At 36.2% G+C, this 121,896-nt stretch overlaps 3 protein-coding genes across 3 annotated transcripts; 1 reads left to right on the top strand and 2 right to left on the bottom strand.

The window, feature by feature from the left end:
- The first annotated feature begins 7,497 nt into the window (after positions 1–7,497).
- On the top strand, positions 7,498–41,895 carry LOC120627085 (rootletin). The gene is made up of 35 exons (XM_039894931.1): positions 7,498–7,724; positions 8,523–8,688; positions 9,107–9,316; positions 10,251–10,424; positions 10,947–11,083; positions 11,914–12,028; positions 13,395–13,500; positions 15,905–16,035; positions 16,955–17,106; positions 17,574–17,719; positions 18,827–18,957; positions 19,662–19,858; positions 20,415–20,580; positions 21,264–21,453; positions 21,943–22,112; positions 22,460–22,652; positions 23,211–23,394; positions 24,573–24,748; positions 25,363–25,548; positions 26,091–26,271; positions 27,256–27,421; positions 28,154–28,267; positions 29,000–29,207; positions 29,838–29,947; positions 31,649–31,825; positions 32,145–32,252; positions 32,938–33,022; positions 33,684–33,778; positions 34,389–34,617; positions 35,233–35,377; positions 37,637–37,893; positions 38,529–38,674; positions 39,037–39,210; positions 40,314–40,448; positions 41,464–41,895. The coding sequence occupies exons 1-35, from the start codon at positions 7,552–7,554 to the stop codon at positions 41,569–41,571; spliced, it is 5,541 nt and encodes a 1,846-aa protein (XP_039750865.1). The 5' UTR covers positions 7,498–7,551; the 3' UTR covers positions 41,572–41,895.
- A 24,462-nt stretch (positions 41,896–66,357) lies between these two features.
- On the bottom strand, positions 66,358–69,082 carry LOC120626802 (ras-related protein Rap1). Its single transcript, XM_039894553.1, has one exon. The coding sequence runs from the start codon at positions 68,936–68,938 to the stop codon at positions 68,381–68,383; it is 558 nt and encodes a 185-aa protein (XP_039750487.1). The 5' UTR covers positions 68,939–69,082; the 3' UTR covers positions 66,358–68,380.
- Positions 69,083–95,618: 26,536 nt separating this feature from the next.
- On the bottom strand, positions 95,619–108,241 carry LOC120626917 (cathepsin F-like). Its single transcript, XM_039894719.1, has 5 exons — positions 107,986–108,241; positions 105,121–105,244; positions 102,236–102,420; positions 99,567–99,683; positions 95,619–96,714 (listed from the first exon to the last, which is right to left on the bottom strand). The coding sequence occupies exons 1-5, from the start codon at positions 108,191–108,193 to the stop codon at positions 96,566–96,568; spliced, it is 783 nt and encodes a 260-aa protein (XP_039750653.1). The 5' UTR covers positions 108,194–108,241; the 3' UTR covers positions 95,619–96,565.
- Between the last annotated feature and the right edge of the window lie 13,655 nt (positions 108,242–121,896).

Raw genomic sequence — 121,896 nt, 5'->3', positions numbered from 1 at the left:
CACATACCGCTATGCTAAGCATTTCTGTACGGGTAAAATCTTGGGCAAGCAAGTTTTGTTGACCATTTGAAAAGTTTATTTTGTGTATAGCTTCTATATTATATTATTTTAATAGTTTTTTTGATAATCATTATTGGAATTGATTAATGGTTTGACTTTGCAATACAATAGTGGGTCTTTGACCCCAATGTCATACTTGTCCAGAATTATAATAATTTAATTAATATAAACATTGATTAAATGTGTTACTAATTTTTAAGTTCACTGTACATAAAGAAGTGAAAAAAAACATGAACGGAAATAGAGTTTTTCAAATTCCATTGCTTTGAATTTTACTTCTGTCGGCAGTCCTTATTTATTATTAAATAATAATATATAGATAACTAAGTGTATACAATTTTTATATACACTGTGACGAATAGTTGACAATTGACAACAATTCTAAGGAATTCGACCGTAGCCGGCCGGCGGCGCCGATGATTACCAGAGATATCAAAATATCTCGCCTTTCGTGTCACCTCTAACCTTATCACAAAATACCGTAATCCCTGTAATCAAATAAGTACTCAGATACTTACCTTAAATCATAATAATTTTTATACGACCATTAAAGTTATGTAGATGTTTTGATACCAGCAATAATGGTAGATAATAATAGATTTTGAGACTTTCCAACTATTACTTAAGTACTTAGATATCAATCTTATAGAAATACAAGCAGTCACCCGCGACTTCATCCGCGTATGAGTCAACCTTAAACCATAGACATGGGCTGTCGTAGCTTTTTCTAAACTTTTAAACAGGAACAATTCCGTCCGCTCAATTTCCGTTTTGCAACATTTTTCATTGATGCTCTGTTCCGAAGCATGATCTTATATAGTCTTTGGGCTTCCTCGATAAATAGACTATCCAACACAAAAAGATCGAATTAAAACCAGTTGTTCCTGCGACTAGCGCGTTCAACCAAACAAACTCTTCAGATTAGTAAGTATATACTCGAAATCCAATTATATACCTACCTACCTAAATAACAGTAGCGTGCATACAGTGTATTTTAGGGTAGGCCATTTGTATCTCGTACAACACCAACTCTTAAGTTTTTAATAAAACTGTGCCATAGATTTTCTCCATTTTATATCATCTGCATACCTTGTGCATACCCTGTATGCACGCCCCTGCTAAATAGTGTAACCCAATAAAACTTACCAATGAAATCTATTAAGAAAATCTATTAAGTCTATAGATTAAATAGTTTTATAATAATATATAGTAATAATACATAATGTGTAGGTATAAAACCATCCTACATTTGAATCCAAGACCTCGACAAAATAAGTCTGCGGAATGTAAGTGAAAAACATAGAGAGTGTGTAAAAGCAAGTTATATTGAACAAGACTTCGAAAAGTCGGCCCCCTGAAAGTGAAGTCGAATTCCTCACCACTAACTGTTTCTCCTTTTATATTTATATGTTTGTTGTTGATAGAATTTATTGCGGTCAATATTATTTGTAAGTAAATATAACATACCTATGTCTATCAAATCTGAACGGTTATCCAGATTGTTTTTTCATGTGACTTAGTATTATTTGATGAGGATCTATATTGTAGATCTTCGCAATCAGTGCAATTGAATAGTACATAAGCTTCAGCAAGGTCGAGTACCTTGCTGAAGCCTATGTACTCTCTCTGCTTTATTAGAAAATAAATAAATATACCATGACAATACACACAATACTTATGATTAATATTTTTATGAATCGTCTTCTTCTGGTGTAGGCGCTAGTCCGTAGACCACGCTCCTTCAAGATCTTTCACTCCTCGCGACATTGATTCGAACCGGCTATCTTCTTCACGTCATCCTTCCAGCACATTTGTGGCCGACCTTGAGGGCACTTTTCTCCCCATGGCTTCCATTCGGCGAGACGTTTTCACCAAGAGTTCTCCTTGCTATATGTCCGAACCACGTCTATATAAGATTTTTGTGAATAATATACATAAATACTTATATTATACATATAAACACCCAACATTGATAAACATTTTTGTTCATTACACAAACATTATACAGCTGTGGGTGTGGGTGGGTGGGTGTTTTGGGTGTGTATCGAATTGAAAGCTTTATACTCAGAAAGCAGGATCGCTGCCTACTGCGACAATCAAGATGATGATTCTAATAATAGATGGCCTATTGGCGAATTTTGGGCATCCTATTACCGGCCTACTAAAGGGTAACTCCTCTCAGAATGACGAGGGTTTAGGCCGCGGACTACAGCCGATGGCCAAGTGCCGATTGGCAGACTTCACACATCTTTGAGAACATTACGAGGAACTCTAATTCATGCCGGATTCCTTAATATAATTTCTTTCACCGTTAAAACATATGACCTTTTTAATTGTCGGCGTAATTAGGGAATCCAACTTTGTCAACTTGAGAGGCCGACGCTTTAACCACTAGGCTATCATAGCTTTGCAGCGTTATTAGAATGTAGGTAGGTACATAGTTCTCATTATTTCTAGAAATAATGAAACAAACGGATGTAACTATGTCTTGAGTTACTTTATAACTTGCAGATGTTGACTTTACAATGACTTAACAACTATTCATTGTAAAGCCAACATCTCCTGAGGATGCTCTGGTTTCGGAGCGAAACGTGCGTAGAGGGTACATTGCCGAGGTTCTGTTTTGTGTGGAGTATGCACATTGAAGAAATTATAAATTACACCATACAGATTCTCCTGCTGTTCGTGGAGTATAGCAAATTAAGCTTAATTTTCATAATAGATAATTCGGTTGCTTTGTTAGAACGTGAAGGAAGGACAATATTTGGTGAAAAAAACAGATGTTCCTGTAAACTATCCTTGGGAATTTTATATTTTTCCAGGATCAAAAGGAGCCTATGTTACTCTCCGTCCATTCAACTAACTCTATGCTAAAATAAAGTCGATTGGTTGCTTAGATAGGGCGATAAGGAAAGACAAACAAACAAACACATTTATAATATTGGTATGGATTAAGCGCATGACGTAACCATTCAATATTATGACATTTTTATTACTTAGATATGTTTATTTAAAGTAAAAACCTAATATTTCTAATTGCTCTAAGCTGGCGAGTTTATTCACCTCACTAAATTGCATTTATTCCGATGTAGGCGGTAATTAGATGCCTGGGCCCGATATCCAGTATTCCTATTTCCCTACCACCGTTTCACCACCCTACGGAAATACGGGAGTCTACTTTAGTTTGTGGTTAAACTCGGCACATTTTCATCGTTGTCTTGCAAAAATAAAAAGTAAAATAAAGTAAAAACTCTTTCGGCCGCGACCTCGTTTCGTTTTTCCCGCTTTTTTGTGTGCAGATTTGAATCTGAGATAGTGTAAAGTGTTGCAAGTTGCAATTTAACTTTTTAAATGTCTTTTGAACTTAGACATTATCCTTTGGAAGTGAAACACAAGAAAAAAGTAAAAAAGAAGGTTTATTTCCAAGTAGGTGATGCAAGGCAAACTTTTTTTATAATTAGGTACTTGGCTTAACAAGACGACCCATTAACCCATTTCTATCAGGCTGTAAATACTAAAGGGCCTTTTTCATAGAAGAATTATTATGCCCGTTTCCACTAACAACGAACAAAGCATTACTTAAATATGTAACGTAAAATCAAAGAATTTCCTATGCGGATTACCTTTTGCCAAAAGATTTTACCTGAGACTATTGCCACAAGGTGTGGTATTTTTTGTTTTTGACGTGACAACGTCTTATAAATTGGTTTTCCGGGTGATACTTCAAGAAACTGCGTTACGCTCCGCTCACGTTATGCGCTCACAATGAGAGCGAGTGAGAGGCACGCGTCCCTTCCACTCGGGCATGGTTAGCCCGCCTAAGAGCGAGAGAGACAGACATAAAAAGTGAAAGGCACGCGTCCCTTTGTAGTAAACGCTGTTTCATTGTACGCAAATGTATTGCAAGTTATTGTATGTATATTTGTATATAAATACGTATGTATGTGTAAAGGTAAAAATAAAATTTTGTTAATATGAAATTCAGTGCGAGATTCTTTGTATAAATTAATGTTTTAAATATAATTCTTTGTATAAATAAATGTTTTAAATTGTTACTATTATTTCATCCTTCTTCCTACTATACGAATGAATATTCACATTAAAATTATTTTACCACTCAAAGTCGTTGTCACGTAAAACTTTCGCCCGTATACCGACTTTACAGGCAACCAATTTTTTTATCATATTTTGTATTATGTATTCATTTTTAGTGTACTATATATTATTTTTATTAAAAAAACCGAATTTATATTTTTTTCATCCGTCAACTTAGTATAAATTTTTCAAAGTACGTACTCGTAACTTAAGATGGCGCTTTACTTCATTAGTCGTTAATCGGTGAAACGTTTTTTTTTTCGCTAACACATAAGGCATCCGATTTAAGCTATTCCAAGTTTTAGTGAAAACGGGCATTCGTACCTCGGCAATATCTTGCCTAATAATTACAAATTGCACCCTCTTGTGTCGTCGATCGGAACTATTTAATCGAGCGAGCAAACATAAACAAGTGGAGGGCCGGCCGGCTTCGTGAAGCAAATCTATAATTAATTAAAAAATGCTTTAAGTTGATATCAGATTGTTCGTGTGATCTCTGGTTATTAAGTATTTTTCTATATAGTTTATTATACGTTCAATTAAGTTAATTTACCTATATTTTCTAGGTACGACTTAGGCTATAAGTGGTACGAATTAGGCAACTAGACGCCTTAATCGTACCGAAGGTAGGTATATTTTAGAAAAACGTTAAAATACCTATTTTAATAAAAGATTTTCAAGTTTCTATGATTGTCGATTAAAAACCAACTAAGAGGTTCAATAAATGTAGATTTTTTTTTTTATATTTCAATCGAAATGCATATCACAGTATTATTTCCTCAGGAGGTACGATTTAAGCAACCTTACCCTAAATGTATGCTGTCTATACACAAGTGTGAAACTAGTAGTGCAGCATCAGAGGTATCACTACTAAATAGCCGAGTTATGAGGAAATAAATATACTTCGATAACACAGACATCGCCATCTAGCCCCAAAGTAAGCGTTGCTTGTGTTATGGCTACTAAGATAACATGCATATTTTTATGAATAATAGAGATACATAAATACTTATAATATAGAGATAAACACCTAGAAACTGATAAACATTATGTTCATCACACAAACAATTTCCAGTTGTGGGAATCGAACCCACAGCCTTGGACTCAGGAAGCAGAAAGCTGCCCACTGCGCCAGTCGGCAGTCCACGAAATGCCTCTTGTATAGTACTTGATTAGATTTCGCCTGGCCTTCAAACCTTCAATAGTAGCACAGAGGACGCTGATGCTCGTTCTGCGTTATATTCCCTTAGTCGCCTCGTACGACAACCACGGGAAGTGCAGTGGTGGTGACAACTGTGTTTCGATTTGCCGTCACAACATTTCAAAGGCTTTTACTTTATTCTTCAATAATTCTGCGTATACTTGCGCGGGAGGAAATGATGAATTCAACTGAATCGTTTATGTATTTTTCTTGTTTTAGTTGCCAGCGAGGGAAGGTTTGACAACGCCTAGGAGCGCGCGAGCTCCTCTCGGTAGAAGACCGACGGGAACGTTACCACATCAGCGTATTAAGAAGGAGGTGAAAGAGGTAATTACTGATAAGGTTTTTGAAGTAACTTATCGTAACCATATAAATTTTAGATAATGATACCTATAAATGAATATCTTAAATCAATCTTTGTTTAAATATCCCGTTCGCATGGACTGATAGGTATATTTATTTGTCTATTACCTACTGTGAGGTAATAGCGACAATGCATTCGTAAATCTGCGAGGTCCACACGCGCCCTGGATTTCGAAGCCTACAAAAACGTTAGCATTTTATTGTAGCCTGTATTCACTTCACAAGTGAAACTGTGCAACTTCTATCACGTGTACTGCATCTGCAAAATCTGGTAGGACGCTTCGGCCTTGGCTAGTTACCACCATACCGACAAAGACGTGCCGCCAAGCTATTCAGCGTTAAGTTAGGATGTATTGGCTACTTGTAGGTACCTGGAAAACCTTCCCCTTACAGGTTAACCCATGACCATCTAGACTGAATCATCACTGACCTACTAAGTACCTGGAGCGATTGCAGTCAAGGACTAACTTGTAGTAGTGAAGCAATCGAGTAGTTTCGTGAAAGGACTCGTCCGGGGAAATATTACCGCGATGCTTGTTTCTGCCGCAAAGTAGCATTATTGCAATGTTGTGTTCCGACCTGAAGGCCTTGGTTGTCGCTGTCATTACAGGCATATGAGGATTAAAACCTACGCCTCATGTTGATCGGCACAGGGCGGCACGTTGCAAGACGTGTTTCTGGCACGCCCTGCAAAGTGTTGCTCTGCTTATAGACGATAGTTTTCCACTGACAATCAAAAAGGCCGGTTCCTTTCAATCCTTCCGCTAGTATTCAAATTTACTATTTCTAGAAGGTGCCGGAAAGTCCGCCGGAGATGGAGTCTCCAGGGGGCAGCGTGAGCAGTGATCTGCGTCGTCAGAACGAGGAGTTGCGCGCCCGGCTCGCTGGTGAGAGCGCTGACCATAGGCGGAGGCTTGACGCTTACCGCAGGTCGCAGCAGGGGCAGGCTGCTTTGGTTTCCCGGCTTCAAGCAAAGGTAAAACTGAACTGTACTTATAAAACTATTTAAACAAATTTTCAACAGGTGAGGAAGTACCTGATATACGCTTAATGCCAATGACCCCTGAGGCAAAAGTCCTGGTCGACTTTATTTCACAATCTTTTAATTTAGCTATCTGTGTAGTTGTATCTGGTATTTGGGTTAAACTGAGCTAAGAAGAGAACAAATGGTGTCATGTTAGGAAATAGCATTACATCCTTTATTTTATGCATTTGAAGCTCCCGCGCTATGCCCGACTACCTTAAAAAAGTTGCTGGATGAGAAAGACGGAGGATCCTGTATTGTGCCACGTTCTTGGAATGGCCTATGTTCAGTGGATTCTTGTACCCTGTTGATGATGATTATATATTATGATGAAACTTTAAGCGTGCTATGCATGTTTATGATATAAAATAAGAAAATCCTTGTTAAATAAGACAACTTTAGGGTAGGCCATTTCCTTCCGCATGCATGCTGTAGTGTGCACGCCTCAGCTTAAGACAGGAACCAACAGAAAATCAATTTTAAAATGAACGCAAGTTAATGTATTTCCCAGTTTTAGAACGCTCTGTAACTGATTACGATGTGTCAATGTCATTTCAGTACTGTCAATTGCAATAGCCACTTTGTTTACTGTTTTGTTTTCAAAACTTAACAAGGAATGAGTCAATCAAAAACCTTGCTATTTGTGCTATTTTACTAAAGACAGAATTATCATTATCATACTTACTCTCTCAGTGCTATATTTTTATTGGTGAAGAAAAGTTTTCGTCCGTTAGTTTGATCTCAAAACCGTCTCACCTGCTCAAAGGTTCTCCAATACAAGCAGCGATGCGCAGAGCTAGAGAACCAAATGCTGGAGACAACACCTCGCAGCGAACCAAGTTATCGTCAGCCGGTCAGCAAGATAGCTCTCCCGGCTCCATCTGCACTCTCAGCGGGTACTTCATCCACTTCGGACCGTCGGGACGAGCGGATTGCGGACTTGGAAACTGCCTTACGAAGACTTGATGAAGAGAAACGCAAGTAGGTCCAATTTATTTGCCAGTAACGGTAACAAGCCACGGCAGAAGCAAGACCAGAAAAGTTGAGATATCATAAATTTATAAATTTATCCTCCTGGCTGACAATAGAGCCCAGGATCTCTTAATTATAAGACCACTTTATAAATATCAGTTTGAACCTACTTTCAGAAAAGACAAAAAGAACAATGCTGTTATAACTAACATTACTTTCTGCAAAGTTATATGTATGTGTTATATTTGTCTTTTTATCAAAACCTCTTTATTAACTACGCACTTTAAAGCCTGTTTCCTGTTTCTAGGTATGGTCAAATATTTTGAGTATTAATAAAATTAAATTAGTGATTCTTTAGTATAAATAAGAATTTAGCTGTCTTTTGTTGTGTCTCTTCTATCTCTCTCTCTCACTCTCTCTCCCTCTAAAAAAAATTACATTCTACAGCTTGGTGCTGCATGAAAGAATGAGACAAACCAAACTGATCTTGTGCTATGTGGTGACAGCAGATCAGAATACATTTGTCACCACCCTCTTCTTCTTGCGGTTGTCATATAAAGCGACTAAGGGAATAAAAGTAGGAACGGCCAGCAGTGTCCTCTGTTCTACTACTACCATCTACTACGATAACCAACTTGGCTGCCCAGTGTGATGATTATGTACAGCCCCTCCTATTGGGAGATACTTTTAGTCCAGCTGTGGACTGTTATAGGCTATTGATGAATGAAAACTTATTTTAAGCCAACCTAATGTGATGCTAACCAAACATGATGAAAATGTACATCTTCTGTATTGATTTTTAAACAGATGCGAGAAACTGGTATCACAAAACAACCTATTGCGTGACCAACTCGAGGAGTCCCATCAGTTGAATGAAGCTCTTACCAATGACCTGCAGAAGCTCACAAATGACTGGGAAGGTTTGAGGGATGAGATGGCAATTAAAGAGGATGAGTGGAAGGATGAAGAACAGGTATTTTTATTACTATAACTAGCTGTCGCCCACATTCTTTTGTCTGTTTTTATTAGGTTTATTTACAAATCCCATAGGTTTAGTTTTCCTGTGATAAAAAGCCTATGTTACATTCCTATCTTAGCTGATTGGTAACATAAATTTCATGAGAATATTTGACCTTTACCTCAATATTTGCAGAGTACTGCTATAGTATATATATATACACACTATATTAATATCATGTTTTTATAATGTTAAGTGTCATCTTTCATTCATTTGTCTTATAATTATGAAACTACTAACAAGATGTTAAATAAATATATAAATAATGAATAAATAATATTTTACAATTATATCAATAAATTATAGATGTATCTAAAATATAAATACCGTATATTATTAGTGTTATAACATATTTAAGAAATATTAATTTTAGGCATTCAACGACTACTACTCAAGTGAGCACAATCGTCTTCTACATCTCTGGCGAGAGGTGGTCTCGGTCAAGCGTTTCTTCTCAGAGCTTCAGACCAGTACTGAAAGAGATCTGTACAAAGTGAAGAATGAGATTGAATCCGCTTCTCGTGACCTTGTGGGGACGTTGAGTGGTTATGCCATTACTGCTTACGCTACTCAAGGCTCTAAGGTAAGCCATTGGTCAAAAGTTCAGTAATTTTGGAACTAGAACAATACTTGCATATTTCTCTATCTAATGCAACTAAAAATTTTGGTCAAATTTGACCTCCAAAGAGTTTTTTCTGCGATACGGAACACGCCGCGCTTCCTGTACAGTAATTAGAGTAGTATGATAGTAAGTATATAAATATATACTTACTATCGTTGTTTGGTTGTAGGGAATAGTAGTTAGTGAGTAAGTTAGGTAAGTTATAGTGAGTCGAAAATAAACATCCGTTACTAACGATTGCGTTTATTTCACTGTTTTTGGTAAGTTTGTTAAGATCTGAAGTCGACACCGCAACTATGTAATGTGCGATGTCAGCGTTATTGCTGTAACTACGCTCTGGTTTTGGCCATACAAATATATACTTAAATCGTTTGTGATAAATATTATTAGTGAATGAAGTTGTAAAAACGTTTCAAAATGTGACGTATCAAATTCTAGTCAGTTCTTCGAAAATATTCTTCGATTATATCCAATAGCTCAGGCTTTTGCCTGAAGAAAGAACATCATCTTCCAAATAATTATATCTAAGTATTAAAAACTCAATCAGAGGCGATTGCGAAATCACAGGCATACTTTTTAATTCAATTCCATTATCATTATGTGTACTATTATACTTTTCAGGAAGAAACTTTAAACCTATTAGAATAGTGTTAAAATTGTGATAAGCATTTCTCCATAGGCTCTCCTCCAAGTGATTCTATATGTTACGGTTCTGAGCTTTCCTCGACTGTATAATGCCTGCTGTCTCCTAGGTACCATGAACCTAGCGCTTGGTCTACCCCGTTTTATTTTTTAGCCATTCCTAACTACCCATTCTGTCAAAGCTTTGGTTCATTTCTTGCGTTTCTCGCGAAGCCTATATATTAGTTCAATAAATAATGAACACTTTATAAAGTTCCAGCCTGAATCACAACACCAACAGGGTACTACACAGCCTACCTCAGGTTCCACAGCAGAAGGTCTTCGCTTGGAAATGCATACTATCACATCGCAACGCGATACCGCTCTAGCAGAACTTCGTGAACGTGACAATCGTATACAACGGCTATTGGGCGAACTGCAGGGCTTGGTAAGTGCTTTAAAGATTTTTATCGGCTGAATGAACATGAATGTTTTTCAGTGTCTGGGTGTTTATGTGTAAATTATAAGTATTTATGTATATTATTCACAAACATATTCATCAGTCGTCTTAGTACCCATAACACAAGCTACGCTTACTTTGGGGCTAGATGGCGATGTGTGTATTGTCGTAGTATATTTATTTATTATTTTTATTATTATTATATATCTTTTAAAGTGTTCATATTTATCTTTTTTTTTATAAGGTTAATACACTACCGCTTAACCACAATCTCACCTGATGAAAAGTGTAAATGTGGCCTAAGATGGGTCGCGCTTGCTTGTAGGACATGCCTTTTCACTATTGTTTTAAAGATACTCAGGTTGTAAGAATTAGGGGACACAAAACTCGAAAGGGCGTTCCAAGCCGCAGCCCCCCCTGGGCCCTGGTCAGGGGACCCAAAGCCTGACCTACTAGTCTATCAACGTTTTATTATGTATTTTTGTGTTATTTTCTCTTCTGTTATCGTAGGAGGAGCGTTGTGAATGCGCCGAGACATTGTGCTCTGAAGCAGGAATTATGCGTTCGGCCCTGGAGGAGGTTGCTCGGGCTCTCATACAGGACTCTGAAGCCGATGCCGCTCCGCAACATCTGCATCTGTCAGAACGGTGCGTGTTGCCCTACATTGTATACAAATTACTTTGCAGATTTCGAAATTCCTCTACGTTGCGTGCGAAATTATAATTGACGACCTTTTTAAATTACATCCAGGGATCAGACAATCGCTAATATTAAGAATAGAAACCCTTCTTCTTCTTCTTTGAGTCCTTCAACATCTGGTGGTGCATAGGGCCGAGACTACTTTTCCCATCCAGACCTATCCAAAGCTGCAGACTTAAGCGTGGTCCAAGATAAGCTAGAAGCCTTCATTTTCGCTTCCAGAGACCACTTTGCCTTTGGCCTTCCACGTTTTCGTTTGCTACATACAGAACGATACATACAGACTTACATACGGAGTAACTTTTAATTTCTAATACTTAATTGTCATTCTTTTTAAGCCAAAGATGCGTTAGGCATTAAAAAAAATCAGACTTAGCTAAATGGACGACTCTTATTTGGAAAAAAATAAAGAATTTTAGAGTGATGGACATTAGAAAGTCAAGTTTCCTTATAAAGAAATCCTTATTCCAAAAATCACCTACATCAAGTGCCTAATGATTACGGCGATGTGACTTTATGTAAACATTAAATCTGTTAATAGGTTACAAGAGAAATAGTTTTGTAAATCGCGTAGGACTCCTTTATTTCCAGGATGAAGAATTTCTTCAAGATCGTTTGAATCACTTTCGCATTTATAAGTGGCCCTTGTCTTTCCTAAAGTTTCCTTATTTTGTGAAGATTGGCTTGCATCGAAATAACCCTCATTTATATATTGCTGTCAAATTTATAATTGACAGTTACACTTCGATACCGAAGATAAATATAATAACATGTCCAGATCACCAAAACGCGGCGCACCGTCATCGGGTAATGCGACAGCGTTCGCCGAGAGCACCATCTCAGCCGTACAAGCCGCGTTGCACAAATATCAGATACAGATACACGAGTTGCAGGTAAACTATACAGTTGTTCTAAAATATAATAACGTGCACAAATCTCTAAAGTAAACTATAGTGCGGCCATTTTATCCGTGGACCAAATGACAGAATCAAATGTTTCTTTATTAATATAAATGTCTTTTTATTCTGTCATTTGGTAAAAAGCGAAGGGGTAAAAAACTATTTAGTCATCTGTAAAAATTATAACAGAAGATTACAGAAAATTTTTACAGTCTTCTATAAAGAACACATTAAATATTAAAATAACTTAATCTAAAATGTTAACGACCTGCCATTTCCTTATTAACATTTGGTCCGTTGATAAATTTGCCATACATTAAATTACTGATTCAATTATTTAATTAGTGTTAATTGTTAAGAAAATAATCAATTTTTATTATGTGTGTTTTTATTTATTCTATCAGACTTGTTTATAATTCAAGTTATTAAAAATACAGTCTAATTGTGCTGTTATAAAAAAAATATGCGCAAAACAAAAACCAAAATAATGTAAGCAAAATTCTTAAGTAAACTTAAGTAATGATTAACAACTAGTGAGATTGCAACAAGTTAACCCTTGACTGCAATCTCACTTGGTGTTGGTGGCATGGGCGTACCCACCTTCTGGTTTATTGGCAAGAGCCAATAATATATTTTATATAAATTATATATAATAACAAATTTAATAATAAATTTTATAGGTCAGATTGGCCACGGCTGTTTCGTAAAATCTTTTTAGAGGGCCCTCTATAGTCCATACTGAAGCCAAAAATGTATGTTTTTTTTTTCGTCTGTCTGCCTGTATCTTAGCATACATTTTGATGCTCCCTGGAATGGGGTACGCACATGGTTGGTGGCAAGTAATGCAGTCTAAGATGGAAAACGGCTAACCTGTTCGAGATATAATAATAATAATAATAATATTTGTTTATTGTTCAATAAACATAGGTACAATTTACATCCGCACAATATATACCTATATATACTTATATTAATGTTATAATTAACACGGATATACAGAAGTCAACTGTCCCTAAGCTAGGTATAAACCTGTGTTAAAGGCGACAGTGCTCTCCTTATATATGGCTCATTTAGAACAAAAAAAAATGAAAGATATGAATTCGCAGGTAACGCTGGTAATCACATTTGTACTAGGTTTCATATTTTGAACGTTTTAAAGATATGGCAGTCATTTTAAACTCACATCCCTTACCGGTTTCTACGCGAAATCGTAGCATCATGTCTTTGTCAGTAGGTTCGTATCTAGCAACGATCCACGCTCCTCTTTCTCATATCAGAGAGGGATTAGAAAACACGATCCTAAACAATGGTCCACTGGTAACGTTATGTCTTCTTTGTATTAAACCTGGTTTTATTTTAGGTGAAATTGCAAAATACTAGAGAGCAACTTCTGACCAGTAGGAAGCACTGTGAGGCGGCGGACAGCACTATAGGATCTCTGGAGAGCAAAGTTCAAGACTTGCAAGGTAAGCGTGATGTACTAAGGTAAGCATAATTCTTGACCGATGAATACCACCGGCAACCACGCCCTTCAGAACGGAACACAGCATTGCAACAATGCTGTTCAGCGGCACAAAAAAGCACGGCGATATTGCCTTCCTTCCTTTCCTTTTTAGATATAATAATGTTTATACTTTATTAGTCTCTTCAATGGGTAGTTGGAATAAAGACGAAATTGCGTTTCTCGTGAAATTACAAGAAACAACATTTAGAGCCCTTACTTCAGGTCTTTTAAAATCCAATCATTTCTTCTTAAAATAAACTCTTAAATGTCTTTTTTAAATGTCACTTATTACTGAAAAAACATTGGTGACTTTAAGAAAAGGTTCGATATATGAACTCGAGAAAAGAGTTCTTTACATAGATATAATGCAAAATCTATTTTAGGTGTGTGTTGCAAAATAAAATTTAAACTATGTAATTAAGAATAGAACTAACTATACGCTTATACATTCTACAATATTGTTGCTTTACTGCATCACTAAAACTAATTTTAAAGCCTTAGAGTATCAACAAGAACTATCATAACACGGGAACCCATATGAGTGTGTTGCTCTTAATATTTGGCGCCATATGTTACATTGGGCTTTATTTAAAGAAACAACGTAAGCTTATAACATTACAGAATATTTATTGGCACAATAGGATTCCTACCATTTACTTGATATACTTATAAGAATTTCAGTGGGTTCTCGCACACTCAATGGATTCCCACATCCGGCACTTAACACCACTTAACTTGCACGACGGCCGTCAGTCGGCAGCGACCCTGCTTTCTGTGTCCAAGGCCGTGGGTTCGATTCCCACAACTGGAAGATGTTTGTGTGATGAACATGAATGTTTTTCAGTGTCTGGGTGTTTATTTGTATATTATAAGTATTTATGTATATTATTCATAAAAAATATTCATCAGTCATATTAGTACCCATAACACAAGCTACGCTTACTTTGGGGCTAGATGGCGATGTGTGTATTGTATATTTATTTATTTATTTTATTTACTGTTGCGGAGAGTAAATGGAACGTAAATGGCCAACAAGACAGCCGAAGTATTACTCCGCAGTAGTAGGTGCAAAAACCCGAATCTGGGGTTATTTAGCACTATACAAAGGGCGAACTAATTATTATCAAGTTCTATATGTATGTATTTGGTAGGAAAATTGTAATTGACGCGTCCACCTCAGCCGTGAGTCGCGAATTCTTATGCACACCCGTACTCTGCGCGAGAGTGCGCGAGTTGCGTGGTGGGAGGGTAGTAGCCGGAGTGTTACACAGACGAGCTCTCACAAAAATCACCTAAATCGTATACCTAATGTTTACGGCGATGTGTAGAGAAAGAAAACTTTTCACCAACTCTTAGATGATAACTATTGGTGAAAAGTTGATGTATGCCTAGGAATCTCCTAAGATCAGGCGTTACTTATTAAGTTATAGCCTTGTTTGTCGTTTGTGAAAACGGGCAACGGGGTTGCTTGCAGTTCAGGAGATTTGGCTATTTCAAAACAGTTGACTGCGATCTCATTTGACATTAGTCTTAGATGGCAGTTGTTAAATAATAAGTAGCCCAAATAAGTTACCAAAGATCATATGGGAAAATAATTTAAATAATTAAAAAAAAAAAAATTAACAAAACATTTTATAATATTAATGAATTTTCTAATATTATTAGTTTAATTAAGACATTTTATGTACTAGTTTTAAATAATTAACTTTGGTCTTTAAAATATTGTAATTGTTGGACGCCCAAAGAGGCGATATACATTGGGACTTCATACGTGTTATTCTATCCAACCTGACCTGTAATATGCAAAATATAAATTTGAATTTGAATTTAAACCCTTACCTCTATTTAGTTGCTTCACGGGATCGTACTAGAATGATATATAGCTTAGCTTAAGAGCTTGTTAGTATGATTGTATCTTAACAAGCAAGAAAACAATCGTACCAACAACACTGTTATAATAAATCGAGTTGTATGTTTAGGAATATACTATGAAATTAACCTGGGTGGTGCTAATAACATTAACCAACAAAAAAAAAACTTTTCACGTTAATAGTCACTATTATATATAAGTCCACTGCTGGGCATAGGTCATTTGTAGAGAGTTCCAAAAGCCACGGTCCTGGGCCGCTTGTTTCCAGCGGACTCGTTCGCTGTCGTCTGTCCACCTCGTTGGGGGCCGACCAACACTGCGTTTACCTGTGCGGGGTCGCCATTCCAACACCTTACAATCCCAACGTCCCTCGGTTCTCCGAGCTATGTGCCCCGCCCATTTCCACTTCAGCTTTGCATCTCGCTGAGCTATGTAACTCTGGTTCTGATATGATCAGGTAGAGATACTTACGTTAATAGTAATGTTTTTTACTTAGGTAAATTAGATCAAGCAAAAACGGATCTAAACCAACTTATGCAAGAAAAGGAATCGATGCAGAAGACCGTTGAAGCTTTGCGGATCGATAAGAACAATCTGGAACGGAATCGAGTCGAAATCAATGCCATGGTATGTTTTTTTTCTATCTTACCTTCATTATATGTGACGGCCGATTGGCGCAGTTTGCAGCGACCCTGCTTTCTAAGTCCAAGGCCGTGGGTTTGCCCACGACTGGAAAATTTTTGTATCACACAAACATTGCGTGAATGTTTTTCAGTGTCTGGGTGTTAAAATGTATATTTTAGGTATTTATGTATATTTTTCGTATAAATATTCATGAGTCATCTTAGTACCCGTAACACGAGCCATACGCTTTCTTTGGCTAGATGGCGATGTGTGTATTATATATGGTTTATCCCCCACACCGGTAAGTTTATTTCCATAACTTTTCGACAGAAATATCACTCATGTATAAAATTACATAAAAATCATTATTAAAAACTGTACCCCAAGTCTGAGAATATAAAAGGCACATTACAAATTAGAACCTTACGATCCTGACCGGCTGTTGTTGCGATTTTGTACGGACTTTTTAGTAATAATGTAATTCTAAACTGGGCATTAAAATGAGCTTTCGGAATTTATGAATGCTTTTTAAACCAGATACATATTACGAGGAGATATTTATCGAGCTTTAAGGATGAATATTTGCATATTTTTCTGCGGGAAGATCTCATCATCATCATCCCACTACAGAGCACGGGTCTCCTCCCACAATGAGAAGGGTTAAGGTCATAGTCCACCACGCTGACCCAGTGTGGATTGGTGGACCCCACAATCCTTCGAGAATATTATGTAGAACTCTCAAGCACGCAGGTTTCCTCACGACGTTTTCCTTCACCTTTGAAGCAAGTGATATTTTAATTACTTAAAGCGCATATAACTTAGAAAAGTTAGGGGGATTCGGACTCGGCCCCCCAATAGTGAAGTCGACCTATCACTCTTATATTGTAACAAAACTCGTTAACATCTTTATTTATTTCAAAAGGTGGAGTCGTTAACATCAGATTACGAGAAACTTCAGAAAATTAACAGTCGTTTAGAAAAAGGCATAGAATCTTTGGAGGGTGAGAAGCGTGCTTTGAACTCCGAAGTGGACCGTTTACATCGTGAGGCGTCTAACAGAGAATCTGTTTTGAGGTATTTAATATTGAACAAATTATCTAGTAGTTAAGACGAGCTAACGTTTAGTTCAGCATGTTGTTTGCGTTAAAGAACATTAAAAACGGATACACAACCGTTGAGATGTCCTAAAACCCAGCGCTATTTTTAGTTTAAACCCCCGAATACGTCTTTCAAATGAATAAACGAGAAACTGACAGATGTTTTTGAAAAGAACATTTAGATTGGTTTTAAACATGGTAATATTGCATATGTAATAATGAACTAAATGGAACGTCTTACGTATATGTGTCATACTTGTATGTTTTAATTTTTATTTATTCAGTTTTTTAACCGTGTGCTTTATAAGCCTGCTTCAAGGTCGACTAGTAGACAAGGCAATGTTCAGTCGAATTTAATGCTCATCGCATTATGATCGACTGAGCATAGTTTTTTTGCTAGTAATGGTATAATTAATGTAATAAACCTAATTTAACAATTTATAGAGCCGAAGAGGAGCGCTCATCACGAATGCGCTCAGAACTCGTGACTGTAAGAGAGGATCTTAACAAGATAGCCTTGGCCAGAGATCTTTTGGACCAGCAGAAGTTGGAAGCCGACGCAATATTGTCCCAGATGGAGAAAAACAGAAGTAAGTTCGATTTTCCTTTTCAGAAAACCCTCTTTTTTTAATATATAAGTAGATAAGTGCTTGACTATAGGTATCGGGGAAGAAGGAAGATGAGAGGGCACTCCAGGCCTTTGCAATGCGCATCAGAAATGCAAAGCGCTTCGTACGTGTTGATGGTATTTCAACCACAGAATAGGTAGAAAGGAGAGCCTGGTTTTTGTCGTGGCTAGTTACCACCCTACCGACAAAGACGTGTCGCTAAGCGTTTTAGTGTTCCAGTGCGATGTCATGATGGCATCATCACTTACCACCAGGTGAGATTGCAGTCAACGACTAACTTGTAGTGGAATAAAAAAAAAGGTTCAACCAAATCGAATAGCTCCCTAGCCCACTCTCCGAAATAAATCTTTTAGAATACAAGTTAGAAGTTTGAAGACTACAAGGTCGTGGCCAATGAGTCTCCTAGCACAACGATCCACCTTCTAGAAGCCAATTGACTAAAGGAGACACCCTGAGATATCCCCATACTAATCTACAACCAATTACTGCGGTGTATACGTCGTTTGTTTGTGACAAGTTTTTAAAATACATATCTGTTTGACTTGTAAAAATTCGTCATCGGTTTTCAAGGGTCCCTACCTTAATACCAGTGAAATAATAATTGTGTGTTAGGCGACTGGTAAGCGCCCCATTTGGTTTTAATAAAAGACTCACTGAAGATCTAAAGTAGAAGTAGACTACTTTTCTTTTTCAGTGTGTGAGAGAAAGAGTCGTTTATATGTTCAGCATGCCTTCAGCGAAAAAATATAGACTACACTGTCGGCAATGCTATTTGGATAGTACATCGGATAATAAAAATAGAAATAGAAATAGAAAATAGAATATATTTATTAGAAAAACTCAGTACAATAAATCTTTTGAATCCTGACCCCTAAACTAGGAAATCCCGTATCTTAGGCCAGTGCCTTCCCAATCATTGAGATAATATATAGTGCACTTTAACAAAGGAAACTTTCTAGGGTGTGTTGGGTTCTCTAACGGTTATGTGAGAATAGCATGCTGAATGCATGCATGACTGAAACGCGTGTGTATGTGTATAATATCGAAATGTTTTAATTATTTGTACAGGTGAACTGGAAATAGAGCTAGAAAGAACATTAATAGAGCGTGGAGATTTCCAAGACCTTGTAGAGAAATTGCAGAATGTTGTGAGAAACTTGGAATCCGATAAGAAGAAACTACAAGATGATGTCAAGAATGTAAGTAAATTGATTTATTTTGTATTTTCATCCGTTAGATTCACGCAACGACGACCCTTCCCTGAATCCTGATTCAAAATATTATTTCTTTATTAACATGAATCAATACAAGAAATAACTATTCGAGTTAAGTGCATAAGATTTTATGTCAATGTTTAGAAAGGCATGGGTTTTTCCATTTAAAGGATCGTAATACAATCGGTGACAAATATTTGTATGTAATCCACAGTGCCTTTTTTTTCGTCGAACAATAGTGACCCAGTTTATATACCCAATGTCTACTATTGATTGGTAAAAAATAATAAAGAAAATTAAATTAACTGTAAGGTGTAAAAGTAGCATCCCTGTATTTACTACTAGTGACACGGTGCGGCGTCAGTTTCATTTCAAATCATCCTGAAATATGAATAGGCACCTAATTTGATCAGTTGTTTCCGTATTCCGTAGGATTTCTAAATGCAGAAGTTAATGTATAAATTTACAAACAAACTGAAATTTTATAAACTTTAATTATTTTGAATATTGCTTAGAGTTACTGTAAATTAGATAAATTAAACGGGCTGTCGATTTTCGACGATAAAAAATCACTATGTTTTATACACAAGAATGTGTATGTATATATTTAGGGTGTATATTCATATATATTCTATAGATATATATAGATGCATATGACAGAATTAAAATTTCAAATCTTTTAATTTAAGCTGGAAGACGAAAGATCATCTCTATCAAATCAGTCGTCAGACCTACAGGGTGATCTGAACTCACTCCGCAAAGAGTTACTAGCGGCTGAGCAAAATAGGATGGAGTTGGAGGCGGATAAGGCGTCCTTGTATGAGAAGATTAAATTCCTGGAGGGTGAGAGGGAGAAAGTTGAGATGGAGTTGCGACAAGTGATGAGGTATGGAATTCTTAACTACTGGTTGGTTGTTTTTTTAAAACCATCCACTTTTAAGCCCCGAAGAGTTCTATACAGCTGTATCTCTTTATCTTGAAAAGGGTTATTACTCATATAAAGAAAGAAAATAAAATACATTTTTTCATGTTAAGTGTTACAAACAGTACATCTTATAATAAAATAGTAACAGAATGTCTGTGTATAACACCAGACAGAAAGGCAGCTCAGCATTTGCCATAAGTTTCACCGCTTTGCCTGTCTGTCTGTTGATTGTAGTTTTTGCTATTACTTTTGTATTACTACTGCAGAGTTCTGCGTCGTTTTAAAAAATAAAGTTATAATTACTATAGTGATGTTCACCGAATTTTGAAGGTCTCTCGTAACTTCCGTAAATTAGTGATTACAACTGATCGTTGATCAAGTTTCATTGTATTTCGTTAGCCGTTCACTTTTTATTATATCTATAATTTTTATCGACTATATGCGCCTATTGAATTACTTTTTGAATTATTATTTTTTTAATACGTCAATACTTCCCTGAAGCTACAAAGTTTTTCAGAGAGCGTGGCGAACTTAGTTCCCAATTGACAGCCATGGCCCGTAAAAAAGATACGTTGAATGAAGAGATCATACGTCTGCAACAAAGATTGGAGCAGGCAAATGAAACTATCGGTCGACTGAATAGATCTCTGGATGACCACGTTAAGGACTCCGAGGAAAAACAGGCATGTATATTTGTTTATGGCTGTTGTATATTTTATCTACTCGTATGCTTTGCAATCGGCTTCGCCTCGTGTTAGAAACACAGACTCGTGTTTTAATGCCAATTACTATGCGTAAATAACTTATACAATCTATGTACCAAGAGAACAAATAAAAACAAATAGCGTAAATGGTTGATTATAGTACCGTAAAGCGTAAATAAACAAATTCTGATTTTGCGGGGAGCAAAATGAAAAAAAAAACTCGAGATAAGTGTTTCGCTTTAGATTTAAATGAATGGGTTAAAAAGATATCTTTATTTTATGTTGTTATTTTGGAAACCTTGACATACGAAAATCGAGTATTTATAAGTATATAGTAACATAAGTCCTAAGATTTGAAGAGTCCTTTTCATATTTGTCCGTCTAGGTTTTATAATAACTTATCCAAAGAATGTGGAGTTCCTGCGCTGATCAGGCTTTACATAAAACAATTTGTTTTAAAAAGCTGTCCTATTCATACTAGCTGACCCCAGCGCCATCTGTCGGGCTGATTTGTGAATCTAAGCCATACAGGGTGCCACCCAAACGCATACCAAAAAATTTATTCAAATCGGTCCAGCCGTCTAGGAGGAGTTCAGTGACATACACGCACACAAGAAATGTATATATAAAGATTACACTTAAGTTTCTGGTTTAATCCATAGCTAATGATAGACAATCTGGAGAAGGACAAACAACATTTACAAGAGCAGTTAGCGGGGGTTCGCTCAGAGAAGGACGCTTTAGAAGCGGTGCTGTTCGATACAGCGAATATGTTAGAGGACGCGGATAATAAGAGGAGCAAGCTGGAACATGATTTGCAAGAAACTCTGGTTCAGCAAGAGAACTTTAAAGGTAAAATTTCGGTTATAAAAAAACTTCTGTATGAAGAAGAATATAGTTTACTTCGATATCTAGTTCTGATTTGATTTAATTTCAGTTTATTCGTAATTATTTTTGGTAATACCATCGACGTTACCTAACTGTACCTTATGATCGTGTACTATGTAAAATAAATTTCTATCTATAAAAAAACGATTGTGAATTTCATGATCATATAAAAGAACCAGACAAATTATTTGACGGCCGATTGGTCCTGCTTTCTGGGTCTAAAGCCGTGGGCTCCCACAACTGGAAAATGTCTGTGTGATGATAAGTATTTATGTATATAAATAAATAAATATACCGCGACACTACACACATCGCTATCTAGTCCCAAAGTAAGCGTAGCTTGTATTATGGGTACTAAGATAACTGATGAATAGTTGCGGTAATACTTAAGATATGATACTTATGGTATATTTATTTTATTATTTATTTTACGAATAATAATCTTCGTAACAGGACAAATTGCCCGTCTTACAAAAGATCTCGAAAATAGCGAAAAGAAGCTTCGAGAAACAAGAAACAGTATGTCGCAGCAATCAGGCAAGAAGGAGGCTGAGTACCAGCAGGTCATCACCAATCTCAATCGGACTACTACGGAGAATATAACCAAGCTCAAAGAGGAAAAGGTATGTCATTCCGGCACCTGTGTACCTTAAAATAAATTTGAAAGTGTAGAAAACCTTGACACTTTAGCAGCGGAAATTGACTGAATCGAACATGGAATTAAATCTTCTTTCCCAAAGCGTGATTCATATTATGTCGTTATAAAAATCCGTCGAGTTATAGTTAATATTCTAGTCATTAATTTAAAAAAATATATAATGTAACTAACGAAATGTTGCGTAATTTTAGCGACATTTGAATCATTGATGTCGAGTAGTGATATTCTGTTAAATAATAATTTCACTGAGTAAGAAAGTCAATAAACTTTTGGTAAACTTCAGTAACACTTAAGTATTATTCAAATAAACAGGAACTTTTGCGACAATCGTTAGAACAAAAGCTGAGTCAAACAATAGCATCACTGACAAGCGAGAGGGAATCATTCGAGGCCGCAGCAAGAGAGAAAGAGAAAAAGCTATTAGCAGCCAGGGATCAGTTAATGTTGCAACACGACGAGGCCATGTTAAGAGCTGAGAACGATAAACAACAGGCTTTACTCATGGGTAAGTTTTATATGAAGCTTATAATAGCCCAGCAGGGCTAGCAGAGGCAGGAGACAAAAGTTACCCCGATATACCCCGATTATACCTCTTGACGGGGGATATAATTAACGTGTCCACCTGGTAAATCACGGGAACATGGAATAGGAATAGTTTACATCCGTTTATTATTACATATATACTATTTGGATATTAATTGTGGGCCAGTGCTCTAGGAGTTGAAAATGCTTAGAGAGAAGATATATTTTTTGTCCTTTTCTCGGGCATATCATTGTCTCCGGCCCATGCTAGCCGTGCAGCGGGTAGGACTTACACTTCACTTCACTTTAGGTTTAAGTAATTAAAATGTAATTTGGTTCGACGGTGAAGGAAAACATCGCGAGGAAACCTGCATGCCTGAGAGTTCTCTCTAACGTTCTCTAAGGCGTGTGGAGTCCACCAACCCGCACTTGGCCAGCGTGGTGGATAGCCTAAATCCTTCTCATTTTGGTAGGAGACCTGTGCTGCAGTGCGCCGGTAATGGGTGGATATGATGATGATGAAAATTAAATTTTGTGACAGCTCATCAAGAACACCAGGCACTAATTGAAAGACTTGAAGAAGCCAAACGCATCCTCTGCTGTGAACAGAATAAACTGGAACGCGTGCGCAGAGACGGGCAAGCAAGGTCGGATCAGGACAGAAATCATATTAACCAGTTGAAGGATGATTTGGCCGCTTTGAAGACCAGGTTGGAGGAAGCAAAGTAAGTACAGAACAAAAAACAATTCACGTAAAATCAAATCTTAATGTAACCAAAGTTTTATAAGTGGGCTCGGAATGTTTTACAATTCCTTAATAATATTATAAAAGACTAGCTTTTGCCCTCGCCTTCGCTCACGTTAAGTTGAATTTTTTATTTGTTAATTTTTAAATACAAAGGTTTAAAAACGTCTTGCCGTTAAAAGAAAAATATGATGCCTTTCGAGTTGGACTTTTAAAAATTTGTGAAAAACGTATTTCTTTATTTTTATTCGAAAACCTACGATCTCATGGATGGAACTTCAAAAATAAATTGATAAATGAAGGATTTTATACAAGCTTTCATCCCCCATTTAACCCTCTTAGGGATGGAATTTTCAAAAATCTTTTCTTAGCGAATAATTTCAGCCTGTTCCGTCAAGTCAGTCCGTCACCTTTGCCTTTTATACATATAGATTAAGTTTTTTTTTGTCTGAGAGTTTTTATGGCGATTTTGCTTGGGATCTCTTTTAAAGAAGATCAATTGCATTAATGAAAATATTTAGGCACACGCTGTGTACTCGTACCTACCCTAATTTTCAACCATTTGTATAAGTTAATTTAGGTACAGTTTCTTAACATTATAAAAACTCTATGTACCTACATTCTTGTGAATAAACTATTTTATTATTATTATTATTATATTAAATTATATTATTGACAGCAGAGACTGTCGTGCTATAAGAGCGGAAAGTTCGGGGTTTTAAAAAAAAAACTACAAACTGTTCTTAACACCACTTTTTTACGTATAATTTATAAACATTTAATATCCACATTAACCACTTTACTATTTACTTGGGTTATACTTGTCGCTTGCCCCTAATGAAGAGTCTATTCGAGGCGGAGTTTCCTTATCTTATATATCTTTGCTGAAAGCCAACCGGCAGGCAAAAACCAGGTCCGTAGTTGGGCAGCAATTCGACTGAAGAATAAGAACTAACTGGATAAAAAGTATGGGCAAATAGTATTGGTTTTATAGGCCAATATTATTATTGATAAGCAATATGGGCATAAATTAAAAAAAAATCGGAAATAAAAGCAATATGCGGCTAGGGTTGTAACGGTTCGCCATTTTTAAATTGGAATCAGCTAGGAATAAATTTCTGAGAGTTTTATTTAAAATTGTCCGTCTGCGGATAACAGGGCAGCAGCAGAAGACGAATGTGCTCGTTTCGAGAATCGCATCAAAGAGCTTCACCTGGAGAAGGAGGCAGTGAACCGCGAGTGTCAGGAGACACGCGCGCAGTTGTCACTCGCCGAGGACAAATACGATGCGGCGTATGCGCAGTTGCAGGACACTTTGCGCAAATTGAAAGATTGTGAGGATAATTCACTTTAGACTTATAATTTACTTACAGCATTGGCAGGATACCAAAATCTTATTCCTCGATTATATCTGCCAAATCACAGTAATAGGGAAAACAAGAATTTTATGTTATTAGCATATTTTGTCTAGCCATGCGCTCAGCCCATTACACATTTGTTCTTGTACAGAATGTCTCCTTTAGCCGAACGAGGTGGTAGTTTAATTTATATAGAAACAAAAAAAAAAAAAAAATCGTCTTTATTGTCACACATTACAGTAAAATGTTACATTTATGTCATAAATTTGTAAAAGTTAAAAAAAAAATGTGTACCAAATCGAATTTTAATGGTATAAAATATAATATGGCGTTTAATTATATACGAGAGTTTTTATTCTTCTCTATTCTGAGTACCAATTATAAATATTCATATATCTTGTTAATAGGGATAGAAAGTATAATACATAACTGTGAACATCGATGTCAAATGGCCATTGCCAATGAGAACAACCAAATAACCTTTGTTACAAAAGATATTCCATCCAGTCATTTCATAGGTGTTCCTATTATTGTGTAAATGTTTAACAGTCGTGTATACTCGTAGAGTAACTTAATTTCATATTTTTCAGTGGAAAACGAATCAGAGAGCCTCCGCAAAGAACTGACCGACACTCGTCGTCAACTCAGCAACTGCACTGCCGAACGAGACAAGTATAACAGCGCATGTCGAGAATTGCGCGAACATGTCAAACGCGCGGAGCACGAGAGAAGGGACGCTGCCAGGGCGAGAGACGAAGCATATCATAAGATCGCGGGTATGTCGCATCACAAAATGAAATGCCATTTCAAGAACAGGCGGATAGTTACTGTATTTCGCCCGATTTGGCTCCCAAACTGCAAAACTGAAATGATAATAGGTGAACGTCAACGAAAAGCTACCCATACCGAAGACTATGATGAGTTAACTACGTCATTCGATGGGGCCACAAATAGGTGCGGTGTGGAGTCCCCCTTCCACACGCGACGTCTGCGCGGCTTTACTTGCGTGCCGGTATTGTCAATGAGTATACAAAAAAGTTTATTCAGCAAATACACTCATTAAACATATGCCCATACTATTCGTCACCTCGTATGTTACAGTTAAAATTGGAAAAAAGTTTGGCGCCTCACAACGTACCTGTGCAGTTTAAGACACAAACACACTGTCCGTGAAGTTTATTGTACCCATGCACTGGTCAGTACCTATTTGGCGTTATACTGGAACCGTAGTAGCGTTAGCAGTGTGTCTTGACCGGTTAGAAAACAAGTGGCCTGTACCTTGCAGTGTAGCAGTAATTTTTTAATATTGATTCACCAGGGTTAGAAGAAAACCGCACGACCCTGGAGCTCGAGCTATCTCGCGTGCAAACTATGCTGAAGGAAGCAGAAAGTGGGGGTGAACACACTGAGCGATCTTTACGTGCAACGGAAGCGCAGTTGAAGAGAGAACGCGCGGCCTTGGAACAGGCGCAACACGATATCAAGGAATTGCAATCTCGGTAAGATTTTTGCTTTATGATAAACTGTTCTTCTATTGTCCTTCTGTGTAAAAAATCCTTATTATTTCAAACTAATTATTTTAAAATAATCACTACTGATGGATTAATGCAAAACTCACCAGCAAATTTAACTGTATTTAACTTTATTATAGGGCTAACGTATTAACAGTATTATAGGGCTGACGTAACACCCTGTTGCAGTAAATGAGTCCTTTGAGGAAGAAAGTACAAAAACAATTTTTGAGTTATAATTTAATTACTCATAGAATTATTTCTGTGGATGTGAGGTTTCTTTTTCTTTGAAGTATAGGTTCAAGCTATAAGTCTCATGGCCACGAGCGAGTATAAAGTGGCATTAAACTCGCCGTGCGATTACATTCAATACCGAATAGAGGAAGTCTCCACACGAAGATAACATCGCGGAGAGTGGTTCAGTGAAACAGTCGCGATACCCTCGAGGTGGCTCAAAGGCATCGCGACTTCACTGGCCAGTTACTCCTGCTAAATCTTTAAAAAACTCATTTTATCAATAATAATGCCTTTCCTTTGGCCATTAGAGAGGCAAAATCTATCCAAATCTTCAAAAAACTTGTGAAAGATCACTTTATGTCTCAATCAACTAATGACCCGGGATATTTCACTGCTCCCTTCTTCGCTTTAATTCATTTCATTTGAGGATAATTATTTATTTTATATATTTTGTTTCATATTTAATCTATTATGTATATTTTTTATTATATGTATATATTTAAGTAATGCAATATGTATTTTATAGGTATATCTATATATGCACCACCTAACTTTTTTCTGTAAGTGTTTTTTGTCTTCGCCATTGGTTGCCTGGAAGAAATCCCTATGTAACGATAAGGCCGCCAAATTGTAAACGTTGTGTTGTTATACTTTTCTTTTGTTCTATGTAATTTTTTGGTGTGCAATAAAAGTATATTCATTCTTTCATTCAATAATATTTGCCACTTCTCCAAGGTTGCAAAATGAAAGTGAAGAGCGCGAGCGTTGCGCGGGCGACGCAGCAACAGCTAAACGTCACAGCGCCGAGTTAGAGGCGATGTTAGCCGCGGCTAGATCCGATTTAGCTGCGGCTAGACAACGCGGGGCTGAGCTCGAAGAGGCTTGCCGGGCTAGAGATCAGGTTAGACAACACATCTCGCTCTAAATTGATAAGAGGCTAAGATGCACTACGGATAGCTATCCTATTGGAGTAAGTTTGGCAACGTCGCTCCGAGCCGGCGAAGGCTGATTGGACTAAATATAATGTATTGTGTAATGCGTGCGCTAAATGTTTGTTATTATTGCTCAAGCAGTGTCCAAAAACAAATGTGTCAGACTGCCAGTATAAGCTTGTCGATTTGACGGCCGATTGGCGCAGTTTGCAGCGACCCTGCTTTCTGAGTCCAAGGCCGTGGGTTCGATTCCCACAACTGAAAAATGTTTGTGTGATGAGCATGAATATTTTTCAGTGTCTGGGTGTTTATATTATAATTATATATACGAGAATATAAAAAGTATTTATGTATTATATTCATAAAAATATTCAACAGCTATCTTGGTACCCATAACACAAGCTACGCTTACTTTGGGGCTGGATGGCGATGTGTGTATTGTCGTGGTATATATTATTATTATTATTATTTAAACCAATGCTAGTTTTTGCACATTATTCATTGTCTAATGCCTTTCTGAACATCCATCTTTGAGTATATTCCAAAAGCCTTGCTTCCAGCTTAAGCAACCCTTTCTTCGTGAACATTTTACGAAAATCTCCTTCGTTTTCTCATTCCATATTCCATCCTATGTGCACTAACATAACAAAAGCTGTAGTTTCGAGATCGAAGTTATCAATAAGTACTATTTAAATTTGCAGGAGCTTGTGCTACGTTTGGAAGATTGCAGGTCTAAGGAACGTCGCTTGGAAGAGTTAAAACATAATTTAGAAGTGTGTCTCGCTGATGCTACACAGCAGATACAGGAGCTAAAGGTAATTAGGATTTTCGTATTTTATAAACTTGGATTAAGTTATAAATTAATTAATTTTTAAGTAACCAAATTTATCCGCCAAAATTTATGCAATACATATGTAACTTACATGGATTTATAGATTATGAGAATCACATAGGTGGGTAACTATTGACATAGCGACGGGGCCTGCGAAGGCCCTTTAGGTAAATAAAACGAGTTAGATTAAACTTTGTATCGTATTCATATATATATATATATATATTTCAAAGTCTCTCATCTCTTCAGTTTTGTTTTTTTTTGTTGCCATCTTTACCAATTAAGTCTTTTCTATCTAAGTACAATTATTAATACCGTCCACATTACCAAAGTTTAGACTGATAAAAAATGTCTACAGGCATTAAGTTTCGTTTATGTACATATTACTTTTTAACTGTACAATAGAGTAATAAAACAAACAAACATACATATACCGTGTATGAGATTTGTTTTATTCCGTTCGTTTACAAGTTAGTCGATGACTGTTTAACTTTTTAAGATAGTAGCGGGCTTGTTGGGGGTATACAGCAGTTATATTAACCCGTACCTCTCATTGTATAATAGGATTATTCTTATTCCTACATCAAAGATGGGATATATTATATATATATATATATATATGCCAATTTTTTTTCAAAAGTTTTAAGAGGCAAGCATTCAAGGTTTTTTCGAACATAGCTTGTGCATGAATTCAAGGTGTATTTTTGTGACGTAGACTCGTCTTGGCGCTAGTGAGAGCCGTTGTCGCGCGGTTGAAACGGCACTAGCTCAAACCGAAGCTGGCAGACGAGAAGCCGAAGCAAGACTGTCTTCAGTAGCACATTCGCTTCGCAGAGTGTGTGGGATACAGCCCGATGGAAGCGTACACCAGGCCGCTAGACGACGTATCGCCAGTCCTTCTAGAAGATACAGTCCTCATAGAGGTATATGACAAATTAGAAGACTTTAATCGTACATGGTCCTCCCGAAACGAAAGCAGAAGTGTAGGTAGTATCACTGCTCTTAGACATTTTAATACGTCAATGAAACTGTCTTTAAACATTAGGACATGATGGTTTAATATACCAAAACGTACGTTTTTAAAGCACAAAATAAAGCACTTTAACACAAAACATGTTTGTCATCTTCGTTTTGTAATGGTTCCTAACAAGAATTCAAATATGTATCTGCTCGCTATATCTTAGCCAAATCATCTTACAATTCCAAACTATAATCGACCTTGTTATCGGTGCTAAGCCGTTAACCAATTATGTAACAGTCTAAATTTAGTACCCATCTAACATTTCTAAACTACTATCGACCTTTGTATCGGTACTAAGATGTTGTCCAGTTTTGTAACAGTTCTAATTTAGTACCCATCTAACCTTTCTAAACTACTATCGTCCTTTGTATCGGTACTAAAATGTTGTCCAGTTTTGTGTTGTTAAGTTTAGTGAAAACGGGCATTAGAGTCCTAAACTAGTACCGACCTTAGTATCAGAACGTTTTCCCAGTTTTAGCAAGTCTACCAACGATTGTATCATTCAGTTCTAAGTCTTTGGTAATATTTGCAGGCCGCGACCATTCTGAAGATCGCAACGAGATCATAGACGTGGATCCCGAACTAATCAAGAAGGGTGTTAGGAATTTAATGCATGAAGTTTGCCAGATCGAAAGAGAAAAGGTAACATTATAGTCTTTTTCTTATCTCTATTTGCTTAAAATATACTTAGAATACCAGATTTACAAAAAATATTAACGGTCGAAACCCTTTCCGTCGGAATTTCGCCAAGATTGTCTGGGAAAGAACTCCTTAGCGATAAGGCCGCCTTTCAGTTTAAATACGTCTTAATCAAACCATTACTGGCCCACAACAGGGCACGCGTCTCCTCTCAGACAGAGGTTGAGGACGTAGTTCACCAGCCAAATTCAAATTCAAAATTTCTTTATTCATGTATGCCTATCACAGGCACTTATGAAGCGTTCATACATATTTGTTTACATAATTGTAAGGGGATGGTGATAACTTCGTTCGCCAACTTAAATCTAAAGCTACGAGGGTTCCAAACGCGCCCTGGTCTAAGAAGAGCCCACAACAAACTTAGCCGGTACACATTAGTACCTTCAAATCAAGAGTGAATAGGCATCTTCTAGGCAAGCGCGCTCCACCTTAGGCTGCATCATCGCTTACCATCAGGTGTGATTGCAGTCAAGCGCTCGTCTATAAATATAAAAAAAAAAAAAAGCCGGGTAAATTGTGCAAGTGTGGATTGGCTCACAACGTTTCTCTTGACAGTTAAAGCAAGTTATATTTGAAATGCTATAATTAGTAGTAGTAAAGCTTCTTGTGACAGAGCTCGTACGGGGAAGAACTGCCACCCTAATTAGTTCTCCCGCAAAGCAGCATTGCTTTGTTCGGGTGTAAAGGGCGTTTTTGCCGGTGTAATAACGGGCACATGAGGCTTAACACTTAAGCTTCTAATTGGTGGACACATGGCTGCACTTTGCAGGATATTTCCATGCGATGTGTTGTGCTGTTTATAGGCGAGGGCTTTACAATTATTACTATAAATATTTTTTTATATTGAAAATTGGAATAATCTTCTCAAATTAGTGTATTGTCATCGGTCCTCGATATGTCTACAAAGTTTGAACGAAATCTGACCGTTTAAAGTGGGTCAAAATAGCGCCCAAAGTCGGTTACAAACATACAAACATAGAGGTGAAGCTAATAAAAGCTTGTTAAAAATAATTTACCCCCACTATACTCAATTTAAAATTTAAATGAATTATTATTTGATAAGAGTCACTATGCAATCGATATTTATCTCATAGATCGAACATAGATCAACAAATATTGTTGACCCGACACAGATACTAAATGATGATGAGAATAAATGGAGAATTCAGTGAAACTAAAAGGTGGGATGTAAATTTGACATGTTTTAAATTATTATTATTCTTAATATTTTAATACTTACTTTTATAAATAACTAGATGTACCCTGCCACGCTTCGCTGTGGCACATTGTGATTGAATGGTTGAAATGAGAAACAAAATAAAGAATACGTTTCATATAAGTTTCATTTTGCAAAACTTGTGGATATATATTTTTTTGTTTTTTCACTGTCTGCTATGTGACTGATGCCAAAAATAGATAAAACAATCCTTGATGCGTATTATATATCATGCTAAAATTTCAGCTCGATCGGTGCAGAACTTTTTGAGTTTTTCAAGCGTACACAAACCAACATAACATTTTTATATATATAGATTGTACCTTCATGATTTTCATGCTGTTAAGCGGAATTTGCGGAAGAGCTAACTATAATAGTTAAGACATGTATACTAAACCAAATTTGAAAAGAAAAAAACATTTTTTTAGGATGATTACAAGTCTCAAGTGAGCGTATTCAAGAAGCAACTGAAAGAGGCAACGGAGCAACAGGGTAAGGGCGAAGGGCGTATGCAGTCACTCAACACGAACCTTCGTAGCCTGCAAGAAGAAAAGGCTAGGCTTCAATCAACTTTGGGCCAAAAGGATGCGCAGTTGGCCGCTTTGGTAAGCTTTTAATTATATAGGCATACACTGAATTTTACATTACATTACATTTTAATTATATTTTGATGGCCGCTTGGAGCAGTAGGATACTCTTGAGTATCTCGTTTCCAGAATTTCGAATACGAAACCAAAAAGCCGCAATCCGCGATCTTATAACTGTGAAGTAGTCAGGAACTTTGTCGACCAACATACTCGAAACCAAAACCTAAAAACCCTAAACCCTAAAAAGACCGTTGTTATTTAAAAGCATAGGTAGTTATTTCCAAAACCTCAAAAATATTTTCTCAGAACTTAATCAAAATGTGATTTTGTGTTTCAGAACGAGTCTGTGCAGTCGAAGACCATAGAGATCAGTAACCTAAGAGACAAAATCACCAGTCTGGAAGCCACTTTGAGTTCTATTACAGAGGAGAAAGTACAAAACGAGGTAAATCCAATTCATATCGGACTTATTGGAACTTTAAAATCTTATTTTATAAATTTAAAACGCGTATCAAAATTTTTAGAACCGACAGGATTTGAACTTGCGACTCTCTGGCAATCGCGGTCTGAACTTTTTAATCACAAAGCTACGGTTCTTGTACCGCCCGTGCTGATATTAGTATATGCCTTTTATATCATTCCTATAGCGCCATCTAGTAGAAAAATTTACAGTTTCTATCTTCAAAGGTCCATATCACCATTAGAAACGTTTAGAACAATAGATAATACATTAGTTTTTTACATTTTTTATTAATGTTTTTACCTGTGACATTTTAAATTTATAAAATTGATAATACCTCCAAGTGTAGGTCACACAAAGAAAAATTATAAATTTTACTTTATAAACGTAATTTTGTGTGGGGCACGTGTCATGTCTCTTATAGGAGAGATACATAGTTCAGACCCAACGCAGAGAACAAACTGAGTTGTGGGTAATGATGATTAAAAGTTTGGCTAATGGCCGCAACGTGCTCTTTGAGCTAATGAAGCAGATACAACTTTGCTTCTCAGTAACTCTAGTTTTTCTATGGAACTCTTGATTTGATTATGTAGAGTTAGTCCGAGCATAGCTCTCTTCTTTTCCCGCTGAGTGGCACAAATGTTACGTAAAAAATTTGTATCTTTTTCAGAATAAATCTGATAACCTGCGAGTGCAATTGGCTGAACGCGTACAAGAAGTCGGCCAGTTGCGTGAAGCTTTGGCAGCAGCTGAAGGTGCGTATACAAGATCTTTTGTGGTACTAGGGGGTCAAAGGGGATACTAAGGGTCAAAGGGGTTACTAGGTAGCCATCTCATCATAAAAAATATTTCTAATAATCGTTTCAGGAGTCGTTTGGATATCTCCTGATAGGCTTTAACGGATATTTTTAAAGTGTTTGTATGTATTAGTATATGTATTTTGTATTTTAAATCTATCAAGTCTTTGAAGGACAGTGCCCAGAAATTTATAGAACTTTGACTCAGTTACGAAAAGTCGTGTACAAGAATGTATAATGCAGAATTTTATTGCTATTTGTTTACTAATGGACAAACTTGCGGTTTTTTTTAATAAATGTAAGTTAAATTAGGACTTTTAGGTTATGTGCAGCTGGTTTTAAAGTACCCTCACTGGTTTCTCAATATGCTAGACTAGTTCTAGGAAGAAGAAGCTATTAAAATTTAAAACTGAAAAAATTTAAGACTCTTAAAAGTGTTGGTATTTTGTATCCAATAGGGCGCTCCACAAGATAGTTATGACTAAGCGTTACTCGTATTTTTCTTATAGAGATTGACTAGATAATGGATAGACATAACTATCTCGTGGCGCGCATCCTAGCCCTACTGATAAATGGTTTAAAAAGAAGAAAAGAATTTTGAGACTTTGTTACGGATCAGGTCGTGCGGCAAGACTCGACGTGCGTCGTGCTCAACTAGAAGGCGACGTACAACGCGGAGCGGTCGCCGCTAGAGATCGCGATCAAGCTCTTAAGGTAATCGAAATGTGGGGTAGTAGTGTAGTTAACATATTTGATCAACCTGTAGTGTTTCTAATAATATATACCGGTATAATAATTGTACCGGTTTATTCGATACAAAATTTGTAAACTTATAATCATGTATTAACGTGTAATATAAAAATATAATTAATTTAATTAAGTATAAGTATGCCCCCTTAAAACCTCACTCGTGGTACCCTCGGCGGGAAATTTATTATTTCTGAGTGCCTAGTGTGAGAATTTACATACAAACTTACTTATTCGATCGCGTGACATTTAACTGCAATTTATATGATAAGGAATTAAATATATTGTCACTAGGCGGCGCTCTTTCAATCTCTTTTTCTTTCTTTATTTTTCTTCTTTGGGTTGAAAATCTCACACTTGGCACTCTGGTCTGTTGGGGGTTACCATCCTACCGACAAAAACATGCAGCGAAGTGATTGAGCGTTCCGGTACGCTGGTTCCGCGTAAAAACTGATATACTGCATAAGCCATTTTCTTCATTGCCAATTTTCTTTTACAGACCCTAAATCTCACAAAGTCAATTTGAGTTAGACCTTTTTCGTAATTTTTGTAGAATAAACTAAAACAAATTTAACAGAAACTCCAAGAGCGTTGTGAAGGCCACACGCGAACAATCGCGTCCCTAGAAGACAGGTGCACGTCCCTCAAGGGCACGGTCGAGCAGCTGTCGACGTCGCTGCAGAAAGCGGCGACCGCTGAGAGCGAGCTGCGAGCGGAGCTGAGCAAAACCCAACGGGTGCTGAACGAAGCGAAGAACAACGAGGCCAACGCGATGGATAAATTGAGACAGATGCAGAAGAATATTGGTAAGTTACAGCCAATGGCGCCGGCAAGATGAGGTTTTCCAAATCAAGTAACTTCATTATTAATTTTTATTTCTTCCATTTATACACTGTACACATCGTAATAGATTATATTCATTGAGAAGTAAGAAATATTAGAGTTCTACTTTGGGTGTCTGAAAATACCAGGTGCAAGCGTTTGTTGAAAAAATGTTATAGGCAATTTCTCTGACCTATTACAATATATCCTGTTCTATAAAAAGTTGTTGGGCGCGCTGGGCTTACAGGCTTTTCGATGCTTACTTTTACGCTTATTTTACTCTAATTTTACGCTCCAGATGTAACTCTCAAGCGCTCATGTTTGAAGCAATCATACTGTATTACCGATATCTAACATAAGAGTGAATAGGAAACACCACGTAATATTGGCGTTGTTAAGGTCGAGCAAAAGGACACCAGCACGAATATTTTTTTTTGTAAGTACAAGAAAAACTGTTTTAAGGGAAGGGAATAAAAGAAAGTTTAAAATATATTTAGCGACCAGTTTTTCAAAAGATGAAGAGCTCCGACAGCCGGATACAGAGACAATTTACCAGATTCATCATCATAATAGTATCAAAAGTTGCTACTATGTTTTAGCAAACTGTGAAAATGAACGACGCGTCCTTTCCGAAAAGCTGGAAAGCGCTAAGGCAGCGCTGGGTGAGATGAAACGTCTCAACTGCTCGCTAGAAGATCAAGTGCACCGCCTCACCAATCAGTTGGCAAACGTTGAAGCGCAGAGGTTTGTAGAATCTGCTTTTATTTTATGTTTACGGTGATACGTAAAGATATAAAATTGTACTGAACACTATAGATTCTGGCAAGTTCTTCATAATAAACAATTTGATACTTTATAAATGGTAAGCAGGTTGCTATTGGCTTAAAATAAAGTAAGTGTACACGGAAATTAATCTGCCACGTCTGCAGCCATGGACTTAAGTAAATACGCGTTTATGTACTAATGTTAAGGTACCTAGGTTTTAGCTGGATAATCAATTTTTGCATACTGATCATTCTAGAATAATCAAACTTTGCCTACTAAATCTGCTATCTAAAGATTTTGAATTGTATTCATCATATCAACCGATAGACCTCCACTGCTGGACTTAGGTATTTTGTAGGAAGTTCCAAATACACATACCACAGGGTCACACCCTCAACGTCCATCGGTTTTCCAAGCTATGTGTCCCTTCAACTTCGCGTCTTATTGAGCTATGTCTGTAACTTTGGTTCTTCTACGGATCTCCTCATTTCTACTTTAATCACGTAGAGATACTCGGGCATATCTCTGTCTATCTTCCGCTGAATGACTCTTAACCTTCTTATGAGGATAGTTAGCGACCGCGTTTCGAAACATTAGGTATTTCATATATTATTAACTTCGGGCGTTAGTGAGTTCTTCAATTCAATTCAATTCATTTATTCATAGCTTCCATGTACATGCCTTACAACTATAGTACATACACATGATGCCCTGTCAGGGCGTTGCTACATTGTTGCGAAGTTCATTACATTATTCCAATATTTAGTACCTATCGATATTAATCTAATAAAATATGTCTTATATAATAGTTTGTTAGTTATTTGTTAATCAAAAGGTTTTAATTTAATGGCAGATTCATAATTAATAGTTTAATGTCAAAATGTATAATATTATAATTTAATAAGTATGTCAGTGTTAAAGATAGTTAGTCAGATTAGTTCTGTCATAGGTCCTGTCACGTGTTCGCTGTAGAGAAAAATGATAATGATGATGTTTACTAATTCATTTACAACAATTATAGTCAGCAACAAACACTTAGTTTAGTTAAGTTAGATGTACATAGTCGTTTTGAATTTAAATTATAAGCTGTCACGCTATTGAGGTCTTGAGTAGGTATATTAAAGTAAGGTAAAGTACGTCTAGTTTTAGGATTGCAATAGCTCATCTATCTCATAGAAGCAGTTGTGTATGAGCCATTCTTTGAGTTTCCGCTTAAAGGCTGCATCAGTATTTTCGTCAGTAATATATTTCGGGATTTTATTATAAATATTTACCGATCTGTTTAATGGGCCTCTGCTGGACATTTTAAGTTTGCACCTAGGGTGTACAAGCTTATTTTTGCGACGCGTGCTTCTCTCGTGTTTTTTTGCATTGTCCACTGTTTTATACAGGTAATGGTGCTTTCTAACAAATAGAGCCGTCTCCATGATATAAATTGAGGGTAGTGTCAAAATTCTTTTATTTAGAAAGTGGGGTCTGCAGCTTTCGCGAGGTTTTATGTTGACTAGAATGCGGATACATTTTTTCTGGAGGATGAAGATATCCTCTGCGTTGGTGCTTGCACCCCAGAGGATTATCCCATATCTTATCCAAGAATACGCGTATGCATAGTATGCGGAGAGTGCAATTTCATAACTTGTATTTGCTTTTAGTATGCTGAGAGCATATACAAATCGTGAGAGCTTGACGCTTAGATTTTGAATATGGCTCTTCCAGTTCAGGTGTGTATCAATAGTTAGGCCGAGAAGGGTGAAGTCTGTAACTTCTTTGATTTTTGTAGTATTCACGAGCGATCTTAGATTTAGTGGTTGTTTTTGGTGTGGCCGGAATTGTATCAACTTAGTTTTGTTAACATTCATTTCGAGGTTATTGGAATTTAAATAGTTTTTGATGTTTGTTAGATTTTCTGAGATAAAATTTTCACAATCTGTCTCATTCGAGCACATGGATAGGATCGATACGTCATCCGCAAACATGATGCATCGCGAGTGTGAGTTTATCGAGTCTATATAGGTAGGTAGGTCGTTAATATATATCAAAAATAGTATACATCCAATGACACTTCCTTGTGGTATGGACCAATTAGAAACACGTACGTCGGATTCAAAGTCGTTTATTACGTTAGTCTGTTCTTCATATTGGCTTGTACTTCACTGCCTATTAATAGACCGTTTAATTGTGCTTTTGCAGTGAATATAGGTAACAGGCAAATAATAAAATGTGTCTCTTAATTTCTAGAGCGGATTTCGAATCCCAACTGCGCATGACAACATGGGATGGCAAAGAGAGCAACGACAGTGAACTAGAGCGCGAACTTCACGAATTACAACGTGATAGATCTGAGCTCAAGGCCAAGAACGACGCGTTACAGGACACCGTCCGGAAGTTGGAAGCGGAACGGCGTATGATACGTCCTTCCGTCACTTCTGCGCTTCGCAGCAAAAGTCACGATCGGAACGAGAAGAGCGTTTACTATTCTTCCGATTTGGATTCGGGTGAGTTATTTATTAGCTGAGAAACATTGAGTTGAAGCATGGCGTCTTCTTACGAGGAATTCTAAACATTTTGGAAATTAAACTATAGAGACCGCTTTTCCAAATAAGGCTGTGGTGCTCTTGATTTGGCGCCATTGGCGTCAGCGTTTAGGTCATGAAAGTTGATGGAGATAATTTTTTTTTTTTTGGTGTTATTTTTGACATACTGTAGATATACTCTAGTTTCGTTATTTTCATGATTGTTTTTATTGTTATATATTTTTTTTTTAGTTTAGGGATGAGAAAAACCAATTAATTTTACTTGGCCACTGACTACACAGAACAATGCGTCAAGAATGAGAAAACTATATATGAGCGAAAATACTATTGAGTCAAAGGAACTAAATTGTACTTCCTAACAGTTATTACATATAGAGCTTTCCCATTTCTCTATAGCACTATATTGTCATTCCGTGCTTGGTTTGTTCAAGATATTCTTGACATATGTGTATACATCTACATTTCGAACAGTCAGTTGAGAAGAACTTCATGTGGCGTTTATAAAATTGGCTAATTAGTCTTTTGTTGGCTTATACGTTCAATATTTTTTGTGATAGTGCATCATTAAAAGTATAGTAATATTTTCTTCTACTTAGGAGCAGATTCGACAAAAGATTCACGCGTTTACAAGGAAATTCCGTGTAAAGACAAACCCTACAGCGCTGAATTCAGTCTACTGGAGCTTGAAAACAGGGAGCTCAAAATGAAGATACGTCGCTTAGAGAAGGAACTTGCTGATAAGGTAAGCTAGTTTGTGAAATATTTCGAAGATTAGGATTAATATCTAAAATAGCGTAACTGTTTGTGATGATGATTTTTTTTTTTATATGTTTTGCGGGTTTTTCGTTAGAACATAGCGCGCCTGGAAACCTCATAGCTTAAATTATAGGTACAATAATGCATTTATTGCAATCGACACACTACAATGGAGATAGAAACGTATATCAACAAAAATCTTATTTTTCAAATTGAAAAATGTAATAATCTTATCGAATTAGAGTATTGTCGTCGGTCCTCGATATATCTACGAAATTTGAACTTAATCAGACCGTTTGATGAAACATACATGTGAGGTAATAAGCGTGTAAAAATGACCTATTTCAGGAGGCAGAACTTTCACTATCTCGGAACCGCTACTTCAGCGATACGTCACACAACGGAGGCGCTAACAATAGACAAGACATAGAGCAGTACAGACAGGCAGCGTTGCAGGCGGAGCGGTTACTAGAAGCACGTGAAGCCAGCCATAGACAACAGATCATCCGTCTTGATAATCAAGTAAGAAAATTTATTAGAACGAAGTTCCTTAAAACGGCTTGCGGTTGGAGCTAACTGTTCACAATCGTGTCGTAATGAAAAAGTGTTATGTCTCTGTCGTTCTGTTGCCACCAACGTAAGTCCCATGGTAACTTCAAACGCAATGATAATTAAATGTGTTTTTTTTCAGGTGATCATGATGGGTATTCCCCGATCTTTATTTACTATTATAGTGTTTGATGCTAGCTTTAAAAGTTATGTTTTATTAAGTGATAATTAATAAATGGGGTGCAATTTGCTGTCTGTCTGTTATGAATTCGTTAATTATGTTAGGTCGAGTGTAAATCCGCTTCTACCCGTATTTTAGTGTTAGGTTCTGTAACGTTTACAATGTTTGATCGAGGGAATTTCGGTTAACACGTATTTTACTGTTAGATTAAGTTAAGTAGCTTTATGATGTTAGTTCGAGAGTGCATTCGCTTTACACGTATTTAAGTTTTAGGTTAGGTTCATGTTGAGTTGGTATATAGGTCTATTTGAATGACGGAGGTTTTAAATTTGACTTGAATTTTGGTTGGACCAGTAAATTCGCATCTATGCGTATTCGGTTAATTTGGGAATAATTCTTGTTTGTAGGTTTTTTGAACCAAATAAGGCTTTGTAATGGAAGCGGTGATAGCTCAATGCGTAGGACTTCGATTTCACTTTCGGGGGGGGCGAGTTCGCATCCCAGTTTCTGAGTTATGTGCGTTTGAAGCAATTAAAATATAACTTCCTTCAACGACGAAGGAAAACATCGTGAGGAAACCTGCATGCCTGAGAGTTCTTCATTGTGTTCTCTAAGGTGTGTGGAGTCCACCAATCCGCACTGGGCCAGAGTGGTGAACTAGGGCCTTAATCTCTTCTCATTGTAGGCCGGTAATGGGATGAATGAATACACTTTTACTGTACACCACATAAACATACAGAAAAATTATAAATATAAAATTAACAAAAAGTATACAATTCGGCGGCCTTATCGCTACATAGCGATCTCGTCCAGGCAACCAAAGGCGTAAAACACAGCTCAAGAAGAGAGGTGGTGGTGGTGGTGATATGATGAATGGACTCTTTGTTTTTGTCAGTTGTCGCAGCTCCGTTCGCAACTGTCCGCTGAGATCCGTCGCCGGCAAACGTACATAGCACGAAGCGGGCGCGCCGCACGCGACGTACAAGGTCTACGATCCGCACTACGGGATTCGCTACGTACAGTGTCGCAGGTTAGTACATTCGAACTTTCATGAATGAATGAATGAATGAATAAACTTTTATTGAGTACATAAAAATACATATTGTTTCATTAATGCGTCTGCCGTCTATATTTGCCGGTGTTCGTTTCTTTTGCGTTTATTACATTTTGTTACAAATCTCGTATAATAAGTAGCGTATGTTACTTTCCGTCCTTTCAACTAACTCTTACGCCAAAAATAAAGTTGTTTGTTACTTAGTTAGGCTGTATGTGATGGACAAAAAACGAAGACACTTTCGCATTTAAAAAAATACGTACGGGCTTCGTACGCGAGTTTTTTGTTTTATGAATCCTGCGGGAACCGTCAATTTTCCCGGGATAAAAAGCAGCCTATGTGTTAATTTAGGGTATAATCTATCTCCATTCCAATATTCAGTCAAATTCGTTTTTGCGTGAAAGAGTAACAAACATCCATCCATCCATACAAACTTTCGCATCTATAATATTAGTAAGATGAAGCCGAATAGTTAAGTTTTATTGTTTAAACGCGCTAATCTATGAAAGTACCAGTCGGTTTTGACAAATATTTTTTGCATTAGATAGCTAAACTTCTGTGGCATTAAAATTTTTAATTAAAGTTAAAAGTTTGTATGAAAGTCATTTTTCAAGTTATATTGGTGAAAATAGCAAATTCTACCGCCTTGAACAACGGCGGTTTTTTGATTATACTTTCTTTATTTAAACAACTTTATTGCATAATAAAGGAAACACACACAGGAACACTAACATTAACATAAATTATATGCAAAAGGCGGCCTTATCACTAAAAGTGATCTCTTCCAGGCTACGTTAACTTATGGAATAAGGCAATGAGAGAAGGGAAATCGCAATTCTATATAAAAAATAATAAAATACATAAATAATTAAATAAAATAATAAATGTAATAATATATATATATATATATATATCAAATAATAAAAATATAAATAAAATATAATATATATAAATATAATATATATTAATATACACTTTCTTTTTCCCGCAGGATCCAGCTTTGGACTCGTATACCTTGGAACACGAAGCGAGGAAACTGGACAGCACCCTCACACAAAGTCTGCCACCTCTCAACGACAGCTACGACTCTTCTAAATAAGAAAAGGTTTATCCAAGTGTGTAAAAAAAGGTTAAATCTTAATTTCATCAAACGATTCATATCCCAATCGCGTACATTTTAATATTTTTTTTTGATATATTACTGAAAATTTTTAATGTAGCAGTCTCCTTGTTACCAAACTAGACGGCGCTGCAAGAATCAAAGTGATCCAATATATGGACAATGGAAGTCCTACATCGCGCTATCGAAGTGTTACGTTTAGTTTTACTTGTACTGGAGTTGCGTTTCATACCGTACCAATAGAAATATTGTCTTCCGAGCTTGTGTTGTGCTTGGGTACCAAGGTACAATCATTCAAATTAAAAAAAAACTTTATTCATCTAGACCTATTTCACAGGCACTTATGAAGCACTGTCGCCTGTAATACAGGTTTTTACCTAAATCAGGGACAGTAGATTTTAAATTGCACCATTACATACACACCAATATAAGATGTGAGGTACGCATTTGGTTGTATAATTATTGTAATTACTTTACTTTACTTGTACATGTACCCACCTATGATAAATAAATTAAATAAATATTTTGGTAGTTTTGGTAGTAATATATGTTACCATTATTATATGATCACGACATTCGGTAACTTAAACCTACACCTAAGAGGTACTAAACGCGCCCTGATCTAAGAAGCTCCCACAAAAAACTTCGCCAGTTTTTTTTTGCTATTACCATCTCACAGACAATATTTCGCTATGGAGTAGATTTATTCACACCCAAGCTGTTTCATCGTTTATGTGATCCTTAATATCCATGACATTGGTAGGCGCTCATGTTTGAAAACTTCGATAGCGTGATGTAGGATCTTACGATGTCCATATTTTATATTACATTAATTCTTGTAGCGCCATCTAGTTTAGTAAAAAAGAAAGGTATATAGAGGTTCAACGAAGCCAGCAATCTTGCGGTAAAGGTGAGGTGTTGTGCTAACTGGCCTCAATAGTAAGGGATGAACATAGTATCTCATCGACATAAAAATAAACTGTGGTAGTACTGCCAATTACCATCAATTGGATTAAAAAGAAATGACGTGTACACGTATCACGTCATCTTTCAGTAATCTGATTGGTAGATATTTACTTTTGAATACATAATGTGTGTCAAGTGAAAATGAGTGCTGAATAGTTCGAAATGAATCTGTTATCAAGATGATACAATTATTTTTAAGCCATTTAACCGACTTTAAATATGTAGGTTCTCTGTTTACCCTATATGTTTCTATGTGCGCGTTAAACATAACCAATAATGTTTATGATTGTTTTGTTTGGTTTCATCTAACTTTTGGAAAGATGTTTATTGTATAACAAGGCAGATTTGAAGTCTGTTTTTTTAATACGAATTGTTTTTTATTGTTTACTTTAGAATATTCGTATTGGTAATATATTCAAGTGTTTAAACTGCCTTTCCAGCAGGGATGTGTGCAATAAAGTAGCAATTTTGCGAATTCATTCAATATTTTCATAGCTTAATCGGTTGTTGTTTTGGATGAACAAAGACGTAATCCTAAATATCCTAATAATGTGTTTGTTTGTTTGTCAAAAAAACTGGTAAAAAGGTTGATTTGTGAAATATAGAGTTGAAAGGACGGAGAGATAGGCATTCTCTTTATGCCAGGAAAACAAACAGTTCCCACTGGATCTGCATAAAAACTTAATAATCGCTAATAAGTTTATGTTAGTTTTAAATCACCAAAAGGTGTGTAACAAAACAGAAATCCTAGTCTGCTAACAACATTGTGTTTCAGTGGTCGATCAATGACTAATATTTCATTATTTTGTGATTGCAAACTATCAGTTGCTAAGTTTTTTGTTTAATAAATAATCTTTAGCTCTTTAATAAAATTAAATAATCTTTAGCTCTGGAACTTTCTAAAGCTCTAATTTGCTGATGAAGGCACGAGTACGGAAATGACTACTTTAAATATACTTGATCTGTAATTTTTATCAACAAAACCGTTAACTTCTCCAACAACAAGATATTTTGTAGATATAGTAGATATTTTGGAACATCTTAGTGCACTAAAGATTTTAAACTAAGATTTTAATAGGTAATCAACATTTCTTAAATATATTTCAAAGGTTACATACCACGATAATATTTTGGGATTTGTCGATATTTCGACCCAGTTGCATGATCGTGGTCACGAAGGGACCCAAAATTATATCAATATCGACAAATTCCAAAATATTATGGTGGTATGTACCCGTTGAACTCAGTGGCATGCATAGAGGTTATGCACAGGGTATGCAGATGATATTAAATGAAGAAAATCTCCAGTATGAGTTATAAATACTTGAGGGTAGGCATACTTGAGGGTAGGCTTTTTATAAATCTTACAATGCCTATCCTTAAGTTTTTTATAACTCATACTGGAGATTTTGTTAATTTTATATCATCTGCATACCCTGTGCATACCCTCTATGCACGCCCCTGGACTTCAAGTATATTTAAGAAATCATAATGCAGTTTTTCAAAATTTGTCATCATGCCTAGCAGACTTGGACCCCTGAATTGGCGCCATTGTCGGTCGGTTTATTATGGTGTCTCCTGCGTGAAACTGGATGTTAGATACGTCAACATCGTGTGTTAGGTTATCGGAAGGATGCTGGAAAAGGTACAGCTAGTTGAGCTATGAAAACGACGCGATTTTATTGGTGCCAACATATATATGCCAAGCGTCATAAAACACATCCCTGGTTGGCAGTTATTTAGTAATATACCTCTGAACCATTATTATTTGGTGCCAATTCAGTTCATGAACTAAACTTAACTGACAGTTCTATATGCAGGCTTCCTAAGGATCTGACACTTAGTTGATATCTCGAGGAACCAGCGTGGAGATAAATTCAGGTTCCGTATTAAAGGAGATCTGTGGGATAAAAAGATGATATCTGACATAAAAAGATGATGATAACTGTCAATATCGTTCGTTAAAGGATATATTTGTCTATAACAGATTTGGCACCATTTTAGGCTAAGTGAGATATGTGTTAAGTAAGAATAAAGGACCACTTTTGCACAAGTCAATTGTAGAATTACTATTTGTAATGCTTGTTTTGTAGATGGATATATTTACTATAGGAAACTAATGCACCGGTGGCAATGAATACTACCAAACATTAAAACCTCTTAATACGAGTAGGGCTCTTGTGACAGCTCTTTGGAGGAAGTAATGCCACCATGCTTATTTCTCCCGCTTAGTAGCGTTGTTGCAATGATATCTTCTATCGTCTATAAGGGCGGGTTTCTTGCATGCCCTTCGAAGTGTCTATCTTTTCATAGGATCATTTAATCATGTCAGAATGGTCCGTACCAAGCAGAAGCCCATCTTGCATGGGCAGGATACAATTACATCCCCGGGGAAAGTATGAAAATTTATCTTCTCCCACAACTTTATCAACTTTTAAACTATTAGAGCACTGGCGCACAAGTTTAAATCATATCATCTCAACCAATTGACGTCCACTGCTGGACATAGGTCTTTTGTAGGGAGTTCCACAATACACGGTCCTGGGCCGCTTGCCTCCAGCGGCTCCCAGCGACTCGCCTGATGTCATCTGTCCACCTCGTCGGCCGACCTACGCTGCGTTTACCGGTGCGGGGTCGCCATTCCAGCACCTTAAGACCCCAACGTCCATCGTTTCTCCGAGCTATGTGCCCCGCCCATTGCCACTTCAGCTTCGCGACTCGCTGAGCTACGTCGGTAACTCTAGTTCTTCTACGGATCTCCTCATTTCTGATTTGATCAAGTAGGGATACTCCTTTCTTTTTTTTTGTTGACGGGGGGGAATTCTTCTTAAAAGATACGCAATTCTCTGTGGGACAATTTGAGTTATGTGGGATTTCTACCCACTAAAACCCCCGCGGTAGCCAGCCTCAGTACATAATGGGAGGCTTCGGGATCTCCTAGGAACGCACCGGTGCCTCCCTTGCACAACGCTTATAGCTCATCCCGGGAAGATTTATAATTCCCGATTTCCTGTATGTACGTAACTTTGAGGTAAGCCAACACCTTGTCTCTTCTTGTCTTCCCAGGGTCGTAAGTAGAGGTGATGACGTGACTACTAGTCCCCGTCAGACCGTTCTCTACCCTGATGTCCCTTCGTCTGGAACTACGCAAGCCTCTCTACGGTCTGAGGGGAAGTTCAAGCTGTCCTGATCCCCTCCTCGTTAGTGAAATAAGCATGGCCTACTTCTGCGGACGAGCTCTGTCACAAAAACTCTACTACTCCTGAAGCGCCAAATGTGTCATACGAGTGTCTCTGGAACTAATAATAAAGTGTTTTTAGTAATAATAGTTTGAGTAGCTTCGACGCTCGTATTACAGCGCCAAAATGGCATTAATAAATTGGAGATAAAAACAAAATGCCAACAACGTGTCCAGTAGTAATAACTGTGTCAGTGGTTACATTTTAGCTATATTGTAAACGTGTTTTTGTCACTTACAGGTTTTATGTAAAACTATAAGCTGTAGGGCCAAATAAATTACTGTCAACGGCCAATATATAATGTATAATGTAAGTATACTTTTCCGTCCAGTACTTTTTGAGATTAGTCGTTTAAAATAGAAACTATCGATTGACTTTATATTATATACACCCAGAGACTGTCTGTAATTTTAAAAAATACATATTAAAATTAAGATACTGATGGGTTTTGAATAGCCAGATTACTTACAAAACACTACGGCTGCGAAGCCGTAGTGTTTTGCCACGTTGAAGTGTTTTGCCAAGTCAAATGTTTTTGAACCCAACCGGAAAATACATTGAAATGAACTAGCAATTTCAAAACTAGCATTGATATTGCTTGTACAGATAAAAAAGTTTATTAGGTAAATGTTCAATTTATGAAATAAAATGTGGGCAAGAGAACGGTGGCTGAAATGGCGAAATTCTCTGCGACTCCCTGTTTAAAGGGATCCCAGGTCGTAATTTTGATATGTATTTATAAAACTGTTTAATTTTCTGTCCAATGATTAAAAAGACTGGTTTTACTTTACATTGTGTAGTTGTAATGTTAGTATAAATATAATGTCACATAGAAATTTCTAATTAGAACACAAATTTTGAGTTTTCATTACCTACCCATGTTACAATAATTATTTACTGAAGATTTCATTTGCGAAATTAAACGCAGTTCAATCGTTAGGTTAGGACATAAATATTCAGTTTGCTTTTATTTCGTTAGGTTAGCTATTTAAATTGACACATATATCTTAATTGTAGATTTCAAATAACTGTTCTAGTTTCAGACAAGTTTTTGTCTTAACGCCTTTATTGCCAAAAAAAATTAATTGTTAAATAATGATTTTCAATCGTCAGTATTGGGCACAGGATGTTATTCCTTACAAAAAATAGTTATTTTTTTATCAATAAAACTTTAACTTAATCTATTTGGACGCATAGTTTAGAAGATAGTAAAAAAATAAAATTAAAACCAGTACAGGATGGGCATTTTACGACTATGAGTAGGGTATCCGCGTGCATAATTTATAAGCTACGAGGGTGAAACCCCAGAATGTTATTAATATATTATGACGGCCGATTGGCGCTGTGGGCAGCGACCCTGCTTTAAGTCCAAGGCCGTGGATGCGATTCCCACAACTGGAAAATGTTTGTGTGATGAACATGAATGTTTTTAGTGTATATTATTCATAAAAATATTCATCAGTCATTTTAGTACCCATAACACAAGCTATGCTTACTTTGGGGCTAGATGGCGATGTTTGTATTGTCGTAGTATATTCAAAAAAAAACTGCTTAGTAAGAAGTTATGCGGGTTCAAAGTATGTTTTGCAAAAAATTATTATTAATTCTGCGATGCGTTGATTTAACGGTCGTCTTAGCTGGCAAACGTGTTATGATTCAGTGAGGGATGAGTCATAGATAACTACTCACAGGTCTGTTGAGGTCAGTTAGGCCGGTTAGCCGGAAGTGATACGGAAGTGATTTTTTTATCTGTGAGTCAAACGTAAATTATTCTTGTAGTAAGATTTTGTTTCTACGTTCTTTGAGACAAGACTATGTTACTTTCATAGATGTATGAAGAGTATCATACCTACTTAACAAATAAGTGGGATGATAAATGTAGATTTTGAACTTTTAGGTATTTTGTATGATATAAATATGTATGGAGTGTATTAAGGCGATACTTCCCACACTCAATTTGCCTTATTAATTTTTATTGGAGGGGTGTTGACGCGGCCTAGGGTCATCGAAGGCCGCCTACGCGCGGGGCCAAGTGGGCCGCTTCAAAAATCGCGATAAGAGCGCACCGCTTTTGTGCAGGTTAAAAATATCAAAGGCCATTTCCATGCATTTTATATAATACATATCATAATACACAGTTATTTTTATTATCTAATAACCCCCTTTAATCTTTAGTAGTAGTGTTAGACTTTTAGTTAATTGGAGAGTTTTTTTCCCAAACTCGTCAGGAGAAGTTAATATTACCGCCATGCTGATTTCAAGTAGGCATAATCTCAATTGATTGAATTAATGTCGCCGCCGCACCGCGCCGCTGACACTCGATACAGGGTGCTTCTTATGCACCAAACTATTAATTTTATTTTATTCATAATTTATTTGTTCATAATTTTTGTATCAATGAATTGGGTCACTGTGGTAAAGCGAAAAAAAGTTACCGAGACATTTTGTGGCATGTTAAACTACGGATAAAGAGATCCATGGGGCCAAAAAGCTGTGATTATATATTAGGTATTGTAAGTTGGAAAATTGACGTTATCAACCTCGAAGTCTCGAAGAACACGCTAAGCTGCCGGTCTTATAAAAACTGACAACCCGTATCGAGACAGCGTGGATGGTTCACAACACTAAGCCTGCGGCCTGACTGATCAACATCATCAACACTTCGACCGATTGACGTCCACTGCCGGTCCTTTGTAGGGAGTTCCAAAATCCACGGTCCTGGGCCGCTTGTTTCCAGCGACTCGTTTGATCTCGTTGGAGGCCGACCAACGCTGCGTTTACCGGTGCGGGGTTGCCATTCCAGCACCTTTGGACGCCAAATTCCGTCAGTTCTCCGAGCTATGTGCTCTGACCGTTGCCACTTAGCTGCGCAACTTGCTGAGATACTTCAGGACTATTTCTTTCACGGGTCTCCTCATTTCTGATTTAATCACGTACATATATTCCTAGTATAGCTCTCTCTATCGCCTGTCTGATTATGATGATGATGATAAATTTATTCTTTTCTACTAAGATTTTGATCATCAGAACGTGCCACTACTAGACACAGGTCTAGTCTCTCATCGGAGAGGGATTCGGAGTTTAGACCATCCTACTCTTAAGCAGGTTGACGGGCTTAATATTAAACTTTGTATCTTCATCATAAACTTAACTTATGACTCCGATACTTCGACTCTTTGATAGCGATGGTCAAGTATAGATATTTTCTTAAGGATTTCCAATTTTTTTGAAAATAATTTAAAGCCTATGTTTCTGCGTAAAAGTGTAGCTGTCTTTTGGCGAGAAATCGTTAAAATCGGTCCAGTACTTTCGGAGCCTTTTGGGTACAAACAAAAATCTTTCCTCTTAATAATATTAGTATAGATTATGGAACAAATGTTACCGGTTATGTGTATAGATCAGGAGTTTTTTGAAACGCAGGAACGTTTCTCTACTTATGTATGCGGCCTTCGACGAAAACAACATCCAATAAAACTGATAATGCAAATTGAATGTGGGAAGCGAATCGTAGACTCTACGCGTGTCTTTTAATAATAATAAAATTTTATTTTAGGCATAGCCCATATAGTGTGCACTTAACAGTTTTTAAAAATAATATAAAATGAAGCATAAATTAAATTAACAATAATAATAATAAAAATAATTATAATTAATAAAATACTAATAATTAAACACGAAACAAATATTAAAATAAATAAATATAATGTTAGTAACAATACAAAACCACTATCCTATGTTAGACAACTTAATTCCTAAACTATACCGGCCCAACAAACCAGGCTCTGGGTGTGGCCCTCCTATAGCCCGTGTGTGCACCATTCCAGCACCTCCAGAGGGGGCTATCCAGCTTATTGGCCCATGTGTTAAGGAGGGTGTTGGTACTGCTCACAAGCCTGCACAACATAGACGCCGCACGCCTACGCATGATCGCGAAGAAATCGTCCACACGAACGTCCGCAAACATTGCTGACGCACTGCAGTGTCGAGGCTTCCTCAGCACCGCCCTCCACACATTGTTATATTGAATACGCAGGGCGCTGTAGGCTCGCTGCGTGTAGTTCGTCCACAGACTGCACGTGTAGAAAGATTGACAGTAGGCTCTAAACAGGGTTATCTTTACCTGCGTAGTACATCGTGCAAATCTGCGAGCCAACATATTGCCTCGAACTGACAGCGACTGACTTTAAAAGTGTCTTAAAGTCCACGACATTATGACAGTAGAGGTGTCCAAAAATCCAAGCCAAGGGGTCAGGGCTTTGGTTTCCGTTTTGATCCCCGGCCCGCAACTCAAACGTTTCAGAGTACTTATTTGATTTTAAGTTAGGTTGGTAGGTGATGATGCAGTCTAGGATGCTAGCGGGCTAACCTGTCAGGGTGTATGGTAGTCATAACTCATACCCATAATCGTTTCTACGCGACATCGCACCAGAACACTAAATTGCTTAGCGGCACGTCTTTGTCGATAAGTAACCGCGTAAGGGTGGTAACTAACCGCGGCCAAAGCCTCCCACCACCAGACCAGACCAGAGAAAATTCAGAAATTATAAATTCCCAAATTGCCCCTACCCGGAATCGAACCTGCGACCTCCTACTTATATTCATAGCGCTCACCGTTGCGCCAGGGAGGTCGTCAAAAAATTTGCATTAATGGTGAAGGAAAACATCGTGAGGAAACCTGCATGACTGAGAGTTCTCCATGACGTTCTTTAAGACGTATGAAGTCCACCAATCCGCACTGAACCATCGTGGTGGAATACAGCCTAAGCCCTTCTCATTCTGAGAGGATACCCGTGCCTTGTAATGGGTTTGTAATGATGATTAGAAGTTATATACCTAAAGTTATGGTATTTTGTTTGTACAAAAATTCAAAAATTTTCAATAAATAAATAAATAAATATACTACGACAATCCACACACCGCCATCTAGTACCAAAGTTAGCGTAGCTTGTGTTATGGGTACTAAGATAACTGATGAATATTTTTATGAATAATATACATAAATACTTATAATATACATATAAACACCCATACACTGAAAAATATTCATGCTCTTCACACAAACATTTTCCAGTTGTGGGAATCGAACCCACGGCCTTGGATACAGAAAGCAGGGTCGCTGTTCACTGCGCCAATCGGCCGTCAATAGGTAAATAGTAAAGTAAACTGCCAAATGTATAAGGATGCAATCAAAACATTTCCTTAAAGCACGTTATTTAGTGATTGCAGGTGGCAGGCATCGACTGGATGAGGAAAGCCGAAAATAGGAAAAGTTGGCGCTGATTTAAGAGGCCTATATTCATCAGTGGACGCACAATGGCTGATGACGATGATGACATTGTTTAAGGGAAATCCGAAGCGTCGGCCAGCTGTTATTAGATTTGGCAATCCTAGGTTTTTTTTTTTATTATTATAAATATAATAGTATAAATATTATATATATATATATATTATATATATATAAATAAATAAATAGATATACTACGACAATACACACACCGCCATCTAGTCCCAAAGTAAGCCTAGCTTTTGTTATGGGTACCTACTAAGATATCTGATGAATATTTATTTTTTTATGAATAATATAAATAAATACTTATAATCGTTTTATAAATGTAAACTAAAACAAACTATTTAAAACTAAATAAAATCTAAAACGTTCTCGAAACCACCGCAGCGTGGCACAGTTCCTAAGATGCTGGCAGCATTGCCCCTTTGGATGGCCAAACTAATTCGTTGACTAAAACTTATAATATACATATAAACACCCAGACACTGAAAAACATTCATGTTCTTCACACAAACATTTTCCATTTGTGGGAATCGAACCCACGGCCTTGGACTCAGTAAGCAGGGTCGCTGCCCACTGCGCCAGTCGGCCGTCTGACATCCGTCGGTGAACATTTTGCAAAGGTAGAAACTCAATTTTAGCGAGTCGGCCTTTGACTAAGACTTCGTCTCTGACTTAAGCCTATTAATGTATCGAAGCCGGGTTATGATTGACCTAGATTCTTCGATCAATATAATAGGTATACTAGATGTGCTGTCTAGTGTCCGTGAAAAATAAGAATTCACTCGCGAATTGAGAGCCCATTATCTTAACTCTATAAACGCTTTAATATCGGATAAAGCAAGAAAAATAATGACTTTATTTTTATGTAGAATCAAGGATCTGCCATGCCCTTCCAGCTTCCATTTTCCCCAGTAACTCCAATATGAGTAAAAATAAACGGGGGTAAACTTCTTCCGGTGCTTTGACAGGTGGACACGTTAATCTCCTACCGTCGATGCCGAAATTAGTATATGCCTTATAACATCTTATAGCGTCGGTAGGAGAGCCTAAGCTTAATTGGTTAAAGCGCTCAGGCCGCGGTTGCCAGAAAGTCGCAGGTTCAAATCCTGTCGGTTTCGATAATTTTTCCATGCATTTTAAATTTATAAAATTTTCCCACGTAAATTCAAATTCAAAATTTCTTTATTCATGTAGGCCTTTCACAGGCACTTATGAAGCGTTCATACAGTCTTATATGTTTACATAATTGTAAGGGGATGGTGATAACTTCGTTGGCCAACTTAAACCTAAAGCTACGAGGGTTATTAATATCAATAGGTACCGAAAGAATTGACAGCACGTAAAAACGTAGTTTGTACAAGTGTTTTCCGCCTAGTTAATTTTGACTGCTGCTATTATATTTAATTGTATATATTGAGAACTGAGTTAAAATAGTTTATTTAATATGTCGATATGAGTTTCCTTGTTTTACGTCACTGAAGAGCACGAAGCGTTCCGGCGCAACCTCGTTAGTATTAGCGTATCTACATCGTAAGCACGGCTTATTCCACTAAATGCAGTTTGTTCGATTTCATTTAAATCTTAGTTGACTTATACGGGATCGTATAAGTAAACGGAGGAAGAAAATCTCACACAGGCATTGATATCATATCAACCTATGACCGACTCCCTACAGGGCATAAATCTCCTCTCACAATGGGAAGGGTTTAGACCGTAGTACACCACGCTGGCTCCACACGCCTTTCAGAACATTGTGGAGAACTCTCAGGCATGCAGGTTTCCTCACGATGTTTTCCTTTCACCGTTGAAGCAAGTGATATTTTAATTGCTTAAAACGCATATCAAAAAGTTAGAGGTGTCTGGTGTCTGTTGGGAACGCCTTTATGGAGAACTCTCAGGCATGCAGGTTTCCTCACTATGTTTTCCTTCACCGTTGAAGCAGGTGATATTTCAATTATAAAACGCACATAAAAAAGTTAGAGGTGTCTGCTGCGGATTCGAACTCGGCCACCCAATGGTGAAACCGAAGTTCGAACCACTGGGCTATTACCGCTTTACTCTCAACATGCACTCACGACAGTTTCGAAATATGTACAATTAGTTACAAATAGTAGCGCGCGCCGAGTGTCCCCTGCAGAGCACGGGCAGGAAACAAAAATTATATCCCCTGACAAGAGGTATAATTAAAGTTTCCACCTGCTAAAGTACGGGAATATGGAATAAGAGAAGGATACCCCCGTTTAGTATTACACATACTTTTTTTGGATATTATTTCCACTTGTGTGCCAATGCTCTGAGTGTTGATAAAGCTATGGGAGAAGATACATTTATATCTTTTCCCCGGGGATATTATTGTTTTCTGCCCATGCTAGCCGTGCTAATGTTCCTTTCATAATTAGTACTTCTAGGTAAAGTAGCTTTCTAAAGAACGAAAAAACCGATTTTAATGACATTAAAATTGTGTGCCTACGAAACAAAATTTATTTGTTATTTAAAAAAAATACGATAAATCGAATGTTATCTTTTTTGTAATATTTGGAGCAGTTTAAACTTTTAAATGTTAATTTATATTTGTCTATGTGACGGAAAAACAATATTTCATTCCATGCGTGGGTAAGTTATATTCATTGAACAGAACATTTTTGTTTTTTTTATTTTATAAGGTAGCAGCCAGCAGGCTGTTCTCATTGGTGCTTCTTTGATAGGCTGATGGTGTTGATGATGAAGTCCACCTCGCAATATGTTATCATTAGTACTTCATCAACCTTACCTGTCACTACCTCTTAATACTGATAGTCTTTAAAGCCCAAGACAGGGCTTCTTACTGCACACTTCGTTAAAGCCCACCATGCTGCTTCAATGCGAGTTGGTAAGCTTTAGCAACTTTTCATCACCTATTATTGATGATCGGTACCGACGGGTTAGCATGCTCTCCGATATACAGGCTGTCACCAACAATTTAAAAACTCCGAGCTGGTACTAAAACGTTGACGGCCGATTGGCGCAGTAAGCAGCGACCCTGCCTTTTGAGTCCAGGGCCCTGGGTTCGATTCCCACAAGTGGAATATGTTTGTGTGATGAACATGAATGCTTTTTAGTGTCTGGGTGTTTATATATGTATTATACGTATTTATATGTATTATTTATAAAAATATTCGTCAGTCATGTTAATACAAGCTATGCTTACTTTGGGGCTAGATGGCGGTGTGTATATTGTCGTAGTATATTTATTTAATTAAAAAAAAAAGTCGCTCTCAACCCCCAAATTTGAGGGTTTTGTGCGTCACCCCCTTGCGTCTTACAACTAACTCGTCTTGCCTTAACAAGAAGCCGCAATATCTAAAACTTTTTCGCCTAAACCGTGAATAGAACCCAGGTGCTTGTGATCTGTAGCTAATCACTAGACCAGAGTGGCCTAGTTATGTAAGCATTTAGCTACGGGCAATACTGCGTCATATACCGTGTATAGAATGAGGATAATTGTTACTAATTATCAGGTTTTTAGCTGTTAATGACCGTGCCAGTAAACGGTTATTTACGTGCTACTACTTCGGTGAATTTAGCAGACTCGCGTAACCTGGCTACTCGGATTCCCATACTACTAGGTTTCCTTATATTAAATAATCGCCAAAATATACTATACACTTGATCTTTTTTTTAAAAAAACTATTCTCATACCTCAAAAACATTGTAGATTTAAACATTTCTTAGCTAAACACTTTTGAATAGGTGTATAAATGTTTCCTTGATCAGTTTTAGGTATATTAAATAATCGCTAATATTATATAAATATTCACATTTTTAATAATATATAAATATTCACATTTTTAATAATTCAATGTTTGAAATGACTTTTTGGTACACCAAAAAAAATTAAGATTTCAATTTAAAACCTTCGAAAAAGAGTATACTTGTGTTTTACCTATCTGTTAGTTTATTTGTGTGTCAAACTAACTAATTTGCGTTGCAGCTGCCCCCCCTGGGTACGCCCATGGTTCAGTGCTTTGTTGTAAATTGAACACATTTCAAATGCTTCCTAAAAACGGTAGTAGTAGTACTTACTACCGCCTAGCTCAGGTTTCCCCCAAGTAGCCTGCAGAATACGCCTTAGGTTTATGGACACAGGGCGGTACGGGACACCTTAAAATAAATAAATATACTACGACAATACACACATCGCCTAGCCCCAAAGCAAGCGTAGCTTGTGTTATGGGTACTGAAATAACTGATCAATATTTTTATGAATAATATACATAAATACTTATAATATACAAATAAACACTAAAACACTGAAATACAGTCATGTTCTTCACACAAACATTTTCCAGTTGTGGGAATCGAACCCACAGCCTTGACTCAGAAAGTTAGAAAGTTACAATTTTTTAAGATGATAAAAATTAAATATAGAATGCTAGGTTTATCTTTCTTATTAACTCCACAGCCTGTTAATAGCTCACAGCTGGGTATAAACCTTCTCTCTCGTAGGAGAGAGTTTAAGATATACTCTTAAATTCTCTCCTACCACAACGCTGTTGCAATGAAGCGTTCTGGGATTGACGGCGTAACACAACAATTCTGGTTTCCTACGAATCTCCTTATTTCCGATTTGATCACAGCATCGTACTGGAATGCTAAACCGCTTCACGTCATTTTCGGTAGGATAGTAAATAACCAGTCAATTAAGAAACTATTAAATCTCAAATTGCCCACAGGGTATCGAACCCAAGACCTCCGCTTATAAGACCACAGCGATAGAGATATCGCCAAAACATCGATCATGTAGCAATAAGAATGAAAGCATAAATAGATGCCCACGAGTATTTTTAGTCACGACTATTTCTGTTATCGCTTATCACTGTACGTGGGCGTGTTACCAACGGCCCTTATCAGCGAAAGTTGTTTTTTTGGTCATCCAACTATCATCGGCTCTCCTTCAATATAATAAGTAATAATGTAAGTAATCATAATTTCATTCTTATCAATATTGCACTTTCTATATGTACTTTGCGTTGCATCTATATTGGCTGTAAAGTAACTTCTTTTATAGTAATATATAGATGACGGACGGCCAAGTATATGCCCACATTTTGAAGCCCATTTCCTATTAACAGAGCGACACTTGTCCCACAAGTTTGACGGCCGATATGCGCAGTGGGCAGCGACCTTAGTTTCTGAATCAAGGCCGTGGTTTCGATTCCCACAACTGGAAAATGTTTGTGTGATGAATATGAATGTTTTTCAGTGTCTGGGTGTTTTTATGTATATTATAAGTATTTATGTAAATTATTCATTAAAATATTCATCAGTCATCTAAGTACCCAACACAAGCTACGCAGACTTTGGGGCTAGGTGGCGATGTGTGTACCTAATCCTATCGTACTAAGTAAAAATCTGACTCGCTATTTTTGACTTTTAGAGCTATGTCTGTAACTCTAGTTCTTCGACGGATTACCTGATTTCTGTATTGATAACTACTGAGACATTAGGAGCACAGCTTTCTCCTCGGCGCTAAAGTGAATGAGTCTTCTTATGGGGCCCTTAATTGTATAAACGTAATTGTTTATGAAGTCGTCCGGTTGCGAACTCGTTTTAAAAGTTAAATATATGGACAACAAGTTTATATATACATACTTGTTTAACTTTATAGGTCAGTGAAAGCTTTATAGGAAGTGCTTATAGCCCGGTGGGTAAGCCCTCGACTTAACTTTTGCGGGCCCGAGTTCGAATCCCAACAACTCTAACTTTTTTAAGTTATGTGCGTTTTAAGGAATGAAAATATCACTTGATTTAACGGCGAAGGAAAACATTGTGAGGAAACCTGCATGCCTGGGAGTTCTACATAACGTTCTCAAAGGCGTGTGCCTACGACCTTGATCCCTCCTCAGTGTGGGGGGAGAGTCGTGCCCTGTAGTGGGCCGGTAAAGGGTTGATATGATGATGATGATGATGATAATGATAAAAGCTTTATATGTATAATTATTACAATATATTGCTACACTAGCTGTTGTCCGCGTCCTTCATCCGGGTTTATTACAGTTTTTTACAAATCCCGCTGAAACGGTTTGTTTTCCTGGGATAAAACTAGCCTATGTCACTCTCCGTCCTTTCAACTAACTCTATGCCACAAGCCAAGTTGATTGGTGGCTTAGCTAGGGCGTGAAGGAAAGACAAACAAACACACTTCCGCAGTTGGTAAGTATTATTTGTAAGAACTTATTTTTATCTGAGAACATTTCTTTAACCTGTTCTACAAAATTGTTTTTTTTTATTTGTATTCGAATCTTGAATGTTTGTAAGTAGGTAAAAAATATACATTTCACTTTCAATGTATTCTAGACTTGCAATTGTATGTAAGTAGATGTTTAAACTCCCACGTCTATTTTCTAATTTAAATTATAGTGATTATTATTATAAAACGCTGATATACAAAATCCTAGATCAAATATCGAGGGTCTGAAATAAAAAATACTATCTACTTATATTATGTAACTAGCTGTTGCCCGCGACTTCGTCTGCGTTAGATTTTGTTTTTTGATGTGGCATTCAATTTAGTTGTAGTTCTAAAAAAAATAAGAGTGTTCAGTATCGCTAAGCCTCAAATGAGGGGTTTGCTGCTGTCCGCTGAGGAGTTCTGTCCTCTATCTCCAACCACATTCATCAGATCTACACAGTTTGGACAAAATTAAACACATATTATAACCTCTATAGTACGAAAATAATTATTTAAATCGGTTTTAATTTGTCCCCTCTCCCAAAGGAACCGAGATGTCGGGATAAAAAGTATCCTATATTACTTCTAACACTTCCAAGAATATGTGTACAAAGTTTAATGATCGGTTAAGCAGTTTTTGCGTGAAAGCGTAACAAACAAACTTACATTGACATTTATAATACTAGTAGGGATTAGTAGGGATTTACCTAGTAGTTATGCTGTAATCCGTCTTAAAGTGACCGTTAAAATAAGTTCTTACCCACAAACTGGGTACCCTAAATCTATTTTCTTTAATTAGCTAATGAGAATCCAACGTTTCTCCAATATGTTTTTATCGGCCGAAAAAACAATAAAAGTGACGGCATATTAAGCCTTATTTTAACAAACGATACGTATTTAAAGTTACAAACAATGATTAATTTTGTAAAATACTGCATATCCAGAGAGTGAATTAATTAAGTATGTATTTATTAATCGGAACACAAAAAGTGAAAAATGTTATAGCTTGAGTTCCGTTAGTAAAAAAACCGTGATCTATGGTATTTTTATATCAATGTTATGGTAAAAGTTAAACTGGTTTTGAAGTGACGCTCCCATAGTGAACTCGATCTTTCCACGAGACCTTGGCATCACGTTATGGGATGCGACTATAGATGCGTTTTATTAACGTTATTCTACACTTGGTTTGTAATATTATAATTAGAACAAGGGCTGCCAACTGTAGGTGCTTACCTACTTCTTTTATTACAAGCGTATGAATGTAAAATGTATGAATGTTTTATACCTACTGATCCCTGGTGTAAATATTTGTAAAATCCTAACGAACTGCCAGTATGAACTTTTGATTAAGGTCCTAAAATAATAATTGATGTACCAAACAAATGGGCCACCTGTATGGGGCAGGCTGATTCTGTATCTCAGTTGACATTAATTTTAGAGACCTATTTGAAAGGCCACTGTTGAAAGTTGCCATCAAATAACCGGCTAAATCCATATTATGCATTCGGAAAGCTAAATTTTACACTGAGTTCTTTTCAACTTGGTGGGCTGATACTATTACGTAATAAATAAATAAATATACTACGACGTCGCCATCTAGCTCCAAAGTAGCTTGTGTTATGGGTACTAAGATTGCTGTTGAATATTTTTATGAATATAATACACATAAATACTTATAACATACAGATAAACACCCAGACACTAAAAACAATCATGTTCATCACACAAACATTTTCCAGTTGTGATACCAACATTTATAAAAATATGTAGTGGTCTCCACATTATCAAACTAGATGGCGCTACAAAAATCCTGCATCGCGCTAGCGAAGTGTTCACAAAAATTGACTACTCGGACCTCCCTATTGTTACGGTCAAGCGTATATAAGTAATTTAAAAAAAAAACAGGCATATAATATTTAACTATGATTTTGCAAAAGAGCGACCGCTGGAGTTCCTTGTTAGTTCTTCTTCTTTTCTATTAGAGCAGTTTTCCAAACCAGTGAATTCATTATCACGTGGCTGACCTGTTAAGTTAGCCAATGCTTTGATTTGGTTTAAAATCGAAATTATCGATTTTCCACTATAGTATTGCGATGACTTTTTAATTTCCAATGAGTTGTTAAGACTAAGGATGCTCCGATATTCGATAATCGTGTGTACATATAAAATAGACTGCAGTTCTACAGATTTGTCGAGTTGTCGAAAATTAGTAGCAAATTATAGATATATATACTATCACATGAGAGAGGAGTTTATTTTGCACACAGTATGTTGTAATTTAGTATGCGGTGGCGATGGTGTGAGGTTCTCAGATAAATTCCAAAAAATCCATATAAAAAGTATTTTCGTCTAAGGTTCGGAAGAGATCGCTTTAGCGATATAGCCTTTGCATACCTAAAGTAGTTTTTTTTATTTTTTTATGCGTTTTTCTTTGTATTTTGTTTTTGTGTGTGAAAGAATTTAATTTTAAGAATTAAATATTCTGAGGCTAAACAGGCAAGGGGACGTTGCAATCGTGTTTGCACACTGCACTTCATACATGCACAAAAGCACTGCCTACCCTAAAATTTATATATAACTCGTATAGGAGGAGAATTTTTGCAGTTTTATGCAATTTTCCTGCTGTATGCATACATGCGTACCCTGGTGTACTGGTGGTGAACCCAGTGCACGCCACTGGTACTTACCTACTAATTTATTTATTCCAGAAACAAAGCTTAATTAGTATACATATATAGAAAACAGAAATATATCTAGAATAGAATATATCTAAAACAGTTTATACCTAGATATTTTGATGTGTAGGTAAATAAAAAAAATGTTTTTAGTTTTTAGTGAAAAAGTAAAGTTGGCAGCCCTAATTAGATCACTTGGTTTATATGTCAGAGTCGCATGTCCAGAAGTGCGATCCCATTGGACTGTGTCAATTCTTGTGTTACTAGAATATCGACATACGCCCGCCGAGTCACACTGCCATTATCTTTTATCGTAACTACGCCGCGCCGTCTGATTGGGGCGTACTTAAAATAAGCGACCGTTAACAATAAGTGCATCTGCTTTTTTATTTATTATGTTTTGATTTCCTATTCAAATTATTTTGTAACCCATAATAATATTAAAATTATGATGAACTTGTATGTATATATGTGAGTGCATTAATCTCAGGAACTAGTATTTTTTTCACTTTAGATAGCCTAGTTACCTATTGAGGAAATATGTTATTTTTTTAATTTAACGACGAAAACACGTACACACTTAAATAAACTCCTTATTCGTTACAATAGTTTTAAAAAATTTTGATATTAAAATTGCCAATATTTATTATGCCAAATCGAAAGTTTTTTGGCGCAGAAAGACTTAGAGAGCTGGTCTCAGATATTGCCGTAAGGCTCGGGAAAAAGAGGTTTATTTTTAATTGGTAGCGTAAAGATGGCAACCCTAATATGATTCCTTAGTTTACATGTCATACTTAGTCGCCTGTCAATAAGCGCAATTCCATTGGACTGTCAATTCTTGGAATATCGATCACACTACCATTATCTATAATCTTAGCGGCCGGCGTTTTTATAGTATCGCTGAGGCGTACTATAACTAAACTAGGTACAATTAGTTAAAATTAACTTTAGAGCATCCGTCTATTTTCTTTCTGTAGTGTTAATTACCTAATAAAATGAGTTAGGTACTTAAGTAGTAAGTATCTAAGGAAATCATTCATTTTGAAGTTATACTTCTTTTGGCGCGTTAGGGAAAAATGGTGAGAGTAAATTTTTACGATGCGCGCGCACACCGTCATAAAAAAACCGACACCATTTTACACAAGTTAGCTTTAATTAGTCAACATTTTGGTTTTTCTAAAAAAGGTTTGACAGTTGACCTTCAATAATTCAAACAATACCTTTTTTCTATTGTTAGTGTCGTTTTTTTTTTTAACTTAGAATAAGGCGAAAGATAAAATTGTTGACAAAAAAATTCCCCATTTACGCCAAAGAAGTATAACTTCTAACGCATGTACACACACGTTTTTTTACTTATTGAGGGCTATGACTTGACATTATAAAACTTAGGCGAAACGGAATGTTAAATCGTAAATGTAAAAATAGTATGTCATTCATTCACTCTGTTTAAATCGCTTATTTAAGCGATACTTTATACATACTATTTTGATCCCCTATTTATCGTTGTGGTCGGAGATATGACTTATGTGAATGAATTAATGGATATATTGGTAGATACTTACTTTTCAACTTTCTCTTCCAAAAGCATGTATTCGGTACAAGTTTATTTTTATTTAATTAAGTTGACCCAGATACTGTCTTGTCCAAATTGTTCGATGGTGTTGTTTATCAATTAAATCGACTTCACCCCTACACCACTTTCATAGTAGCATCAACAGGATTCTATATGCTATTAGAGAGATGTCTGGCTGCCCAATAGTCAAACACAGGGCTCCATAGGTAGAAAAATGTGAGGCCATGACCTCGTGTTATTCTATCTGGATGATGGAAATTTTAGTTTTTTTCTAACAAACCTAACATAGATATTTAAAGAAAAAATTGTACCTACTAAAATTATAAACACTATCAGTCTTCTATGGACTCAATGTGGTCTGAAATAAATGAATATTTACTTAATGCATTCGCAGATTTATTTTATTTTGTAATACCATAGTTTTCTTTCCCTAAAAACCTTATTCGACTGAGAAAAATATTAAGAAAATAGTAAAATCGAACCAGTCGAGTAAAAGTGATATTCAGGTATGCCTATACAAACAAAACTTACTTAATTTTTATTGGAAATTTTTTGCCTAAGTTAGCAGCCCTAATTTTCGGTCTTAAAAATGAATGAATGAGACATCTAAAATTTTTGTTATGGTTAACGTCTGAATCGTTAAGCCCTATGGACTTTAAAAATAATATTATTTTTTTTTAATTTACATATAGGTACTTAGGTACCATCTGGTTGTAATTTTCTTAACATCCATAAGTAAGACGGAACAGGGAAAACCAGATGCACTTAGTTTAGTTTTCGTACACCTCAATCCATATTGTATGTTTTTACGTAGTTTTAGTTATAAATTGTACCTATGAGAGACACGTTTTATGAAACTTTTTCACACTATAATATCAATAAAATAGTAGTAGTAAATTTTTGTTTCATTTATTCCTACCCTTCTCGACTCGGTTTGTAACGACTTCTAAAACTGCAGTTTCCCACTGAGGTGGTAGTCACTACAAACAGCTATACTTGGCGTTTAAAAAGTGCTTTTTTTTTTTTTTTTTTTAAGTATATAGACAAGTGCTTGACTGCAATCACACCTGATGTTAAATGATGATGCAGCCTAAGATGAAGCGCGCTTGCCTAGAAGATGCCTATTCACTCTTGATTTGAAGGTACCCAGATTATAGGTATTAGGGAAGACGGAAGATGGGAGGGCATTCCAGGCCTTTGCGGTGCGGATCAGAAAGGAAGAAGCAAAACGCTTCGTACGTGTTGATAGTGCCTAAGTACTTGAAATAAATGAATTTTTAATTTAGATTCTTTTTTTTTAATTGTGATGATAATCAGCGCTGTAGTCTACTGATCCATAACATCAAAAGCAGCCATCGCATAGTTCAGCCAATTAAGTTAGACCTATCACATAAGTCGTGGGGGCATGCCCTAAGGGAATCAAAGCAAAAACCTTCGTTTATGGGTCCTTAAAAATTGTGGTAAGTAGGGGGGACCAATCTATAAATTTTGTTGTTTTCGGTTGAATAAACGATTATTTTCATTTAATTATGGGTCATGTAAAATAATTATAAATATAATTTTTAAATACCGTAGCACGGCTAGCATAGGTAGAGATAAAAATTATATCCCCTGACAAGGTATAACATTTACGTGTCCAACTGCCAAAGCACTACAACAGGCAATAGGAGAAGTTTACCCACGTTTATTTTAAGGTAGGTGCACACATATTATTTCAATATTATTTAAAAACGTCCGCGAGCGCGGAGAGTTGACATCTAAAACACCTAAACTAAAGTTTAGAAGATACAGGTAAATTATTAACTGTTTATTGCTACTCCACTATACTACTGAAGTGGAGTGGTTTTTGATGCTTCAATATAAGTCGTGTACGCGGTTTCTGTATGTTCTTAATTCTGTGCCTACATCTTACCCTTTGACGACGGAACCCTAAAAACGGTTGTTTCATTTAATTAAATTCCATTAAAATTCCCGAGTCAATTGTATGTAGCTAGTCGGCAGGGCTTCGTGCATGCGTCCTTCGTGACTCACTGCAATGTACTTTGAACGTTTATACTTTGTACCGCTCGCTGTAGACTACAGTAGCCTTGCCTTGTACAAAACTCGCTCGCAATCAACGAGTCGTTTTCGATTAGTAACGTATTTGAACATCGTAGCAAAATGGATCTTATTTACGTTGATTTGAAGGTCAAATTTGTCTACAATTCTTCAGCTAGGGATATAGAAGAACTTTGTAAAATAAAAATCGGAACTACATCATTTGCGACTCTAAAACAATTAACATAAGGTATATTTTACTTTGATGATACAGAGTTTAATACTGTAAAACAATTCCTAATATTAAGGACTCAGATTCAGTGGGAAAGTCTCGTCAAAATAAGATAAGCCAAGGGCCTTAAGTCAAATATTGCAATTGTAAATAAATTATTAAAACTTAATTTTTTTTTAAGTTAGGTATTTAATTGTGGAACATGTACTAAAGTTTAAAACTTCTTTAAAAACGACCGCAGCGAGGCATAGTGCCAAGATGTTGGCAGCACTGCCATTATTTACTTTCTTATGTAGGTTTTTTTTTAAATATATAGACAAGTGCTTGACTGCAATCACACCTGATGGTAAGTGATGATGCAGCCTAAGATGAAGCGCGCTTGCCTAGAAGATGCCTATGACGAAGATAATGGGGCTGGCTGAAAACCAGTGCTGCGCGTTTTAGTTTGCAGCTATACTGAGCCAGCTCCTTTGTCACACATTTATTTTTTAATTTTTATACTTTAACAATTATTTTATTTCACAAATGTAACATTTTACACAAATGTGTGACAATAAATACGATTTTTCTTTCTTTCTATTCACTCTTGATTTGAAGGTACCCAGAGTATAGGTATCGGGGAAGACGGAAGATGGGAGGGCATTCCAGGCCTTTTTGGTGCGGATCAGAAAGGAAGAAGCAAAACGCTTCGTACGTGTTGATGGTATTTCAACAACGTAACGGTGAAGATTCTTTCGGTACCTCGCAGTACGATGGTAGAAAGGAGATGGTTTGACCAAATCCAATAGCTCCTGAGCACTCTCCGAAATGTATTTCGATTGGTGACGGCGAACGGAATACAGATCTCTCTACCCATCCTCTTCCCATGTGCTGTGATCACCGAACCTGCCCAGCGTGGGCAAACCCTTCCATTGGATATTGATGTTTAGGTACATTTTGTATAGATCGGGCAGCAATAAGATTTTCGGACCCCAGGGCGCGTACTGCGCACCCTCCTAGCTTAAATTTAAAGTAGAAAAATTCGGTTTTTTTTTTTTTTTTTAAATTTTATTCATCTACAAGTTTTCTCTTGACTGCAATTTCACCTGGTGGGAAGTTATGATGCAGTCTAAGATGGAGCCGGGCTAACCTGTTCGGGCCTGGCAGATATATTAAAGCTATAACTCAATCGGGTACCGAAGCCTCAAATCAGGCCAGAGAAAAATCAGAAGTGATACATTTCCAAATTGCCACGAATCGAACCTGGACCTTTCACTTATCAAACCACAATTCTCCTAACTGCGGTAAAGTAAACATGAGTAGGTTTACACCATTTTTTGTTACTTGTCTTGTGATGTAAAAAATCTCAATTACTTTTTAGTGTAAATTATGTTTAAAAAAGGAAAAAAAAAACAAATGTGTCATTTATTTTAACACATATTATATAAACACTAATAATAAATTAATTGAAAGATATTGTTTTTATTTAAGTATGTTTTATTATTTTATAATACTATTTACACATACTTGACACTAGAAAGTAATGAAAATATAGATTTAATTATGATCAAGTAACAAAAAAAATATTTTTAGGAATAAATGCATGAAACCTCAAATATTGTCCTATTTAATTTTTAAACTTTGATTAGACCAGAGAGTAATAATACCTAAAAAAATACAATGTTCAGCATTGAAAGAACATTGGTCAAGTTGCTATTATATCATTTCAAGAAATAAAGAATTAGAGATTCCTATATTCCCAATATTGTAAAAATGAATTTACAATTAAAAATCTAATAAAATGGAAGACAGATATTTATTTTTCAATGTTATATTTTAATTCCTATTCAAATATAAAAACTTCAATATCTCATATTTCGAGATTAAATTCACTATCAATACACAATTATTATTTCAACATTTGAAAAATCATAAGTATAAAAAGAATTACCAATACTTAGCTTGTAGGTTTTGGTCGTAACTCATAACATTTTGTCTATTCAGGAAAGTAAAGTAAAAATTTATTTTTTTAAACATATTTGCTGTCAAAATAATATGATGCCATAAACAATATAAACGTAGCATGTTCCAAGCTATACTGCATCATCAATTTCCAGTGAGGCATTTAGTCAAGCACTAGTAATCACATTAATAAAATATGAAAAAAAAAAAAACTATGTTTATAACGACTAAGAGCTTCACAGGTAAAATAATGCCACTTGGGGTATTCAACTATATTTGATCAAAAACTCTAATTATTGTTAGATAAGCCCTCACCTTAATATCACATTGGTGAAATTTATCTACGTTTAAATGAGTTAACTCACATAATTGACATAAGTGCATGTCTAGTTACCAATATATAGACACACCACTTAACTAATAATGCAGTAGGTCACTTCTATACCATCTGTCAATAAGCACAAAATATAGCCAGAGTATTTTGGTGTAACTTGGGGCATATTTAACTCTTTAAATCTTTGTAACTATCTAAATTTGAATTCCATGCAAATTTTACTTCTGCTGTTGACTGTACCAAGCAAGCAAAGAATACACAACCAAAGTGTCAATATTTAAAATTGGTTTTATTGATAAATTTGCAAAAAAAAAAGAGAAATTAATTGTACATGTCGATTATTGATTGAAAAGATAAAAAATATACAAGTTCTTAATTTGCATGATATATATAAAAATATAATTCAACTCAGATCATATTGTTATTTACCAATATCCTTGTGCAGTTAATCTTACATAATATTATAAAACAGAAATGAAAAAATGGAGGAGAAACATCTAAACTGTAACAATATTTGAACACCTATTTATAATAATTATTACTTCAACAAAGTTTTTTTTTTATAGTATAGCAACACAGGCTGGTAATTCACATTCAATGAGCCAGTAATCATAAAACTTTATCCCATTTACAATAACGATAATTTTTTTACTTTTAGTAGTAGACTTCACATCAAAGAGTAGTCTGATTTGTGTCGACTGGCTGCCGCCCACTGGACACTATGTTGGTGGGGTGCACTCACCTAAGGCTCACTAGTATTTGTTCAAAAGTTATAAGAGTCCCATATGGTGTTGCATCATCAACTTTCCCTTCGATACATTTGCATTATATAACAAGACAATAATATATCTGAAAAAATTTAATGTATTCTTAATTATTAAACATTATACACTGGTTAAGGCCTGCTGGCACGTACTCCTGGGCTGCGCAGAGCCAGCAATAACTCACATCCTGCCCTCTCTGAAGTTTTATAACTCAAATCATTGAAATAAATGCTATTCATAACAAGTCCGCTTAGTTCAGACAGAAGAACAACAAATAAATGAGCACAATATAATATCACTCGCAGGAACATTCGCTATCAGACCCATATCAAATTTACTACAAAATATTGATACATTGCCCTCACAAACAATGTATCAACATTCTCATCTGTTTACACACACTATAATATATTCATCTTTTCAAAACTAATCAATATAACCACCTTTGTTATATCATTAACCAACTAAACTTTAACTAAAGCAAAATTGTGCAAAACTTTTAAAGCTTCAGACCCCACAAAGATTGGGACACGTCTTTCCTACATAGAATTAAACAAATAACTCGTTTAATTATTATCCTGTTCAATATAATTAAGGCACTACACTATAACCACTCAACACGTATTCAACTCATGAGTGAACCATTAAAAAGTTTGCTTTATATAGTGATGTGATAAAGGATATTTTTCTAAATTAGACTACTAATGCCTAATGTGTTTTAGATTACCTGCCCATCTAGCAGTCTGTATTTTTGTATCTTGTTGCCAATTTTATATGTGATTTAGACTCACAGTTAATACATTATAACAAACAAGACTCCTCTAGGTTGTAGTCTCATTTTGATAATTTTTGGCCTTTCATTGCAGTCTGCTTACTATGTATACCTGGATATAGAATACAGCTCTTACTGCTTTGAGGAGCTGACAGTGTTAAGAGTCAGAGTATTTAGTTGTTATAGTGTGTTACAACCCTAACTCATTGTCTGAACTAAGCGTGAATTCTAATAATACTATTACTATACAGGTGTTATCTTTGCAAAACCGGTTAATTCTAACAAAGTAAAAAATTGAGGAGCTCTAGTCAGGTAAATTTATACACTATTTATATTTTTATAGCCGTCTATGTAAAGTGAAATCACAAGTTGGATAGGACATCAAAGTTTGAAACTTCTGAACACAGCATCGTTCACACTATACAAAATGGAATCTTGAGGGAAAAACACACACAGAGTCGAGCGCATCCTCAAATAAAACACTAATAAATACACAGACCGAGGGTAGTAAACTACTTTATACACCGGTCAAGGGGGGCTGATGAGGTGAGATCTGTGATGCGTTCTCCACTCACCACTGGACCACATTAACTCAACAAATGCACGTTTGCAAAATGCTCAAGGTATTTAATAACCAACCACGCTCACCCAACCTAGTCAACTTTTGGAACCATCAAGAGCCAAATCCGGGTACGAGAAGTCTTTCAAATTATTAAATATTTAATACCTAGGTGCGGTGGTAACGCCGCGTCCCTTACAGCAGTTGACATATGGGCTTTTTGATCTTCCGTATCTTCTCCTCCTTGGGAGATTTTTTGTTGATTTGTCGCACTAGGTCGTAGAACACTTCGTTGACACTTATCTTCGCCTTCGCAGACGTCTCCATGAAGACGCAGTTGAAGTGGTTGGCAAGGTTTGCCCCTTGCTGTTTGCCCACAACGCGCTCCGCCTCCAGGTCACACTTGTTGCCCACCAGCACCATGGGCACGTCGTCCTTGTCCTTCACCCGCAGGATCTGCTCGCGGAGGTCCTGTAGGTCGTTGAACGTGGACTGCGCGGTGATCGAGTAAACCAGTACGAAGCCCTGGCCGTTTTTCATGTATAGGTCCCGCATTGCCGTAAACTGCTCCGTGCCCGCCGTGTCGAGGATCTCGAGCATGCATTGCTGTCCGTCCACTTCCACTTGTTTCCGGTAGCTGTCTTCGATGGTGGGGTCGTATTTCTCCACAAAGATGCCTTGTACAAATTGTACTGTCAGGGCGGATTTTCCCACGCCTCCGCTTCCTAGTACGACTATTTTGTATTCGCGCATTATTAACTATTTTGAATTATGTGATTTTATACACTGAAATTAAAGGTCACACTACTAAAAAGCACATTAACAATGGTAAGTTATTGCAAAAAAAAAAACCTTCAACAAGTCAAACCGCCATGACACAGGACGATGGGCGATGGCTCACTTTTATGGAGTTGCCATAAACTACCATTGATGATTTAAGTTGTGTTATATACATTGAATTTGTTAATAATTTTGAAATTTTCTACAATTCTCACATAAAGTCTTTAAAGTTTTGAGCCAAAAAATATAAAACACGAAGTATTTTTTTAATTAGGTATCTATTAAACTAAATGCTTAAATATTATGGTGTTTCATTTTAATTAATATGATAATTATATTTATAGATATATTTTTCATTAGAACTGTGTTCTATAATATAATTTCATTTATAATATAATTTAAACTTTAAACTAATAAGGTTTAAAAACCAATAGTTAACACTAGTTTATAAAATTTCTGCGCACGTGATATTAACCGAAAACTAGCAACATTATTCTATTGCCACAAAGTAGTTTCCACACTTTTGTTGAGATGGCGCTTGTTTAAAGGAAAACTGCGAAATATTTGAAATGAATCGCTTCTCACTTTACCTTAGATTATGATATTAGATGCAGTAACACACATTTCTGTATTTATTAAAGATTTACTTGGAACATGATGGACCACGATGAATACAGATGCTAACAGGTACTAATAATTAGCGCACCAAAATACCTACCACAGAAAATAAATGTAAGTAATTAATTAGCCTGGAACACAACCCGTTCTTTTGTAAATATTAACTTTCACCTTGACGCAAGCTTTCTTCGGGCCTGAGAGCACTTGATGCAGGCTGCATTCTCTACGTAAACTTCAGATTTCATTCAGCCCTCTGTAAAGAGAAATAGTAAAAGTAGGTACCTACCTACTTAACTAACTACTAAGGTAAATGTAAACATTGCCTTAAAAATCCCTATCCCTATCCCTAAACCTACTAATATTATAAATGTCAATGTAAGTTAGTTTTTTACGCTTTCACGCAAAACCTTAACCGATCCTCATGAAACTTTGTACACATATTCTTGGAAGTGTTAGAAGTAATATAGAATACTTTTTATCCCGACATTAAGCTCGGTTCCTTTGGGAGAGGGGATGAAAGTGCTTGACGATTTTACACCATAACTCCGACAAATGATAACCGATTTAAATAATTATTTTTGTACTATAGAGGTTATATGATGTGATTAATTTGGCCCAAACTGTGGTTGGAGATAGAGGGCAGACCTCCTCAGTTGACAGCTGCAAACCCCCCAGGCTTAGCGATACAGAAAACTTTTATTTTTTCAGAACTGCAACTAAATTTAATCTAGATTCTAGCGGTTTGAATTTGGAATCTCTTCTGTTTCTGAGTAGGTATATCATTAAAACCTCCGATTTATTTTCTTCCTAAATTAATATTTTCGGTTTTATCACGTTGTAATAAAAGAACGAACGGTTTTGTACTTATTATAAGTGTAAAGATACGATAATATTGGACCTTGTAACGAGTTAATTAAAATCATATTTGAATTCTCGATTGCTGTGCTCTTTTCTTAAGACCCATACGGCTAGCATGGCTAGGAGACATTTTTCTTCTCGTGAAAAAGACAATAAAGAAAAGAAAGTGTGGGAGAAGATAAAAAATATCTTCTCCCACACTTTCATACCTACTTGGGCATCCGTTAAATATCACTTGTTTTCCTGGTGAAGGAAAACCTCGTGAGGAAATATTTTCTAAAGTCCACCATTCCGATTTTGGCCAGGAGACCAATGCCCTTTGTTGGTTTGCGAATAAGTTGATAGTGGTGATTACAAAATCACAAACACCTCCTACAATTTTATTTAATTGTATTGATGAAAACATCGAATAAAATACCGGGTAGCGTAGCACGGCCATTGCTTTTTATTGTAAATGTTTTGCGCCCTGTATTATGTATTGTATTGAGTTGAATCCGTAGATTTATTGTCTGTTAAAAGAAAAAAACAATGCCATTCTCATCGACGCGCGACGCTATGGGGAGTTGCTTTGCTGGATAGCAGTTTAAAATTCTCATTGTCAAAGTACCTGACCAGAGGGTCGTAAATATGCACAATTAAGAATGCAAGATCTACAACTATCAGGAGAACTGCTAAGTGCAGGTCGCGGATCCAATAGACAGAAGCCAATTTGGAAGTTTATTATTTCAGAATTTTCTCTGGCCTGGACTGGGAGGCGGCTTTGGCCGTGGCTAGTAACTGTGTAAATTAGTAAAATAAATAACTTAACTATTCCCTAAATTATAAATAATAAACCTATATCCTGTATTGAAATTCAAGTAAATACAATTTACTTGAATTTCAATACATACAGGATATAGTTTTAAACACGTATTCTATTTTTAAATATTATAGATATATTTTAATGGCGTTGTAAAAGTTATATTTAATTAATAAACTTAATACTATGATTTATAAATATTATTTACACAATAACAATATACTTTGAAGATATGTAATGAAATGGTAAGATTATTGACAGCTGTCAATAATCTTACTCATTCAAGGCAAGATATAAAAAGGCTGAGCTCGAATGTAAGGGGATCATTTGTGTTTTGAATTTTGAAGTGAAATGTCTGTAATATAACTGTCCTATCCATAACAGGTTAGCCCGTTACGTAGACTGCGTCATAATCTACCACCAGGTGAGGTCGCAGGCAACGGCTGAAACCTCACCTGGTGGTGTAGTGGAAAAAAAAAATCCAAACTCGCGGGCGTGTAGCTTGTTTGTAAAAATATATTCTCTATTTCGTGTATTATATTGATGGCTATTATTTTTATTGTTCAGAAATTTAAGCGTTCATTTAACTGTTAATCCCCATAAAACCGTTTCAGCTGTGCTGACTGCTAATGCATCTGCAAACTGGCTTAGCATACTTTTGCCTGTATTCATAAACATATAGCTATGCAACCTCACAGTGTTTGTGTAATGTTTTCAATCAATAGTTAAATAAAAAAAATAGCCATGTTTTAGATTGTTAGATCTTTTTGTGACATAGCTCGTCGTGGGAAGAAATACTGTCATGTTTATTTCTACAAACAGCTTTGGGTGTGATTATCGGTGTAAATGTCAAATCTGTGTCTGTCTGTCTGTCTGTGTAAAAGAGTGGTTACTGCCAAATTATACGGAAACTAAAAACTTCTTAGTTAGGGTAAGCAGAGTCACGCAAATACATACACAGACAAGCATAGAATACAGGTGCTTACCTCAATAAGGGACAGTAGATTTTAAATTGCACAATTACATTAATTTATCAAAAACTCAGCAATACACACATTTCTATTTTTAAGTAAGTACTGATAAAACCAATTGCATTGCATTTTGTAAGATTTGTGTTCTGTATCATTTATAAGCCTACGTGTAGGTACATGCTGCTGATGGACAATAAATTCATTTATAATTATACTATTTATTATCTACCTAATTCAAATTCAAATTCAAAATTTCTTTATTCATGTAGGCCTATCACAGGCACTTATGAAGCGTTCATACATATTTGTTTACATAATTGTAACGGGATGGTGATAACTTCGTTCGCCAACTTAAATCTAAAGCTACGAGGGTTCCAAACGCCCTGGTCTAAGAAGAGCCCACAACAAACTTAGCCGGGTAAATTTATTTTTTTGTTATCACCATCTTCCAGTAAATTTAAATTAAGCTATGAAGCTAGAGCAATTCACACCCAAGCTTTTTTATCGTTTAATCTTCCTTTAGGTATCTTGAATCTGTAATAAAAAAACATAGCGTGCACGAATGCGCAAATTATTCTCTGTGTATCTTATATTTTTAGCTTTATTAGTAAACATTAACATTTCCATTATGGCAAAGATTTATTTCACCACAGCACGTCTGTCGTATAAACTTAATTAATTAATATCGTAGGTACCCGTACCTGCCGGAAACCCTACCGGATTGTTCACGCGATAGGTGAGTAAAGGAAGGTTTAGCAAACTAATTGGCCCTATGGGAAATTGTATGTCTTTATTATTTACTTGACGCACCGCGCAGCTAAACGTATTTTATGATTCAATACCCTGGGCCGGTAAGTTTGGCCGCCCCATAAATTAATGGAAAATAAATATAAATATATTACGACAATACACACATAATCACACAGTGTTATGGGTACTAAGAGGTCTGATGAATATTCTTATGAATAATATACATAAATACTGCAAAACATTCATGTTCATCACACATACATTTTCCAGTTGTGGGAATCGTAGCCTTGGACTCGGAAAGCAGGGCGCTGTCCACTGCGCCAATCGGCCATCAAATGAATAAACTAAAAAATATGCCAGAACACCATTTATTATATGTTACAAGTACAGCCTACAGATAGTTTCGTCCGCTGAAATCATCATTATTTTACTTTCTCCCTATTTCCGCTAATGTTATAAATGCAAAAACGTTTTTGCGCGGTGAGGTTATAACAGAACCATGCTTTAGTTCTTTCTTATAAGAATTGTGCATTTTTACAGGAAAAAAGTACCTATATTCATTCAACTCATTCATACATTCATTCATTTGTAGCCGCCGTATCCCTTTAGGCCCTAGGGTGAATACGCTCATGCTTAAGGACAAGGTGCAGATTTATCGTGAAAATATGCTTCTTTAAAAAGTGAAAAGTTCCAGTTGTGCAGTTTAATTGTACCTAGATATTTAGTTATCAAGCTAAGTAGCTTGTATGCTATTTTTTATTATAGATAACATATTAAAAAAAATATAATGCCGATTATAAATTATAAACTATGATAGATATGGTTGTCTGGATATTTTTTTACAGGCATATCACTGAAACTTAACGTTAATCAACTTACGCGCGAGGTGCCGGGTCGCGAAATAGGAATACTTGCACTGAAATTAACGACTCCATTATACCTGTTAAACTGTTAATAATTCATGTAGTAACATCCAAAAAAAATGTTATTCTGAACCATACTTCTGACTGTCACGCGCTTTATAAGATTCAGTGGCATTTTCTCGATCGAAAAAGTTAAAGTTATCTTTCATATAAGTTTTAAGTGTAATGACCTGGTTTTTTTTAAAAGAAATAGCCTCGGTTAAAAAATATGCCCTGTATTTTTTTTATCGTATGATATAAACGGGGCCTTTCTCATATTAGCATATTAATTGGGACTACGTGTCGTGATTCGCTAAGTCGAACCTACGGACTAATTTTATGTCACTTTTACCCTGGATTCACATTATATGAATTAACCTGCGGGTCATCACTGACTTTCGCCTATACGCCACAAAACTGTTAGAGTTAGGGACGTACAGGGAAATACAGATCTGTGTGCGTTATGCAGTGTTTTGCGCGTTAAATTGTGCATTAAGTTGTGGATTGAATTGTGCCTTAAGTTGTGCGTCAAGTTGCGCGTCGAGTTGTACATCGAGTTGCGTGTCTCCATTACTAAAATGTCAGCAGTCAGGTTTTTAAACTTCTCCTTGTCCAAACGAAATAGTTTTCCGACGGTCTTGAAGGTACGGACTGTACGGACAACTCCCGTATGTAAGACCCTCAGAGGTCGCGTAGCATTGCGCAATGTACAAGGCTGCATTATCAATAGTCTATAACAGTCCACAGCTGAGCTAAAGGCCTTTCCCAACTGGAGGGTTTAGTCATAATCACCACACTGGGCAGACGGGTTTGTGGTCGCAGTATATGGTAATGGTAGCACGGAGAATACTGCTGTCCGCACTCCATATTCCAAGAGAAACGATGTTGAATTGTATTCTGATCTGTCGTCACAATACGGCACAAAGCATATAATAGCAACGCCAAATGTAATCTAGGACATACTGCAATATGAACGACTCCAAATGTCCTTCTATTTTCGAATGGTTGACTGCACGAAGCGGCGCAGAACGCTGAAAATTAGACGATACCGTGCAAAAGCAAAAAGAGCAAATGAGAAAAGCTGATGGATAACGTGGCATGTACGTTTGGGGACATAGACAAAATTAATGTTTCGGCTCTTACGAAATGCCTAAAATAAGTGGAATATAAGAATTGTCTATTGCAAGAAGATCTTTCGGTTGGGGCACCTGTGTAGTATAAAACAGGTAGGTACCCCAGACATCTACTAAAGCCAACCAAAGGGTCATGCCGTGGTGGTTTTCCATCACAAGGTGAAGCTATCAAACCAAAAAAAAAAAAAATCTGGTTTAGGAGTACTAAATTAGAAAATAGTAAATCTTTTTGGTTATGTTTAAAAAAAACACACAATTAAAACATTGTTTTTTTTTAAATACCCCTATAAATTTTAAATGTTTTAATTAATATGCGTACTTGTAGCTTTAGTTTTTAAGTTGAAGAATAAAATTACTATCATCACCTCAATAGTGAGTGAGAGTGAGTCATGGAGGAGTCCTAGGTCGCCCCCTTGCCCGCAACGCCAGCGGTAGGCCCAGTCGACTCGGTAGTAAGAAGCTAACACAGTGTATGCTTATAACAGTGCCCGCTTCCTGAATCATTAAAGGATGCAGATTATTTGAATAATTAATATTTTTAATTCTTTAAAATAAAAATGAAACAACATTTTATATAGCGAGGAAAACGTAATTTCCATGCAATTTCATCATGTCGGTTACGTTACCGGATATTGGATTTTGTTTACACAAGCTTGTCAAAGATATATCTTTAAAACGACGTTAAAATAAGACTTTTACACTACATCTTATCTCACCTTCCCCGCAAGTCTGATTCACATGTAGCATGTATCTTCCTCTTGGCCGTATCCGGCCACAGCGACTCCTTCTAGCTATTATGAGCGTACCTGATGTGCTCTCAAGTGACTGGCATAACCACTCTTTGTTTTAAATGTGCCATCACATTGACAGCACGTCAGTACTCCACCAATTATATTGTAATATATGGCCGGCTATGGTCTGGCCTTTATCTCATTACGCCTAGCATCCTGCTCTGCGCGCCTTTTAACTTCAAACTCCGATACTTTTTATTTACGGAGTGTCTCCATCGCGGCCGATCTTCTGCTTCAAATTCCCACAGTTATGGGTCCATATCACATCTCTTCATGTGTTGAGAGTGAAGTTGCCCGCATGTAGCATGTAGGTACCTATAGACTGTGCCCTATACGTAAAACAAGGATAAAGCAACAGTCACTTTACGAGTATATACTCGTATATATGAACTTGTGTAAAAACTTCAAGATATCCTGAGTATTATTTTAAGATCCAAGTTACTTTAGCTTGTAAGACGTATTTCATTAAAAAAAGTTAGGTAGAAGAAAAAAACACGTCAAATATTGGTTCCAGTATTTATGGTGATTTGTATCCTACAAACCAACAAAACTTAGGTCTACTTTATGAGGACATTTGGAACGTTCAGTCGGTCTGTTTATAGTGACCACTGAACCGGTTAGGCATATTCTACCGTTAAGAAGCCGGCAAGAAACTCAGCAGTCGTACTTTTCCGATTGCATATGTGTTAAGAAGTAATGGATCGCTGCGAGCAATTTTTTATTTCTTATTTTATTACAAGTTAGCCCTTGACTGAAATCTCACCTGGTGGTAAGTGATGATGCAGTCTAAGATGGTAGCGGGCTAACCTGTTAGCCAGTATGGTAGTCATACCCCTAATCGATTTCTCCGCAACATCGCACCGGAACACTAAATCGCGTTTTTGTCGGTAGGGTGGTAACTAGCCGCGGCTAAAGCCTCCCACCAGACCAGACCAGAGAAAGTTCAGAAATCATAAATACCCAAATTGCCCCTGCCAGGAATCGAACCCGGTACCTCCAACTTAAAATCACAGCGCTCATCGTTACGCCAGGAAGGTCGTCAAGTCTCTGCGACGGACTGCCTGGGGAATTTTAATTTCAGCATTGCGGAGTTAGTCAGCGATGACCATTATTTGACGTTTTCTACCAACACGTGAATGTTGTTTACTGTCAAGTACAAATCGCACCTACGTGCTTCAGAGTGGAATTTTTAGATCTATTAAAAGGCTTTTATTCCAGTCCAGTGACCTATTTAAAATAATCAGGTTAGTGTCGTTTACCGTGATATGTTATTGTCAGTAGAGTTCGCACTGTCCCGCTTAAACGGTTAAACTTAAGAGCGTGATATGACAGGATTCGAATTTAGAATTTTGCAAACTAAAACGTGACTTTAAAATTTCCGCTATAATACACGCTTTTAGGTGTCTAAATAATTCAAAAACGTAGTTAACATAATAATCATAATCCCTGCATATTATTTTATGTAGAACAGGAACTGTGCCTCGCTGCGGTGGTTTCGAGGACGTTTTAGATTTTATTTAGTTTTTAAATAGTTTATTTTAGGTTATAGTTATGTATTAATAAAAATTATATTTTAGAGATAACTTGAACTAATATACAGAAGGTATTCTTTAAGTTTATCCCAAAATAACTCAGAAAACCTTAGTTCACACATCATCATACATCTGAGTTTAGTAGAGGGAGCTTTATCTTTTTTTTCTGTCGAGAAAAATTGAATTTAATCATGTCCAGCGGATAAATATCATCAATATCATGTTGTCAACTAATGGACTGCTGGATATAGGTCTTTTGTAGGGATCCATAGTCTTGTGCCGCTTGGGTACAGCGGCTCCGCGAAAAGCAGGAGAATTTGTATGGTGTATGTAGGGAGTTCCATATACCATAGTCTTGTGCCGCTTGGGTACAGCGGCTCCGCGAAAAGCAGGAGAATTTGTATGGTGTAATTAAAATTTCTTCCATCTTTATACTCCACACTAAACAGATCTTCGGCAATGTACCCCCATTAGATGATGACTTTAAAATAATTGTTAAGATCTTAACTTAAATGAATAATTGCTATACGCACGGATGCAATGTACCTAACATTGCACCCGTGCGAAGCCGGAGCGGGTTGCTAGTTAATCACAAAATAATGTGTCTGATGTTTATCAAACCTCTAGTTGTTATAACATCTCACTGCTTGTGTGCGTGTTGGTGATATTATAATTACTCTTTGGTGTAATTAGTGTTTTTAACTTTGCTACGTAACAAAAATATAAGATTAGTATACCTACATGATATTTAATTAAATTTCGAACGAAATTTAATTTAGCTATTCCATTCGACTCTGGAAAGTAACGAAATTACGTATCCATTTGATTGGTTAGAGGTTTTGCATTTGTAGGTGCTATTTGTGACAGTGCTCGTCCGGGCGTGCATAGAGGGTATGCACAGGGTATATATAATTCCCCTTTCAAAAACCTTATCAAAATCGGTTCATCCGTGCGGGAAATACGATGCCACAGACAAAATACTCCGGACGCAGTGGCGTGCATAGAGGATATGCACAGGGTATGCATATGATATAAAATGAAGAAAATCTCCAGTGCGACTTATAAAAAACTTAAGGATAGGCATTGTAAGAGTTATTAAAAGCCTACCCTTAATAATAATGTGTTTTTTTTTAATTCTAGTACAAGTTAGCCCTTGACTGCAATCTCACCTGGTGGTAAGTGATGATGCAGTCTAAGATGGTACCGGGCTAGCCTGTTAGGGAGTATAAATATAAATAGATATACTACGACAATACACACATCGCCATCTAGCCCCAAAGTAAGCGTAGCTTGTGTTATGGCAACCACTACTGACAATACTGACAACCAAAGTACTAAAACTAAGTCGGAACAAACTAAGGACGGTAGTAAGCATGATAACAGGGCATTGCCAACTAAACAAACACCTTTATCATTTTTGGTATAACCGACGGTCCCCTGTGCAGAGCATGCATGGAGGCAGATAAAACACCGACTCACGTATTGATGTAGAGGAGTAGCAGAACAACGCGCAGCATACCTTGGCTCCCCAGCATCAATCCCTGAAGCAGTTTGTCACCTGGCCCGCCTGCTAAGCTTCTGGAGTGAGCTCCGCTGGCTGGAGTGACCCAGCGGGGAGCCGTACCAGTGGCACTACGTACGCCCAGGGAAAGAATAAATAAAATAAATAAATAAATATACTACGACATTACACACATCGCCAACTAGCCCCAAAGTAAGCGTAGCTTGTGTTATGGGTACTGTGATAGCTGATGAATATTTTTTTTATGAATATAATACACATAAACACTTATAATATACAGATAAACACCCAGACACTGAAAAACATTCATGTTCATCAACCAAACATTTTCCAGTTGTGGGAATCGAAACCACGACCTTGGACTCATAAAGCAGGGTCGCTGCCCACTGCGCCACTCGGCCGTCAAGAAAAAGAAGAAACTCCTCGTTTCTAAATCGCCAACATCGATTCTCCCGCTACGATTCACGTTGGAAACAAAATAAACGAGTCCAATGTATTGTGGTAGCTACACTGATTTAAGTCGCAAGTTGGTCACAAGTCCTGAAAGTAAAACTTTTAATTACAAAGTTTGATTCAATTTGATGTAGGGCGACCATGAGTTGCCGTGGACATTAATGTATTTGATTGAACTTAGATGGATGGATAGAATTATTTTACGAAAATTTTATTACTAATCGAATCAAAGACACTAAATAATGTTAGAGAGCAATCAGCCGTTTATCACTTAAGGTCAGCTTTTGAAGGCAATCTGAGCGTTAGAAGAATTAAAGGCAGTGAATTGTGCACAAAGTGAATTTTAGATAACTACCATAAATATACATACGAATTAAAATTAAAAATTTCTTTATTCATGTAGGCTTATCACAGGCACTTATGTATATAAATAAATGTTTACATAATTGTAGAGGGATTGTGATAACTTCGTTCGCCAATTTAAACCTAAAGCTACCAGGGTTCCAAATGCGCCCTGGTCTAAGTTAGAGCAATTCACATCCAAGCTTTTTTATCGTTTAAGTAATCCTTAACATTATAATATTATGTATATATCGTAATCCTTAACTTGTTGTGAACCGAGCACAAGTAAAACCAAAATAAAACATATACAAATATACTATGTTTACATAACAACTTAGACGAATATGTAATACATACAATTAATAGAGATTGCTTAACCATGTATGTAAGTACTAATTTACTATAAATGGCACAAAAAATATAGAGGAATGGTTTTTCAACTAAGATAAAAAAGAAATTTCTTAAAAACTTGCGAGCTAATCTAATATATTATATATTAATAATATTATGTATTATAGTGTTGTATTAGGGGAAAAAAATCATCATCATCTTCATCCGCAGCCTGTTAACGTCCCGCTGTTGCGCACAAGCCTCATCTCTCATAGGGTACTCGGTTTTAGAGCATAGACCCACCAGGTTGCCCCAGTGAACGCAGGATTCATTTTCCTTAGAAAATAATTTATTTAAAAAAAGTATTGTAATAAATCCTAAATAAAGCCGTAGCGTAGCGTCCCTACGTCGAGAGCATATCTTTTGCTCGACAAAATACAAGCCGTGAATACTGTGAAGTTGAAATAGAGCCTTTTAAATTGTGACACTTGTTCATGAAACTTTACTCGTTACAGTAATGTCATAGCCAGTTCTAGGGCAAGCTTCATTCTCAGTTAGGAATGTTACTAAACATAAGTACTTACCTAATATTATAAATGCGAAAGTGACTGTTTATTACTTTGTCGGTTTGTTTATTGGAAAAGTCAGTTGAGTGCGTCACAAGCCTTTAACGACATTATGAAGAATTGTCTCGTGTACGAGTTTCCTCACGATGAAGCAAGTGATTTTTTAATTGCTTAAAACGCACATAAGTTAGGTAAGTTAATGGTGTGTGTTGGGTGCGTGATGTATATATGTCTGTGCGGCTGGCTGAAAACCAATGCTGCGGTTTTTGTATGCAGCTATACTGAGCCAGCTCCTTTGTCACACATTTTTTATTAATACTTTAACAAATTTATGACACAAATGTAACATTTTACACAAATGTGTGACAATAAAGACGATCTTTCTTTTCTTTCTTTCTTTCTAAATACTGTCAACACTCTGGTTAGATAGATATTTATATCATATAATATCTATAGTCCGCGATAATTCCGAAGCTTATTACCCCTACTTTGAGAGCATATCTTTCGCTCGACACAATACAGCCGTGAATACTGTGAAGTTGCTCGGCAAGAAATAGAGTTAGCCTTTTAAATTTAATGGCACTTGTTCGTGAAAGTAGGAAGTGGATTTTCTTTTAATGGAAAAATAATATTTCGCTCTCTCGAGATACAGTGCTCGCAGCACGAGTTAATACGTAAACTTGTCTAGAAATTTACCGTTTGTCAGTTGAGAGCAGAGTACCAATAATTGTAAGTTATCGCAGCTGAGTTGGCTGAAACCGGAAAAGGCATTCTAGCCTTTTTAATAAATACTTGCATATTTGTTCCCTCGCCGTGGATACCCTTTACTCATGAAGCCTAAGTGCCAAATAACAGACATTACATTACATTGCGGTGATTGCCTTATCTGATGACCGAAGGGCTGGCTGATTTTTTGCGCAAAGGATTACCCTGGGCTGTTACGCGCGGAAATGTAGCTCGCATTTTTGGCACCATTCAACGTGGGCATGACTTGTACATTAATTAGTTTAGCTATAAGTGGTATTGTAACATTATTTATGAATAAAAATAATATGTGTAATATTATATATAAAAACAATTATTAACGCTCATATTATGTCTCTGTAACTTAAATATTTTCATTTAAGTTATCTTTATTCGAAAATATTCAGCAGCTTCCGGCTGTAGGCTTCCTTTTTTTACATGTCTGTGTCTGTATGCGTGTGTGAAAGGGGGACTGTGTGTGTGAGCTGTGTTTGAGTTTGTTGGTGTGCGTGCTTGTGTGCGCATACGTGTCCATGTGTGCCTAACTGAATTTGATTTAGTTCTTTTGTTTAAAAGGTGAATTAGTCTTGAGTATTCTTAACTATGTTTGATGAAAATCGGTCAAAGATGGCCGCCGTCACAAAATGGCGGGTTACATATTTTTTCACAACTGTCAGTATTGTTATCAAATGAAAGGGCTTGGTAGAATAATTTACATATAGACACGACGAGACTGACTGACAGATAAAATCCTGCACCATGCTTCAATATAATACAACGGGCTAAACTAAACGAGTAACTAGATACTAAAAAACTGTTTATTATCACTATTAATTTAACCGATTGTCGTAAACTGCTCGACATATGTCTTATGTAGAAAGCTCTAAAATCCACGGTCCCGGGCCGCTTGTTTCCAGCGGCTCCCAGCTACCCGCTTAAACCGCTGCGTTTACCGGCTTAAACAGCTGTAATACTATAATATAAATATAATTATAATATAAAGTTAAAAAAGTTATTAGATATGTGTATTATGTAATAATATGGTAAAAAAAAGTAATCAGATATGAAATAAATGAAAAACGATATTCGAAGTCAGTTGAAACGGAAATAAATAAATACCTTATTGAAATGTCCACTCCTCTCCGCAGACAAACTTTCCATCTGACAAACTTAAATTGATCATTCAAACTGTATGAGTTTGAACAGCACTAGAAATTCTCAAGACTCGCTAAACTTCGACCCGGTTTAGTTGGTTTGATATTTAAACTTAACACCTTAAAAAAGGATAGAAAACTACAAACCTCAGAGTATGTTTGTGCTTTTTTAGGCAGCAACGGAGCAACAGGAGATAGATTGTGTGAATATTATGTCAACCGAAAAAAAAATTGTGCCTCTTAACTGTCCCGTTGGTTTTGTGGTTACCATGTTCGACTACGTTACACAAGATTCTGGGTTCGATTCTTGGATCGGGCCATATTGTGTGTGTATGCGTTTGCCACTACTGAACTAAAAGTTCCAGCAACTTTTCAGTTTCGGCATATGTTTGTATGAGCAACGACTCTTTGACACGATTTTTACATTTACATATTTCCATTCAGTGGATATATGTTTATGGTTTCATGTCTCCTTGCCAGCTTACTTCTGTTTTAATCATGTCTAATCTTCTGTTTACTTTTTTATCAAGGCTGAGATAATTATGTTTGCGTTTTATAACTTGCGATAGAAAGAGTTGACGGACCGATATACCTTGCATTCTTTATATATATCTACGTGGCTTTTTTGTAATTACTTTTATATTAACAAAAGAGCCATTTAGATATTATATTTGTTAGATGAATGAGTTTCTACCAGTCTATTTTAGCAAATTGGTTTACGCTATTGGAAATGTCATAATATCGCTCCAAGTTTTAGTATAGATCAATGTTGTGTTAATCTATACTAAAACTTGGGGCATCTAAAATGTTACAACGAAATTAATTTTTGTATTTTTAATTGTTACTGTGTGCTGTATTTAATTTTTATGTCTATGATTTGTTTAATTATGTGTTATCTTAATAGCTGAAAAAAATCCGGAAACTGTAATGTCTCTCTGGAAATAAATAGAAGGGTTAAAAGTTGAAGCAGTGATAGCCTAGAGGGCGGGACCTCGGATTAACTTTGGGGAGCCCAGTTTGAACCCGGGCAAGCACTCTTAACTTTTCTAAGTTATGTGCGTTTTAAATATTAAATATAATTTGCTTTTTTTTATCATTTTTTATTTAATTTGTGCTCCTTTTATGTTATTTTTTTTTATGTTAATGTGCATTCTACATGGGCTATGCCTGGAATACAATTTTATTATTATTATTCTATCATTTATTGATTTTCATTTTTTTTTGTTAAATTCTTAACAATGCTTACAAAAATTAAAAAAACACTATTAAAAATTTATAAGAAAAAAAAATAGCACCGTCCGCTTGCGGGACTTTTGAATGCCCAAGCAACCGGCGGTACCTCCTCGAAATACGCGCCGTTTCAAGGACTACTGCCTTCTGTATCCGACCCTTGATTCAACAACCAAGCGAAAGCTTCTTAAGATGTTGGTCGAAGCTTTTATTATTATTATTATTAACATCGAAGGAAAACATCGTGAGGAAACCTGCACCCCTGATAGTTCTCCATAACGACGCGTGGTGCACTACCGACTGAACCTTTTTCACTGAGTGGAGACCCGTGCCCTGTAGTGGGCCGGTAATGGGTTGATGACGATAAAGGGCTAAAAAATGTCTCCTTGGTATAATATTTATGAGTTGGAAAGATTCGAGGTATCGTAGGGAGGGTTTTGTCAAATTCAAAGCCCTTCTACGTAAAATGTAAGTACCCACATTATGTTTGAAATGAAAACAAGTTTATTTGCATTCGAAGGCACAGTGGCCTCAGATAGGCTAGGGTTGTCAATTAGCTAAAAATAATAATAATACAAGCATAATATTTTATATTTCTGATACGAATTATCCTGTTAGTACCTACATATTAGTGCTTATTAAACCTTTACATAAAATATATTTCCTCTGTGCTACTACCATCATGCGATAACTAACCGTCTGACCAGCGCGGCGATTATGGGAAAACCCGTTGGGAGAGGCTTTTAGTTCAGAAGCGCAAATGTCGAGTGCGATTTGTGATCCATTGGCGCTTCACATACAACGTAGAGGGTACGCTGGGTTTTAGTGGGTCACATTCTGGCCACCTGGCCGGTAAGTCCCGCATACCCTCTCGGGGCTGGGATACGCTTCCAGCACCACTTACGACAGGGATGCGTAAAAGCATATCAAAGCGAAAAAAAAGGCTTTTAGTTCAGAGGTGGACTTTTATAGGCACACAAATTAATAAAATAAATAAAATCAAATGCATAAAGCGATCTCTGCAAGACAAACAAACTGCATACTACTACTACACTAATATTGATTATTGATATAGTTGATGGTAATAATTAAAAAAAAACAAATCGCAATTGTAAGTAAATTGCAAATGTAGTAGAAAAGGTAGTGTGGTAAGAAACGAGCGCAATTGACCGATGAATTTTGTTGTTTAATCGAAACTTATTTGTGGTAACCCTACAGAACCCAGATGGACCGGGCACATAGGTAGAAATTTTAAGAGCCTCTTTTGCAAAGTAACGCTCATTCCGTTTGCTTAGGATGGAGTGCTGTGGGGGAATTCTCCAGATTCCTGATCCCACGAGATCCGGTGTATGTAAAAATAGACGTGATTGAATTTGAATCGCTTTTGAATTCCAGTTGCTGATTTTGGATTTGACGACACTTGTTTTATTATTAAAAGTATTCAGCTAAGTGTGTAGTGCTATGTGGTGCCGGCAGATCAGAATACAGTTGTCATCAACCCTCGGTTCGGAACTGTTGTCGTATGAGGCGATTAAGGGACTATAACGGAGAACGGGCATCAGAGTTGTCTGTGCTACTACAACCGTCTATTGCGATCAAAACCCGTCTTCCCATTGTGGTGATGTTTGAAAACCCTCCCGTTGAGAGGCGTTTAGTCCAGCAATGGAATGTTAAAGGATATTTAGTTGACAGTTTTGTTTAAAACATCAAAACAATGATTAAATCGAATGGTCATGGGTTTTCTTTTCGAGTATAAAATATGAATTTGTATATGTCGAATTCAATTTGTTTTCCAAATAACTTTAAGCATATGGGACTACAGCTTTAACCCCTTCTCATTGTGGGCCGGTAATGGGTGGATGTGATGATGTGATGATGATATTTAGTTCTGTACAGATAGTTTTGAAGTCAAAGTCAAAGTCAAAAATATCTTTATTCAAGTAGGTGGCCCATAGGTGGCACTTTTGATGCGTACATAAGAATTACACGGTAGTGAGATGATGGCGATAACCACATTCGTTAACTTAAAACTAAACGTACGAGGGTTCCAGACGCGTCCTGGTCTAAGAAGAAGCCCATAACAAACTTAGCCGGGTGTTTTTTTTTTGTTATCACCATCTCACAATGTCAAATGTTTCATGTTCAAATCAAATGTTTGATGTTTCACACCTGCCATGCTACCGTTTGTGTTTTAGTAATACCATAAAATGCTTTATTAATAGCTTATTCTTAGCTTTTGCCCACGGCTTTGCGCGGTTCAACGTACATTTTGTCAGTTAATTCCTTTTCTAATAGTTATATTTTTCATTATTTGGGAATATAATTTTGTTTGAGGATGAAACCCTATTAACATTTTTGTTTTACATAAAAATGCAAGGCGTTAAATCGTAGCTTCAATTTCATTCGTAACAAAATATTAGTTATGATTTACACGTACCTCCGTGTACAAAACAAACTTTATAATATGTTATGCTTATGATTTATTAGCCGGTGAGCACAAGTCAAAGAAATAACAGCAGATCAAGTTAAAACATACACAATACACAGCACCAACTTGTAAATTAGTTTTCATAGTAATTATTCAAAGAAACATTAATTTCGCACTGGCGACATATTTCTAGACAAAATGTTTTGAGCTGTGTGAGATGAAGGTTTTTGTTTTGGTTTGAGATGAAATAAAATATTCAGTATGAGTTTTAAATACTTGAGAGTAGGCTTTTTATAACTGTGACAATGCCTATCCTTAGATTTTTTATACCCTCTGCTTACATACCCTGTGCATACCCTCTTTGCACGCCACTGGTCGTATGGTTGCTCTACAATACTCTATGGGATGCTCGCCCTACACCCTGCGAGGGATGCTTGCTTTACGCGGTAGCGTGGAATACTTGCATGCTCACGGTACACTCCTGTTTGGTACACTTGCCCTACGTTTAGCGTGAGATGCTTGCTCTACGCTCAGTGTTGGGTGCTTACGCTACGCGCTCACTTAAACACCAGCCCTGCCCTGGCCCCTACTACATTCATGAGTGATTCCCACAATTGGAAAATGTTTGTGTGATGAACATGAATGTTTTTCAGTGTCTGGGTGCTTATATGTATATTATAAGTATTTATGTATATCATTCATAAAATTACAGTTATCTTTGTGCCCATAACACAAGCTACGCTTACTTTGGGGACTACATGGCGATGTGTGTATTTTAGTAGTATATTTATATATACTTATTTATTATTAAGAAAAGAGAGCGCGCGAAATGTTGGTGCATCTCGAGCATAGTGCGTGCGTAACGAATCGAATGAAAATCCCTTATATGTGTGATACGATAAGTTGGCCTATTCTAGTGAAGCAACGTCGAGGGTCTAAGCTCTAAGTTTCTCTAGTCAGTCTCTCTCTGAGTCTAGAAGTGGCATGTTAGGCTTTGGCCTATGGATAACGATTATGATGTTATTTCTTCATTCGTTTATAGAGTTCCGAATTGGGACAAAACATAAGCTGGCATTTGTATAGGGCCAGACATCATCATGGACGTCCACAGCTAAAAACATAGTTCTTTTGTGGTTTTTTTTTATAAGTGATAGGCCAGCGCTTGACGACAATCATGCCCGTTAGAAAGCAATGATGAGGTCTAGGTTGGAGTACGCTTTCCTAGAAAAAGCCTATTCACTCTAGCCTTGAAGGTACTCAAATTATACGTGGCAGGAATCACAGTTGCCGGGAGGGCATTCCACATCTTAGTGGTACGCATCAGAAATGTGGATTTTTTAGTTAAGTTATTATCAAATATCACGGTCTTGTGCCACTTGGGTCCAGCAGCTCCCTGCGACTCGTTTGATTTGATCCGTCCACTTTTTTACCGGTGCGATGGCACCAAACGTTCTACGAGCTATGTGCCCCAGACCAGTGTTAATAATAAAAATCAGTGCATCAGTCATAAATAGTTAACATTATCAGAGCTCTAACGTACAGTTTCCCTGATAAATTTATTTGAAATGTGTGGTACATGATAAAAAGTCTTAAAACAAAATATCTCTTATGTGCACACACTTAAACGCGGTTTCTAATTAAACTCGAGTTTGCATCACAGTGTAGCGAATGCGAGTGCATTAACGGGAATGACTTAAAATCTAGATTGCAATCGAATTCTACTCTGTGGTTAGCCTGTGATAGGATTTGTGGAATAGATTGTTAAAATGGTATGTTTTTTTTGCAACTGTTTTAGTAGCAACCCCTTTGGTGCAGTTGCATATCTACCTACATCAATTCTCAACAATTTTTGGCTGGCAGGGGACAATTTTCTCTACGGGGAAAGTTCCAAATGATTATCTTCTCCCACAGTTTTGTTTCCACTCTCCAAGCATGAGCGTACAGGTGGAAATAAAATCCAAATAATATACGTGATATTAAACGATGGTTATTTTTCCTATTCCCTATCCCCTTGATTTAGCAGATGGACAAATTATTTGTATCCTTTGTCATAGGATGTAATCGGAAGATACATTTCTTGTCTCCTGTTTATGCTGATACTGTACTGATATTCAAATCTTAGTAAATTAGGTAATGCAATTAACGCGATGTCCTGAAATGGTCAAAAGCCGTTTCTTTTTACATAACAATAAAACTTGATCAAGCAATCTTTTTCCGTATGGCATTTTAAGTTTGTCACACTTCGTTATTTTAACTACGCAGCGAAAAGGGGGTTACTTCTATGAAAGAGTAGTAGTAGTAGAGCTATTTGTGACAGAGCTCGTCCGGGGGGGGGGTAGGTAGTGTTGTTGTTTTTTAATAAAAAAACATCTATATCTATTACTTTTTTAATTTGCATATGAAAAGTTAGTTGTTAGTTTTGAAATGGACTGATTGAATCCAGTCTAGCTATGAATATTTATTCCAGTTGGGAACTTTCCTATATATAAAAAAAATACATGTAACGGCCACGAAACGGAATCTATATTTGACGGCGATATTTGGGATTAGATTTTAAAGTGAAATAACGTAAAGCTTAATTATAGTTTGAGTGATCATCACGATCATTATCAACACATTACTGGGCCATTATAGTGGGGGTTGCCCCTTTTCACCAATAGTTATCATCTAAGAGTTGGTGAAACGTTTTCTTTCTCTACACATCGCCGTAATCATTAGGTATACGATGAGGTGATTTTTGTAAGAGCTCGTCTGTGTAACACTCCGGCAACTACCCTCCCACCACGCTACTCGCGCACTCCCGTCAGAGTGAGAGGAGTACGGGTGAGCATAAGAATTCTCGACTCACGGCTGAGGTGCACGCGTCAATTACAATTTTCCTACCAAATACATACATATAGAACTTGATAATAATTAGTTCGCCCTTTGTATAGTGCTAAATAACCCCAGATTCGGGTTTTTGCACCTACTACTGCGGAGTAATACTTCGGCTGTCTTGTTGGCCATTTACGTTCCATTTACTCTCCGCAACAGTAAATAAAATAAATAAATAAATATACAATACACACATCGCCATCTAGCCCCAAAGTAAGCGTAGCTTGTGTTATGGGTACTAATATGACTGATGAATATTTTTTATGAATAATATACATAAATACTTATAATATACAAATAAACACCCAGACACTGAAAAACATTCATGTTCATCACACAAACATCTTCCAGTTGTGGGAATCGAACCCACGGCCTTGGACACAGAAAGCAGGGTCGCTGCCGACTGACGGCCGTCGTGCAAGTTAAGTGGTGTTAAGTGCCGGATGCGGGAATCCATTGAGTGTGCGAGAACCCACTGAAATTCTTATAAGTATATCAAGTAAATGGTAGGAATCCTATTGTGCCAATAAATATTCTGTAATGTTATAAGCTTACGTTGTTTCACGGGTCTTCGATACATATAATAATAAGAATATTGAGGATATAGTACAACACGCCAAGTTTATATGCCTTTGGGAACATTATGGTGGACTCTCAGTTCTCTCAATCAACATCGCGAGGAAACCTGCACGAGGTTTCCTCACAATGTTTTCCTTCACCGCAAGTGGCGTTAAATTGCATGAATTAAAAACGCACATAACTCTGAAAGTTCTCTTGACCAATGGGCAGTGGCGTGCACGTGGATTAGAACCAGGGTAAGCATAAAGAAGTAAAATGGCATAAAATAGCAAAATCGTCCTCCGTTGCCAGTTATATGGAACTGTTAGGGTAGGCAGCGCTTTTGTGCTTGTATGAAGTGCACGCCACTGCCAATTGTCTATCGCTGCTATCCTATACTACTTCTTGGCTGATCAAACGAGCTTTTATAGTGGGTTTTAAAAATATTTTCAGAAATATGTTTCGTATTGTGAGATTCGTGGTGTCCTTGCTTAAAGAAAATAACGTTTCGCGATTATTTAGAAGATAACGTTAAATTAGCAAATTCAAATTCAAAATTCAAAATTCACATTCAAAAATGTTTTATTCCTGTAGACCTTAACATGTTAAAACTAATGTTAGGTGATGTTGATAACTGAATCCGTTAACTTAAAACTAAAGCTAGGAGGGTTCGAAACGCGCCCCGGTCTTAAAAGAGTCCATAACAAACTTAGTTTTTTTTTTTTTGCCAGCTTAGTTTTTTTTTGTTATCACCATCTCACAATAAAGTTATCAAACATGTTATCCGTAATATTATATATAGCTTCACACCTACTATACCATAATTATCAAAGAACATAGTTATCTTGCTACAACATAATGAATATATCGGAGACACTTTCAAAAGTTAAGATATAAAATAAAGGTATAACGATATTACCGCGAAATTTCTGAATTCTATACTTTAATCTCGTAAGCTCGGTACAGTGAGAACAGTTGAAAAGAGTAGAGATCCACTAACGCCAGTTATTAGAGGAGTCTCTTAACAATGCCAGTACAAGTTTATTGTACGTATCTTTAGTTCCAGACATGCTAAGGGCGGTATCACATTGGCGATTTGCGAGCGAGTTAAGTAAAAAAGTAAGAGTTAAGTACAAAGTTAACGATATTCAAAGTTAAGACGATATTCGTCGCTCTAAATCCCTAGCTATTTTCAAAAGCCGTGTTAGACATCACTATTTGTCATTATAATTTTGTTTTTCGTATATGTGTACTTATGTATCTATAGTAAATATATATAAATATTTGTTATTGTATATACATATATATATTATATATATATATATATATATATATATATTTATTTATCTCTTTTAATAATTTATTATATTAGTTATTAGTAGTATGTACTTAAGTGTGTAAATTTATGTATTGTTTATTTTAATTGCGATTTCCCGTCTCTCATGTTTTGTTGTGTCAAAAGCAGTGGGTTCGATTCCCACAACTGGAAAGTGTTGGTGTGATGAACATGAATATTTTTCAGCGTCTGGGTGTTTATCTGTATATTATAACTATTTGTGTGTAAAGAAATTAAAATTAATTAAATATTCTACCAATTGAATTACAATCCAAATGTACAAAAGAAGATCTCAAAAGAGATAGAAGATTAGCTCTTGAGAACACAATAAAATCTCACAACTATAATAAAAAAAAAATTGACATTCACAGGGAAAAATATAAATTTGAAGTAGGAGACAGAGTCTATGTGGAAAACGGGAACCGATTAAATAGAAAGAAAATAGATGAATTGAGGATTGGACCGTACAAAATTCTGAAGAAGATTTCTAACTCAATTTATGAAGTTGATACCGGACGCAGCAAAACGGAATGAAATCTCTACCACATAACAAAACTTTCTCCAGTTTTTATCAATGAATGAACAATTACATACATTATGAAATGAAATTGTTATTCTCCGAAGGGGGAGATGTAAAGAACTCTTTTCTCGAGTTCATATATCGAACCTTTTCTGAAAGTCACCAATGTTTTTACAGTGATAAGTGACATAAAGAAAAGGATGTTTGAGAAGAAATTATTTTGATTTTAAAGACCTGAAGTAAGGGCTTTAAATGTTGTTTCTTGTATTTTCACAGAAACGCAATATCGTCTTTATTTCAACTACCCATTGAAGGGAGTATTATAAACATTATTATATGTGTATTCATTTATTTATTATTCATTAAAATACTCATCAGTCATCTTAGTACCCATAACACAAGCTATTCTCACTTTGGGGCTAGATGGCGACATGTGTAGTATATGTTTTATTTTATATTTATGTCACAGTTATAGACACATAAATGTATGAACGTTTCAAAATTGCCTGTGATAGGCCTACATGAATAAAGGATTTTTTGAATTGTGTTCCGATTTACCCCCCGAAGTCGTCGAACCTTGGGGCTTAAACCCTGGCAAGTTTTGGAGCTCGCCCTCGTCCTATGATGACGCTGTTAGAACCCATCAGTTTCAAAAACGCTCAAACAGTAATATTTATGACACGTGTGTGTGAGTAAATTCTTAGTGAGACGACGGAATCACTTAGAGATTCAAACGTTGATAGGTACAATTGAGCTATTTATTTGTTTCGGATTATTTTTATAATGTTTGCAATATAACATATTTAAGTAACTTTCACAAAGTCAAAGTCAAAGTCAAAAATATCTTTATTCAAGTAGGCCCATAGGTGGCACTTTTAATGCGTACATTACACGAGAGTTACACGGTAGTGAGATGATGGCGATAACCATATTAAATGGTAAACATAAAATGAAATCTACGAGGGTTCCAAACGCGTCCTGGTCATAGTATTTAGTTACTAACAGAACCTATCTTATTCGTATTGTAGCTTCTTTTTTTTTGTTTCCTACGTCTACGAAGTAACAGAATGCCTGACATATTAACCTCACTCGCATTGGTCTCGCTATTGCTACCGGTCACATTAATACGAAGATTTGCGTTTTTTTTTTCTTATAGCAATAAAATAGATGAACCAAGCAGATGGGCCACTTTATGGTAAATGGGAAAGTATCATAATTTACTGTTTTTTTATCAAAGTTACATCTAGAAATATACAAAATCTTGATGATTTTGCAATCCATATTGCGAGATATTGCAGTAAAGTTCTCCGTACACGAGCTTATAACTTTACTGATTATGGAAGACGCGGATCGCATTCCGCTGGTTTCACGCGCACGGGTGGCGTTATAGTAGCGCGACTATTGCCTCGCTTTAAACTCGCTAGTAAAGCGCCAGTGTGACAACACCCTTAGTACATTTTATAGAAAATCTTCTCGTTCAGTAAGTGTTCTTGAAGAGTTTATATAATAATGTTATAGTTCATACTTCATGCTAGAGACCTTTTCATCTGGCATACTAGGGCTGTGAGATATCCATTTCAATCAACTTTCGAGATTACGTTGTGAGTCTGTCGCGTCTCTACATCAAAACGATTTAAACTCAGAAACCTTACTATTAAAGCTAATTTTCTGATCTATCATTTTACGCTTATCTTATTTCATTTTCTGTTACAGATATTAAAAAGTCGTTAGTTCGTAAACAAAGTTTTTTTTTCGAGGTATTTATTACGTCATAAAAGTCAATATAATTGGAAGTTTTTAGTTAATATTAAAGGGTTTATCAACCTGCTGTCTAAGTTTAATGCATGGTCAATTATAAATGTATTTATTTATTTAACACAAAAAATCACTTGGTATAAAGCTGTAAGCCCTACTAACATCTGCCTCGTGTTTGACTACGGATCACGAGGGTCTGAGTTCGATTTCCAGGTTGGGCCAAAAGTTGTTAGGTATTTTTGGTTTCTAAAAACCCAAATAATTGCGGACAAAATCGAACGATATACTAATAGTAACTAGTATTCTTCTTTATATATTTAAGGCAAAGGTGAATGACTAACTGACTTATCTATCAACGTACAGCTCTAACCACTTGACGGATCGGGCTGAAATTTTGCATACAGGTAGTTATTACAATGTAGAAATCAGTTAATAAATTATTTTGGAAAATTCCAACACTAAGAGGGTTAAATGGGGTATAAATGTTTGTATAAAATCCTTCATTTATCAATTCATTTTTCAAGTTAATTCCATGAAACTTTGATTTTAGGTTTTCGATTAAAAATAAAGAAATACGTGTTTCACATATTTTAAAAATTCAAACTCCAAAGGCATAAATAATATAGGAGATGAAAATTTATATAAAAGTTTCTGATTTTTTAAGTAATTTACGTTCGTATTTTTCTATTAGCAGCAAGACAAAATGTCTATGTTAAAATCTTTTCAGTTAAAATTTACCAAATCTTAAATTGAATTTAACGTGAGCGAAGCCGCGGGAAAAAGCTATTAACATATAAAGAATAGCCTTAAATCAAATAGGTCGGTACTAAAAATTATTCGACTCAGCATTTCGTAGTTGTGGGCATAAAATCCATAAAATGGTCCTCGAGGAAAACCGGACCCTTCCGATAATGTTATATTATGTACACATTATACGCGGCAAGGAACACAATTTCGGTATAAGCAATAAAAAAACCATCAGATTCCCGTGTTTAGATTTACTGTTTTATTACTTTCATATAACTGACATCTTGATATAAGTAGAAATCGTATTGGGTATTCCCCGACTCTATGAAATAATAATAAAGCTTAAAAAATAAAACGATACCGACTTTCGTGTGCTACGAACGGTTTTTGGTATTCATATTAATAACTTGGAAAATAACTTTCTTTGTCTGTTTCGTTTCGTTTAAACCATAGGTCATCATCATCACATCAACCCTTTATCAGCCCACTACACGGGTCTCGTTCCACAATGAGAAGCGAAGGCCGTAGTCCACCACGCTGGCCCAGTGCGGATTAGTGGAATCCACATACCTTTGAGAACATATGTAGAGCTCTCAGGCATGCAGGTTTCCTCACGATGTTTTCCTTCACCGTTGAAGCAAGTGATATTTTAATTAATAAAATTAAACATAATATAGGAAACATAAGTTAGAGGTGCGTGCTGGGATTCGAACTCGGCCCCCCGAATGTGAAGTCGAGCTCCTAACCAATTAAAATGAAAAATGAAAATGAAAAAGTTTATTTGAACATCAATATTACAACTTGGTTTTTTACATACATTAGGTAAATATAGTTACAACGGAATAAATCGCTAATGAACACACTAAGGTGAGCTTGTTATTTTGCGAGCTAGCAAGTCTCGATTTGTCAATACTTTTTACCGGAAAAAACGAAAATTTATAATAAATAAATAAATAAATATACTACGACAATACACACATCGCCGAAAACCCCTAAAGTAAGCGTAGCTTGTGTTATGGGTACTAAGATAGCTATTGAATATGTTTATAAATATAATTCATGTTCATCACACAAACATTTTCCACTTGTGGGAATCGAACCCACAACTGGAAAATGTTTATTAAACAGTATCGCTTTTAATATATTATCGCTTAATCTAGGCGAAACGTGTGTGTGTGTCTGCCTGTCTGATAAAACATAGATATATATATATATAGTAAATTAAACTCTGGAAAAGTACAAAGGATAATGTTGAAACTCGGAAAATAGACAGTTCCCGCAGTGTAAAAGCAGCAGACACCTATCCCAACTGTAATATTAATATTATTTATATAAGGTTGTTTGGTTATTTCCTATTCATCTCTGGACGAACCAGTCGCATGCAAATAATGTTTTTTTTTCGATGCTCAATTCTTAAGAGAGATTATTAAAACGCTATTTAAAGTCTCGCTAGGACTCCTAACTCTTTATATGTATTGAGGTACTATGTCTGAAGACCTTCATCAGATATAAATCTTTCAAATGAAAAATTAAATCATCAAAACCGGTACAGTTTGTATTTATATGGAATAATCACGTTATGCACAGAGTATGCAGACAATATAAATTGAAGAAAATCTCCAGTATGAGTTATAAAAAACTTAAGGATAGGCATTGTAAGAGTTTTAGAAAGCCTACCCTTAAGTATTTACAACTCGTACTGGAGATTTTCTTCATTTTATATCATCTGCATACCCTCTATGCACGCCACTGGCCATCGCAGTATTAAAATGTTGGCTTAATTAAAGTAAATTGAATAGCTAGCAAAAGAAAGCTTTTCCCATTTATATTCAAATTCCTAAGGATTTTCTTTAAACCGAGAGTGAACGACAAAAGGTAGAAATTTAATCGAAAACGTATACGTATGTTCGAATTGAAGTTTGAAAATGAAGAAAAGATACATTTTTGTTCTCACCACAAATCTAGATTCTAATAATACATTATGACACTAGTGTGCTATATTGATTAATATACAAGGGGCTATGCGTGCCTTAAGTGAGCAAAAAAAGAAAGCTAAAGCGCTCATGTCATGACCAAAAACAACATTTATGGATATTTAATTAAAGGCTAATAATAGTAAGTTAACGAAGGAACGCCGAAAAAGTAATCATCACAGGGCACAGGCCTCCTTCACACTGAGAAGGGTGTAGGTCATAGTACACCACGCTGGTCCATTGCGGATTGGTGGACTTCACACATCTTTGAGAACATTATGAAGAAGTTTCAGGCATGCGGGTTTCATCACGATGTGTTTCCTTTCGCAAATAACTTAGAAATGTTAGAGCTGCTTGCTGGGTTTTGAACACGGCCTCCCAAATTTCAAGCCAATGTCGTAACAAAAAAAAATAAAAATATATACTTTTAACCTGTCAAGCCATGAAAAAATCTAAATGTCAGTTTCAAAAAGTTTATACTTGGAAGCCGTTCTTTTTTTTAAAAATTTACATTTACGACACGTTTTGGGGATATACGTATAAAAAAATATCCATCCCACCTTTCATGATTCTGTAAACGGCATTGGCTTCCTAAATAATTTATCTTTATCATAGTGCTATTTATAGAAGTATAAGTCTACAATGAAATATATGAAAATCAAATTCAAGATAATATTATATTAAATACATATTTAAATACTCTAGTTCGGTACTTTAATTAACAGTAGCAAAAGAAACGTCGTTGGCAATTCCGCAGGCGTTACGGCCTCTGACTAAATAGTAGAAGCCTTTATCACCCCAATTGACACCCCAAGAGTTCTTGATAATCCAGTACGGGACCTTTTCACCCGTATTGCTGTCAACTGAAACAAACAAGGCAATATTAGAACTTAAATTATGCACTACTATTTTAAATATGTAATAATATCACACATAGAAACTCTTTTATGAGCCTACTAGCGTACCCAGCCCGCTTCGCCGGGCTAGAGTTTGCTTTATTTTATTTAAACAATAAACTTACATCATTAAATTTTTAATTTAAGTCACATAATATATTAAATCATTTATTTCTCTCCGTATTCATTCTCTTCTATTCTCTTCTCGAGCAGGTGAATATTATTATGTACACCCATGTACAGTCAACAATAGAATATCATCATAGTAAATAAAAGCTGTATTTGACAGTTTGACAGTTCAAAAATAGGAGTGCTCCGATCGTCACTAAACTTTACAGGATTACTCGCCAGGTCAATCCGGAGATTCCCTGAAAGTTTCATTGATATCGGTCCAGCCGTTTCGGAGCCTATACGGAACATACCCACACACTTTCTCTTTTATATATATAGATAGATTAATGCCCCATTGCTGAGCACATACCTAATCTCTCATGGAATCTCTCTCTATCTCTCAAGATACAAAGCGGGTTTGCGGGTTTTAAAGTCAGCATCCGCAGCTTAATTAGTTTCACAGCTGGTCACAGGACTCGAAGGAAGCAAGTAATAATAATAAAAGGGAATTATTATTTTAATTACAAGCCACAAATCAAAATCACAATCTAAACATCAGAGTATTCCTAGCTTTTCCGAGTTTATTCAGAAGAAAAGACTGATTTTATACCTCACTTGTCCACCATCAACATGTAAATTTGACTCATATATACAGGGCTAAATAAAAAATACCCGAAAGCTCTCAACCTGTTGTAGTTTACTTTAAAACTAACAAATTTTGTTCTACGATTTTTTTCAACTCCATAGTTTGTGAAATATTAAATACATAGATACTCTACTTGCAACTACTCTGTAATGTAGCGTGCGAACCACGATAATCACGCTCGCAGCTGTTTGACAACAAGTGCAGTGTACTATGGTAACGGCTTCACAGTGTAATATCACTTTACAGAAATAACATGATTTATTAATTTATTGTATCAATTAATACAACATTTTGAAAAGTTGTAAACAAAAGTTGTTAGTTTTAATGTAAATAACTACAGGTCGAAAGCTTTTTGGTATTTTTTATTTAACCCTGTATAATAATAAAGATATATAACTTATTATTTAAAAAAAATATTTATAACTTTCACATTTGTTTTAAAAATATAACTTAAAATAAACTATGTAAAATTAAATAAAATCTAAAACGTCTTCGAAACTACTACAGCGAGGCACAGTTCCTAAGATGCTGTATATGATAATGTTTATTATTCTATATAACACATATTATAGTAAATATTGACCTTTTTTTTTTTTCTACCCGTGCTTTTTTACGGTCGTTCTAACAAGATAATAACAATAAGTTATAAAACAAAAGTTAACGAAATTCCAATGGGACCTATTCGAGAGCTTTTGTATTTAATTAATTGGCTTTCAGTGCACACTTTAGCTGTTTTATTTTACGGCCGCTGTTCGAAGGTTGTACAATTTGTTACTAAAAATGTTTGAAATTCTCATCAGACGTTGTGGGATCTTTCTACACATCGGAAAAAGCGGTATTGACAAGAGAACTGTGCTTGCTTGGGGGTCATTATTAAGTAGACGATGAGGTTTTTGGAGTTTACTCCTTAAGAATCGATTTATATATGTAAGGCGCCCGGTATGAGAAAAATGTGAGGAGTAAAATCTACTGATGAATGACCTTGTTACGTTTTCGCTTTGCGACGTTGCATGCGCAAACATGCAACGCACCTGTAACTTTTCTAAGTTATGTGCGTTTTGAACAATTAAAATAACATGTGCATGCCTGAGAGTTCTCCATATGTTCTTAAAAGAAGAAGAAGAAGAAGAAACACTTTATTGCACGTATAACATACATATAGGAAAATAAACATTAATGAAACAGTAAACAATGTAGACATGCAAAGGCGGCCTTTTTGCTGCAAGCAATCCCTTACAGGCAACCTTTGTAGAAAGGACTTAGAGCAAGAGAACGGGATAGTGCCAAGAGTGTTGTAATATATACATATACCAAAATGTATGGATATATAGTTATGCGATTGGTGGTTATGCTATCATAGTCTCTGTTATTGTATAGAAGCAGGCGTTACTTTGCGGAAATCCATGATATATTATCAAAATTAAGCTTAACTTGCTATACTCCGCGAAAAGCAGGAGAATCTGTGTGGTGCAATTTATAATTTCTTCAATCCTAATACTCCACATCAAACATTGATCAATTAATCATTGTAAAGTCAACATCTCCTGATGATGCTCCGGTTTCGGAGCGAAACGTGCGTAGAGAGTGTATTGCCGAGGATCTGTTTGGTGTGGAGTATTAGGATTGAAGAAATTATAAATTGCACCACACAGATTCTCCTGCTTTTCGCGGAGTATAGCAAGTTAAGCTTAATTTTGATAATATAGTCTCTCTGTTATAATCACTTAAATGTGATAAATTGATAAAACCATCAAACTAGCATAATAAGAGATGCTTGGTGGGTCTATACCTACTATAAAACCAACTGACCTATGAGATGAAGCGTACGACTCAGAATTCGCAAGTAATTTCTTATTTTTTACGGACACTTTCTGATGGCTAACACATATCAAGTATATCTATCAAAGATCGAAGAAAAATCCAATTCCTAACCTGGCCCGAACCGGGAATCGAACGCAGAACCACATAATAGGTTTAGATTGGTAAACAATAGATCAAAGAGACATCTGAGAGATAATAGACATCTGGTCTGGGGGAGGTTAAAAAAAAAGGAAGTACTCACGGTAAATGTTGTAGCCTACTATTAAGACTGCATGATCCAACTCTCTAGGAGAGCAGAGATCTTCTCTGGGTTCATCAATTCCTCCTTTATACTGTTTCATTGATGCCGAGTTGATTCCTGGAATTATTATTTATTATTTTATTAATTCAAAGACAACAGATTCGGATTCAGATTCGGCTTAGTCCAGCAATCCGAAGGGGCAATTGCGCCAGCATTTTGGGTACCATGCCGATAAGTGAACAGTTTGTAATTATTATTACTTATAACTTAAAGTCTGATTTTGAATGTAGATAAAAATTATATAAATGAAAAAATAAAAATATACATTTTTAAATTAACATCATAATATTTATATGACAATGTAACGAAAACCCAATCGGGTTTGAATGAATGATTGATTGAATGATTTGTTCATTTCTCTACATAATTTATATAAGTACAATATAATATTGCTTACGATCTATTTTGTAACAAAGTTAAAATATTTATTTATTTATTAAGAGCACTAACAACATGCATATAACACGTTTTTAAATGTAGAACAAACACAAAAACATGGACTGATATGCATGTCAATTACAAGTGCACATAGCATTGACAAAGCGTCGTGTAAAGAAGATACGCCATATGACCGACGTAGAAACTGCTAGACTGGTATATTTTAGTTACTTTCACAGCATTATGTCATATGGAATTTTACTTTGGGGTAATGCTGCTGATATTAGCACTATTTTCGTGCTGCAGAAGAGGGCTGTTCGTTCTATCTACAAAATGTGTCCGAGAGAGTCATTGAGAGATAAATTTAAAGATTTTAAAATAATGGCAGTGTATAGTCAGTACATATTTGAAAATTTAATGTACGTTCATAAAAACATTTCTAAATTTAAGAAAAAATGTGACTGCAATAATTTAAACATTAGAAGTAAGAATAAACTTACAGTGCAATATACTAGGTTACATAAAATTCATAATTCGTTTAAAGGAAATTGCATACAATTCTACAATAAACTACCAATTGACATCTTGGAGATGTCTCTTAAAAAGTTCAAAGTTTGTATTAAACGTAAGCTTATAGAAAAGTCCTATTATAGTATAAAGGACTACGTAAACGATAAAAAAGCTTGGGTGTAAATTATTGCTCTAACCAGGTTGCTCTTCTAATAATTTAAAATGACATTGTGAGATGGCGATAACAAAAAAAAAAAAAAAAAACACCCGGCTAAGTTTGTTGTGGGCTTCTTCTTAGACCGGGACGCGTTTGGAACCCTCGTAGCTTAAGTTTTAAGTTAACGAATGTAGTTATCGCCATCATCTCACTACCGTGTAATTCTTATGTACGCATCAAAAGTGCTACCTGTGGGCCTACTTGAATAAAGATATTTTTGACTTTGACTTTGACTTCAACTGAATTTGACGAAAAATTTAACTCACCGCTAAGTGTTTGGTTAATATTTTTCCTAAAAGCTGTGGGTGAGTCATGGAAGATATCGATGCCCGGTATCTTTTTAGATAACTCGTTGTATTTCGCAAACATACGTATAATAGGCGCTCGTTTTCCGAAATGGGATATAAATATGGGGACTGAATTTTTAACTAGGTAAAACTTCTACTAGGTAGTCTTCTTTACATTAAACGTTGATGATGGAAAATGGCTTGGTTTCAGTTTCCTTTTGCTACAATTAGGCTTCCAAATATGGAATAACAGTTTACTAAAAACAGGGTTAAACTTTAAGTGGAATTGTCAGGCCAAAAGGAGTAGCCGGAAGTTAGGAAATTGGCGTTGAACATCACTTGCCAAGGAGAGCACGTTAGGCCAGTCTAGTTCAAATCAATTCATGGATAGAAGCAGGCGTAAATTTACGGAATTCCATGATATACAATGCATTAGCACATCGAATTAAGCTATTAATTCGTTGTACTCCGCCAAAAGCAGGGGAATCTGTACGGTGTCATTATATTTTTGTTCAATAGTACCGTTCTTAAAGTTTACCATAAATTGGCAAAAATGGGAAAAAGTTTGTGAGCTAACAACATTACTCTGGTGTGAAGGGAGACATGAACGGGCCGTTTCTTATACAATAATGGCTAAATGAGGGTTCTCTATACGTTCTTAATATTATGGTCTGAGGATAATGATGAATGTTCTCATATCCTTAGGTACTACGGTTACGTTTTACCTATAACGGATTAAAATGGATTGTGTTTGTTTATTTGTTTGTGTGCTTGTTTGTCATACCTTTACTAACTCAGCAACTTATCAATTTTATTTTTGGCTGAGAGTTACTTGAAATGGCGGTGGGTAACATACTCGTAGGCTTTATACTACTAAATTTATACATTAAAAAAAAAAAAAAATTAGTTATTAATTGTAAATCACACGATTCTCACGTTATTTAAAAAAAAACGTAATATACAATTTTTTTCCATAAATAAAAAAATACATCCAAATGGATAACCAATCCTTTTTGTAAGTCGGTTTATAATGACTGTTTTAAAACAAAATTAATATGCATTTTTATTGTTACATACGAAATACAAAAAATCAATAATAAAGCGTGGCGAAGCGTCGCCACGGCATGTGTCGCCACGCCAACAATCAGGTTTACCCTCACCTATAGATATTTCACATCAACAAGAGCTAGTTTAAAATAACGAAGAACATTTCTTACCAGCAGAGAGAGGTCCATATTTATAAACAGCTCTGGCCATGTCTTCTTCATCAGAGCGTACGCGTCTATATCCAGTCACGGGGATGGGCTTCGGATATCCCTTCCAGGAGCAGGATAGTTGATCGCCCGAATATGGTTTATAATCTGAATAGCGTAGAACCCCTCCAAGGGTTTTGACTATTTGCCTAAGAAATATTTTTTTTTCTTTAGACGGCCGATTGGCGCAGTGGGCAGCGACCTTTCTTTTTTTTTTTTTTTGCTTTCTTAGTCCAAGGTCGTGGGTTCGATTCCCACAACTGGAAAATGTTTGTGTGATGAACATGAATGTTTTTCAATGTCTGGGTGTTTATATGTATATTATAAGTATATATGTATATTGTTCATAAAAATATTCATCAGTGATCTTAGTACCCATAACACAAGCTACGCTTTATTTGGGACTAGATGGCGGTGTGTGCATTGTCGTAGTATATTTATTTATTTATTTTATTCTTTAATTGAATCGAAAACTGCTTTAGGATACTTAAAATCTCTATTGAAAAAAAATATTGAATAGAGAATTTGATTTTACTATATCCGACAGTCCGATCAACGTAATATTAGCACAACGAGTAAAGTAAAAGTCCAATTGATGCAGTATTCAAAAGATATTGAAATAACTTCACTTTCGGGGGAACCGAGTTCGAATCCCAGCACGCACCTCCATCTTTTCTAAGTTATGTGAGTTTTAAGTAATTAAAATATATCTTGCATCAACGGTGAAGCAAAACAACGTAAGGAAACCTACATGTATAAGAGTTTTACATAATGTTTTCAAAAGTGTGTGTGTCCACCAAGCCGCACTGGGCCGGCGTGGTGGACTACGGCCTTAACCCATTTTCATAGTGGGCCGGTAATGGGTTGATATGATGTTAACTTGTAGTGAAATAAAAAAATAATGAAAACTATATAATATTATAGTATCTTCATCATCCGCAAATTATTAACGTCCTTCTGCTTGGCGTAGGCTTCGTGACTCTTAGAAGGGACGGTTTCAGAGTATAAGCACCTCGCTGCTCCGATGCGGTTTGGTGGGCTTCATCAACTACTGTCACAAGTTAGTGATAATAACCGGGATCGAGGGCTTAACGTGCTCTCCGAGTCACGGATATTATAGTATAATGTGTATTTTATGACGTGGTTCCTTTTTTATTGATTTACTTGTTTGGAAAACGTACGGCCAACCTCCAATTATGGAAAGGGACAAAGAGAAGAAGTAGAATCACTTGGCTATGATCTCATCTGATGATAAGTAAAGCCTACGGTAGAACCAGAAACGTATATAGAAGTTTAAAGAACTAATACCCGGGTTATACCCGAGTTTATGCGTGGAATTGTTCTATTTAAATATTCGCATATTGTTCAGTTGTATTTGCGAGTGGCCTAGTTTTGCCCATGCAAATCCAATAACCATTTACATTAATTTGTTATATTGCGCAACAATTAGACAAATATTTGCAGTGTATCATTTGTATGTACATTACACAGATCAGAATATAGTTCTCACCAGCTCTCCTCTTCTCGCGGATGTCGTACGAGGTGACTAAGGGAATATAACGGAGAGCGGTTAGCAGCGTTCTCTGTGCTATTACTACTGCTGTACCCATCTACTGGTATCACCAATACATCTGTCCAACATGGCGATTAAATCTATCTATATATATAAAAGAGAAAGTGTGTGGGTGTGTTCCGTATAGGCTCCGAAACAGCTGGACCGTTTTCAATAAACTTTCAGGGAATCTCTGGATTGACCTGGCAAGTGATCCTGTAAAGTTTGGTGACGATCGGAGCACTCCTATTTTTGAACTGTCAAATACAGCTTTTATTTACTATGATGATATTCTATTGTTGGGTGTACATGGGTGTAGATAATGATCTTCACCCGCTCGAGAAGAGAATAGAAGAGAATGAATACGGAGAGAATGATTTAATATATTATGAGACTTAAATTAAAAATTTAATGATGTAAGTTTATTGTTTAAATAAAATAAAGCAAAATCTAGCCCGGCGAAGCGGGCTGGGTACGCTAGTAATATGTAAATATACTGCGACAATACACATATTGCCATTTAGCCCCAAAGTAAGCGTAGCTTGTGTTATGGGTACTAAGATGACTGATGAATATATCGTTTTTAGAATAATATACACAAATACGGATTATATACAGACAAAACGGATACGGATTATATACAGTCTGTGTCTGGGCACAGACAAAACATTCATGTTCATCACACAAACATTTTCCAGTAGTGGTAATCGAGCCCACACCATTGGAGTCACAATAATTATGGACAAGCTCTTCCGCCAGAGAGGACTTTTCTGGACTGTTATCCACAGCTAGACAAGACAGACAAAAGTGTAGAAGAGGGTATGGTTTCGACTTTCTCCTCGGACCTATGTGCATTTCAAGCAATTAAATACCACTTGCTTAAACGGTGAAGAAAATGATATGGTATGGTCAGTTTTGTGCATAGAGGGTATGCACAGAGTATGCGATGATATAAAATGAAGAAAATCTCCAGTACGAGTTATATATACTTAAGGGTAGGCTTTTACAATGCATATCCTGCAGTTTTTTTATAACTCGTACTGGAGATTTTCTTCATTTTATATCATCTGCATACCCTGTGCATACCCTCCATGCACGCCACTGGGTATGGTGGACTATGGCCTTAACCTTTCTTATTCTGACAGTAAACCTGTACCTTGCAGAGGGCCGGCAATGAATTAATAATGATGTTTAAATTGTTCTATGCCTTCCGCTTCCTTTAGCGATGCCTAGTAGGATAGTGTTTAAAAAAGCGTTTAAACATAGCTTTTTTATAATTTATATTTTAACTGTTTACCCGAAAGAGTTTAACACGCTTGCACTCTTACACCCGACGCCGCTTCCGTCACAGTCTATGAGGAATTGCTCTGACAACTGCTCAGCTTTCCCCAAGTATATCATCAGGTGGCTTTCAATGTTGGCTGCAACAAAATTTAAATTTATAGAATACTAGCTGACCCCAGCGCCATCTGTCAGACTGATTTGTGAATCTAAACCATCCAGGGTGCCACCCAAACGCATACCGAAATACCGAAATATTCATTCAAATCGGTCCAGCCGTCTAGGAGGAGTTCAGTGACATACACACGCACACAAGAAATATATATATAAAGACTAGCTGACCCCAGCGCCATCTGTCGGGCTGATTTGTGAGTCTAAACTATCCAGGGTGCCACCCAAACGCATACCGAAAAATTCATTCAAATCGGTCCAGCCGTCTAGGAGGAGTTCAGTGACATACACACGCACACAAGAAATATATATATAAAGACTAGCTGACCCCAGCGCCATCTGTCGGGCTGATTTGTGAGTCTAAACTATCCAGGGTGCCACCCAAACGCATACCAAAAAATTCATTCAAATCGGTCCAGCCGTCTAGAAGGAGTTCAGTGACATACACACGCACACAAGAAATATATATTATATATATATATATATTATATATATATATTATATTTATATATATAATATATATATAAATAATAAATAATAAATAAAAAAAAATATATATATATATACTACGGACCCCAGCGCAATCTGTCGGGCTGATTTGTGAATCTAAACCATCCAGGGTGCCACCGAAAGGCATACCAAAAAAATCATTCAAATCGGTCCAGCCGTTTAGGAGGAGTTCAGTGACATACACACTTAGTAACGCCTAATCTAAGGAGATACCTAGGCATACACCAACTGTCCACCAACGGTTATCACCTAATGTACTGTAATTTTTATTCATTTAAAGTACTATAATTGAACGCCCGGCTGTGGGTATACTGTTTTGAAAGCTGTCCTAGGCCTTGTCGACTGCCTTTCTATGTTTAAGAATAGAATTTTATGGTTGACTGTCAACCATAAAATTCTATTCTATTCTATTCTAAGAATTGATGAAACGTTTTTATGTTTTAGCCAGCGCCCAAATCACAAGGCATTCGAATAACGCGACCGACACCTAGGGTTATATAAAACGAACATTAAACTCTTTTGACCTAAATACAAAATTTTCTATTGTGAATAGAGTTGATGAAACGTTTTTATTTTATAGGCATCGCCTAAATAACAAGGCATTCGAATAACGCGACTAAACATACCATACATTAAACTATTTTACATACCTACTAAAAATCTTTACATACAATAAAACAAAGACTACCGCCGCGTCTGTCTGTCTGGGCGCGAAAAAGTGAAAAACTGCTGAACAGATTTTCATACGGTTTTCACTAATGTACAGAGCGACTCATGCGAAAGGTTTTAGTGTATATTTTATTATGGTTTTCTGTATGTGGGCTGAAATATAACTATGTTCGTTAAGGATGTCATAACGACTTGGAGCTTTACTGGCGTATGCTGTAAAAATGATTGATGGTACATAAAAATAATGTACTACATATATAAAGTAATCTTATTATTTACAAAAAAATTCGCGAGGCTTTATTTTGTCTAACTGTTTTGGTTAAGTCACAATATTTGTCAATCAAAACACGGGTACAATAGAAAGGTGGTAATAAGGATATGGATTAATAACGTGATAGGATATCACGTTATTAATCCATATCCAAATAAATAATTTTATGATTAAGATTGATTATGTACCTGCGAATTCCTCTTTAATTTATTCAAATTGGATTTATCGGTTAGAATTTACGACGGGCAAAAAAATGCCAAAAGCAAGAAATATGCCGCGGGCGGAGGTTCTAGGTTCTTTTAATATATCAAAACTGGTAATAACCGATTTGGTGCAGTCATATTTGCGCGGGTCAGCTAGTACACAATAATACAAATATACATAGTGTATATTTGAACCCCAGCACGCACTTCTATAACTTATGGAGTTACGTGCGTAGGAAAACATCGACAGGAAACCTGCATGCCTGTGATTTCTCCATAAACTTCTCAAAGGCATGTGTAGTCAAGAGTTTTTCTTTATCTAAAAGGCCTGCGTTCTGGGCCGGTAACGGTTTGATGAAGATAAATAAATATAAATAAATAAATAAATATACTACGACAATACAGCCGGTTGGACAGCCGGTTGGCGCAGTCGACAGCGACCCTGCCTTCTGCGTCAAAGGCCGTGGGTTCGATACCCACAACTGGAAAAAAAAAGTTTGTGTGATAAACATGAATGTTTTCCAGTGTCTGGGTGTTAATCTGTATATTATAAGTATTTATGTGTATTATATTTAAAAAAAAATATTCATTAGCTATCTTAGTATCCATAACACAAGCAACGCTTACTTTGAAAAATGTTTGTGTGATGAACGTGAATGTTTTTCAGTGTCTGGGTGTTTATCTGTGTATTATATGTATTTATGTATATTATTCATGAAAATATTCTTCAGTCATCTTAGTACCCATATGATGATGGGTACTAAGATGACTGTATTGTCGTAGTATATATATATAAAACACACATCGCCATCTAGCCCCAAAGTAAGCCTAGCTTGTCATATGGGTACTAAGATGACTGAAGAATATTTTAATGAATAATATACATAAATACTTATAATATACAGATAAACACCCAGATACTGAAAAACATTCACGTTCATCACACAAACATTTTCCAGTTGTAGGAATCGAACGAACGGCCTTGGACTCAGAAAGCAGGGTCGCTGCCCACTGCGCTAGTCGGGAAGATGACGAAAAGTTTTCCATAACTATTTACCAATAGCACTAAACGCCCAGCAGGCATTGCAACTGTGTTGATCCTTCACCGGGGAGACCGCGCCCTTCTCCCTCCAGTCCCATATTTCAGGAAACTTTCCACTCATAGATTTGAAATAACTTATATTAACTACATTGTTCAAGTTAGCCTCGGGTATCGTATAGCAGTTGATGCTATAAAAAGCGTAGAACAAGAGTGTAACGTACATTGTTAACTAATAGAGCCGACCTAACTTTTCGCAGTTGGAATTTCACGTTTAAAAGGGAGAACTTTATAACCGTTTGGCATTCCAGCCATTTTGATGTTTTACGATCTTGTTTTTTTATTGCTGTTTTTATTTAACTGCCGTTGTCGCATTTGACATAGCTCCCGAGTTTACGGGATTTTTCACAGTTCAACGTTATTTATTGGAAAGTATAAAAATTCTTATTCCTATTATGGATTTGCTATAAATAAGATATAGTTATTGGAATGTTCTTTTAAAAATGTTATTAAAATTGAGTCCAATTAATAGCACAAAGCTGTCTGTTCGTATGTCACGGATCTCTAGCTCGTTGACGGGAAGAGTAAGAGATCCGTTTTTTTAACTCTACTATAAGTTAGCCCGTCACTGCAATTTCACCTGGTGGCAAGTGATGACGCAGTCTAAGATGGCAAAGGGCTAATCTGTTAGGGTGTATTACTCCCATACAGTGGCGTGCATAGAGGGTATGCACAGGGTATGCATATGATACAAAATGATCTATATATATATGGGCTTTTCATAACTCTAACAATGCCTATCCTTAAGTTCTTTATAACTTGTTCTTGAGATCTCAATTCTATATCATCTGCATACCCTGTTCTTACCCTCCATGCACGCCACTGCACACATACCTACTACGTAAGTATATATGACATTTACTTAACGTGTGTATTATGCAAATAAAGATCTATTCTTATGTAAAGTAAGCTTAATTTGCTATACTCGGCGAAAAAAGTAAAGATCTATTCTTATGTAAAGTAAGCTTAATTTGCTATACTCGGCGAAAAAAGTAAAGATCTATTCTTATGTAAAGTAAGCTTAATTTGCTATACTCGGCGAAAAAAGTAAAGAGTCTTTTCGCGGAGTGTACCAAATTAAGCTTAATTTTAATAATATATCATGGATTTCCGCAAAGCAACGCCTGCTTCTATCTAGTAAGATATATTCTAATTCTAATTCTAATTAACATCGACTGCATCTTATTAGAAGATGCATGTCGTCTTTATTGCTCAAGATAAAACTTATAACTAAACTATTATCTTAATATATATAAATCTCCTGTCACGGTGTTTGTTCGCGATGGACTCCTAAACTACTTAACCGATTTTAAATTAAATTGGCACACCATGAGCAGTCTGGTCCAATTTAAGAGATAGGATAGCTTAGATCTTTAATTATAGTCGCAATTTTATTTTATTGCAAATTATTTGTCTATAATTAATTGACAGTCACATGTTATATATATATATATATATATATACTACTAGACTCATTTAAGGCTTAGCGATACTGAATACTTTAAAAACAAAATCTAACGCAGACGAAGTTGCGGGCAACAGCTAGTAGTATATATAAATTTATATCGGTATTTTTGTAGTTATTATGTAAATTAAGTATGTAAAATTATTTTATTTTTTGTAACATACTTTATGCACCATCCACTTTCCTCTTTCTAATCGGCTTCGCACGCTAAGGCTGCCTTTAAAAGATCACTTTTAGTGATAAGGCCGCCTATGCACCCTAGCACTAAGTATTATTACTGTTTTGTTGCAATGAAGTTTTTCTATTATATTTTATTCTTAAAACTGTAAAGTTCATGCCCGCGTGGAATAGTGCGAAGAGGCTGGCTGCATTTCCGCGCTGAACAGCCAGGCTGATTATTTGCGAAAAAAATCAGCCAGCCCTTCTGGCACTAGATAAGATCACCCGGTATCAATAAATAAGTTTCTAATGTTGAACATATTAATAAGTAATTCGAGGAGGTATAAAACTTCCATCCAACACGTAGAAAGGGATGAGCAGAGCAATTTGAGCTGATTGTAACCTGCTCCAGTCTCTACGGCTATCTGGAACGTTAAGTTTTAATTGATCAATTTAAGTTCAACCACCCTATTTGCAGGGCTGCCTGCAACTACTCACTTGATATGATGAGATAATCGTCTTATTATTAAGGCGTGGCATTTAAAACAGTTACGATTAATATCGATGGGGTGATAACCTAGTAGGTAGGGCTTCAACTTCAATTTTAAGAAATTAAAATATCATTTACTGGCGCAGTGGGCAGCGACCCTGCTCTCTGAGTCCTAGGCCGTGGGTTCGATTCCCACAACTGGAAAACTTTTGTGTGATGAACATGATTGTTATTCCGTGTCTGGATGTTTATCGGTATATTATAAGTATTTATGTGTACTATATATATAAAAAAAAATATTCAACAGCTATCTCAGTACCCATAACACAAGCTACGTTTACTTTGGGGCTAGATGACTGTGTGTGTATTGTCGTAGCATATTTATTTATTTATTTTATTTTATTTAACGGTGAAGGAAAACATCTTGAGTAAACCTACATTCCTGAGAAGTCGGTAGGGTGGTAACTAGCCAAGGCCAAAGAATCCCACCAGACCAGACCAGAGGAAATTCAAAAATGATAAATTCCAAAATTTTCTCTGCCGGGAATGGAACTTGGGACCTCCTACTTAAATTCGCAGCGCTCAACGTTGTGCGCCGGGGAGGTAGTTCAAATCGAATCGATGTTAAAAACTTATTGCAAATATTGTCTAAAAGACAATGCTGCCATAAGATTTATCTAGAAGTTTGCAACATATTGCTTTAACAAAAGTGTTATGAGTATGTTTTACCGTACCTACCCTATATATTACGTGGTAGTATGATAGTAGATCTAGTTAATGGCTACGAGTAGCTTAAGTAGTTTGAGAGAGTAGAATTTCAGTAAAAAAAATTATAATTTTTAATTTTTTTTATTTTTACCGCGTTTCTGATAGTGTTAAGTTATATTTAAATATCACTTTTGTTTTCAATAATGTATCATCATCATCATGTCAACACATTATCGGCCCACTACAGGGCATGGGTCCTCCCCCCACAATGAGAAGGGTTTAAGGCCGTAGTCCACCACGCTGGCCCAGTGCGGATTGGCGGACTCCACATACCCTTGGGAACATTATGTTGAACTCTCAGGCATGCAGGTTTCCTCACGATGTTTTCCTTTACCTGCATCAAGCAATTGATATTTGTATTGCTTAAAACGCACATAACTTAGAAAAGTTAGAGGTGCGTGCTGGGATTCGAACTCGCTCCCCCCGAATGTGAAGTCGAAGTCCACTGGGCTATCACCGCTTCACAATAATGTATGCGTGAACTCATTCACGTCAAAACAAACTTAATTTAGCGTAATAAATAATTTAACTCTTTCATATTGACCAAGACAGAAGTTGGGAGTCGACAACCCTAACAGTGACCTTTTAACTGTATAAACGTTCAAATACAGCTCCTCAGAGAGTCCCAACCGTTATATGGCTTAATATTTATAGCGATGTTCTCTCATTATCTGCTACGTGGTTCAAATGATTTCGCTCTCGAAGATAATATGATTTTATTGCTGTATTAATTACTTTGAAGCTAAAATTTGTAGCGCAGATATACATAAATTTTATTGCACATTGCCGAAATGTGTCTACTGACTAAGCTGAATACGATCGCTCACTGATTTGTCATCAGGTCCCGTTAACTATCATTCAATCCAATCAATTCAATCATAATGTGTCAGTACGATCTCGACTTCACTTTCGGGGACCGAGTTCCAATCCTAGCACGCACCTCTTATCTTAGTTAGAAGCAATTAAAATATCACTTGCTTCAACAGTGAAGGAAAACATCCTGAGGTTACCTGCTTGCCTGAGAGTTCTCCAGAATGTTCTCAATGGCGTCTTAATTCTGCCTGTATGATAATGATGAGTACATAAATTTGTTTATATATATATGTTTATTTTATTATGTATATTTATTTAATTTTATTAATTTTTATGTGTGTATGTTATAGTATATAGTATATATATCTTTTTTATTCTCGCCTGTGTATGTTTCATTTTTTGCACTGTCTTTCTTTCATGTTTTCTATTATCGCTTTCACCAAGGGTTGTCTGTAAGAGATTGCTTTTGCAATAAGGCCGCCTTTGCACACAACTGTATTTAACTTAATTTTTATTTTATTATTTTAATTGTTTCTATTTTTACCTATTTTTTTTTTCTTTTCTTGTGTGTTTCTTGTATTGTTTCTAAGTTCGTGCAATAAAGTATTCTAAATAAGAAAAAAAAAATGATGATGCTGACTAATTATCACTGTTCTCTCTTTAGTAGTAGTAGAGCTTTTTGTGACAGAGCTCGTCTAGGGAAGTACTACCGCCATGCTTGTTGCTAAAGGGGGTGTTTGCCGATGTAATTATATATAAATAAATATAAATATACTACGACAATACACACATCGCCATCTAGCCCCAAATGAAGCATAGCTTGTGTTATGGGTACTAAGATGACTGATGAATATTTTTATGAATAATATACATAAATACTTAGCATATACATATAAACACCCAGACACTGAAAAACATTCATGCTCATCACACGAACATTTTCCAGTAGTGGGAATAGAACCCGCAGCCTTGGGCTCAGAAAGCAGGGTCGCTGCAAACTGCGCCAATCGGCCGTAAATTAAAAAAAAACAGAGGCTTAACACCTACGTCACAGGTTAATGGACTCAGGCCGGCACGTTGCAGGTCGTGTTCCATGCAAAAACTATCGGGGGCGTTATTTTCATTATAATTTTTCACGATAAGTTAAATACCTTTTTTTGCGTAAATAATTAAATGTATGTTTTAGGATGTGAAAGTATAGCGCTTTAATAAGATATCCCATTTGTCTAGTTATCTCGCTTTATGTATAACTAGCTATTGCCCTCGACTTCGTCTGCGTTTGATTTCGTTTTTTGATGTGGCATTCAATTTAGTAGTAGTTCTAAAAAAAATTTAAAGTATTCAATATCGCTAAACCTTAAATGAGGGGTTTGCTGCTGTCCGCTGAGGAGTTCATCTCATATCTCCGAACAGCTAGTCGGTTATAATTTGTCGGAGTTGTAAAATCGTCAAATACTTTCATCCCCTCTCCCAAAGGAACCGAGCTTAATGTCGGGATAAAAAGTATCCTATTAAAAAAAGTATTACTTCTAACACTTCCAAAAATATGTGTACAAAGTTTCATGAGGATCGGCTTAGTGGTTTTTGCGTGAAAGCGTAACAAACAAACTTACATTTACATTTATAATATTAGTAGGGATTATTCCATTGTAAGGACGTTCGGACAGACGTAAAGTCATCGGGTTACGTTTTTACAAATTTGCTCCGATACCCCAAAAATAAAATAAAACAGGCCAGAAATCGGTACGGACGGATGGACTACTCGTATGTCGTACCGTATTTATTTGTTTATTTATTTATACACTTTATTTGTACACCACAAATAGGAAAAAAATAACAATGGACAAAACATAAATAAACTTAAAATCGCTTAGTAGCGATCTTTTCCAGGCAACCTTAGGATTAGGAAAACCGATGCATGTACTGTATGAAGCTTCCATTCAAATTTGACTCAACAGGATTTTGAAACGGAACCCTTTTATTTTTCTAAACTCTAACTTTTTGCTCTACCTTGCCTGGTGGCCAGTCATTATGAAGTCTAGGATAGTATTGGGCTATTTTCTAACCATAATTATAACGTAAGACCATCGTTTACGTTATACATTATTTTATTTATTTATATATTTATTAAATTTTGCTTGAGCATGGTACAAAAAAATGATAGATGTTATGCGTAATTCATGATACGTATTCAGCTAAAATTGGCGTGCAAAAAATCATTAACATTATTTTAAAACTAATAATAATTATAATATTACGACGATAAAGTAATTAATTTCAAATACAATTTGGTTCCCAAAGTTATAACTAAATTTAATGTCATAATATTAAAGCCTCAAATGTCAGCCAATACCAAAATGTTTAGCCAATACCAAATTTTTATTATTGCTTAGCTAGTATGTAATAGTTTTTATTTATTTTTTGCTACCTGTAGATGCTCTTTATCAAATGAATAAATAACGCGCTACGCGTACCCCTAGTCGATTTCTACGCGAAACTGTACCGAAACGCTAAATCGCTTGTTGGCATTTTTTTATCAGTAGGGTAGTAACTAGCTACGGCCGAAACCAGACCAGACCAAAGAAAATTCAAAAATTCATTTTAAATCACCCGTGCCGGGAATCGATCCGTCAACTTAAAAGACCATAGGTCTTATCACTGTGTCAAGGAGATCGTCAAAACTTTCCGCAGTGTTGCAGTGGTGTACCCTAAAAAATAAACAAAACTGTGACGAGTTTAGTCTATACACCAATACAATATCAGGTACCATAAAATAAAAATGAATAGATACGAGTAAATATAAGAAATAGACGATAAAAGAAATGAATAGATAAATAATGGATCGATATTCTGGTTTGGCCGATACACGAATAAAACTCCGTCTTATTAAGGAGTGTGATCGTAAAATAAAGGATAAGTGGATACGAGTATTATTATAGCGCGAACGGTACATTTTGCGAAGTGAAATTATTCACCCGCGAGTGCACAATCGATAACGTGGCATGATGGATTCATCCCCAGCCTCGTCTCATCTGTTCAGCTTATACTCTATGAAAATGTCTTGGAAATTCTTGAGGGAAATATTGCCGTTAATAATGGTGAGAAGGATTTGCCGCGTTCTATTATAAAACTGTTTCTAATGTATCTGAAATAAATACTGAACTAAAGCTCCTATGGAATTGAAACAGAACAGCATATCGCCCACCTTGGCTTCTCGGCACTCCCTGGAACACTCGGTGACCTAGTCAGTTTGTGAAGGTTTAGGAGTAACCTTGGCTGGCTGGAGTGATTGAGTGAAGAGTGACCCGTAGTGAGTGGCTCTACGAACAACGGACTACGGTAGTCCATCGTTGAGAATGACAATCAATAGACCTAACGATTCATTTCAGGCGATGCTGTAGATTCATCATCAGCATCATATCCACGGGTCACCCCCCACGATGAGAAGGGGTGAAGGTTATAGTCCACCACGCTGGCCCAGTGCGGATTGGTTGACTGCACGCACCTTGTTTGCAGGTTTCCTCAAAATGTTTGTGAAAAACCATAATTTTATTTGCTTAAAACGCACATAACTTAGTAAAGTTAGTGATGCGTGCTGGGATTCGAACTCGGCCCTCCGAAAGTGAAGTCGAAGTCCTGCCCACTGGGCTATCACCGCTTCACTAGGCTATCACCGCTTCTCTAGATTTCCGAAAGCCAATTATTTTACCATGTTTCCGGTACACACAGTGTAAGTAGGTATGGTACTTCAAAGTGCCAATGTATTTCTTTATGATGCTAATGTATAGTCCCTCTGAAATTACAGCCAAAAGAAGCACTCAAACGAAATTATTCACCCGAGACTGAAATAATTACGCGAAAAGTGTAGAAGGTACAAAATGTAATAGGAAAACATATTAAAGGGAATAAAAATTCGTAATTTTTATGAAATTACCCGCCTCGAAGCGAGTCCTTAGTCGTATAAGAGCTTAGGTACTTTGAGTTGATTGAATTTGTAGAATTCAGTTGCGATTAATCAGTAATTTTATCGAATATAATAGTTATACATATGCTATCGCGGACTTTATTGTAGGCATTATCAAGCTGTAGAACTATTCTATAGAGAACTCAATCATGTATCTCTAGCCGTTTTTTACTTCGACTTACTTTGTAAATTTGACTCCCACGAAAAGTTCTTTTCAGTTTTCAGGCTTTTTAGCCTACTAGCTGTTGCCCCCGACTTCGTCTGCGTATGATTTTGTTTTTTGATGACGCATTATATTTGTAGTTCTAAAAAAATTTAAGTATTCAGTATCGCTTAGCTTTAAATGAGGGGTTTGCTGCTGTCTGCTGAGAAGTTCTGTCCTCTATCTCCAACCACATTCAGATCTTCACAAAGTCTGGGCAAAATAAAACACATATAATAACCTCTATATTACAAGAATAATTATTTAAATCGGTTATAATTTGTCGGCGTTATGGTGTAAAATAGTCAAACACATTGGCGTGAAAGCGTAACAAACAAACTTACATTGACATTTATAATATTAGTAGGGATAGGGATAGGGATGATACTCAACAATAACGTAGCTTTCTATTGGTTCAGTAGATCCAGAGATTACCCCTTACAACGTCACAAACTCACAAACTTTGCCTCTAACGTGCCTGATGGAACTAATGGTATGATATGTTTACAGGAAATAATCATTGGTATTTGGACTTTTTGTTAAAAAATAAGAAAAATGGTATATTATGGAAAATTAATGTTTTGTTTTTTATAAATCCAAGTTAGCCCTTGGCCACAATCTCACCTGGTAGTTGTGATGACGCTGACTAAGATGGTCACGGTTTAACTTGTTTGAGATAAAGCTGTAATGTTAATAACCATACCCCGAATCGGTTTCTACTCGGCATCGCACCGTTACGCAGATTGCGAATATTGTTTAAACATAACTTGCATACTGGTTATCCCGCTTCCATCTTAGACTGCATCATCACTTACCATCACGAGATTAACGTCAAATGCTAACTTGTAGTGGGATAAAAAAATACGACAGAAGTTCTCCTGCATAGAAGACGAATTTGCAGACAGAGAAGAAGAAAGTTATATCACAACTTCCAGTATTTTCTCAGTGTAATAAGAGCTTGCAACCGATTTATTACATAAGTCTCACGTTTATTGTTTGTGACTTTGTGCGGAAAAGAGTAAAACAGCATAAAAACCTTGTTTGTAGATATTGTTAAAAATGTTTTTAAACTGTTCAAATTCAAAATTAACACTTAATTTATTTCAAGTAGGTAGGTAAAAGCAATTTTGAAACGTCGAGTCTTTCTGTCTTTAGTGACTACTACCGGTTCGGAAAGCAGATTCTACCGAGAAGCTGTTATTAGTTTAAGCTGCTAGTTTGTTATCCCACTAACTAGATAATATGGTAATATATTATCTAGTTTGTGGGATACAAAACTAGCACTTCTTTATTTTGATTTTAAGTGTTTTTCTCCTTAAGTGAAACTGTTTCTTTTGTGAAGAAATGTCTTTAAACCCAAGAAGCCAGCAAGAAACTCAGCATTTTTACAATTGCTATTCCGTCTTCCATAAGATGAAAGCAAAGGTGAATCGAAGCATTAAAAAAAAATCATCAATAATTGCTTAGTAACCCACCTGGTTTTAATAAATGGGTTATTCATAAATCAGTCTGTCAAAATAAGTTGTAAAAATGTGCTTTAACTAGAGTACATGTTATTTGTAAACCTAGAAAAAGTTCATTTTTATTTTTAACTAGCGTACCCAGCCCGCTTCGCCGGGCTAGATTTTGCATTATTTTATTTAAACAATAAACTTACATCATTAACTTTTTAATTTAAGTCTCATAATATATTAGATCATTTATTTCTCTCCGTAATCATTCTCTTCTCGAGCGGGTGAAGATCATTATCTACACCCATGTACACCCAACAATAGAATATCATCACAGTAAATGAAAGCTGTATTTGACAGTTCAAAAATAGGAGTGCTCCGATCGTCACCAAACTTTACAGGATTACTCGCCAGGTCAATCCAAAGATTTCCTAAAAGTTTCATTGAAATCGGTCCAGCCGTTTCAGAGCCTATACGGAACACACCCACACACTTTATCTTTTATATATATAGAAGATATCTGAATCCTTCAACAACGGGACGCATACAAAATAGAGTTTAATTTAACATGACGTTGTCTTTTGAAGCAGCCATTAATCTGCCAGGTAGACCGTTTCTAGGATCGTTGCCATTTTTTTAAAGCTAGAACTTCCAGTAGCGCGTTTACACTTTACGGACACATTAACCTTTTACGACACCATTATGCAAAGCTGATGGTATGTGACTCCAGGGCCACGGCTTTCGAGTGAGTTTCCATAAGCAGGTTTTAGTAGTAGCAGTATAGTTAGAGCTTTTGGGGAGAGCCATGCTTATTTCAGCTACTAAGCGCTATTACTGTGTTCAGATCTTGGGGTCCAATGTAAGTACAAGCACGCCTTAGAATTATGGACAAATCGCGGAACTTGGTAGGACGTGCTCCCCGACTTGCTCTGCATAATGTAATTTGGTTTATAGGCGACAATTTTCCACTTAGCGTCAGGTGGGTACGGCAATAACTATTCAAAAAAAAGCAAGAAGCTCACACGCTCGTGTTTGTTGACAAAAGGATTTTTGTAAGTGTCGTTACATTTTGTCGTTTTGTGTATGTATCTTTGTCTCTGTTGAGAGAACAAATTGTTTTACGGTTATTTCAACAAAACTTGCTCGTAACGTGTACCTTATTACATCATTTCAAGTGAAATTAATAAATATATTGAAATTAAAATAGGCAGCGGTTGCGTGATAACTGATACAGTGGGGCGTATGCGTGGCCTATGTGTCGTGGTCAAGCCACTTGGTTTGTGACGTAAAACCGCATTGGCGATAATCGCTACCGTAGTGTTTTTTCGCCATTGTGGTTTTACATTACATTTTACGATTTTGCATTTCATGTTTTCGGCTTAGTGTTTTCCGCCATTGCCATCGTTTTAAAGCTCTGTGTAGTCGCGGTAAACGACAAAGCTATGGCCCTCGAGTCACGCAAAACTGTCCACTAAACGAGAAAAATGTAATAGTTTCACACGCAGCTTTCGTTCTTACATTTTGTATAATATAGAGTAATAGAGTTTTCACCTAGCAAGCGTAAAGTTTCTTAACGATTATAGCAGAATTTAAAACATTAGGCATTATTTACAGTTTAGATTGTCGTACAAATTGTACAGGATTCTGATTCTCCAATCTCTATTATTATGGTAAACTAGCTGTTGCCCGCGTTCCTTTTTCGCGTTCCATCATCATCATAATCGGCATCAGCAGATATGCGGGCAGGCAGCGGGCAGGCAGGCGTGGAGGGCGGCGGGTAGACAGGACGAAAATGCAGGCGGGAAAACTGGCGTGCAAACAGGCAGGCGGGGATTTATTTATTTATTTAAACATCTTTATTGTAGTAAAGGAGAAATTAAAAATATACTTAAAAAAAATAAGAAGCAAACGGCGACCTTATCACTAAAAGTGATCTCTGCCAGGTAACCTTAACGATACACAATAATACATGAGATACGGGAAATCGCAATTACAATAAACTATACATAAATTTACAATAACTAATATAATAAATTATTAAAAGAGAAAAACAAAATAAAATATATATAAATACAATAATAAATATTTATATATATTTACTATAGATACATAAGTACACATATACGTACAATATAATTATAGTGATAAATAGTGATGCCTAACACGGCTATTGAAAATAGCTAGGGATTTAGAGCGACGAATATCGTCAGGGAGTGCATACCACAGCGTTGCAGCGTTTATTGTGAAGGATTCCGAGTAACTTTGAGACTTACATTTTATCATTCGGAAAATATTCGCTAGATCCTTGAGATGGACACGGGCCAAGGAAATGAAAGCATTGTTTAAGGTAGAGTGGTGTCCAAGGATGAATAAGAGTAGAATACAGGATTGAAAGAACATGCAGATTACGCCGATGCCTAATAGGAAGCCACTTCAATACATAGGCGAGAAGGCAGGCGGCCACGCAGGCGGGCAGGCGGGCGGATATAGTTTGCAAATTAAGCTTAATTTTCATATTATACCAGCGGAACCTTTTTTTATGCTCCTACGAGTTAGATCTGTAATCTTACTTAGTGGAATGATGATTAAGAAGAAATGTTTTTGTAAGAAATGTTAAAAACTACGATGCGGAAAATAAAAATAAATCTTTTCTGGAAAAAAAAACAAGAAACACAGCGACCATATCGCAAAAGTAACAAAATAAACCTGCGCAATAAATCAAATTACGGTCGTAAATATTCAGCATCGAGGGAAAATAATTATTCATATATAGCAGAAAGTAGTCTGCGATCCCAAATCTTGTTAATATACAATAATAATGTATATGTGATCATAAAATATGTTAAGTTAAGGCTTTGCTTTATACATTTCTGAAGAATTTTATAATATCTTGCTTTTTTCTTAGTATTTAGTATTTTTTTTTGGCTTTTAGTATTTAGTAATTCAAAATATCAACACAGCCAGAAAAAAATACTATTCTTGACCATGCGTCTTACTATCAAAAGCTACACGTTTTTCTCGATACGAGAAAATGATAACTTTGACATTTTATGAAGAAAATTTAATCTTTCTTCAAAATATTATAACATAACATAATGTATGTTATGTTTTAATATTTTGGGGTAAAATGAAGAACTTGTAACACCACAGTATATTTTGGTTGAAATATGAAAAAAAATATTGATGGTGTAAGTCCATCAATTCATCCAAAACTGCGAGAAAACAAAAAAAACTTTTAAAATTAAACTGGATTGTTTTGCCATTTACCCAGAACTCAGGACAAGAATAACACATCTTATTATCGTTATGAAGAACGAGACAGTTTATAATCTATAGTTTAAGTTCTTTCTTGTTTTACAGCACTCACTTCTTTAATGTAAGTAAAATTTAGGTAACAGTTACCAGGATCCCATGAATACATAGACAGTACTCTTTATAGGAAGTAAATAGTAATGTTTCATGTCGGCGCAACAGAGGACGTCTGCATTAATTTTCACATCGCCACCCACACAGTGCTGTCTGTGACACGACGTGCTAACTGAGATACGTTACGTAAGGGAGGCTGTGAGAGGGAGTTCAGTTTTGAGTTATCGACTAGTTTCAAGTTTGAACAGTTACGTCCTCCGTTTTGAAACGGACATAAATTAATGACGATGTCGTCATATTGTCTGCGAAAGGGTCAGACAATCCCTAATGGGCTTGAGTAGGTATACTCTTTTGTGTTGTGAATAAATAGGCTTGTAGAAAAAGCGGTAATAGCCTAGTGGCTAGAACTCCGGCTTCAATTTTTCGGGGAGAATTCGAAGCCCTGCACCTCTAACTTTTGTTCGTTCGTACGTGCGTTCAGTTAAATCTATTCGCTTTAACCACTATTACATCAGTGGCTTTAACGGTAAAGGAAAACATCGTGAGAAAACGTGCAATGTAAAAATTGCACAAATTATTTAGATAATATATGTAGGTTTTAGTTATAAGGTAGGTACATTTTACTTCGCAAATGCCTATGTTTAATTGTAAAACAATCCTATTGTTCAATGACTACTGAACTAGTATAAACTGTGTTTCAGTAGTCAGCCTTCCTCAATCATACAGGAAAAATAACACAACGGAGAGATTTTAACTAAAAGTGTTGTGTTAAGAAGGCACCCACTGCAGGGTACGAAGCGAAAAAAACTTAATCTTCTTAATCTCAAGAAGTCAGAAAACCAATGCAGACAAAGTCACGGGCATCCACTAGTTTATTATAATCTTGAAAAAAAATATGTAAAAAGAAATTAGGTACGCTGAACGATATATCGCCGTGAGCGGTGGCATCCTTATGTGGTTGACATCCAATCTACTTACACGAAACATTTCTTTAACCATTTCTTATACGAACCGCTGAGCTGGGGAACGTTATTTCGATATCCTAAAGCTTTTGTACAAGATTTCCCCCCAACGTTGCGTTTTCATTTTTTTTTTTTTAAATATTAATAGCGAGCAAACGAGCAAGTGGGTCACCTGATGATAAGTAATCACCGCCGCCCATAAACATCTGCAGCACCAGAGGAGCCACCG

The sequence above is a fragment of the Pararge aegeria genome, chromosome 10 (assembly GCF_905163445.1).
Source record: "Pararge aegeria chromosome 10, ilParAegt1.1, whole genome shotgun sequence".
Lineage (NCBI taxonomy): Eukaryota > Metazoa > Arthropoda > Insecta > Lepidoptera > Nymphalidae > Pararge > Pararge aegeria.
This window is presented reverse-complemented; position numbering and strand designations above follow the sequence as displayed.

What these genes read in the sequence shown, in the direction of transcription:
- LOC120626917 (XM_039894719.1), bottom strand. Translation starts at nt 108,193, where the DNA reads ATGTACGTTACACTCTTGTTCTACGCTTTTTATAGCATCAACTGCTAT. An exon ending in AGCGTGTTAAACTCTTTCGG is followed by an intron (nt 102,421 to 105,120) that starts GTAAACAGTTAA and finishes AATATTTCTTAG; the next exon opens with GCAAATAGTCAAAACCCTTG. An exon ending in ATATGGACCTCTCTCTGCTG is followed by an intron (nt 99,684 to 102,235) that starts GTAAGAAATGTT and finishes TAATAATTCCAG; the next exon opens with GAATCAACTCGGCATCAATG.
- LOC120626802 (XM_039894553.1), bottom strand. Translation starts at nt 68,938, where the DNA reads ATGCGCGAATACAAAATAGTCGTACTAGGAAGCGGAGGCGTGGGAAAA.
- LOC120627085 (XM_039894931.1), top strand. Translation starts at nt 7,552, where the DNA reads ATGCTGGAGACAACACCTCGCAGCGAACCAAGTTATCGTCAGCCGGTC. An exon ending in AGCATATCATAAGATCGCGG is followed by an intron (nt 25,549 to 26,090) that starts GTATGTCGCATC and finishes TTGATTCACCAG; the next exon opens with GGTTAGAAGAAAACCGCACG. An exon ending in TCATCCGTCTTGATAATCAA is followed by an intron (nt 39,211 to 40,313) that starts GTAAGAAAATTT and finishes TGTTTTTGTCAG; the next exon opens with TTGTCGCAGCTCCGTTCGCA.